A 126811-nucleotide genomic window follows, 5' to 3' on the forward strand; every position below is an offset into this window, starting at 1 on the left:
AGGGAGTGATTGTTGCAAGCACAGTTGCAATGTTAGGTGACTTCTTTCCTACGAATTTTTTTTTGTAGCTCCTTGTTGTAATTAACTTAGACTGCATTTCTATGTTGTATATTACAGTTACCTTACGTGTAACAGATTGGTTTTCTCAGCACAAAACAGCAGTATTAATGTAAAGGCGCCAGTAATAAAAAGATAAAAGTTTTTCAGTATGGTTTCATTTTTGTTTCTTACTCTCTCAAAGCCAATATTTTTCTAGAGGCAGTTGGGCAAAAAGGATAAAAAGTCTGGAGTGTGTGTACACAGGTATTTGTGTGTTGGTCGGTGCCTGTGTTATAAAATCCATATCACAATATATGTTTATGAGTAATGCTTTTTCAAGGTCACATAGAAATTCCCTCTTCTTAAAAAAACCCCACACATTATTAAAGCATCTCGATTTATATTTTTCTGTTATTAAAATATAGGGTAATTTTCATAAGTGAAAATGTCTAATTTCATCTTAATATTAACAAAAAAATTTTGACTTCTGGTTGCCTCATTTGGCACGACTAAATGCTGTCATGCACACAATAGATTGGTAGCATATAAAAACAATGAGAATTTAGATTGGGTTGGAAGAAAATCTGTCAAAAAATTAGCTAAGACTGTTTAATATCTCCAGCCAAAACAAAGCTGGTTCAGCTTGTCTGCATCGACAGTGCTGTGAAAGGTAATTGGAGCACCACAGAGACCAGAAAAGTCAAAAAAGAGAAATGCAGGAGACATTTACACACATCTCTGGGGTGACCTTTGCATTCAAAACAAATGCTTCAAGACACACATACCACCTACCTAGACGATTGCAAAGTACCTTAAAAGTCTGGCTTTTGAAACTGAACTCTTAAAGCTGCCCTCTATTGAAACAACCTGAAATCCTAACTTCTGCCTGGTCCAAAAAGTTATTAAGGAAACAAACACACCTTTGATTAATGTGCCTGAGCATATTTACCTAAGGGCTTGTTCCCATTGATCTCATTCCAGCTGAGGTCAACAGCAAAAATTCTCATTGACTTCAAAGGCAACACCAGCCAGGCTTGAAAGTCAGACACTGTGGATACATAGTGTGGGATGTACATGTTCTCTGGAGCCCCATCCTCCTGCACTTGGAGATGTTTTCACACTTTTCTGGAAAGCTGCAAGTCCTTTAGGGATGAACTGGCAAAGGAAGTAGCTGCTATTTGGAATGCAAAAATTAAAGATATGGGTTCTTAAAATTCCTACTCATAGATGGATGCTTATATTTTCTAAAGATCCACATGTCCACCAGCAAAGACCACTTGATGTTAACACTTCCATGACAGAAGCAGCCATTTAAGCCTCTGCATCATGGAGCTATCCAGAACAGGAACCCTTTGACTGTGCCTGTGACTTTTCCCAGAACAGGCAGAGATCACCCTGCCCTACATGCAGAGCTCTGCGCTCAGCTTCTTCCTCTCCACACCTCTGGCATGCCTGATGTTTCAGGCTTGTTTCTCACCTTGATGCAGGGCCCAGGCTCAAGATTTGACGGACTGGAAGACCTGGACAGACCTCTTAAAGCACTTCAGGTTGGGCAGCTGCATTCATTTTACTCTGGTGTGCTCTTTTGTGGACTAAGGCTGGTCACAGTGTGACAAAAGGTCAGAATATCTGACCATAATTATGACATCTCATCTTTATGGAGCTCTTAAAAATGCCTAGGCTGGTGAGAGTTTCTTCTCAACTTTTATGGAAAGCTACAATCAGGGTAAAATGCACCTCATCTAACACTCATTGTTTACAAGGACTGAGTAAATAGCTACATCTAAAATTGTCAGCCCCTCTCCCTTTGTACACAGTGGAAGGAAATAGGCATAATTCCCCTGGCTTATCTCAGTCAGACACCTCAGCAGGCATGAAACTCTCCAAATAAAGGCAAGCACAGCTTGCTCAGATCACAGAGTTTGCACTAAAAATTAAGGCATTTTGTCAGATGAATTCCAGCCCCAGAATCAAAACTGACATTACTGAAGTTAATTTACAGCAGGTGAGCATCTCACTGTGCTGGAGTTTTCATTCATTTTGATAGCACTATTGAGAAAATGACCCAGTGTCTGTGTCTGAACACCTGCTATGAATACTTAGATGGCTTGAAAGCCACTTGCATGTGGGATTTTCGTACAAAAAAACCCCCAGCAACCAAAACATGCAGAGCTCTGGACTTCCATCCCCACTGAATGCTCCTGACATTCTTGTACTTTATTTGGTTTTGTCTTGAAAGCCTTTCAATACTTTCCATTGGATATCCACAGATGCAGATTATTTGGTATTGCCTCATGAAGTAATCCAGTTTCAAAACACAGCAGGACAGAAAAGGAAAATGACAAAGCAGAGGCTTTCCACACCATACTGGCATGAAAACCTTTTAAGAAAGGGATTTTAATTCTTTTTCTTTGCTGATGTCTCACATCACTATTTTAGTTTCTCTAACAGCTTAAAGTTTTTGTACCAATTTATGTAAAATTTGAGTTTTAGAGTACACACCTCTTCTAGTCTCTTTATTGCTCCCATCACATTTAAAGATTTGAGCAATTCACCTCAAAGCAGAGGGGATCCTGTCACACTTCCTCCCAGGAACTCTGACTGTGAGCCTTGAGAGTAATCACACTGCTGTGAGCCCTGCAAACCCAGGAGTAAAATGCTGACATCAGAAGAAATGTGGATGAGAGCAGCATCTCACCCAGCATCTGCAATGCCTAACTGGAGGCTGAAGAAAACTTCAGTTTTTTATTCAGAAGTCATAAGTTCCAAATACCTCGGCTCTGATAAAAATCACAATTGCAGAAAGGTTTGTGAAAAACTGATCACTTTTTATTTATTGGCAGAATAGAAAAATACGACTCAAAAAGTTGATTGCAGGCCAAACTGAAATAAACCATGTTTGTGGGGTTTTTTGTTCATGGGCTTGGGTGTGTTCTTTGGTGGTTTGATTTTTATAGAAGAGTTGTTTGAATTTTGTTAATGAATTTTGAAAGCAAGGCCAAAGTCTACTGTGGAAAACCAAAATATTTTATTTTTTCTTCAAGTGATTGTTTTTCCTTAATTAATAGAACACAGCTGGTTTCACTCATAGCCAACTAAAACTGAATTTTCTTTTCAAACTGAAAAATCAAAAGCTATTTAAAATATACTATGTTCTCCCAGAATGGAACAAATTCCAGGAATCAGAAAAAATATGTCCAAATTATCCTGACCACATCCAGAAATTTCAGCTCTGTTTAACATTTCCACTGCAGTCTTTCACCCAATTAGAGTAAGGGAGACCAAAACAAACCCTTAACTCATCACCAAATATAGTGTGATGTCCGTGGTGCCATTGCCTACTGGTTAATGCCTGCAGTCTGCAAGACAAAGGGCAGAAGCTGTTTATCCAGAGCCACCTCAAAGCTTCTCAGCAACACAAACACAGGCAAAAGTGAGCTTTTTTACTCCGAGAAGAAAAGGCCATAATCAGGTTGGGCTGGTTTTGCAAGAGGAAAAGGATGGGGTAGCAAAAACACATCACAAAAGCCTGCTGTGGCTTTTAGGTGCTGTTTCAGCAGCAGCCTCACAGTACATGAACCTTAGAGAATTCTTCCTGATGAGCTCCTGCTCTGTACATCCAGAGGAACAACCAAAACACAATCTATTCTTGTGCTCCCCTCATTCCTGTGGCATGAAGTCAGTGTGGGCACATCCAGCCAGGTGACTGGGGATGTCACTCTACACTGTGACACACACTGCATATTCTAGGATGAGCCTGACTTCCTTTTATTTCTATTCCTCTCCCCTTACATCATAGCAAAGGAGCACGGGGCAGAAGTCTTCAACAAGAAATAAAAACAAGGCAATTCAGTGAATGTAGCACACAAGGGAAAAGACTAAGAGAGAACACCACCAAAGATAAGCAGAACTTCACAAGAGTTCTCTTGAGGTTATCACTGAGAAGAGAAGGCTCTGAGGACACCTCATTGCAGCCTTCCAGGGAGTTTTATTGGGGGGCTTATTAAAAAGTTATTTTTTTATACGGGCAGATAGTAATAGAACAACAAGAGGGAATGGTTTTAAACCAAAACGGGATATTTAGATCACATGCTAGGAGAAAATACTGTGAGGGTGGTGAGGGACTGGAATGTGCTTCCCAGAGATGTAGTGGAATATTATCTAGAACAGCTATTAGCCCTCCATGCTTCATGATACAGACCATCAGCAGCATTCCTTGCTGAGGAGGAAACGTCATCCCCACTGCTGTATCAGCATGAACTGTAGCTGCTTCTACATTTACATTGAAGCATCTGGTCACTGCTGGAGAAGAGTCAACAATCACTGGCTCCTAAATGGTGACACCTGCTGCTATCTGATTATAATTAAGTACCTTGATTTTATGGGTACTACTGGCTCTGCAAGGACAAAACCTGCAAACTTTCCCATCTATTAACAAAGAACCCCAGAACCTATTTTTTCAAAAACAAACAGTCAAATCCTTTCTTCAAACAAAAATTTTATATCATTAAAGCTACTCAGTAATTTCCCACTGTGGCTCTAAGACATGTAGTTTCCCCCAAACCTCAATCAATTGTATTCTGTATTACAAACACCAACTAACACAATCAGAGCCAAGCCAGAACACATTCTTTGTGCATCTTCCCCCTAGCAAGCACTGTCAAAGCTGAGATAATGACATGCTGCTAATTTGCCAATAATTTATACAGACACCACTAATATGTGCTTAATCCTCAAAGAGATTCAGTTGACTCCAGATTTCAAGAAAAGCATGCAAAGGCAGCAATCAAATGTATTCCATTTAATCAAGTGAACACATAACAGACTGATTCACATCGTTTTATGGCATCAAATAACAGTTTTCTAATGTGATTCCATGTGGAAGAAAAGGGGGAGGTTGCTGTAAGTATGTTTTGGCAGAGCACTAGAAGAGGTCACAGACAGATGATTTTTTAGTGAATTGTTAAAGGCTTCCAAAATTTGTCTCTTATGGGAAAATGGAAACTTCTCCTCGCTACTAGATCTTTAACATAGAAAGAAAATAACAGCAGAAGTCAGCTCAAATATTTCAGTTTACACTTGCCTAATTGTTAGAAAAATGAAGTTTTCTAATTTTAAGGTAAATAGTCTATGGCATTGTTTTGCATCCCACTATGTTAGCACTGCATCTGATACACCATTAGACTGCCTGGGAGAATGTTCAACAAAATGATAAACCATTTGGAAGCAGAGCATACAGCAAAGTCTGCAGCTGTCCAAAGATTCCATCCTATTTTATTTGGAAAATATAATGGAAAGAGAAGGGAACCAAACAAAACCTGTGTGGTATTAAGTCAAATTAAATATAGTTCATAAAAATTAAGGCATTTCTGCAATACAGGGATGTGGGTCCAGTGATGAAAAAAATAAGTGGTGTTCTGGAGAATGAACTGTAATTATGGCTGAGAAAACATATGGAGTGAGAAGGGAAAAAATTAAAGGAGATGTAATTGCAATTTGATGGCAGTGAAAAGCTCTACTCATGACTGAAGACCTGCAAAGTTCCTGAAAGGCTGCAGTGCCACCAAACATCTCAAGTCCAAAATTTCAAATATATTTTTATTTTATGAATGTCCATCAGATATATATATATATCTTTGATGCTACAACACACTAGTTGAATAAAAATCAACAACATAAAAACCCTCATCATAAAAGATCCAAGAAGTGAAATCCCAAAGCCATAACCATTTAGTCTGTGAACATATCATCTTTGACAACCATATATAAATGACATCATGACAACAAATACAATGTACAATAATAAGTGTACAATGGTACAAAATATACAAAAAGGAATGTGTATTTAATATACATTCAACATTACCCCATAAAAATCTTTGTCGGGAAAGGGAAGTGCCTTTTCAAGACCAAAAAAAAAATGTACACCACTTTAGTTAAGATGCCTGAAGGATCTCTCATCAAAATAATAAATGTGTGTGTTCTTTGACTGGAACTATAAAATAACAGAGCTGAACTTTCTCTAATGAAAAAAAAAATCTAAACTTCATAAAATTTTTGTCCACATCTAGAGTATAATAAAATATTTAGAGTGCAGAAAAAATCAGTTTAGTTTAAATTTTACTTAAAAGTGGGCCGTCTTTTATTGATAGACCTAGCTCAGTCATATAAAATCAAAAATCTATATTCCTTATAGTAAAAAGTCTATTTCTGCCCATGTCTCTTTTCTGGTTTTGATGCCTTCCACAATTCACATAAATTTGCTGTAATGGAAATATGAGTCTGACCAGAGGTCAATATAAAAATCGTTGCTCATTTTCTCTGGTTCTATATAAGTCTTGCACAATTTTCCTTAAATTTTTTTTTGCCTAAGTTTCAGATTCCTTTGAGTTCGATCTCAGAGGGAATTTCAGGAAATTATTACTGTGGATATTATGAAGATCACATGCTTATAATGTGGCTGATTTTATAGAAAAGTCCACCTAGCCTCCAGTTTCCAAGGCACCACTTTGTGCCTTCCCTCCCGAGCTGGTATTTGCACTGATACAGAATGTATTTAGATGCTGTGCAAGTACATAACTCATGCTCAGCTCTGCTGTACATCCATCCATCCATCCATCCATCCATCCATCCATCCATCCATCCATCCATCCATCCATCCATCCATCCCCCTTCCTCACATGAGCCCAGGAATAATGAAGACTGAGTATTTCTAACAAGCCTCTCAACTGACAAAGCTGATCCCCGATTCCCAAAAGTAGAGATTTTTGCTGTACCTCCAGGGTTCAGGTTTTGCTGGTTCCCAGCCCTGGGAAAAGTGACATTTACACAGCCCAAGGGAGGACACTGAATCTGCCAAAGACCTCTCTTGAAAGGACAAGCTTCCACAGAGAAGGACAAGTGCAACTTGCACTGTAGGTACTTTACATCTCTTTATAGAGTTTGAACCTGCTACTGCCTATAAACTCATGGACCCAGACCTACAATTCACACAACAGCTGTTTCCAAGTTTTAATTTAATAGCACTAGGTTTTACTCCAACCCTGACAGCCATGACTTAGGCACCAGAATGGGTTCGATTTGCAGGTGCAACACAATTCCTCTCACATTAGAGGTCAACACAGATCATCCAGACCTTCGAAGCATTTAAATCAAAAGGATTTTCCAAAGTTCAAAACTCACCTGAGGCTCATCCCAAGTACCATTCACAATTTTGATTTAATGAGAGACTCACAGTTATGCCAGTAAACAACAACACACAACCTTTGCAGGAGGTTGCAGGCCTCTCTGAAAATCATTTCTTAGGAATATGCGCAGGAGTCAGAAGGAAACAAAAGGTACCTATAAATCATATGGCATGCCTGAGTGTTGCCCAGGTGAATGCAAAAAATTCATGTTATTTGCAGTATATCTCTTCCTGAGTTGAATTTCATTCCCAGTATGGAATCTGAGCATCTGCTTTCTTTTTTTGGCAAGGTACTCAATCACATGGTAAGGCAATCCAATTTTCTGGTTTGCTTCCTGTCTTGTTTACTCCTAAATGGCCAAGCATTTCTCACCAAGATCACCACTACAATGTGTGCCAGAACATGTTTAAAATATGGTCCTGTAAAAATAGAAATTAGGTTTGTTTCTTTGAATGCAGCATTAATTCTTCATATATTCTGGGATCTTGAAGATTTCAGTTGAACAGACTCAAAATTATCTTCCTTTTCCTGCAATGTAAAAGACAGGTTCCCATCAACTGGATTTCCTCAAAAATCTCTCCAGCAGACAGCACAATCACTTCTTTTCTCAATATCCTCTGCCAAGAGCTTCACTTTATTTTTACTACAGTAATTAAGTGCACAGTTTGACCTTTTAATATTTAATAACATTACTAATTCTGCAAAAATTTGCAAAACCAATAAAATTATGCTATAGCTATTGTTCATGGTGATTATTTTAGAGGGTACAGGGAAAGTCTGTATTTCATATTCATAGAATAGGACAGGTAGTCTGAGCTGGGGAATTGCAAGGTAATAATCATCTCTATGGTTATTATCACTTATTAATGTGTTTCCTGGAATATATAGAATGCTTGAAGCACAGCATGTGAATGTGAACACCACTGCCTTGGTCCTGGATTCCAATCTCAACACTTGCTCTGGGAGACCCACAAGACAAAACGAGTCTACAAATCATTTGCCATCTTAGAAAAACAGGGCTAGAGGGCTGAGTTTTCTCTCTCTATTTACTTGCTGTGTGACAGACTTGGCCATCTGGCCAGCATCAGGGAGAGTGAGAAATGTGGACATACGCACCCAAATAGTTTGCAAACCGTCTTAAACTACCACCATAATCTGATTTTTAAAGCCATCTCACACAGATCAGGACAGCCTGGTACAGACATGATAAAGAAGGAGAGAAATTGTCCTATGCTAGTCTAGTGAAAAATATGTGTTCTGAAGAGCCTGGTATTGTTGTGCTGGAAACAACAGGCACAACCAGAACAGCCCCCAACCTGAAACAGCTTTGTAATTATTTGGCTTCTATTTTCTCACTAAAAACAAGTCATACTTTTCTACATTACAGGCCTAGCCCTCAATGCCTTGGGTACTCAGACACACTGATATCTTTGCGACACGCTGGCAGAAATGCCATAGCCTGAATCTTGAACATATAGCTAGGATACTACAGATTTTCCTTCTCTCTCATTTTGCATTTCTCCTTTTTCTCCCTTGTTTTCCTCCATGTGTTTTTTTCCTGTATTTTACATGTATATGTAGCAGGACATGAATTTCTTCATCTTTTGCATAAACGAAAGGCAATGTCTATAACATTTGTTTTCGATAAATATATATTAAATTTTAGTTATCTGTAGGGATACAGGACACAGAGCTGAGTAAGCTAATGAGGTCCTGGAAGTCGAGTTTGCCAGCTATTATTATCTAGCAGTAGAAAAAGGACCAGGCTTAGAAATATCTGACAAACTTGTTGAAAAAGGAGAGAACACTCAGGAGGCCTGCTACAGTGGATATAGGAAGGTTAAAAAACTCCAAGTAGGCATTCAGGTTGTCTGAATACTGAAGTACTAAAGCTTACTTATATTTTTGCAACATCACCAGAAAATTTTATGTGATTTGATTTTATTTACATTTTCAATATTCTCAATATTAAATTAAGAATTAATATTGAATTTCTGCCTCTTTCCACAAGGAACAATATTGATTTTGCAGGACAAATAGTCAGGCTGGGGTCAAGGGAAAATTCTGCACATTTTCTCTGCAATGGTAACTTCTCCTAGGGGGGATATCTGAGGAACAGGTGGTGTGGCAAGAGGACGCCAGTAAAATTAAAAAAGTAAAAGAATGAAGAGAAAAGAATAATAAGGGAAAAGAAAGGCAGCACAAGAGTTTTAATTACATTGCACTCAATCACAGAAAGAAAAAAAAACAGGGATACAAGGAAAAAGTCTGAAAATTCCACATTCTGAGATATTATTTGGACAAAAAACTGGAGTACAATGTTTTAAAATTATTTATTATGATCTTTTAAGAGACTTTCTAAAAAATTCACTTCAACAAATCTGAAAGGGAAAATGTAATTTTCCTTCATCCTCACCATAACAGATGTCCCCAGTAGAAACCCTTAAAGACAACATCACCCTTTCCATAGCATAGATTTCAAGGGGTTTGGAACAAAGACCAAAGAACTTTGGGGATCTACCATGATGGCCCTCTGTGGCTCCTCTCAGAAATGTTCAAAGGACACCAAAGATTTTGGTGCTGTCAATTCATACATACAGCAATCTACATCACTTTTACTTCAGAAAAAATTGTTTTTTTGGTGTTGCTTCCCACTGAAATGGAGGAGGCTGCTGTGTTGGGCAACAGCGTGAAGCTGATGCTTCCTCTTCAGCTGAATCCTGCTCAAAATTCTGGTTCTCAAGTCAGCCAGGAAGCCAGCCCAGGTGAGCTGCTAGCAGCTGGCTGGTGGCTGTGTTGCCAATGTCATGGGGTTTTTTGGTTGGTGGGTTTTTTTGTTTGTTTGTTTGTTTTTTGTTTGGTTTGGTGTCTTTTTTTTTGTTTTGGGGGTTTTTTTGGTTTGTTTGTTTTTTGTTTTTCTCTAATAGCTATGTTTGCCTCAGCAATGGATGTGCCTGGGAGGATTCTGGGCAAAATATGGTTCTCTCTGCCATTAACTGGATGTTTTCTGGTGTCACCCATGCAATAAAAAATGCTACTGAAATCTCTCTGTGGAGGAAGGAGCATTTACCCAAAACCCCACATTTCTGAATTTTATCCCGACTGTGGATTTCAGCAGATCACTATGGACTGGGTGAGGTGTGAGTGGGAGGCTGCACTGCTGTGAAATTAGCATCAAAGACTCATCACATCCAATAATAAATAAAGGTAATAATTTTTTTTTAATATTAATATTGGTAATTACTACTCACCTTTGTTGCCAAAGATTTGAGCTTCCCCAGTAATGACTGCTTATTTGAATATACTATTTCTTCTTCATTATCTTCTCCTTCCATTATAGCACAGCTGTCAGCAGCTGGCAGTTCACACTCTTTTGAGTTTGTCGTCATCACTAATTTGGAATATTTATACTCCAGCCTGAAGATATAAAGCCACACAGGAATATATTTTTTTTCAGATGTCCTATACTCAGGGTTTCTGTAATTTAGATTGTCTGCAGTCCTCCCACATAGTTACTTCTGAGGTAGATACTGAGGTCATTAAATACTTTTCAATCATTAAAAATATGTAACCAAAATAGTATTAACAATACAATGAGCTCTTGCTCTCCAATTAATCTTTTATCCTTATAGAAAAAACATGTTTTCCCAGAAGACCATGGGGAGGTCAAGAGGGCTTCTGCATGAAGAAGTGCTGGTTGGGGCAACAACCAAAATAGAAATAAGCAATATGGCCAAGAACCTGATTTTTTTACCAAGCTGAAAGGGACTAACTAGGCTAAAGACACCCTTCTGGTCTTCAGCGCTTGAGAAACCCATGTTGCTTCAGAACCTAAAGTTGACTTCAAACTCTCAAGGGCTAAAAAGACAGTTCATATTGGGAAATTATGTAATGGAAAATTACTGTGTGTTTATACTTTTGTCACTGGATTTTTTTATAGTCACCATTGACAGAAGAGACGTCAACCTGGTGTATGAATGGATTGATCCTACAAAGGTACCTCTCATCAACAGTGTCATAAATCCAGATGCAGGAAAAGTCACTCCATTAAGCTTTTAGCTAATTTTTATACAGAACACAATTTGCAGTACTTACTTCTGGTTCTTCTTCCAAAAATAGCAAGTCAAGGCTATGAGCAGAACGGCTGTGAAAGCACCAACACCAGCTCCAACTTTAAGCCAAAAATCCACTGTTTCACAAGTGCTGGTCTTTTTTTCTGGCAAGGGAACTCCTTTAATGCAATACTTTGGCTCATTCCATACATATAAAGTTTCCTTTCAAATGGAAAACACCAAAAAGTGAGCTGCTTGTAGGAAAAGGGAGAGCTATTTAGACTTATAGAAGACAAGCTGTTCTGAGGTAGAAAGGCCAGATAACTTTTCAGTGAAAATAGCCAAAATCACATCCTTCAGGTTTTCAGACGTCAGGTTTTCAGTTATATTGTCTAATCAGTCACCCCCTTTCTTGTGCCTCCACGTTCAGGCATAGCAAAAATTTCCTCCTTTGTATAGTCCCCCACGTGACACAATATGAGCTGAACAGCAATTGGGAATAACCAACAGGACAGTTGGGACCTGTGGAGGGACTTCTTAACACTTGACTAGAGAAGGCAGCAGCAAAAACATTGCAAGCAAGTAAGATGAATTTATAAATTAACATTTGGAAACTTTCCTAGCCTGCCCTTGATGTTTATGGCTATGAAAGAACTGAAGACCTTTGGACACTCCATCCTTCAAATATAACTGCATGTATGGATGCATTGAGAGTTCACATCCCTACTCACAGAGTTGGTCAGCACAAGCCATCTCTCTTACAGGAACCACACTGCCATTCACACAAACATTCCTGAGTCTCAACACAGCTCCTCCCTCAGCTTGCATCCAAATCAGCTCTGAGCCTGGGCTGAGATCTTCCAACCCACCTACATATCAATTTGCCCAACAAATTTCAACAAGAGTCCAAGTTATACTTAAATGAGCCCCATTTGACTTTGAGACATGGGTCCTGTACCTGAAATCCTTTTTTGCAGGCTCCCTCAATCTTGTGGTAGTCGTGCTCTGCACAGAGGGGACAAGCTTCTGCACTTTCCCATAGAAAGTAGAAAGTGCATCCATCACAGGTGCCTGCAGGGCAGGAGCTATGAGGAGAGCAGAGCTCAGTTACCAGTTATGAAAGAAACACTCTGGGGTGTGCAGCCTCATCCACACTCTGGATGGGAGAGGAGAGGAGAGGAGAGGAGAGGAGAGGAGAGGAGAGGAGAGGAGAGGAGAGGAGAGGAGAGGAGAGGAGAGGAGAGGAGAGGAGAGGAGAGGAGAGGAGAGGAGAGGAGAGGAGAGGAGAGGAGAGGAGAGGAGAGGAGAGGAGAGGAGAGGAGAGGAGAGGAGAGGAGAGGAGAGGAGAGGAGAGGAGAGGAGAGGAGAGGAGAGGAGAGGAGAGGAGAGGAGAGGAGAGGAGAGGAGAGGGAACACCAGTGTTTCCCCAGCCCAGGCCAGCCCAGCATACACCTCCATCACTGTTCTCCTGCACAGGGTGGCTGTTCCACGTGAATGCTGCTATCTGGTTCCTGCCATTGCTCTAATGATGGCTGTCTAATTCAGTCCATATGGAATGGACTTGTCCTGTCATGGTTAATTACTAGAAGGATATTCACCAGTTAATGAAGAGATAACGGCTTCTCTTACTCCAAGAAAAACTAATGGCCTATTTTGTATTCAGACTGCAGAAGAAAGTTGTACTGGCAGTGGCAGGACAGTCACATAGATTTTGTTACTGACAATCACATCAGGTCCAACAGCAGCAATGGCCAAAGGCCATGCAAGAAGTTTGGTCTTGTAAATATGAAATATATATGAAAAAAATGGATTTAAAGTTGCATTGCTCTATATCATCTGGAAACCTGATACCCTGATCCCCAGCCCTAAAAGCCCATTCTGGCTTATCCAGATTTGAATATGTGACAACAGGTACATTCCTCTGTGAATTATGAAGCATTTTCCCAACCTACATGTCAAGAGCACTGACAGATCTTTCTCCTCAACTGCTTTCAACTTACACTGTAGCTTCATGTGATACTAAACACCATGCCTGGAGGATCAAGGAGTTATAGTATTTGACATATATCTGATACCTTACTGTGTGAAAACAGCTGACTGCTGAGCTAATCAAAGGGGGATAGCAAAGGAGAAGTCAACACGAACTGGGATAAGGCACATGTGTCATCTGTGTGCCATTTCTGCTCATGCTCACACTTTCACAAGCAAGAATGTTCCTCCCTCCCTAGTGGTGCTTTATCACAGTTCACATTGTGTTTATCACATCATGTTTATCCTGTGGCACTGGAAGAACAACTGAAGAATTTTCACACAGAAGCTGATAGTGGCTTATTGCCCAGCATAATTTTTAGTGGGACAGGTCCCTCAGCAACTGGGGTAAGCACCTCCAAAGGTGTTCAAATATCAACTGCTCATCCATCACCTGTGAAGTAGACTCCACTCTGCCTTCATTCAGGCAAGCACAGTTTGTGTTTCCTGAGAGGGACAGGGATCAAAGGATCCCTCACTTCTCACACTGTTAACTTTTGGGAAAGGGGCTCAGCTTTTGGGAAGGAGGATGAGTGAGAGCTATCAGCAGATTTGTAGTAACATCCAGACAGACTAAAATGGGCCTTGATAACCAAAGAGGAGGGTCGAAGTTGAATCAGAGTAGAACAAGGCTCTGAAAAATCACAGTATGCTGCTAAAGAGTAATAGAATATATTCTTTTACTGCTTTTTTTCTCTGCAGTTTTTCAATCATGCTTATGCCTTAAGTTATGTTTATGCAAGCACAAACAGGATTTTGGAAGAAAGAAGCTTTTATAAGTCTCTCATATCAGACTGAAGGGGAAAAAAAAGTCAGGCAAATTAAACACAACTGGTACAAGGTGGCCAGGATACAGAGATGAAACACATATATAAATATATTCCAAACATAAAATAGATAGTCAGGGCTCACATAAGCAGATTTCAAAGTTCCTAGAACAGGTTGCTCTTTTCCCAAAACAATAATTTTCCCTAGCCATTGCTGTAGATCAAGGGAGAAAAACTACCTCTCAAAGCCTTAGTAGAAAAAGAGCTAGGCAGTTCTAAACAGGAGGCCAAAGTTTAACGTAAGGAACTGAAATAAAGGAGAAGTGAAGACATGAAAACATCACTGCATTTTCTTTTGTGTTTAAGCTCAGAACAATCTGCCACACAGCCTGAACACAGATCAGTTGGTCTGCTGGAAGCTGATGGACACCTAGGAGAAACAATTGACTGATGAGGGACAGAGCACCCCTCATTGCTATTGTATTATATTATAAAGTTACTAATGAGTTTTGTAAAGATTACCTGAGGAGCAAAGGCTTTTTGGCACTACCAGGACACAAAGACTGAAATACCTGGGTACAGAAAGCTCTCCTTGGTCTGGTTTGTTGGGGTTGCATCTCATTGCCACAACAGTTGCACGGCCATTCTCACAGGAGGTTGTCACTGTTGAAGACCTAATGTCAAACAAGAGGAGAAAAGTAATATATTTCCACTACATTAAATGGATATTGCTTTTTCATAGGTCTATAAACACTCATGCAGCTGCAATACTAACAAAATAACCCTTTACCACAGTGCTTTTGATTTTGCCAGGTGAAAAAAAGCCGAAAAAAAAGGCAACAGAATCTGGGTAGGCCTCACCAATTCATTTAAATCTCAAAGTGCTCTGAGATTCTACTCAGGGAACTGCTCTGGTTTTCTAGCTTGTTTGGAATCTGCTGTGTCAAGGAGTGAACTTCCCCACAAAACAGAATAGAATGATTGAAAAGGAGAATCACAGGTGCTGTGGTTGGTGTGTTACTCTGCTGGACAGGTTCTGATGGCTCACTCCCAGCCTAGAAACCTGAGAACCAAACTGTCCTGAAATAGCAAAGGGGATCAAAAAAAATCTTATTCCAGCATGAAATTCATTGTAAGCCAAGTTCATAATATGCTCAAAATAAGGTCACTGGTGTGGGGTTCAGTTTGCAGAATCAGACTCATCATTTTAAGTGTTCACGTAACAATAAAGTTCTGATATCCAAAGTCCTATATTCAGTTAAATCCCAGCTTAGAAACACAGCTGACATGAAGTCCAGCACACAGACATCTGAACAGGGCTGATCTTTGAGCTACTTCCTACCCAAACTGAGGCATCCTTTGGAGAAGAGTGAAAAATGGGAAAAGCATACTAGTAACTGTGCATGTTGAAACAATTACTTTTAATCTTGATTAGATCTTTTTTTTTCTTGTAGCAGCAAAGTAAATACAAATGAAGTTAAAGAAAATATGCAATCAGAAGCTGACATTTCAAAGTCATATATGAGATATGGAAAGTACCAGGATACTGAAAGTGGCATCTGGATGAATCAAAGCTCTGGAATCACTTCCTATGGATCAAGTCTAACTTAGATTTGAGTAAAGAGTGTTTGCTGTTTTTATAAGATAATCTTCAACATGTCAATCAATATCAGGCAGATACTGATTAAAGTGGCAAAGATTTAAAGCGGGTTATAAATCCCCCCTCACAGTTTTACTTTCCTTTAAACAAATGAAGATATCTGACATAGCAATAAGCAGCTTTTTTTACCTACTTGTAAAAGAAATGCACATCTGGTAATTTGCTTGGAGAGGGAGGAAACATATCTGCCTTGATGCTGATATTTTCCAGCGTTGTTTCAACAGTAGCTCCTAAAATGTGAGAAATAAAAAAAAAAAAAAAAAAGGAGCAAACTATGGACTTTTGAGGGGTCCACATGCAATATTTTCTCAGTCTGAAGGGTGTGGATCTCACTTAATAGCATTTAATGGCATTACTGTACATTACACACACTTTTTTCTGACTAAACTTTGCAGATACATAAGTTCCTCATACAGCCCGATTTCCTCATGTAGACATAGCAAAATTAAAGCAATTAATAAAACACTGCTGTAAATATTTGTTGCTCTTTTATATTAATTTAAAGCAATCATTGGATAGTAAAGAAACATAAAATAATTTAGGCTGACAAAGAACTGCTGAAGGTATCTGATGCAACCACTCAGAGCATATGCCTTGAGTGTATAACCCTCACACATCAAAACCATGTAATGACCTCAACAATTTGAAGTACCCTGGGAGATGAAACAAGAAGACTCAGAAGGATTATGGAATCATAGGCAAGCCTTGATGGCACATTTTGGAACAAATGACAGGCTGATGTATGAACTACATGGATTTTGGGCAAAAGCTGAAAAGGAGAAAAATGCAAATAACCAAAGTTCTTAGGGATTCTTCCAACCCCATGAACTGAGGGTTGGAAGAAGACAGAAAATATTGATGTTCCACTGCAACATTTTAGAAGAGGGAATTGTACAAATGGGGCTGCATCCTTCTAGGGGGTTAAAAATTGCTAGAACAACAAGAAGTGGCAGTGGTCAGAAACTGGTGAAAGGACTGAAGAAAAGAAGTTTTCCTATTGTTCTTGAAAGAGTTCATAAATCACAGAGTCATATAATGGTTTGGGTTGGAAGCAACCTAAAAGATCATCTTGTTCCAAACCCCCTGCCATGGGCAGGGACACCTCTCACTAGACAAGGCTGCTCAAAACCCTGCCCAATCTGTTCTTGAACACTTCCAGGGATGGGGCAGCCACATCTTCTCTGGGCAGCCTGTGCCAGTGCCAAACCACCCTCACAGGGAAGAATTTCTTCCTAATCTAAACCTACTCTCTTTAAGTTTGAAGCCATTGCCCCTTGTTCATCACTACATGCCCTTGTAAAAAATCCCTCTCCAGCTCTCTAGTAGCCCCTTTAGGTACTGGAATATCCCAAAACTTTCCTTGAAGCCTTCTATTCTCCAGGCTGAACAACCCCAGTTCTCTCATCCTGTCACCCAGGAGGGGTGATCATCCTTATGACCATGTTTTGGCCTCCTCTGGATTCACTTCAGCAGATCCATATCCTTGCTAAGTTAGGAAAGGCAAACTTCAACCATTTTAAAATTTAGCAACTGAGATTAAAAAAGGCACTGGAAGAGCTTGGCATCTCCTCTTTGTATTAGGAAAAAAATCAGGACTACCTCCTTGTTTTTCAAGACAATGACTGCCCTCATTCCTCCAGTGGAAGGAGACATTATTGGCATTTACTGGCATGAATGTTTGTGAACTAGAAACCCATACCTAAGAGTGACCTTTTAACAGAGCTCTTGATGACAGTGAATTGTCAAAGGACTCATTAAGAGGGGATATGATGACTTGAATTACAATGTGGCTCTCACAATGAGACAAAATAATGGTGCTGGAAAATGGGTTTCAGTTCATGGACAAACACACAATGAGAGAAAGTCAACAAGAATTTATGGAGACCCTCTCTTGTTAAACATATCTGATCTCATTTCTTGAGTGATGATGAACTTGGTTGCTAAAGAAAGTTATGTAAATTTATCAAGTATTTCACTAATTACCACATGAGATTCAAATTAAAAAGTTAGCAGTGTACTATCAATTAAGCACACACTCTGCATTAAAAACTATTTAGCTAAGTCATTATAAAATTATCTGACCATGGGAAATTGTCATCAAAAGTGGGATGACTCCAGGATTCTCTAAGCATCAATATTGAAGCATGAAAATGCAAGATTAACATCAGGGATCTGCAAGTAACTGTATAATCCATGCTGGTAAAGTGTGTAGATGAGACAAAGATTATGACGATTAAAAATAAAATACAGAGCAACTTAGTTGCTTGGTTCACTTGGTAAGATGGTCCCAAACAAATTCAATATAAGACAAGTGCAGCGAGAATTGAAGGCCACTCTTTAAAAAGAGAGATTTTCCCTTGGAAACTGTAACTTTGAAGAAACATCCAGAATGGACACCAGATCCAAGAAGCCATCGTGAAATCCCTTAAGTTTAAAGAAAGAAGAATGCAAGGATTCCAAATACAAAAGTGATTTTTTATTGCCACTCTAGCAAATTAAATACTGGAATACTATTCCATTCTATGCTTTAAGACATGAACAGTTATAGAAGGTGTAGAAAGAGCCTTAAAAGTTACTCAGGTGCTCAAAATAAATACATGATAGCAAGACAATTAGAAGAACTTGGTCAACTTAATTTATCAGAAGGGTGTCACAATTCCAGTACACAAAATATTTTTTTCAAGAAGGAAAACGTTGGTGTGACTTGGAGAAAGACTGACAAACAGCAAGAGCTGAAAACTGAAGTCAGGGAAATTCAAATAGGATACAAGCCTGCTTTAAAAACACAGAGATGGTGTTTGACCAGCAGGGGGGGGGGAAAAACAGTGACTGTAGCAAAGTTGTTATTTCTGGCAGCCTTAAAAGTCCAGGTTGGGTGCTCTTCCAAAGATGTGCTTTTGTCAAACATAAGTTTCTGGGCTCAGTGCCATGGAGAATGTGCAAACACTCCGTGCCTGTAATGGATAGGTGAACAGACTAGATGACTTCATTGTCTCATCTGGCCTCAGATTCTGGGAATTTGTGAGCTGGACCAACGTAAAACTTAATGATGTGCACAACCACGTGCTGCCCTAAGCCTTTTGATTCCTTGCCTAATTATGTCCCCACGTCAGTTTCTTCTTCTAAAATTGCCCAAGTGGGATCTTGACACAGGCAGAAACACTTGGACTAATGTGACTGTCACAGTCATCGGTCTTCCACTGAGTGAGGTGGGTACAGAACATAAAAGAAAACCAGTGCTTTTCAATTACACTCTCCAGATTTTTGTGCTGAAATGCTATGCACCATGAGACCTACCAAACCAAGTACAAGGAAGAGTGAATAACACAGAAATGGAAAACTAAAAATGTGCACAGCCCTTACTCTTCGCTTCCAGCCATCAGTTAAACTGAAACATGAGCAAAACACAAAGGCATCTGTGCAGAACTGCTTCACAGCTCAGGAACCATCTCAGACTGATCTTGGGCTTCCCCTTCACTCTTCCCTCAAACTAATGCAGCTGCTGAGCCAAGAAGGATTTACTCTGCAGCCCCAAATACATGAGAGTACATTCACAACAACAAAAAGAAGGCAAACCATGTACCTAAGAACCTGTCAGCAAGGCTGTTGGACTGCAGAGCCAGGGCTGTTCGGAAGCCCTTGCTGTCTGATGGGATGATGGTGGACTGACAGACAAAAGCTCCCACAAAATTGGAAAAATCTTCTGATTCTGCAACCATGTCCTTCAGAGTAACATCTGTGATATTGTCAGTGCAAATTGCCATCTTCTTCCCCTGTGGACAATCAGGAAAAAAGGGAGAAGCTGTTGGTTGATGATAAGAAGTGAAAAAGTTTGGAAAGAGAGAGACTGCAAACTGGATGAGATTCATTACTTTGCCTTATAACAAGCTGGTGTCTCTATGTGTCTGTCATAAGAGGGACAAACCACATCAAACTGTGCCATTGTCAAAGCTCCGATTAAAGCCTTGTACAGACTCAGAAATACAATGTCACCTCTGGCAGGTGCCTTATCAGAAATCTGTACTGTGGAGCATTCCTCTTTGTTTATCTTGACAGCACAGTGTTTACTTGCAGAGCATAGTAAAATGGCTTGCAAAGGAAAACCCTATTTCCCTTGCCTTTAAATAATATAGAATACCTCTTTATTTGAGATTTAATCCAGATAAAATATTTTCAAAGCACAAATACATGAAATCCCTGAACAGATATAGAGCCTCAAGACTGCTTTAATGTCATATGTCAAGATCAAGACTGGAATTGGAACAACAGCAATGAAAGACAAATTACCAGACTCACTTTTCCTAACAAAATGTCAAGCACTCACCACCTAATCATATGGTTGGTTGTACTGTAGTAGTTTAGGAAAGTGAAGACCAGAGCCACAGAGGAGAGAGCATTATCTGTATGTTTGTGGATCTAGCTGTCAGCAGCTCTGTTCCAGGTGGTAGTTAAACACACATTGAAGCTTAAAAGTATGCAAAATGCTGTCAAGAAATGTGACTACTCATTTGTCTTAACTCATGCAAATCCTTTGATACATGGCAAAAATACTTCAGAACTTTACAGGGCTGAGCATTATTTTTAACTGCACACGTTGGCTTTCATGAGACAACACTGGTACTGCTCTGAAAGTCAATTTATGTGTGACAACATGCTCAGGTTCAGTCCAAGCCCCAGACAGACTCACAGACAAAACACATTTTTCTACCACTGTCCAAGGCTGCAAAGTCAGCCAGCACGGGGCATCTTGGCCACTGGCAGACAGCAGGGTGACCAGGAGCTCTGCATGCAACATCTCCAGTGAAAAGATGAGGGACACATATGGAAAGCAGTAGCCAGCTGAAAGACTCAAACTCTTCATCTGAGCTCCTTGGTGGCAGCACACAAAGGTCGGGGTGGTGATGCAAGTGACTTAAAGGCACAAGGAAGAAAAAGCAGGGATGTGACAGGAATTTTCTTCTGAGCTTTATTTATGGCCTATAACACAGTATCTCTGCTATGGAAAATCACTTGGCTGCTCAAAAGTCCTCTTGCACTGCAAAGCAAGATCCAAAGGGAAGCGTTTGCACAGTATTGGTGACAATTCAGCTGAAAGGGAGTCTTTATCCTGTATTAGTGTCACCCCAGAGCATCAACACAAGCAACAAATCGGTTCATCCTCCCAACCTTCAACCCCAGCTGAGCTCACCTCATTCCCACACAGGCTGATGTTAAAGAAGTGGAAGAACTTGGTCCCTCGGGAAGTGAAGCTAGGTCCACTCATCAAGGAGCCCACCTGGCTGAGGTTGCTAAAATTGTAATTCAGGCTCTGGTTATCCTTGACATAGGACACCAGGCAGTCACTGAAGCAGGCAGAGTAGTCCTGCAAGGCAGAGGCATCCATTAAAGAGCAGTTATGGAACAGCAGCAAACCATTCACCTCAGAGTTAAAGCACAGGTGCAGACAGGATTGCCTTCCTTTTTAAGGATGAAGGGGAACTCTCTCCTGTTCCTGTAATTGATCTTTCCCTTGGGATAATTCCCATTCCCATTTCAGTCCCTTGCAATCACATATCAGGACTAAAATGTTCCCTAAGCCTGTTTTTCTGCTGTCTGCTCCATTAGCCAAGGGAATGCAATTTCTTGCTTTATTTTGTTCTGGGTGCTTTTAGGATCCCAATGTTCCAGCTTAAAGCCCTGCAAACAGACCAAAACAGGGCCTTGGTTACACTTTCATTTTGTAAAGGAAACGCAAGAAACAGCTCAAGAAACAAGGGCAGGATATGAAGGCAGCTTGAAGACAGGCAGAACACAAAGAAACTGGAGTTGTTCTTCCAGTACCTGTGCAGCTCCTTGAACATGATAAATGTTTACTTATGCTTATGGTTTCATGTAAGAGGAAAACCTTGTTACATGTTTCTAAAGGCCCAGAAACATCATCCAGCTGCAGAAGTCCCGGAGTTTAAAAGATCAGGCATCTGGGATAATTTTGGTGGAAGTAATGTAGATTCTTGCCCTGTTTGTACGCTGTCCACAATACAGCTTTTTGAAATGAACCTTTTTTTTGAGCTGATATTGTCACTTTTATCTGATTATTTACAAACAGATATTGGACTAGTGTCTTGGGGTGACATCTTTTCGGGGCTAATTGGTTATAGCTCTACTGCAGGGCTCACAAGGCACACGCCTATAGGAAAGCACTAGAAGAAGCCCTTTGAGAGCTTCCAGCCCAACAAACACTGTCTGCCCATTGCCCAGAAACACTCAGGCTTGGTACCTTGGTGCTCTTGCTGCCAGGCCCACAAGGGATGCAGGCCTCCCTGCCATACACCTGGTGGATGGACAGGAAGGTGTTGGCCGGACACTCCTTGCACTGGCTGGTCTCTTTCTCGATGTAGTGTCCTGGAGGGCAGGGCACACAGGATGAGCCAGACTGCTTGGAGCCCAGGGCACAGGCCCGGCAAGAAGAGGCCACTCCATCCACTGCGTTGGTCACCGTGATGGAGTAGATCTTGGCCATGTCATTGATGAACTGTCTGCTCTGGAACGAGAGCCAGGGAAACCACCCCGGTGTCATCACCCACATCTCTGTGCACCAGCTCAGGGATCAGCTTATCCATGGCTCTGTCCTTCCTCATGGATTGTTTGTGCACAGCTGCCTCCCAGGGGCTGCTTTGTGGTGAGAGCCACTCGCCCCTTGTGAGAAACCTGTGAGCTTCAACAGAGGGCTAGAGTTCTGGCAGTGAGTGTCCAAGGAATGCTGTGTTGTAAAGCCCCACACATAAAGAAGTACTTACATCTTGGCCCTCATTTATTCTCTGAAAGGCCCAGGTGAATGTGAAGGAAGCATTTTTGGAGATGATGTGAGTGTAGGATTGTCTTTCTTTACTTCTTTCCCATGATTCCACCACATTGGTATTTTTTCGATTAACATCCTAAAAAATAGGAATATTTTTTTAAAAAAGGAACAACAAACCATGTGGTCATACCAAACTAAGCACCAATGTTGTATGATGCAAAGATTAGCATATAAAAAGGACTCCACAATTACACTTAACGTTTAATAAAGCAAATATACTTATTTTGTTTTGTGCATCTGACGAATTTTCAGACTCTTCTAAATTGCCACCTAATTTCCATTCAATTCTCTTCACATTAAGAGCAAGTTCCTTTAAAGAGCCACTAAACACAAAAAAAGAACCTGATTCCCCTTCCAATGGAAGGGGCAAGGGAGCCACTGCAGATCCATTTGCCTTCCTCAGCTAATGGACATTCAAACAAACATCTGCCTGCTGCCCTACTGATCCTCCAGGTCATTGACAGGATCAAGTCTAAATTTTCAAACTGTCCTCTTCCCATCCCTCTGTCCAACATCTTGACTTGTCTTGACTTGTCACTGTTACCAGATGCTAACTCAATTGCACAAGAGAGACTGATTAAGTTCATCAGTCAGTTTAACAGGGGAAAAATTGGCTCCTTAGTGTCCAGTGATTACTTTTAGAATAAGCTGATAGCCACAAATGGTTCACAACTCACATGATGGTGGAATTTCACTAGGTCATTCATTAAATCCTTCCTGCAAGGACACTGCAGATACTAAACTAATGCCATGCTTAATCATAATAAACCAAGTGCAACTAATCACACCTATGCAGAGGTATTAAAGTGACATGTGGAATACAGTCACTTTAGGACTGAAGCTCAGTCCTCAGTCACGGAGAAAGAGGTCTCACTTACTGCCATAAAGTACAATACACAATCTGCTGAACAGATGGTCTCAAAAATAAAAGTAATCCGTCCAAGTTCTGACCCAGTTGCTCCTGTCACTGATGTTGGAGGTCTGTTTAACAGAGAAGGAACAAAATATTTACACAGTGCTCTCCAGACAGGCAGCAGTCAATCTTCCAAATTCCTTTTTGTACAGTGAAGCCATCAAAATCCTGTCACAGAAAACCTGTCCTTGCAGAATGGCAGGAGCCTCTGCACTGAGTATTGGGTGCAGCAGCAGCATTTTTTAAGTGTCTAAGTTCTTTATGGTACAGTTTCTTCCTTATAATGAACACCCAAATCTGACCATACTGGTAGGGAACCTTATTAAAACACATTACACACTTCAAGTGATTTACACCAATGTAATTGCATCTACCTCAGCTGAAAAACAGCAAAGGGAGGGTGAGGTTCATCTTCCACAGCTTACCAGTCTCAACATTCAGCACCTGGTCTGAGCTAGAGGTCTAAGCTCACTCTTTTGACAGAGAAACAGGCACCTCAAGGAGGTATTTCAGCCTGTCTGGGGGTTCAGGAGTGGTGGGATTCCCATTCTTCTGCAGTGTTTGCATCTCCCTGTTGGCTCCAAGGGAAGCATAGACTATGGAAGCTGCCTGGAGCCACAGGGCTAAGTAAGTTGGGTTTCATTAAAATACTTTTAGGGCAGGTTCCAGTATCCACCCTATGGCAGATTTAGTTGGTTACTGTAGAATAATTTAGAAACAGAGGGATAGCAATATCTTTTCTCAGTTTCCAGACAGCTAACTGGCTGTACCTTGGACTGAAGCAAATACTGCTAAAAACCAAGGTCTCACACACTTGCCTGCTTCAATGGAAAACTGGAGAAACAGGAATAAAATTCAAGATTCCTCTCATAAATTACACTACTCCACTTCAGAAAGAAAGACTCAGATCATCCCTGGGATAGTGTGAAAGAGGTATAAGAAACATAAGTAACTAAGAAATAGATAAAAAAATATCCCATTCCTTACTTAAATCCTGGGATGTTCAGGCTCAAGATAAGATAGTCATTGTCAGAGCCTCCTGCCCCACTCTGGATGTGATCACCAGCCACCTCCCAACCTTCACAGGACAGACAAAGAAAAAAATTTCAATAAATGGGCGGCAAAAGAAATCTATGATACCATAATTTTTAAACAATTCAGAATTTCAGTGTATTTTAAAGATGCCTGATATAAACTACAGAACAATATCAGGATGCTTTTGAATGAAGAATTTTAGCAATTGTATGAACTGCTGATTTTAGGGGCAATTGTCACCTTTCAAATCAGCAAAGCAATTGATATTCCCTGGCCTGTGCTGTGCAGCTCAAGGGGGATGATCCATCTGATATCTTTCAGCCTTAAAACAGATGAATCAGTCAATCTGTGTGTTAAATGTTAAGCACACACTTCAGTTCCCCTCAGCTCAACACACATAATTCAAAGCTTGAGTTACATCAGTCTGACAGGGTGGATCAGACAGAGGAAAATCTGTCAGAGAAGGCTGGAGAAGTCCCAAACAGGATCATTTTCACCAGTGAGCTGTGACTGCTCTCTGCTGCAATTTTAGCAGACGTGCAGAGAGAAAGCTCTGAGCACTAAAGGAATAAAATTACAGATTCTAATTAAGTTTTCCAAAAGAATTATGTGTGACCTCGACGGGCATAGCTATCACAAAACAGAAAATGAGATAAAATAGGGAGAAGACAAAGCAATGCTTTTTTTCAATGGGGATATAAATGCATCTGAAGATGCATTAAAGCCAGTGGTGGGATAAGTCCTCGCTGAGGGAACTCCACATAGGCTGCAGCTCCTGCCCTCTTCTGGTGTACAACAGATTTTTTACTTCTTTGTGATACTGTGACATTGCTTCCCACAGGAAATTTCAAGCCCGGTGCAGCTAAAGGAAAGGGAGGAAACTGTGCTGTGAATCATGCAGACAAGAGCACAGTCATTTTGATGGGTCCTCCATTACAACAGGGATCCATGCAGGAAACAGGCACACAATACAGGGAGTTTGGCTCACCATTCATCCCATCACACTTGGAGTTACCAACATTAAAGCAAGATGTCTTCATGTTTCCGGGCAGGATGTTCCACCACTTGTATTCAAATCCAAGAGCTGGTTCAGTCCCAGCAGGGCAGGCTCTGCACTCTAAGGGTAAGAGGGCAGAAAAGGATATCACACAGCCAAGGCGCATGTCAAACAGTGTTCTGAAGAACATAGATACTGCTTTTTTACTCTCTGGTGCAAGTAATAAGCAAATAAAATATTTTATTTCTTTGTAGTTAAACAGTCAAATATTTATCAGGACCAGGAGAGTGGAAGTGAGACAAGCATTTCGTAAATTGTAGATCATAACATCGTGTTAAGTAATCTGCAACTGGTCCCCCAAGTCACACTTACTTTTTAATAGATTCAGCTGAAGGTTTGATAAACAAGAGTTCCCACAAATGCTGTAGGGGATCATTGGGCCAATGCATCTCAGAATCAACAAGCCAGAGTTTAGGTTAGACAATGTCAGCAGGGTATTCATCTGACTGGGCTTAAAAAGAGGTTTTCACAGGAAAGAATTTGGCATGGACAGGAGAACGGTTGAGATGAATTGCTGACTGTAAAAGTTCTGATTCCCCTCTCAGAACCCCTTAAAATAACTCTCGGGATGTTTATATCAGCCAAGAAATGCATTCAGAACACAGCAGGTCAACTTAGAGCAGCAATCCCTGATAAGAAAGTACTTAGGAAAGAAAACAGATATCCACATCCTGCTCTCCAATGTTATTTAACAATATTTAACACAAAATGAACACTAGCTTACGATGATGTGTCACTAAACTAAGTCACATGCAAGCTTTTGGAGGCACATGAAATTTTATTGCAGACTCCTACCCTGTGTGCCATCTGAAAATGTGCCTGGTGGGCAGGGAGTACAGGAAGATGAGGCGTTGTTGTAAAAGCCAGGATTGCAGGGTGGACAGTCCTGCCTCTCTCCAGAGGGAGGTAGGGTCAATGCATCAGGGAGATCCTCTCTGCAGATCTTGGGTTCAATCCACTTGTACATGATCTGAGTCTGGAAGGAGGAGACACTGAGCTCACACAGTGTATTATAAAGTTTTAGGAGCAGATACACCAATGAGCATAGCCCTTGTAAATTAATTAGGGTATTCCCATCATTTGAGGCCAAAACCAGACCTTGCACATCTAAGACAATAAAGGGAAGGGAGGGTAAGAGTAACAGAAGTGATTGGGTTCACAGGAGATTCCAAGGTATCAGACTTTAGGAACAAAACAAAAATGTGAAGCTTAAAACAAGTATCACTGTTCATTCATTAATTAGTAGACTTCCCTGTGCAAATGGTTCTGAGGAATGTCAGATAAATAATTCTAACTGGATATGCAATCTCTGCATTTTAACCTCAGTAACACAAAATATAACTTCTGCTGTATAAAAGCTCTTTATTGGGATGGCATCTGTTTGCAGAGAGAACAACAAGTTCTCCATTTTTAATTCATACTGGCCTGTTTTTGAAAAGTCCCCAGTTTCTCTCATGCCATTTTTCACCTATTGAGAAAATCTCAAAACCATGCAGGAGCTCTCCCCAAGCCCCTCCAATCCCTTGGCCTCACATAAGGAGCAGTTTATGAACACTGACATGAGTCAGACCATGTTGTTACCATATACAACATTATCACCTCTTCATCATCACCCCACTTTGAAGACACAAGTTTTTGTCTTCAGGAGAAGGATTGGGTGAGATGCATCACCCACCAAGTTGTGTTTCAAATTGAATCTTTGTGTCTCTCTCTGAAAATGTTTTATATCTCAAGATGAAGCTTTTCTGAGTTCCACAGACGAGAAACACAGCTGGGAAGAGCTCCCACTCTGGGTACTTCCACCCTCTGGTCCTAGCAATCAGGGATCTTTGAGGTTGGAGATTCAGGTAAGGGAGATTTTACCTTATGAATTTGATCCAGACCCCCTCACTCTGGGCATTGAGCTCCTTGCACTCAGGGTTAGCCCTCTAGTAACACAGAGCACTTGAAGAAGTATTGATCCTTCTTGAAACAGTTTCAGAGGAGAAGCTGGAAGAAGCCTCAGTTCAGCCTCAGGCCTTGGCTCCTGGGAGCTCCAGTTAAGCTGAGGCTCTCATTCTCCATCCCTGCCTGCGCTTGGTTGTAGCCATGCCTGTGCCAGGTCGTGTTCCCTGGCTGACCCATGGACACAACGTCCCAGCCTTTCACTGGCTGTGCCTTATCTCCATGGACTTGTCTGGCAATCTTGGTTGAATCTGGTCACTGTCACGGGGTCTGGTTTGCCTGTTTTGCTCAAGCACTGAGGGATTGCTCCTGCTGCCAGAGTAGCACTCCTCTTATGGATCAGCCTGTCCTTGCTGCTCATGAGCACTTGGAGGATTTTCTGGAGAATCACCCAGAAATGTTCAGCAGTGTCAGGGACCACAGTGTTCAAAATAAAAAGGGTCAGGAGCTGGCAAAGCACCCATGTGGCTGCCCAGAGCCCAGACACACTGCACACCACAGGAATCACACTGCATCTGAGCAGGGAGAAGAGGGGCAGAGGGTGCCTGTGGCCATGTGGTGAGGGGCTCTGAGACCGGGGATGAAGCATCCAACTTGGGATTTTTAAATCAGCAGGTAGATGAAAAGTCAAGAGTAAAGTGAATAAATCTCCAGAGGCCCCTTCTTCACATGGAGGGGGACAGCAGAAGGGAGACAACAATCTATTGTTCAGTGAAAACCTGTCTTATTTTAGCAACCCTGGATCAATAGGCTGGTCCTTTACAGCCACCGTTCTCCTGTAGATGGCCTGCAGAGTCACGCCCTCTCATTGAGCTGCATCACATGGAGAGATGGCTGGGGAATACAGCAAACCTGAACCTGAACAATTTCCAGACACGCAGAGCAGTGAAACCAATCCTGAAAACTCAGTCAGTACCTATGTGCCTGTGACACCTGCTGCTGTCATTGCAACTGAACAGTGCAGAAAAACCCACTTTACATTCCAATCATGTCCATCAGTGAAGGGGAAGGCCAGTGAACAGGCAGGAAAAGGGTCAGATAATAGGAACTTGTTCAGTGTCAGGGAGACTTGGACCACACAGAGCAGTGACAGAACAATCCACAGGAGGCTGCAATTAAAGCTGTACCTGGGAGTGTAGCTCTGAACACTGCTGCTAATTTCTTGAGTCATTAGAGACAGTTAACAGAGTAGAAATCAGTGAGTCAAGACCAGGTTGCAGAGCCTGACAGCTCTGGGGCTAAACTCGCTGGTACTTTGTTATCAAAGCATACAAGCTCTCAGCTGCATTTTAGCACTCACTGACCAAGAGACTCCAAAACACTCAATCCTGCCAGTAAATACTAGGCCAGCAACATACAGGTATTAGGGAATCTGACTATTTGCAATTCCATCTGAGAGACGGGCTCTAAGAGAGATGGGAAAGAGATTAAACAGTCCTGACCATGTGTCCACACCTCTGTGGGCTTCCTATAGCAGTAAACAGCAGTTTCTTCTCCAAATTCCTCCAAAAGTTCCACTTGACTGCTAGGACAAAGTCAGGCTGCTTCACCAGCAGGTCCCTCTGTGAAAGACCAAGTGGATCTAAGGTCTTTGGGTAAAACAATGTCCTGAGAGTCCAGGTGATTTGAGGGATCCTGTGAGACAAGCACACTACCAGCTAAGCTGCTTTACACAAACACTCCAGGTTATGTATATACCATTATTTTACCAGACCACAGGCTCTTCTTTGATGCTAAAACCAAGGGACATGACACACATCATACCTATGCAGCAAAACACTCCTCCACCTGAAACAGAGATAGTCATATCTAAAGATCCTGGGCATGAATTATGCCTGGGTGCTGCTGGGATAGTCATCACAAGCTTAAAGTATGTCAGAAAGATTATTAACAACTAAAGAGATGGGTTTATGCTAGGACAGCACTTCATCCTGTGTTCCAGCAGCACAGAAGTAAGGAAGAAGACCCCATCAGACCCATCACAAGTGCAAGGAGCTTATCATCTCACCAAAACACATCCCTTGAGCAGACTCATATCTGGCAGATTCTTACAAAGGGAAACAGGCTGCAGGAAGGGCAGGCAAAGAACAAGCCCAAAGCCTCAGATTCAATACTGGAAACAAAATTGGGAAAGTAATTGGGACACAGATTCTTAAAAAGAGCTACCTTGTTTTCAAATGCAGAGATAGCAATAAAGTCAGTGAGCTTAAAAATAGTATCATGCCTTCTACTTACTTTTCCTTCCTTATCACATGGGGTATGGATCTGGAAAAGGTCTTTGCTTGTGCATGGAGGTCGCTCTATGCACACACTGGATCCCTCCTCTAAAAGAAAAGGTGAGAAACAGAATATTAAACTATCAAATGGTCCCTGGAAACAAATGTAACAAGCTTGAAAACTGGAGGCTAAAATGAGTCAGTGGAAAATAAGAAAACGAAAATGAAAAATCAAGTTTTTAATGGAGTCTGCGTGAAGCTTCCCCTGAAATGAAGCAGGGGAACAGGGAGCACACTAGCTATGCTTATACTACCACACCGAAATTCACTGATTCAGTGCACACCAGGACAAGTATTAGAAGTGTTTTACTCTGAGGATGGTGAGACAGTGGAACAGGTTACCCAGAAAAGCAGTGAATATCCCATCCCTGGAAACAATCAAGGCCTGGTTGGATGGGGCTTTGAGCAAACTGGTCTAGTGGAAAATTCCCTGCCCATGGTGCAGGGGTTGGAATGAGATGATCTTTAAGGTCCTTTCCAACCCAAACCACTCTATGATTCCTTCAGGTCCTCACCCCTTCAAACAGGAATTTATATAGTTTACCAAGCATGAGAATATGTTCTCACTCAATAAGGAACAAAGCCACTCTAACTCTGTAGAAACTTCCTTACAACACTGGCCCAATTTTTTCTCTTGACAGATAATTTTGCAATATTTCCACTCTGACAATGAACACAGGCACAGGTCCCCAAGCATTTGCACCCATCAGTGACAGCAGGTGCTGTGGTAAGTAACTGATTCTGCAAGAACTTTCTAGAACTACTACAATGAAGAAATCTGAAGACCTTTTGACTATGAAGAATAGATTAACACCGTATTATTTGAAGATCACCGCCTAACCGCAGCTGGAAATGCAGAGGACTTTGGGACTCGGTTTTTCAACTAGATCACTACTTTTTCCAGCCACACAGGAGGCAGGGGAAAGCCAGGAGAGAGTGTTTGGAAAGGATATTCTTCAAAACGAGTTAAGGCTGAAGGTAGTGATGAAGCAAACCCGTGTCATTGCCAACCTATAACACAAATTACCACGAGAGGGCACAGCACGACTGTTCTATCCTTCGGAAGTACCATCCCCTTCCAGGTCCTAAAGGTCTCCATCCCTTCATCTCAACACTGATGACACTAACAACGTCTGATTGCGGCCCATTAAGTATCTATGTGCCCTCTGCATATTTTGGGAAGTCATTCATTTCCCCTTTACATATCAGCTGGAGACTATCTTTGCTGGATAGAGCCACTCTCACATCTGAAACAGCCAGTGACTGCACATACTCAGACCTTCCTGGCTTTGCCTATCCCATTTGGTTTACGTACCTGCATAATACATTTCTTCTTTACACCTGGTGCATTCTTTAGCCCCTTTCTCAGAATAAGTGTCTCGTGGGCACACCTGGCAGCCAGACGCACCTGGTTTGTCACTGAAGGTACCAGGCTTGCACGCGAAGCATTCAGATGTGTACGCAACTCCTGTAAGAAAAATTCTGGGTAAAGCACTGAAAGAGACACATCTGTAACTACTGCCTACCTGGGCTTACGGCTGAGAGCAAACCAGCTGTACAAAACAGCATAAAAATCACATTCACTTTCACCACTCACTTAAGACACTTTGGCTTTGCTTACTCATAATTTAGGTCTTTATACCTCAATGAAAGTCTGACCCATCTAAGAACCTTATATGGCACTCCCAGTTTTATTACGCTTAGACCAGGACCAAAATAACAATTCCAGATAAAACAGATCATTTGGATATTAATTCAACTGTCACTGTTATGATATATATCCATTTGTCACTGTTGAGAGGCTTACCAATAATCACGGTCTTTCTACACCACAATGAAGAAAGCCTGATTATTCCTTTCTCTCTCTGTCTGCTAATTCAGTTTTCTCCAGTAGATGGCAACATTTACCAGACAAACTAATTTTTCAGCCTTTTCTTCACTGAAGTTTTGCTGTTCCGTTTCTACACTTCAGAGGAGACAAGGAGCTAAAAAAAGCCACTTCAGTGCTGTAGGCACAGCAGTAGAAATAGCACTTTACAGACTTTGTAACAAAAGAGTGAGCTAAAACCTCAAAGACAAATTCTTCTTACCTTCAATTGTGATGTTCTTCACTAAAACTGGTTTTACAACTTTGGAGCCCATGAGAATCCCTGTTGTTCTCCAGTATAATATATTGCTTCCTGATTGCAGAGTTACCTGCAACAACACGTGAGTTAGCAGACATCCCCTTGCCAAGACATTGTTTTATTTCCTGCTTCCATTATTCACATTTCTTGCATCCTAGCAGCTTTTGCTGTGCTGTTTAGTGGGTCAAGAGGTAATGGGGAAACAATAGACAGATGCTGCACAGACATATCTGAGGAGTGCCAAAGTGTGCTTTACAAAAATGTTTCTCAACACCCCAGTTGGAAAACTACCAAGAGCTGTTTCTGACCTTGTGGTAAGCAGAATTTGGAAAAAGCTGTTCCTGCCTTTATCCAGTTACCCCTGGCACTCCAGAGCTTTTATCTCTAGCCTTATGTTCATATATAGTCAATCACTTTGTTTTTAAAGCCTTGAAATACACTTTCATAAAATTCAGCATGACTCAGAAAATCCAGTTCACAAGTCAGTTTTGTTTATAGGTTTTAAAAATCAAGCTCTGCCTGCATGTAACTCCACAGTATCATGACCAGTAAGCCAGGCACAAACCATGGCTGTCCCCAGCAGCAGTCTCATCTCTCCTGCTCACTTCTGACTACAAACAGCAGGTGAGATGCAGAACAGAACCTGGTTTTTGACTGCCCTGACTCACTTGCTTTCATGGTGTGGTTCAGCAAGTGGCTGCACAACCCCTGTGGAAGAGTGGTGGGTTGTTGGCATCATGGCTGAGGTAAGGGGCAGTAGGAAGGGAGGAAAACTCCTCCAGCAGTAAGTTTTGGTGCCTTCTGCCTTCAACTCACTTGTGTAATTACAATATCACTCTCATCACTAAAAGCAGCAGGTTCATCAAGCCCCTGCCTGGCATAAAATCTACCAGCATAAGGATCCAGGATAATGTGATTTACAGCAGTGTTTCATAGACAGTATTTGTTCACCCAGGATAAAGAGTTGAAAAATTTAGCGAAGTGGAAACACAGCATATTGTGTCCCACACCCTACCATCTCCTACCCATAGGGGCAGAGGAGAGCTGAGCTACCATATGCAACAGGGGGACTGAGACCATATTGAAACATCAGGTTGTGTGAGGTTAGGTCTCCAACGCCAGCTCCAGTACAGCAGGATTCACCTTCTGAGAGCAGAGACTGCAGCACCTGGAAAATTGTGCACACAGAAGACACCTTGACAGGATTTGCAGTGCAGAAAGGCCCTTCAGGACAGCCAGAATCATCATCTCACCTAGCTCATATGTCTACATTTCAGCCAGCTATTCCAACAGTTTTCACAGACAGTGAGAACACTTGCACACCCCAGATGATGATCTCTGATGGCACCATCTCCCATGTAGACTGCCTACATCCCTCAGCTCACCCAAGTCAATGCCCTGGCCTTGGATCTACCTCTCAGCTCATGCCACTCATCCCTCCTCAGCCAGCTTTCCAACCTCCCAGTGGAATTTGCACTGGTCTTGACCCTGAGCTAACAGGCACTCCAACCAGAGCTGGCTCGGGAGTAAAGAATCTCCTCAAGGAGGATAAGCAGACCATGGAAAAAAAGAGAGTATGCTGCTGCCTATGCCCACAAAAGCCTTTTTCTTCTGGCATAAAGTCACCTGTGCTGGGCCTTTGTTGAGATGGCTCTGGGGACAAAGGTATGATGGTGTAGTGGGAGCCAGGCCTCAGCTGATGGGCTGGTCTGCACATGATCCATTCCCAGAGCAAACTCAGCCAGCTGGGTCATGGGCCAGACAAAGGGCTCCTACCCCAGCATGGACAGGACAACAAGACAGGTGCTGCAGGAGCCACCCTGGTGCTGCCAGCTGGATTTTCACACAAGCCCCCGTGGAGCAGAAGCCATGTGCAGTCCATCTTTTCTGCACACACTTGAGAATAAAATGCCCATCCTGCTTGTCTCCACATACACACCTCACTCCCACTGCTCTGCCAAGACACAGAATAATCTTGTGTTCTCATGAGCAAACAACTGTTGTACAAGATTTCAATTACAATCATGCAAAGTGATTGTGGCATGCAGATTTGCATAAATCTATTTAAACCTCATAAAACACTTGATTCAAAGCCCAGGGAAATCAATACAAACGCTTGCATCTATATAATTTCCTTTGGGATCAGTTCCTTAGGGATCTCCATGACTTTTCCCCTTAGTACTAGGAAAGCTCAGCTTCTTCAAATGCATTCACAAGGGCTGGCCTGTCTAGACAGAGGAAATTAATGGAAATAAATGGAAAAAATCTTCATGAAGGAATTTTTCATATACTTACAGAATGAGAGCCCCACTCCCCATTGTCTGTGAGCTTCACCCATTTGTTTGTCGTGGACTCCATTTCTTTGCACTGGTCATTTTGTATCTGTTAATAAAAACACAAGATCGGTGGCTACAATCAGATGCATCTCTCTGTCAGCATAATGACTTCTGGGTCAGCATAAGACTCAGCCCTGTTCCTCTTATCTACGTATTTAGACAGCTGCCTTACTTGTGGCAAAATAAGCCCCCAACTTTCAACATCTGCTACATCCACTGACACAGATGGTAAAAAAGAGCAGGATGAGAAGATCCCAGATTTGTCCTCACACGATATGGTCAAACAGGGATGCTGTGTACCCTGTCTTGCTGGTTCCTCCTTCTCCTGAGCCTATCAAGACATAATTGTCTAAAACCCAGAGGCTTCTAAGTCATAGGGGAAGCAGGAGTGGATGGGCCAAAGCTGGAAGACAAAGTGTTTTCCCTACAGCTATATGTGCTTTGTCTTTGGCTTGCTGCCACCTGACCTAGGGATGAGAGTAATGCTATCAAGGGAGAGGGAACATGCCATGGAGAGTCTGTCCTGGCAGAAGTCTGAGGTTGGCTGTTCCTTGCCCAGGTCCAGTGCATCTCAGAAGCATTTCCTTACAGCAGGGTTTGGTGCACTTCTTTCTTCTTATACCTGACTTCTCAGATGAAAAAGTATGAAGTCCCTTTGAGGCACGAGATCACATACTCAGCTTTTATTGCACCAGGGAGAAAGGCCACTTCAACACTTTCAGACACTTGACCTAGAGTCAAGGATCCTCCTTAAAGTTGCTCCAAGTCAAGTCTGAAATAAGTCGTGCAATCCCACATCCTCCAAAACATCTGCACACTCAGTTCCCACCTAGACCAACTGCAATGAGGAAAAGAAGTGCAAAGAAGCAACAGTGTAGAAGGCAGATCCCTAATTATCTTGTGCAACCTGACCTACAGCACCCTTGTGTCTTGGCTCCCACCTGCAAAGAGGAGGTAAGAGCACAGAGCCTCTTCTGATCAGGTGCAAAGGGCTTCAGTACATAAATAGAGCCAAGGAAGGGTGGATCAAACACCTCACCATTTCCCAGTAAGCTGCCACTGCTACTGAAATGCCACTGTCCAGAGCTGAAGTGTCATTGTTAAATGTATTTCAGCAAAAAGCCATGCTGGAGGGAAAGAAAAAAAGACTTTTACATGAGCATTAAGTATGGTTTCCCTGAAATACCGAGGTTGACCAGACATTTATGGGCATTTCATAAAGAACTGCACCACTCGCTGCTTCTTGAACAGGGAATGATAAATTCAGGGAACGCAAGTGAGTGGGACATGGTTAAAAGCAATAATCAAGAAGCCATTTTCAAAGCCCAGAGAAACAATATATTTGCTCTACTGCAGGAGGACATCTGCTGGTCTGCCAGCAAGTCAAGCAACTGGAGCTGGGATTCATAATCCTGGCACATTCACCTGACAGAAGAAAGCATAGTTGCTGCTTTCTTACCATGAAGAAGGCAGGATAGCCTAATACAAAACAGAAATGGCTAAATAGCATTGCCTGCATGGTCTGTTATCAAAGTGGAACAGCAATCACACTGATGTAGCAGCATGAAGGTGCCTCCAACAGGTAATTTTTTATCTTCCTTTCCCAACTCTACTAAGGATGCCTTGCACTTTTTCCCAAACTTCAAGAAATATTAATCAACACCAGCTAAGACTTGTCACTGCTGTGAGGTGCCATGAACTGTGTTTTTCTAATGAAAAACAGAGCTTGTCAGACAGATACGGGGGCCATAACAGAGAAGACTGAAAATTTCCAGTCATCTCCCTTTCTGAGTCACTCTCCCATTTTTTCTGTCCCAAATGGACAGAAAGATTCCCAGGTGGAGAAAGGTTCCCAAGTGGAACCTCCCAAAGCACCTCAGTAATGTGGCACATTTACGCCCCACTGCAAATCCTGGTGCTGGGGACTCTCCAGCTCACTGGACAGCAACAAGTCCATCCAGATGGGCAGAGCAGGGTTGCCTTCCCCATTCTGGCCACTGCTGACCAGACTGTTCCAGCAATTTGAGGACATCACGGTGCAAACCCAGCCAGGCTGTTCCCACGTCAGCCATTGGTCCCCAGCCCCTCCATAGCACAGACACATCTTCAGAGACTAATTTCTACTGAAAGTCACCTGAATTTGTCCTGCTTTTCTTTTAATCTTACTTACTAAATTACTAGGACACAGACTGACCTAAAACTACAAGTTTACACATACCACTGCCTTGGAAGAAGTCTTTTTAAATGTCAAATCCCTTCAGAGACATCTCCAGTCAGACACCCCTAAATGGGAGCATCTACCACCAATACCTGTCTTGCAAAAGGCTGGACTAACTGGGACAGTCATGACCCCTAATGGAAAAATCCCAGTGCATGGCAGACAGGATCAGCTCAGACTGAGTTTTGAAGATTAAATAAATGCTACAAGACAGTACAGACAGAAAGAGAAGCAGATTTTTTTATCTTGTTCAGCAATAACAAGCTATGGGCATGCAGGGAACTTAAAAGCAGGGAAAGCTGCTGCTAATGATCTTTATCTGGGTTGAATTCTTACAATATAAGGTTGGATTCACCATATAAAAGGCCTTACAAAAAATTCAAAGAAGATGTTGTTGTCAATATACTGGTATTCAAAGAAGACAGAGCCAGATTTCTTCAGGTGCACAGCGTAGATGAGAGAAACTGTACAATCATCCCTGTTTGACTCTATGTAATTCCCTCGAGGCGTCCATGAAGAGCTGATGAACATAAACAAAACAAGCCTCAACTGAGATCACAGATACTGAGCAGACTTTTTTGTACACTAATATACAAAAACATATTACATAATAAAGACCCCAGAATCCAACAAGGGCTAACTGCAGTGAATTTTTAAATTTATTGCAGGATCTCCATTTATTTTTCAGACATAGTAAATATAATAATTTTATTTTATATCTTTTTAAATATGTTATGTGAATAATATAAAATATAATACTTTTCATTAAAACTGTGCATGGGAAAGGATATGGTGCAAACAATTTAGGACTCAGACTACGTAAGAAAGGTTTATTATCCACAGGTTCAATGCACCTTCAATTACACTCAGGAACAGCCTTCTGCAAGCACCACAGATCTCTAAATAGGCTGTAAAAGGATCTTTTAGCCACATTTACTACACCATGACCCTGGAGCTTTCTAGCTACAAATAAGAGCAGCTCCAGGCTGGTCTTAAACTCACTGGCTGCTGATGAACCCAAGGAGACCACACTGACAGGAGAGAGATGGGGCTACAGATTTCACCTCCCAGCCACTCTTGTTTACCATTAGCAGGGCTGGCTACCCTCTGCAGAGCTTAGTTGAGTCATTAAGCAGCTTTGTGCTGCTGAGCTGTCTCAGGTTTACCCACAGCTGCCTAACCCAGGTGCAAACAGAACTTCTTACTTGTTGCAGCTGTCAGCTTTACCCTCAGACGAGCCGACCGCAGTGTCCATGAAAGTCGCCACGTTGGAGAATCCTGCTGGCAGCTCATCCCACTCATCAAACTTGATCCCGCTGCCCAGCGAGTAGGTCCCCTCTGCACATTTGCTGCACACCTGGTTCTTCATCTCCAGGTACTCACCAGAGGCACAGGAGAAAGCTGGGGAGACAAGAATTCAATCATTTACAACATAGGAATGGATTCATCAATCCTTATTAATTTCTGTTTGGTTTAGGTTTGGGTTTTTTTGTTTGGTTTTTTTTTTCATTTTTTTGCTACTTAATAAATGAAGATTGAACTGCCACTAAAGGGAACCAAATGGAACGTCCCACTCCTAGGAACACAGCAGAACTACCAACATCAGCTGCAAGATTGAGATGTTCACCTGGGTTTTCACTGACGCGGCAGCACTGAAACCAAACCCCAGTGACAGCTCCTGTTTTGCAGCTCGCCTCCATTGGCAAAAGATTTTTAGCAACAAAATATCTATTGACAGATTGTGTCCAAAAGCAATTTGTGAAAATGAGGATTTATAATAGAGCTCTCCTCACCCTTGCTCACCCAACTGTTACACCTTGAACTGAATTAAAACCACCAGTACTTGAGAGCCAGAACAGACTTTTCTCACTCACCTAAGCTAAGAAGGGCATACAGCAGCAGCCTGACCATAATAAAACACTACAATCTTTGGCTGAGAGTAGTAGACCAAATCCAAAGGTATCTCTGTGTTTCTCCTCACATGAACTACCTACAAAGCCTCAAACATCTTGCCTGATAGACCATGTGGTCTTGGAAAAGGTCACCCACAGGTTTGTGACTAGAAGATGAGGATCCTTGATTAGGGTGACATTAACATGCTGAGAAAATAACCACTGTAGTCAGCACAGCAAAGACAGTATTCAAAATATGTGTAATTAAGGGAAGTACAATTAGGAGGTATATTCACATAGTGGGGGTTTTTGCTGATGTCTCTAAAATTATTTCCTCCAATTAGCTGTATGCTCCTTATCCACCTGATCACATCTCTGCCTGCTAGGGGAAGACTATTCCCATTATAAAACAGAAACCTGGACAGTAGCTGAAGTCCTGTGTGCCCAGAGCCCCATGCCTGTGTCAGGAATCATGACTCCTGCCTGGACACTTGTTTCAATGGCAGACCATCCCACTTTCCCTCAGTCCCATGTGGCATCATGTCCTCTTTGAGACTGAACATCCTGAATGGAAAACAAATGAGCACTTTCTGCAGCCCATTGTACTTCCTATGACATTTGCAGATTTTTAACTACACCAGTCAAGCCAAAGCAGTAAATCCAGAGCAATGCTAAGAACTCATATCCCAAGAAACAATGGGATTTTCTTCTGTTTCACACATGCCATGTTGCACAGTGACAGATATTTCATACACTCTCCTTGACAGACAAACTCATTAGCCTGAGAAACTGTAGGATGAGACCAGACTGGCAGCCAAAGTGGTGAAACTGGCCCAAAACAATGATGCCGGCTGAATTCCCAGAAAAATGTGGTTCCACAGATGTGCCAGTGTTTATCTAAACTGCAGAAGAACTTGTTTTATTGTAAGTACTTTGATTAACACATGGCTGTGTAACACCAATCTCCATCTGAATCAAACTAACACAGGCTCCCTCCCATTTCTGTCCCAGTACCAGCAGGATTTCTTTCTGTAATTAATTGTGTGTTAATGTGTGCCACTGGAAAGCAGATAAAAGGTCCATTTGGATGGAATGATCTGCCAAAGAGTCGTTTTTCCTTCTTGGTCATATCAGCATACTCTGAATTTGAACCAGTGGCCTTCAAGCCAACAGATTTCTAACCCTGTTGCTCACTGGTGATGGAGCAAGAAGGAAATCGAGAAGGATTCCGGCAGAGATGAGTAGGAATAAACAAGGAAATCCTGCCACGATGGATTTCTGTGAAAGACAGACAGACAGACAAAAAAAATCCTTCCTCAGTGAGGGCAAATGGTTCACTGTAAGCAGTGGCACACGGGGTAGAGGTATCCACCTGACTGACTGTGTGACCTCAGCTCCAGCCATAGGATCTCCCTGCACCTGGGGTGGGAAACAGCTTTCTTCAGAGACATGGACAAAAGCAGTGAACATGTCCCCATGTGTCTGAACTCTGAACTGTTACCACACTTCATACAGTTTTTCACCTTAAATATATAAAATGTCCTGACTCACTGTTTAGGCATTATTAATAAATCTTGCTTTATTTTTTCATTTTGAAGGGTGCAGAGAGCTGTCAGGAAAGGAACTAGAAAAGTAAGCTCTCTCACAATATCTTTGAATTCTTTAACAGTTTATTTTTTTTTAAGGGAGCTAAGAAGCAAGAAATTGAGAGTATTGCTTAACCATTCCAGAGTCATTAAATTCAACTAAGGACTCAAGAACCATGAGCAATTCACTGCCATAATGAAGATGCTGAGGGCAGCAGACCTCCTCTTCCTTTGTAGTGAGGTTGAGCAGAGATTATTACTTTAACTGAATTAATATATTTTAACCACTTGCAAACTGATCATTTGAGAGAAATAAAAGGGCACAAGAGATCAGGCCAGCTGCCATGCAGGATATGTCATCCATCTCTCACCTTCCAGGAAATAGATGAGCCTTTATCTTCCTTAGGTGGGGAATTTCCTTCTTTCTTTCTAAGAATTGTATTTCAAAGGCAGCAGCATTTCCCATCAAAACACATTCCCCTGCAAGCAAACTGGCTCTGAGCATGCCAGCTGCTTGCCAGGTTCAATTTGGGGCTGAATGTGGCTAATGGCAGCATGAACCACTTTCAACATTGGAACAGATGCAACAATTTGGTCTTGTTCCAGCTGGAGGAGGGTGGGGAGGAAATACAGTGTGTGGTGAGCATGAAGATCGCCTCCTCTCCTACAGTCCCACAACTTGGTCTTCCAACAAGGGGGAGACCAAAAGCCAGGACAAACCTTCTTTAATCTAAACTGCATCAGTTCAGGAGTTGCTCCCAGCTGGAGACAGGGAGGTCAGAGTCACTTGTGGATAGACAGGGGACAGACAGGTGACCCATCCCAGGGCATCCCAGGAGCTTCTCCTTCCTTGTGGCTGCCCCACATCACTAAGACACAGCTGAGTGATGTGGAGCAGCACATGCCAGCAGCCACAGAAGCAGCTGGCATTATTGCAGCGTTGATCTGTTTGTGAGGGTGACACACACGAGATGCTGCCAACAAGAATCACAACATAGGAAGTTAAGGAGTGATGCAAAGCTTTGGGAACCTAAATTCAGTATTTTAGGTGTGTGCTCTGATTCATCCTCCACTAAATCCTCCCTCTTGCTTCAGAATCCAGAGGAAAAAGTAGTCTTCCACATAGGGGAAGACTTTGTGAATACCCCTGACCCCAGAGTCCATTTGTTTAGGCATTTGATACTTAATTTTCAGAGAAACCATCTCCACTGAATAATTGGTATCACTATTTCCTGTCCCTCTCTAACTGCAAGCTTTACTATTACACCTTTCAGACATCAGTTTGGGTGCTACACACCTACTTACACAGAGCAACACACATTGTGAAGACTGAATGTGATCTTTCTTTCTGTGAAGAAAACTGTGAAATGCATGAAAAGATTTCATTACTTGCCCCCCCACCATGGGAATTTTTAAAATTGGAAGAACATTTCCAGAAGCAGTTAGGAACAGCATGACACACTGTGGTGCTGGATACACTGCTGCCTTTGGAGCTGATACAATTATTGGTGATTTGCAGCTGTAGCTTTCCTAAATAACTACAGTAGGGAAAAAAAAATGTGGCTTGTACAGGTGACTAGTCTTTCAAACAAAAAGATGCTATAAAGTACTGTTTAACTAGATATTGCCATAGGCAGCCACACACATTCATACACACATGCAATAAAGCTGACAGCATATGCACTTAATAAAAAATTGACATGAGATACAGTACCTAATAGCCACCACTGTGCAAGTCTTGTCATTTCACTCTTTAAAAGGATTACAAGTCACTTCATAAAGGTGACAGAATGGATGTCATAAGGTTGCTAGTACAGTTAGCTTAGTTTTGCATGTCAGTCTGATGAAGAAAGGTAGTGCTGCACAACACCAGTGGGGCACATCTTAAAGGGATTAAGAACTGCCTGAGTAACAGATCTCAGATGGGGCTCTCAATAGGAAGTCATCCTTGAGCAGGGTGGAAGGGGGCAGTTCTGCCTGCCCAGGACTGAGTCTGATGGCTGCCCACATTTTTCTCAACAAGCTGCAGGCAAAAAGAAAAGGAATGGTATCAAGATTGGCAGGGGGGGAGACTGTTACCAAGCCTGAGCCCACTCAAAGTCAGTGTGCTTTAGCAGAGTCAGAGGTAAAGACAAGCTGCTGAGGGCAAGGAGTGCCAGCCCTGCCTGCAGAAGGCTGAAATGTATCCCAGAGAGCAGCAGGCTAGACCCACCATTCATCAAGAGCTTCCACTGTCAAGGCATCCAAAAAAGGTACTAGCAAGATCTGGATAAATTTAGAGGTGGAGGTAGACACATGTACAATGAAACAGGGACTACAGGGAAGAAGACTGTTGTAATACTGCATATATAGATGTGATTTGGCATTTTTATGGGGTCACTACAAAACAAAACTACTTCAAATAATTTTAAAATTAGAGGTAATGTCTTGCAGTGAGAGATCTGAAGTGTTTTATCTATTTAGTTTACCACAAGAAGATCGATAGTCAACTTGATTAATATAAAAGCATCTCCAGGGGAAGAAAACACAAGATCCTGCTGCACTCTTTAATCAAGCAGAGAAATGCATAAGAGCTGCCTTCTGGAAGCTGAACCCAAACAAACTCAAATTGGAAATAACGCACAGACTTTTAATAGGAGGAATGAATGATTGTGGGAACAGTCTGTCATGGCATGTGATGGACCCTTTGTCTCTCAAGTGTTTCGTGCCATAACTGGATACCATATGGAAGAAAAGCTCATGCCAAATACCCATTATCAGCCCCACCATCAGCCTAGCTGGTTGTATTTTAATGGTGTGTGAGGTCAGACTAGCAAATCTAAACCCCCTACTGTTAAACTCTGAGTCAAGATCAGTGGTGTCCTTCCTCCACCCAGGACACACCACGAGGACTGGAGCATCCTGAAGCAGGAGCCCTGCCCACAGTGTAACCACTTCCAAGGAGTGCTTGCAATACATCACTTGGCAGATCAGATTGCATTCTGTAATCACTTTTCAGACATGGAAATAGCTCCCCAGAGAGCAAAACAGACCATAAACAAACTTGTCTCATTTGCCCTTTGACTGCAAGTCTCCAGGGCCACATTTTGTCCTTTAGTACAGCAGTGGCCCTCCTGGTGATTTTGGTGGACTAGGATTAGTTGGCACATTTCTCTTCTACTAACCAATCATAACATTCTCACATTGCTTAACTCACTGATGCAGGGGATCAGGACAGGATTATCATGAACAAAGATTGTGTTTAACTACTCAGCTTCTCCTGAGGTCTGAAACTTTTCTCTGGAGTGTTTTCTCATGTCAAGTATCTTTCAGATACTACCACACTGTGCAAGGGGTCAGAATATTTGAGATTCCACCAGAAGTTAACCAAAGCTGTCTCAATACCCTGCATCCTCCAACACCAAAATATAATGTATTCAATTGCTTTCCTGCCTTATGCAGCCCTGGCCACTCAGTCTTACCTCTTTCCTCATGCAGCTTCCCATCCCACATCCACTTGGACCCACTACTTCTACCTCCACTACTCTTCTCAGCAGACATTTTCCTCCAGAAATTTCTTACTTAACAATACCTAAAACTATCTCAGGTCTTCTGGTTATTTTGCTGCCACTGAACATGTGCACATTCATGTGTACTCTTCTGTGTCTCCCTGGATCACAATAACTGGGAGAAAAAAAAAAAAAAGGACTGGATTTCACCAGGTTGTAACAACATTAGAAGCGGATAGCAACTGAGCAATTCTACACAAACCAATGATAATGCAAAGCAAAAATAATCTCAAACACTGGTTTTCCATCTCTCCCCTCTCCACTCCTGTGTTGTTCATCCAAAGGCTCACTATCTGGAATCCAGGTGAGATGCTGCCATCTCCTGCAGGCAGAATCAGGGCTGAATTGTCTCAGCCTCCCATGGGCAGAGGTGGAAATATGAGGTTGGCAGCATCAGGCAGCTGTGTCTCTGAACAGCTGCTGTTTTCAGCAGACACATGCCATAAGCCTGGAGGGGAAGCTGTGGCCAAAGACAAGCACATGGAGGCTTTTCAGTGATACCCTGGGGCATCAGGTCCACACAACACGGAACCAAGGACCAACCCAAACACAGAATGAGGAGGTAAAAAAAAGAGGAAGACAAAGGATGAGAGGAAATCATTGCTTTATTATTAACATTTCCTATAATCTTGCCAGCTTCAGAATGTCTTCTGTGAATAATTTATATGAGGCTTCTTCAATAGACTGTGAATAATTGATGTTCGTTTTCTTCAGTCATTATTTCCCAATGTGTTACCAGGAACTAGACTGAATCTTAATTAAAAAAAAAAAAAAATCTGTCTGGGCTGTTTAGGCTTGGAATGTGATCATATTGAAACCTGATATAACTTGGGGAAGAATACCTTCTGTGGAAGACCTTTGCATTTCATAGGAATAAATAATTTTTGCTTTTATCCAAAAAGTCATGAAATAGAGCAAAGCTTTTTTTCAGTTCACCTCTTTTCCCCAGATGGCCTGGCACATCGGACACTTTTATTATCACTTTATTACATCATTTGGACACTGAAAGGGATGGGTTTGGAATGGAAATAATATATTCACAGCAGTGTGGTGTAAAGAGCAGGAGGCAGCAATCACCAAGAGGTTAGGAAGCACATTTGCTACCAGGGTTTCAACAGCCATCCCAGTGGAGATGGCAGGAAACAGATCTGGAGGTGAGTGAGCAGCTCTCCAGCCCCTACTGACTCCATCAGGCATATTTTGATTGCTCATCAACCAAAGTAGTGCTATTTGATGTTCTCTGCGCGCACACACACACGCACACACACACACACTCCTTGCCTCTCCACACCTCTACCAAGTCATAACAAATCTCAAGGTCTTGCCAGCTGCTTCCCTATTGAAAGAGAAATTAGCAACTCAGAGGAATTTCTTTGTAACTTTTTTAATTACATTGTGTACACAAACAAGGAGAAGAATTAATCAAGACACTAAGACTAACTTTTCCCTTCTTCAACTCAGTACACACATCAACATGCAGTTCCCAGTAACGCTTCCCCAGAGAAGAGAATTAAATTCTGAAGGTTCAGTGCAAACTCTTAATCTTTTTAATTATTTACCTATTTTGTTTTGCATCTGTGCTTCAAAAAGCCAACAGTGTGACTTGTTCTGCAAAGACAGTGTCTTGCTCATGCACAGAGTAAAAATTCTGGGAAAAAATACTTGTAAAGCTGGGCTATCTCTCAGGGTATCAATCCACATGGAAACGCCATGAAGTCTAGCCTCAAGATTCAGCCCAGGTGAGAAACCGAGTAAGACTCACATACCTGACTGGAGTTAGGAACACAAAGTGGCAGGGATGCTCCAAGAGGACAGGAATAAACATCTGCTCAAGAGCCTTGCTAAATCACAGCCTCTCAGTAGCAACTCTCAAACTGTGCTGTGCACACCCCTGCTAGCTGAACAACTTTGCTCCATGGCAGCCCTGCATTAATATGTGTGTGCACAGAATTTGCAGATGCCCTTCACTGACTTCAGGGGAGTTAGGAGCAGGCCCAGTTCTTACCTGTTTGGGATATCCACCTTTACAAAAGACTGAGAGAACATCAAATCCAAAACCCTCATTTAAGTTTTCTGTCATGAAAGAACAATGGTAAAACTCCTGCTGATCACTTAAATTGCCCTAAAGTGTTATGAAGTGTATAGCCTTAAAAAGGTCATTTTGCCTAATTGAGTCTGCAATTAGCAGGAAGATCCATATATCCTCCTGAGGTATCCTGGGAGCAGATTACACATTAGAATACACTCAACAAACACAGCTCAGTAGCAATAAATCAGGTCAAATTTTGCTCTCAGACTCCAGTAAAGCCCATTGTAATTGTAACAGTCTATTTTCTGAATTCGGTGGAGTTTTCACATTTCTCATTTGGTACTCACACCACTCACTTCAAAACTGAAGCACATTACTGATTTCAAAGAAATTGCTCCCACTTTAGTGGCACCTGGTAAAGGTGCAGAGCCACAGAATCACAGAATCATTAAGTCTGGAAAAGACCTCTAAAAGCATCAAGTCCAACCATTAACCCCATACTGCCAACTCCACCACTAAACCATGTCCCCAAGTGCCACATCTACATGGTTTTTCAACACTTGCAGGAATGGTGATTCCACCACTTCCCTGGGCATCCTGTTCCAATAATTTGATCAATTTATTCTATATTATTAACATTTATTTTTTGTCTCTTTTCTTAAGAAGTCTTCCTGATTACAACTGGCTTTTTGATGCTGACTATAATAATGACCCTATCAGCACTTTCCTCTTGAACACAGCAAATCCAACTCCTTTAAAAATGCTCTATTATTTTCACTATAGTTTCTCTCTTATGCACACAGCACTACAAAATGAGCAGATATTTATGAGGTAAGGTACAACCTCTTCTTGCCTAGGACAGTAAAAAATAACTAATATTCTGTGGAATAAGATAGTTAATATTTTAAAATAATATGAGGTCAAAATGTAAACCCTTTAATCTCTTTTTCGGCAAAAATTCTGCTGAGATGAGAATATCAGTGCACCTGGGCACAGTCTGAACCAGGTATTTGGGCTGTACTTCAGGGAGGGAAGGGAGGAAGGGAGGAAGGCTCCAAATGCAGACTCTGGAGTGTAAAACATGTAGCATATGGCCAGGCTGGCAGAAGAGCCTGATAGTGGCCACAAAAACAGACTGCAGTGCAGTGTCAGCAGGAGCACCACGCCAAGTGCTTCTCCCATGGCCAAGTCCCAAAAAGTCCCCATTGGACACTACCTACAGCCCCACAGCAAAACAAAGGGCTCCCAGAGATCCCATCCATAAGGGGGTGGAAGGCAAGGGCTTAGCCCTAAAGCAAACTGCTCCCTTGGACTGACATCAGTATTTTCCATTTAAAAAGCCAAGTAACTGCCCTGATGGCAGTGATCCTTATCAGCTAAATTCCCTTCCTGCTATCAGACTCATGAAGGAATCAGAGAGAGATCTGTGGTAATTAAAAATGAAGGAGATCAAATTAGTAAAGCACATTCCCAAGTGCCAGGAGTGATTCAGAGGTCTGGATTCTGCTGAAGGAGGCTCTCTGTCTGCCAGTCCCACCTCCATGTATGTACCTGACCTCCAGAACAGTATTGGGAAGATGCCCAGAGGGGACATCTTAAATGGGAAGCAGAGAAGAGACAGAGTAGCTCTAGGACTAATAAATATTCCCTTTTCCCTAGCCAAAATCTTTCCGGACTTTTAATGCATCCCTTCACAAGAATCCTTGCAACCATAATGTGGTAGCATCAAAAATGTGACTCGGCTCTGAACAACTAGAAACCTGAGAAAGGTGTCCAAGCAGTGTGGTGTGGCCATGCCATGGCCTGTCCCAGCCCCACAGGGTGACCACTGAGGTACCACACCATGCTGAATGGGAAAACAGAGGCTGTAGGGTCTCTGAAAGTGGTGATGACTGCAGCCCCATAGAGCGAGGAGAGCAGAAAGAAACAGAGGGGAGTGAAATACAAAACAGGGCTTTGTTGTCCCAGTGCCTTGCAACTGCAGAGCTGCTACTGCAGCTTCCCTCTCCTATCTGGGTCACTGCATAGCAGGACCTCCTACAGCACCACAAATATCTCTCATGTGAGCCTCCTTCTTCCTTCCCAGCTACCACCTACATGGGAGAGATGTGGAGGGCAGGAGGGGAAGGTGGATCATTGTGCTGCTCTGTGCTCATGGAAAGACAAAAAGCATAAAAATCCTCCTTCTAGTAACCAGGTCATAAAGCAGTCAAAATATGACAGCCCTTTCTACTGAGCATCTCATGACTGTTTCTCAGAGGACACTGTCTTCTCTGCAGGTAGACTTTGCTGATTAAGTTTCTGAAGACTCAAAAACAGGGTAGAATCCTGGCAGGTTTTGGAGCCTACAGCAGTTTCAGGAAATGTTCAGGCTGTGCTCTGCAGGACACTGTCAGCTGTGATTTGCAGGTCACTGTGTGCATCAAAATGCAGCAGAGCACAGAGATACCCAACCTAATTTTAAATGGTTTCATTCAAACAAAGGGCAGTAAAACACAACATCCGAAAACGAGCACATCTCAGGACACAGACTGAGCTCCGGTGCCACAGTTCAATTGCTCCAGATATGGGAAGCACCTGAGCTAACACATTTTTAGCAATTTTAAGTGTCTTTCCACTCCGCTGGAGGCCACAGTCTAGACATATTTACAGAGAAGGAGACATTTAACATATTGTTATACCATCTTTCAAATTTCTAGTTCAGGCACAGTTTAAAGAGAGCGACTGCTGAGCATTTGGAAGAAGGAGAGGTTGGCACAGTATTCTCAGGGTTCAAAATTAATGACAGCCTGCATATCACTTCTCTTTTCAGGGAGCAGTAAAGATCAATGGCAGATATTCTCAAGCAGCAGCATTTCTGAGGAGACGAAAACAACTGCAAACATTGTGAAGTCAGCAGTGATGGCAGATGTGTTCCAAAAAAACTCACTTTCTCATACAGATTCCCCCATACCACTGTGTCCACTGAGGGCTCTATCCACCTCAAGGAGATAATAATAAAAAAAAAAAAGCCCTAAGAGCTCATGCTGCTTTACAACTGTAACTGCTATACAAGCACAACCCACTCTTAAAAGCAGTTGGCCACAGGGTATCTCAGGACTAATAGATGCTGAACAAAACTTCTGAAGAAAACAGAAGTTTCCACTGGAAGGAGGAAATTGGAAGCTGGAAATTGTCCTACCAGAGTGATTTTACTGTAGGCCCTGATTCTGCAGGTTGAAGGACCAGAGAGAGACCCAAAGGGACTCCAGGGCTCTACCAAATGCTAAAACGAGCCCCACTTCATATGCCCTGGCATAGAGTAAGAGCTGAGAGATATAGAAGAATCTGAACAAATTTGTAGAATGTCCAGAAAGACTCACCTCAGAGGATATAGCATAGTTCTGGCATTTCATGATAGTCCTTGGGATAAAGAGAGGAGAAGAAGGGAGAGAGAAGGAACGCGTATCTGAAGGAGCCATTAATGTGAGTCGTGTGCAACTCCTGGCCAAGCCTGCAGCACAAATCTCACTCTGCACACAATCCACTAAGAACACGACTTGTAGGAGCCTCAGATACAGAACCTTTTGCTTTCCTTAGGCTGCAGAAATTCATGCTTGTAGTGTAAGATGTCCTTGGTACAGCTGCTCTATTGTCAGATGAGACAGAAGCCACCAGCTTAGAGAATGTGAGATACCTGTCAGCATTTTCAACACAACTCATCATCAACAACAGACCCCCACGTGCAAACTCTAGAGATTTGTAGGGCAGTCACTTTTAAAAAGATGCCTCTCCCAGTTTATCCCACCCACTGGAGAATGGACTGCTGGCCAAACTCTACACTGGTAGTAATATTTTACAGTAAAAACCACTATGTTAACCAAGCTGAATGTGAAAGGTGCTCCCTACCCATTCCTACAGTGACTGACTACTGTTGACAGATTAATGCTTTCAGGTTGAAAGATTGGTTGTTCTTTAAGCAAAATGTGAAAGCCTAAAAGATGAGAAAGCCTAAAATTACTTTTGCCATCAGAACATGGCCAGACAGCCCCTCAAGCCAGTTAATTTACTACAGACGGGGGGAAAAAAAAATAAACAAACAAACAAACAAAAAAGCCCAGGGAGATGAGACCTGAGGGGTTCAGTAGAAAAGTCAAATATCTGATTGCTTCTCAAACTACCTGAATTGCCACGGGATTTAACAGCAACACTACAAGAAGGAGATGAGTTTTCCAGTGTATCTAACAGAATCCTGTACTTTGGTGTATAATATCAGAGCCCATCTACTGGGAAAAGTTTTCACCTTGTCTAGCAGGGGTCAGGTATTGAGAAGCCAGATTCATCTATTGTTATAAACCAGCTGAATTCTCATTGGAATTGATTTAAGACCAGAAAGAGGCACAAACAATAGGAGATGAAAAGGGAAGTGAACCATTTGTCGAATTCTGTAGCAGAAAGTTGAGGATACTGTAGTGTTGCTGGACTTAAACCATTTATCACAAGATTTAAGAAGAAATAACGTATGTCAGAAAAAATGAGTTATACCTATGTCCTCCAGGAACCAAAAGTGGTTGTGCAGCAGAAGACATAAAACTATCTGCTCCTTTACAGTGCAGGCAGCAAAAAGTGATACGCTTGAAGTACAACAAGGGAGATTCAACAGCAGAAAAATCTTTAACAGGAGGGAAAATGAAAAGAACTAAATATATGAGCAAATATCTGGAGAGCTTCTGGGCTCTTCATCACAAGAGGTGCCTGAAAACAGTCCAGCCAAACACCAGCCATGAATGACAGTCATTTCCACTACAGCTATTTGGGCTGGAGGATGAATTATGGGATTACCTGAGGTGCTTCTCAGGTCTATATTTCTGTAATTGAAAAAGCTAATCCTAAGGATATACAGAGGTTCCACATTTAAAACCTAAGAAACTAAATCCAAATACCAGGAATGATATATTCTTAAATGATGCTTGCAAGCAGTCAGAAACCTTCCAGTGATCAACACTGCTACAGAAAACATTTATGTACCTCACACTGGAACATAAAGAAATGAAAATAAACCTTTAGACGAGGAGAGTCAGAAGTGAGTAAATCTGACAGCTGGTGCAACAGAACTGAAAAGATGTTGCCATTGTTCATCCTGTTTGTCAGATACAATAATTTATACCCCCTGGTATAAATTACTGCTAGGATCTTTTGTGGAGAGAATTGCTAGAGCAAGGAAGTGTGATGGGAAAGAGCATTCAGACTGGGATGTGTTTGAAGAGCAGCAGTTCATTTATATCCCCAGATGCAAAGAAGTGTTTCAACATTATAAAAGAATGCAGAACCAAGTGATATGAAAACACTCCAAGTTGTTAAAAATAAATGCATAAATAAATAAAACGCAGGAACTTCATCATTAAAATAATTCAGGCAAATAAGACATTTACTATTCCTCATGCATTCAGCCTATGAATTAGCTAAATAATGAAAGTAATGAGAATGTGGACACTATACAAATATAGTTTAACCAGTGCTGGTCACCATTTAGGCCAATACAGCTATAAATGAACTGGAGAGCTGCAGAACTGGAGAGGAGGGCAGCTCAAGATAAGAAACCACATCACTTCAGGGGGTGCTGTCATAGGTGTGCCTTGTCTATGAATCAGCATAAAAGGGTACCAGTAGCAGACAGTGACTTCCAGGGATACACTGCAAAGGCAATCCCTGCTCCACATCCCCAGGAGACAGAAAGTTGGATTGGAGGGGAAGGACAACTCAAGGAAACTCAGGACATCAGTGACGGAGCAAGATGCTCTACAAATGTAAACAGCACAAAAAGGCAGTAACAGCCTGTAAAGAGAAAAGTCACCACGTACTGCATTCCTTCCCTCTCACAGGGTCAGGTAGTCCAGAGCACTCCACGGACGGATTCGGGACCGCCACCCTCCATCTGGAGCCACTGCTGTCACACTCTGTGTACTCGAAGTGGTAATCTGTCTGCAAGCAATTACAAAGAGTTTCAGTTTCATCGTAACATTTGCATATTAAGCTCATTAATCAAGACTGGGATTAGCAAACTCAGTTGTAATTAGACCAGAGAGGAAGTAGCTGGCGTGGAACATACTGTGCAGCTTTGATGAGTGCCATGTATCACCACAGAGCAGGCACAGCTCTCATCAGATGCTGTGTAGCACAAATGCTAGGGCAAGAGGTGGGATTGGCAAAAGCACTTGACAGACAGGACACAGATTCCACTAGAATTTTTGTCTCTTAAAGTAGGATTGATGAAAAATTCCTGTCCATCACAGTATCTGATCTACAGCAGTTAACGAGGCTTCCTCTTTGGTCAGTGGAGCAAGCATACACAGAGCACAAGTCATCCCATGACAGGCTGGATGTGTAAAATGGATGGAATGATTCCTTCTGCAAATGCCTTTCCCTCTTTGTCAGTTTCAGAGGAATCCCAAGCAAATTAGGGCAGACAACCCCGGTACTGGGATACCTCTGAAAATCTCATCCAGCATCAGCTGTGAGGAGTAGCTCAAGGCAGAATGATGGTGTGAGGGGAGATCAGTCCCATGGTCTCTGTGGCTGAGATAAGCCCTGGGCAGACTCAGTGAAAAAGAGTAAGAAACTTCCCAGCATTAGCTAGGAAAGAATATTAGCTAGGAAAGAATATTAGCTATTTGTCTTATTAATAGTATTGATTCAGATCCCACATAAAATCTCGACTCACATTTAATTACGTTTTTAGTTTTGTGTTTATAGCTCTGTTTTTAAATTCATAGCCCAGAAGTTTATGATTAAAATAAACCTCAGCAACATCTCATTTTTCAACCAGTTTGGTTGGAGCTGGCAGAAATGGTAAATAACCTTCTTCAGAGGGAACAGACCCGTGTTCAAATGACATGCTCTGGCAAGCTCCATAAGATGGTTCCACATGGGCAAAGCCACCTCCAGCTCCCTCTGCAGTTAACCAAGGTAAAACTGTGCCTGTTTCAGACACCTGTTGCAGAGGGGACAAGGAGATAACACATCCTAGAAACACTTCTTTCTCCCCACTGGCTACAGAAGGAAACTAGCCACTTAATTTGGATGGAGTCTTCTCAATTTTCTCAGGGGGACTACTCCACCTCCAACACTGCACATCCCTTCCTGGCCCATAAAAGCACCACCAAAAAGCATGGCACTAAGGAAAATTTAGCCACAGGCTCGATGTTCGAGAAGCTTTGGGGCAGCCTAATGTGGTGATCCATAAAGTCTGGTGGGCTCCTTTCAATTTATCTGTCTTCTCCAGGCAGGACTGGCCATGAACCAAGGAGGGAAGGCAGTGGCTGTATCTGCAGCCCAAGGTACAAGCACAAGAGCTCTTTAGCTGGTGCAGCTCACTCTCACTACAGCAAACACCACCCAAGAGGCAGCAGAAATCTGCCTTCCTGCCATGGCTGCAGACATCAGACCTTAATTCCACCACCCTAGGAGGAGCTACTCTGTGCACACAGGGATTATTTCGGGGGAATCTTCTCCCGTTCCTTTCCTTGCAGCTGACATTGTACATGATGGAGCAGAATAAGGGGGATCAGGTGGATAAGAGTTGATCCATGCTGGCTCTGATATAGATTAGTTAATTCCTGCAAATATTCAGCTGACTCACATGGAGAAGACCTGCAGTTCTCCTCATTTACTTGCAGAAAAACAAACAATACTGAGTTTAATACTTCTCCTACTGTTACCGTAGCTCTCCAGAGATATTCAGATGTTAATAAAGTTCTACCTAAACATCATTAAAGCCCTTGATATTTTGCATCCAGGTGCAAATAATAATCTGATTTCTCTGGAATTAATATTTTCATGGCTGAATAATTATCTTCCTAGCTCAATGAATGGTTTAGAAACATAACTTGCAGCACAGTGGAAAGGAAAAATATTTGTCTCAAAAAAACCAAACCCAGATCAACACATGAAATACGATATAACACACTGCCAACTCTACAAATATACTCAATTATAATATGTATTTTCCCCCCTTTCATCTCATTATGCAATTTTTCAGGCATACTTTAAAAAAATAGTCCTGAATCATCTTGTTATGAAACCTGCCTATAAGGCAACCAGAACACACAAATGTAATAGATTCATCTCCTAGCTCATATGATATAAGAAAAAAATTTATCTATTAAATTAAATATGCAAGACTGGAGTGAATCAAAGAAAAGGATGTTGAAGTGCTCTGACTCTGGCTTACTTTCAGATCCATTTTCTATTTAATATCAGATTTTTAAAAATTACAGAGAGAATTTTGGTGCCAACAATCCAGGCTGCTCTCACAGCCACCCTCTCAAAGCATACTTCAGTTGAGCCAGCAATGAAATCCCTCTGCAGCCAAAGCAGGTCCCAAAAGTGGGACAGCTGTGAGGGACACAGCAGGCAGTGCAGAAACATCCCCTCTAATGGCTGGATAACTGTCAACTATGAATAGGGATTCAAATTTCAGGACACTAATACAAATTCTAAAGAATAAAAGGCTTCTGGTCTCTTTCCATGTTCAGGCAGATAAGTCAAGTTCCCATTCCTCCACTGAAACCTCTTTAGCTTTAACCAGTCAGGTGAGGTTTCTGGAGAGATGGACCCAGCATGTTATTGCCTCTGATCACCCCATCCATGTGTGCAGCTGAGTCCACAGAGGAGAGAGAAGACTCAAAAAGTTTGTACAGCACAAGAATTGTGTGTGGTCTCTTTCCATTACTTTTCCCTATACTATGCTCAGTTCCCTTGTGGAAGAGTGGTTGGACTGGGGTTTTTTGTTCATTTGTTTTCTATCTGACTTTCAACTCAGCTTTATGAAAGCACCTCCATGCACATGACTGTTTATCTGGTAAGTGGCTGTACTTTTGCCTTTGGTCACACACACATGCATAGCTCCAAAAATCTCTGCCAGCTACCAGTGCCACTCCCTTAGAATCAGAGAACCACAGAATCACAGAATGGTCTAGGTTGGAATGCTAAAGATCATCTAGTTCTTTGCTCCCTGAAAAGAATCTGCAAAAAACAATCACCCAGAGAAACTGTAAATACCTCATCCGTGGAAGTGTTTGAGGCCAGGTTGGATGGGGCTCTGAGCAACCTGGGATAGTGGAAGATGTGCCCTGCCCATGACACAGGGCATGACATCTTTAAGGCCCCTTCCCAGCATGAACCATTATGTGATTCAATTATTCTATGAAACAAATGCTGAGGGTCCAGCTGTATCCATCTTTTATCACCAGAATACATTTGTGCTGCATCACAGGCATGGCAGCAGCTCACAGCTTCAGCTTTAAATTAACGACCATGGCTACTTATGGTGGGTGAATGTAAATGCAGGAACCTGTGTTTCAGCTACGTGATCCAGCATCTCAAACTGGTGTAGCAGCCATGGTGGTGTCAGCCCCCAGGGTAGCTCAGGTCCATCCCTATGAGCTGGAAGCATTCCTGGCTGCAGCATCCATAGTTTCCATCACACACAACGTTTGCAAGCACTGGAAATTGCCCATTAATTCCCATTAATTGCCCATTAATGCTGCTTACCAGGCTCAGCGCTTCTAATCTGCCTCAGGAATTTGAACTTCCAAATATAGAAGGCTGACCATGGAGCCACCTCAGCACCATGGGACATGTCTCGTGGAAAAATACCGTTTTGTTGGGATTTCCTCACAGAAATCATAGAATGACTTATATTGAAAGGAACATTAAAGACTGTCTGCTTCCAACTCCATGACACAAAAATTTCTTCACCCACCAGTTCTCTGAAGTGAATTTCATGGCAAATCTATTGCCAGATGTTGTCTGTTGCCAGCTACTACTCTGGCTTTGCTTTCAATGTTTTCTCCCACTATCACCCACTCACACAGTATCTTTACATTTGGGCACAGGCCTGTTTTAATTTTAACTGTAATTCTGACTCTGTTTTATTACTTTTCTGCACTTGGCCTTCATCTTCAAAATATGCCCCTCCCCCAGTTCAGATATAATTTCCTATAGCATTTCCTATTTTATTGATCATCATTCCTAGGGTTTGGCAAAACCAGTTTGAATTTCAGACCCAAAAGGAAGCTTCCATTGGAAAGTGTCTCTCAGGAAAAAATTAATAACATCCCACATAGGGTTAAATTTGGAAAAAATACAATTTTCTAAATGGAAAATTGATGCCATTCCAAGAAACCGCTGAGGATCAATGTGTAGTCCTCAGCATTAAATTTCAAATGAAAGGTTAATAGTAACCTGGAAAATGCTACCAAAAATAGGCATCTGCATTTGCTTTACCCTGTGCTGAATTTTGCTTTATTGTTCTTGGAGAATTAGTGAAATCATATCAGCAGTACCATGCAAAGCTGTAATAAGAAACTCTCTGACCTACACAAATTCTCTTTGAAGGACATCCTGCACAAAAAAGAAGCCCTTGTGCATGCACATGATGTCAAAGAGATGGCGCACTGGTCACAGCTCTGCCAGGGGGAGGAAAACACGACAGAATTTTTCCAGCATCCTATGCTCAAAACCCATCAATATGGGATCGATGGTGTGGGCCTGGCACCCCTGCACGCATCCTGTGCAAAGCTTCAGCAGAGATCTCTTGGCTCCCTGGAGCACCCACACCTCCTGCCCTGCAGCCCCTCCCCAGCTCCACCAGGATCTGGCTGAGCAACACTTGAGCGAGGTATGTCCCAGCCTATGTCCCCTGCAGCTCCACTGCCTCCATCTCACACAGTTCTTGTCTTCACTTTAAGTGGCACCAAGTGGCCCTCGTTGCCCAGCTCCCCAGTCCATGTAATGTTAGATGTTTCCAGACCTCTACATCTGAGCTAGATGTCTCACAGTCCTCCACAACAGTTGACTGGCACAGGCATTTCCAGGGCACAGATTTGCTGTCTTAAAGGGAATGACTATTTCAGGGCATTTCTGAAACTTGACAAGTATTGTTTTCTCCTCCACTGATGGGAGAGCTTTCTTCCAGACAGCCCCGTAGCAATGAGCTTTCTCCATAACAAACAGCAACACCCTCTTCAGTGCCTTTTCTGTTTTTCTGCACCAATTTCTTCATTCCTACCTTTTACACAGATAGGATATGCCTTGCACTCCTTCCACTTAATTAGAGCTGAAAAGCAGAGAGGGCAGGAGCTCTTACAGCCAGTTCCCAATGCAGTGAACACTCAGTCTGGACAGAAAATGCTGGATGAAGCCCAGGAGCAAAGAGCATTTATCATATCAGTTATGAAACACAATAGCAAAAGGCTCTTGCAACTTAACAGCTTGCTCTACTCCTCTTGTTTTCCAACCACAGACATCACTGAGCAAAATTTGGAAGAAAGGAAGAAAAGGAAGAAAGGAAGAAAGGAAGAAAGGAAATAAAAACCTCTTCTATGCTACCTGGTCAATATTACTAAACAACAACTCTCTCAAGAGGTCTGACACTTACTCCTTCCTTGAACGTGGGCTTCTTGTTCCACTGATACTTTGCTTAACCCGATTAACTGCACACAATGCTATTAAAAGATACTGCTTGCCAAAAGAGGCATCCATAATCTTTACAAACCTCTGTGCTGTCTATATTTACATGTACAATAGGGATTAGCTGCATATTTATTTTTAAAAAAACCCTCAACCCTTATCACAAATAAAAGCCTCTGTTAAGAAAAGAATGGCTACAGGCAGAGATAAGAAGGGAACCCAACATCACTGAGCACTACTGTGATCCCCCCCCTCCAACTAATCTCAATGGAAATGAGTCAACATTTTCAATTCTCTGCTAAACCAAGAAACATCACCCCAAAAGACAGCAGATGCAGACATGGCATTCTCCCTGCATGGCTGTTTCCATGTCTGGCATCCATAGCATTAGCACACTCGGGGACTATGCTTTCAACACTTTGAGACTACTCCAGAGCTTTCAAGGGCTGCTTATCAGTCACTTCTAATGCAGGCTTTGAAAAGGAGAAGCAAATTCCCATTTCTTGTTTTGAGCTTCAAGCCCTTCCTCATCTTTTACCACACTCATTGTTCGTAATTGTATCCCAAATATCCCTGCTGCCCCTCTGTGCTCCTACCACCCCAGACCATGAGGAAGCAAAAGACCCTTGTTTTAGCAGGGTTGTCACGTCACTCCTCCAGACCTAATGCCCAGCTCTACACTTCTCCCCAACATGAGCACATTCCTCTTTAATCTCTTTTGAAATTACTTATATCAGCGATTTTCAGCTGAAAATCTGAGCCAGGCTTTCAATTATTCCTAAATCCCCAAATTCCTAAAGACATTTACGGGTATTCTGCCACATTTCTCTTTTCTGGACCCCTAATTCATTTGAGGCTGTTTTGGCAGTAAGAACTCCAGCCCTAATTGCATTACTTAGACCTTCACAAAGCAGCTGCATATATTCAGACTTTCTCAAAATCAGGCTATTTGCATCTTGAATCTAATTCAAGCACCAGGTTTCAACCATCAGAAGCTGAGGTTGGAATACTGCCAAAGCCATCTGCAAATTAAAGATGAACTGAAGAGGTTTACTGAATGAAAGCCAGAATTCAGCAAAAATATATCATCAATATTTGCAAGGAATCAGAATAAATTACATTTTACTATGTTTTTATATAACCTATTTAAACGTAAACCAGAATTCTAACCCAAATGTCTTAAAATAAATGTCCAGTGAGCCCAAGTGACCTACAGTGGACAGATGTCTGCAGAATGATGGGTGAAGTTCAGAGAGCCATGAGCAGCTCTGTCAGCAGGAGGAAGACAGAGACAACCTTTAGCAATGTTTACAAACAGCAACTGATAAAAAAGTGTTTGGATTAATATTGTGTTACACTAGAAATGAAAAAGGCATTGAGCTCTCACGCTAACCAGGTCAAAGGACTTCCTTTACTCTTGGTGATCCTGCTGCAGCATGGGATGATGATCACCAGAGAGATAACCAGGAGGTGGTTCCAGCATATCCCAGGTGTTGAGAGTAGGACACATGACCTGCATCTGTTTCTCTCTCCACAGCTGCAGAGTTTGTACAGACTCGTTTCCACACAAGTATCTGAGATTAGATGGGACAAGTCCTTGTGTTCTTTCCTGCTGCACCTAGCTGTCACCTGCTGGGCTGCCATGGGCATTTTGAATGTGTTGGTGCAGCCTCTGAACACCTTCCAACTGAGCCTCCAAGAGATGTTTGTCATAGTTATTACTATAGCATGGTTTTAAATTAAGAGATTGCAGGGTTAGAAGGGCATTTCACAAACCACGTAGTCCATGTTTTTGCCCCCTATACCTAAACCATCCCTGACAGAAGTTTGCCTGAGCTTTTAGAAACCTCCCAGTGATGGATATTGCCCAGCTCTGCAGGATGAAGCTCATAGTTATTGGCTCAATAAAGTGATACTAATGAACTCAGACCATTCATCAGCCAGCTAATGAAGCAGATATCATCAGCAAGGGAGCTGAGCAGAAGAGCTGGAAGAAATACGTGGGGGTGAAGGGTTTATTTGTTGAAAAGCACAGCCCAGAAGATCATTTCAGCATATAAAGAGATTCATGGCTGGCCCCAAAGGCTGGCTGCATCCCTCCAAGAAATTGCATTTACTATGCTATATATTTATATATATTTATTACATGACTTGTTGAAGATAGTTTCTTAAGGACAGTTCATTCCCATGTAACATATCATCAACTGCAAGAAACTACAGGGCTGTGTTCTGACCAGTTCTTTTGGCTGTCAGGCACCCTCACTCTGGCTGGAATCAGTGGATTTCTCCAGCCTCACAGGGCACCAGCCAGGTCAGAGACTGTCATCTTCCAGCAGAGATGGTGATTTCTCACTCTGACACTCCTTCAGCCTTTGCCAAATCCCCTTCAGCAGCAGTCTAGTAATGGCTAGGAGAGTTTTTATTATCATTACCTTATTTTTCCTTTCAGAGACCATTTTCAGTCTGAAAAGGTCAAGTCAGCCAGCAGCCCTTTGACTATGAGAAATTTATTTTTCTTTTAAATTAAACTTCACAAAAATGCTATGTGCCGCCCAACCCCAGCCATCTTTGAAAGCGTCTGGGTTTATTTATTTTTGCAACCTGCAGAAACAAGTAGCCTGTAGTAAAACATTGTCTCTTCCATCCAGGGCCTTATCTGTTGCCCACTTAAGTCAATAAAAGATATCCATTCACTTCAAAGAACAACAGGATGAGCCACAGTTAACCAGCTCATGTAGTCATCACCCTGATGTTGCTTAAATAACAGGTAGTGATCATTGTCATCCTTGCAAGTGAAGCTCTAGAGAAGGCAAAAACCTTTCTCCCTTTTAAAATAATCCCACTAAATTTCATGGAAGGAGACACCAAAGAAAGAATTCTACAGGATGGCACAAAATGGCCCTCAAAAAGATTATTTTCAGCCAGACAAACTGTATTTGCAGAGGCATCTCCAGTGATGGCTTAATAAGCTAATAAGAAGTATTGAGCAGTTTGCCTGCCCTAAATCACGTTTTTCTTTTCCCTTGTGTCAGCACTGCATCTAAAAAGAACCTGATCCATCATAAAGTCATTTTTTATTCTCCTAGTTTTCAGCAGAACAGCTCCCTGCACACTGTGTCAGCACTGCTGTGGACACAGGAAGGGGCAGTCAAGGCAGAAAGATGGACAGAGGAAGAAAACCATTTTCAGTGGGGAACAGGACTGACCTATTGGTCACACAGACTTGGACTGGATTAAATTGATGGCAAAAGTACTCCTTGATCCTGATGTCTCCTTTCCCAGCTTCCACAGCTGTATTATTCAAGGGTCTCTCAGGCAGCACAGAACATTTTAATGAATATGGAAATTAACATAGTCTCTAGGGATACATATCTCCAAAGCCACTCAGTAGAATTTCCAAATGCATATTCTGGTTCTTAGCAACAAGGCCTTACAAATCTTCATCAAAGAAAGACTTTTTAATGCCAGTCAGACCATAGAAAATTGAGAGTTAAGAGAATAAGCTTTGTGCTTTAGCTGCATCTTTGGTGAAATGCTGATTCCCATTTCAAAACCTCCTATCCCCACTTTACAAAAAATCAACTTGCAGGAAAGCCATCAGGAAGAAATTCACACGTGATTATACACATTTGCATTGCATCTTAAGACCTAAAGAACTCTTTTCCTAAAGGAGAAAGGAGGAGTTAAACCTCCCATCCTGCTCCATAGCTTGACTTGGGTGATTTGGAGATGGGGGAGTGAGGGCTGTAACCCTCATGCTGTAACAGATACAGCATGAGATGGATGTAGCATCCTTGTAGAAATGGCAGAAGACATCAAATCCTCTGGCAAACAGGCCTGGGTCTCTTTTACAATGCACAGCAGGTTATCATGGACCAGACACCCAAGTCCTGCTTCATCATCAACTGCTGGCTTGCCTGTGGAGTCTCAGAGAAGTCTTCACTCACCTGCCTTACAACTATAATCTCATTTGGCACAGCTGGAGATTATACAATTGTCTGCAAATTATTCTGGGAACCAGATCACTTTGTATTGTCTTATCTAATGCCAAATACTGAGACAGATCAGGAGTGGAATCCAGAAGCTGAGTCCTTAAACAGATAATACTGCTTTATCCACAAAGGGCAAAACCACAAAAAAAAGACTTGAATTTACTAATGTAATTCCACAGTATTTTGTCCACTGTCTACATGGCTTCAGGGAAATGGAAAGCTTTGAGCACTTATTTTCTTTACATGTAAGACTCTGTAATAGGCCACTTACAAGTGCAACAAAGAAGACACTTCCGCCAGGAGAGAGCTTGTAAAAGCAGCAGGTTAACAACCTGTTCTCTATCTCTGGCAGGTCATTCCACATATAAGGGCCACCAAAAGCGCCTACCAGAAAGAGGGAATAAGATGTGAAATAGTATGGCACAGAAAACAGCAGAAGTTTCCCACTCAAGTTCCCTACCACCACATCCCTGTCACTATCTGTCACAAGAAATCCCATCTTAGGCTGAAGGGATATTCCCTGCAAGCATTCGCTTTTGGGTTCCACTGCTCAGAACTATCAGAAACAGTGCTGGTTAATATCTTTGGAGAATGTTTGGCTTAGAATAGAATGCTAGTCAAATAAGAGCAGCTCAAGCATCAGGAAAAAAACATTTTGACTCAGCTCTCAGGTGGAACCTACTGCCAGGACTGAACTGAGGAGTTCCACCTCATCAGAAAACTTTTTATAATATCCATTCCTGTATCTCCTAAAATATCACCAAACCTTTTAGCTGAAAGTTTAAAAGTTAACTGTCTCAAGGGCAATGCAACTTTCTCAGGTCACAAATAAATTTAAATGATGGTATAAAACTGTCTGGCATATTTCCAACAGAGAGGATAGAAGAGAAATGAGAGAGACATGTCCAATATCCAGTGATTCCGCTGGGAGGAAAATCTGCTAGACGTGATCAATTAATTCATTGTAATGAAGAGCACTGTAGCCTGCTATCAATCATTTTTGTCCTGGGCTTTGTATCACATGGATTTCTAATATATGCATATGCCAGGGGACCTGGAGAAATATTGCTTAGCATGTCTTTCAACTGGCTTTTTTACCTACAAATCATGTGATTATTTGTTAACAAGTCGGGGATGTGTTAACAATCTGATGACATTTCATTTATGCCTCTTGTCTAGGTAAAGCCTCCAGGGTGCACTCAATACAAACAAATTTAAAAAGCCACCTTTAACAAGTATATGGGCACGTACACACCTGCTTGTACCTTTTTGTATGTACACACAGCAACTCACATAAGGATAATTCTGTCATCATTTAACCCACAGGCTCCATCTCCCTTGGGCTGATAAAATTTGGTACAGCTCTGCTGCCTGCAGAGCCACACTGATTTACACCCACAAAGACTCCAGCTTCTTGTTTATCATTTAACAGAATAACAAATGGTTGTTAAAGCAACACACAGGTCTTGGGTGAAGTCTGGGCTATCTGACCATTGCTCCATGACATCCCCTGATGGTGCAGCCAGAACCAAAACGTCTAGTCTCTGCTCTTGAACCCTTCCAACAATGACAGCTAATTAGGTGTTGCAGAATCAACTTTCACCTTCCACCTGTGTGCTGGTGGTGACTAGTTGCATTCACAGAATGAATCAGTTCACAATTCCAAGTATGCCAGTAAATCCCACCATGGACAAGCATGAGAAGATGCTATAAGGATGGGATTGACCTCACCAGGACATGGATGGCAAAGGTGACAGAGCAGGGGCTTGATGTCTTTCCCCATGTTTGAACCAAAAACTGCTCTGAGAAAGAGTTCCTTTCATGATGCATCATCTTGCCACAGGTGGAGCACTGGGCACAAATGCTGCTCCCTTCCAGGGTCCCACCATGGCTCCTCAGGGTCTGTGGCATGGGCATGTCAAGGCAATGCCCACAGTGCTCTGAAGGAAGATTGTAGCTAACGTCTACTTTCTCTACTTGCTAAGACCCACTGAAACCCTGTGGCTAAATCCATGGCTGGATTTCCTCATGGGATTCGAAAAACTTATTTCTTTCATCCCCTCCCTCCCCAGAGGCTTTTAAGTTGTGTTATGTATCACTGAAGTGCTGGTGCTCTGGGAGGAATAGGAGCATCAAATATAAATATAGGCATTACAACTAAAGCCATCTGTTCCTTTCTGTTGATTACAAATCTATTCTCCTCACCCAGAGCTCCTCCCGCCTCGTGATCTCTCTTGCAGCCTCTGTCTCTGCAGCACCCCAACAAACATGCAAAAACACAAGCTCCACTCCAATTAACCTCTACACAGGTTCAGATCAGCCACAAGGGATTGTCAGGAGCAAGGAAACAATCACCTAGAGCTGGATATCCCGACGGACACTGAGAGGGAAGCACATCATGGGGGCAGTGCAACTGCCCATTCATAGCACCATGAGTGCTTCAGTGCTTCACCTCAGCTGCTGGAGATGAATCTGTGGCTCTGGCAGGATAAAAATCACACTTCAGGAAAAGCACGTGCTGCTCTGAATCAGAACAGTTGCCAGCAGATGACCCTAACCTGACCGGAGACAAGAGCAGGTCTTTGCAGAGCAGATGGGATACAGATGTCCAGAAATACAGGAGGCACAACATAAAATTTGAGACAAAGCATAGAGGCATTCAGACCCACATGACAAACCAGGAACAAAGACTCTTCCCTTTCCTTTAAGGACTATCACCTAAAGCTCCAGCTACAACAACTGCAGTAATATTTCCCCACAACCTCCACACAATCGCTTTCCCCCCTTTCATTATTTCTATTTCCTATTTCTATGCAAAATTCACATGGGAAAAGGTCACAAAAGATTTGGATGGAAATAGCCTTCAGCAAGCAGAGCAGGAAACACAATTTACAACCCTTTTCCTGGGGCAATGACAACCCTCTTCCCTCTCTCGTGACATCAGAGATTCCAATGAGAATTTTCCTTGTGTCCTTGCCAAGCCAGCTCAGCCTGATCCTTCCAGCAAGGAGCAGATGCCAGACTCCCCCCTTGTCCCAGTCCCCTTGGCCAACCCTCAGGATGGCTGCTTGGGGCAGTCAAGCTGCTTGGACCTGCCCCAGGCAGGAACAATAGCTCAGGAGAGCTCAGCTCCATTTCAGGTAGTGTGGAGAAATGGAGCCAAAACCCAGCAAACAGAAGTCCAATCCACTGAGGCTCGAAATAGAAACAGGACCGTGCAGAAAGGGCTGCCCTGGCTCCAGTGCACACAGAGCTAAAGAGGTGTCATATTTGTCCCAGGGGCCGCAGGATTTGCATATGACTCCCTCTGAGTTTATCAGCAGTTTCATTGCATAAGGAAGTAAATAAGGATTTACAGGGATTTACAGAACAGAAGGCTCAGGCTCACTGCACTGTCCCAAGATGGATCCACAGTCGGGCTCCACACCCCTGCCAAGTGGCTGGGGAGGGAGTTGCACACTGTGACATCAAATGTACAAAAAACAACCAAAAACACCAAAGGCAAAATTCAAAGCAAGTCAGAATTTTAAGAACAGAACAAACCTATGCTTCTCCCCAAAGCTGGAGCATCACCTGAGGCCAGTGTATGAGGGAAGACTGCTCCTTACTCAAGTCAGTCTTCATTAAGCAAAAGTTTTCTCTGCATGCTGCAAGTTCAGGATGCAGGCTCTGAACCAGCTGACATTCACTGAGCTTCCTGCAGATTCATGTCCAAAGCAGGATGTGTCTGCAGGGGTTCATATGCCTACCCTAACTGGAAAATTTGAAATTCTGAGGTAGTGGTGACACCCAGTGAAAGGGGTGAGAACAGCCCTGATGTCCATACCTGCTCTGTAGTGCCCTTCTCAGCTCTAGCTCTAAGACCTGAAATCAGAGTCTATAAAAAAAAATCCAGTAATTCAGTGCTCAGCTTACATCTGCTTCCTTATGACACAGAACACTGAAACACAGCTTGGGCTCTCTGGTGACTTTATCCTCAGAGCATCTTTCTAACACAGAATCACAAAATTGTTTGGATTAGAAGCAACCTTAAAAATCATCCAGTTCCAACCTTCCTGCCATGGGCAGGGATGCCACACACTAGACCAGGTTGCTCAAAGTCCCATCTCACCTGGCCTTGAAGACTTTCAGTGAAGACAAGTGTTCTTATCCCAGATGTAGTTCTGCCCAGGAGCTAAGAGCTAGGATATTTAGGTCCTTATTTGTAAAAGGTACAAAAGAGCTCTGCTGCTATCCAGGCACCTGTTACAACAGCAGCTGGGCTCTTCACCAACTTGGAATCATGCCCCAAATGCTGTGGCAAGTTGCACACAAGAAAATCAAATGCAGGTCTCCTGAGGATCAAAAGACTGGATCAAACTCTTTGTTAAGAGCTTTCTAAATCTGTAGTGTTGATCCTGCCTAAGGGACTGCTAGAAGGGAGCTGCTTTCACTGTGGGAGGAAATCTTGCAGCAGCCCTCACCATGGCAATACCAAACACCACTTCTGCAGAGCTTCAAAAAGCAACAAAATAGGAATATTTAGCCCCACTTTTATCATTCTGCAAAGCCTTCTTGATAATCCATCTGTCTTCTTGCCAAGGAAAGCTCATCACATAGCGTCAGGGGCATGGGGTTCTGCAGCCAACTAGGCAGGCAGTGCTGCTCAATGTGCCTTTACTGAGCAAACAGGCTTCCCCCTCTGCAGGCACCAGCATGGGAGCTGCTGTGCCAGGCCACCAACATCATCCATCTTGTGTCAGCCAGCCCCAAGGAGCCAGAACAAGGTTAATGCAGTCAAGGTGCAAAATAAGTAAACAAATAAATAAATAAAAAGGAAATGAAAGAAAAAAGCAAAAAAAAAATAATAATAATATACTGAAAGGCAATGTGCATATAAAGCAGCTAATTTCCAAATACTATGAATTCTGCATTTCTCAGGCTAGTGCTGGCACAGGTTCCACAGCCTCCTCCCACCACTGACCACAGTATACTTCGTAAGCTCTGAAGTTTTAAGCAAGGCTCAACATTGAAGGAAGAACAGTGGAAATTAAGAGATGTTATATGGACATATATCTTGAAGTGGCAACCAAGCAAATTTTTAATTGGCTTTGAAAATCAGAATTAAGCACAGCTATAGCATAATTACATTTCTATTTTTCTCCACAAACAGTACCTCTTTCAACAGTATCAAATCTGCCCTGAGCTGGGAGTCTGGAAGTTTGCTCTCCTCATTTAAAAGAGTCTAAATATCTCTTTTGACTGTCCAAGGAGAGAGGCAGGGCCTCCAGAGGATGGTACATGTCAACTCAGAGGAGTCCCTGCCACCTGAGAGTCTTTAAGCTGAACCCCCTCAGGATGTCAAAGTCATTCGCTCTGAAGGCTGCAAGGAAGGAGGGGAGGAGAGAGGAGCGCTTGAGTTGTGGGGTTTGCTCAGCTGAAAAGAAGCAAAGCACATTTCATTCTGAAATACCCGTGCAACAGGAGATAGTCTGCTTTCCAGCTAAAAGTGCACTTGTCAAAATGCATTAGAAAACATTCCCTTTAATGTGAAAGACTGCAAATCCCACCCAGAATAACATTTGCTTCTAAGGCAATAATAATAAAAAAAAGGAAATAGAAAGGCACAAAAGCACCAAACCACCAACCCAGTGGACATTTTCCCTCACTTGAAATACTGCCGACGTCAAATTTTGTCAGGACTCAGAATACAACCACAGCACAACCCACAGAACCCAGCCAAAGCTTTACTACATCAGATGGAGACCCTTGACACTAATTAATTGTAGCACCCAACACAGAGATAGCCCCAGTCAATGTGAATTAAGGATCTCCTGTAGCACTCAGGGAGACTCCACGGATAAAGCATCCCTGACAAAGCCACTCCATACCATCCCAACATACTACCTTCCATGTGCCTATCTCCCTGCAGTGTCCTGTCATATTTACTCACAACCTGTCACACACCCAACAACTGGCTGCTTAATGCCATAATCCAATGTTCATAATGAAGCATCATAATTATCTGTTCATCTCAAATACAGCACATCAATATACAACTGTGTGCCACCAGGCACAGAGAAATAATAATGCATCTTCCACCACTGGCTGAGTATTTCACACACATACAGACAAGAACAAAACCAAAGGCAGCAAATCTCAGTTACAGCCCTTCTACCCACCCGACACCTCCAGCAGCACTGGGAAATCCAACACAAGAGATGGCAAAGTTGGCGAGGCATTCTGGGGGTTTCCTGAAGAAAATTACCTGGGGGATTCTGCAGGAAACCCCCAGTGAAGAATCCTGGGGATTTCCTGCAGAAATATTGCCTTTTTTACATCCATGGAATCCATAAAGAGAAGGAATTAATTGCTTAATCAAATCCCCAACGAGCAACGCCAGACTCCCTAACTCATGACTGCCTTTGTGTCAGTCTCCTGTGAAGATCTGAGACCATTTTAAGCTGTTTTGCTTCTTCAGACTTTTACTTCCAGCCTCTGCAAAACCTTGCCAATTTAAAGGCTGAAATATATTTTTTTAAAATGCATAAACACAAGTGTTAAGCAAAAAGTCACGTGTTGGCAGGGTATCTCAACAGGAATGAGGTTGCTTCCCTTTCCAAAAAAGTAATTCCCTCTTCTGTGTTGTCTTTTTCTACAAGAAATGCCCCAGAGAAACAAACTGCTACAGCCAGGTTTCATATCCCAGGAAAACTGTTCTCTCTGATGGAGAACCCAGAGAAGCAGTGAGCCACAGCTGCTCTGTCAGGAGCCATTACAATGAAGGATTACCAGCACAGGCCATCTGCCTGAGCTTGGGTGTTTGCTCTGCTTTTTGGTTTTGTTTTTGTTTCTGTTTGTTTGGTTTTTTTTAACTTTATGATGCTGCAGTAAATCAGGATAAAATTAAACCCAGAAGGGGCTGATTCTTTAGGGGCTGAGCTGCCCCTGGAGCACCACTGTCACCACTCCACCATCCAAGGATATTAAAATAAAAAACACTCCTGAACAATGATTCAGCACAATATGAACTGATTGGCCAACATTTCTTTGTTAAAAACACAGTGTCAAATTGGAACTGGGGCTAAATCAATAACCACAATTCAGGCTACATTAATCCCAAATCCCTTTCACTGTGCAAATACATTACCATGATTCACAGAGACAGCCTCAATAAAACAAGTGCTCTTTGTTATTACACAGCAAAATGTGAGGTGCTCGGGAGTCACGCGGGCAGACAAATGATGGCATCAGCAATTTAACTGGCCCTTATGGATAAAGGGCAGGGCCATCAACAAGCAGCAGAAGCCAGGCCAGAGGAGAAGCTCTGAGATGTTTTCCCCATGCTGGCAGAGCAACACAGCTGCTTGCTGGGCGTGAAAGCCATGGTTGAAGCAGAATGACTGAGGGGTGCAGGGGTCATGTCCTTCTCATAGAGACCAAAGGGCCATGGGGTAGCAAAGGTGGGTGATGGGTGCCCTGTAGAGGGAAGGAGGAAGGTGTATCCCAGGATTATCTTTGTGTTTAAAGCCAGGGAGCACTTTCAGGTACCTGACAGGGCAAATCATGGAGGTACAACCAAAAACAGCCCTCTTGTGGGTGTGGGAGGCACCTCACCAAACCCTACGACTGCAAAGCGTGGGAGATGTCCTCATCCCACTCACAGAGAGGACAGAGAAAATGTTCACTGCCTGTGACCAGGGATAAATGCACACTGGAGGACAATGGTGCACATCCTGGCACCTTTTCCTTTCTGCCATTCACTACATCTGTGCAACTGTGAAGCCCAGCATGCTGCAGACACACAGACAATTCCCATCCTCACCATCTGCTGCCCAGAAGCAATTTATAAGCACCAGTGGTTGGTCCTGCCTGCAGCTCCTCATCTGCCAGGAGCTGCACACCAGCTCTCACTGCAAGTGATCCCAAACAGAGAAATACTCTCAAGAGCCAGGACCTACATTTTGTAGACAGAAATGAGTGTAACTGGACCATTAAACACCATTCTCACATCCTGCACAGAGAATAATTCTCAGTATTTGGGAACAGTAATGATGTAGCTGACCACCAGCTGTTTGCACAGGGCCATTGCATTTACACAGAGTAGTTTTTAAAGAAGGAAAAATGGTGCAGATGATGCTACCAGGCACATAATCAAGTTCTAATTACCTTTTTCTTCTACAACCACATGCTACCCAAATCATGTGCTGCATCATGTTAGATGATGGTAGACAGAAGCAGGAAAGCAGCTTTTTATGGTCTTGTTTTGTTTTGTTTTTGGGGTTTTTTTTTGTTTTGTTTTTGGTCATGGGAAACTCTTTCCCAAACAAGGTCTTACCTGTGGGTTAGTGGTGAAAAACCTGCAGCCTGCAAAGCATAGCTGACCATGATTTAGGTGATTTTGGATTTCCCTTCACAGACCCTTCACCCACCTGGGTCTTGGGCAGTAACAGAGCTCCCACAGTTATAAACCATCTGAAGATACCCCATGTGGTGCAGAACATGAACTAGCAGCTAAACACCTAAATCTCTGCGGCTAAATAGCAACAAACAGAGAATAACTTTCTTAGGGAAAGCCAAGCTTAACTGATCTTCCCCACGTGGGGAAGGTGACCCATGAGGCTGCATGCAGACCTGAAAGGGAAGATGTGCCCACAGGGCTGTATTTGGGGTCACAGAGGACTGTAGGACTACACAGGCTCTCCAGGACAATTGAAATGTTTGCAGTAATTACTTGTGTCTGGACCTCAGCCCTAACTGGAGAGGAAAATTTATAATACAATTCAGTGATCATAAAAGCACAAAGGTTTTCTAGGACTTGCATACAAGTAAAGTTTGTCTTTCTACCTAAAACGATCTCACACATAGTTGTTTTATTTCAATTGTCTCATTATTCAATTAAAGAAAACAAACAAACAAACAAAAAAAACCCAACTAAACTCTTTTATGATCACATACACAGTCTCCCCCCAAATTCTTGATGAACCAGAGTGAGTTCATGGAAATGAATGTGACCCAAATCAGCTAAAAAACTATTTTTCATGAGCAGAATTTATGAAAGGAAGAAAGGGAGGCATAGATTTATTGGCATCTCAAAACCTACTAAAAATCACAGAACACATAATAGTTCTTAAGCCTTTGAGCTCAGGTTGGGGTGCTGCTGCAGGAAGACTGGGCAGGGGAATCTGTTCTCCCTATCTTACGGAAAGAAACAAATTTCCAGGAATTAAACGTTTTACTTGTCCAAAATCAAGGCAGAGATTAGTCTAAATTAAGATTATGATCTATGAGGAAAATGTTAAAGAGCGTGGCTTTGATGGTCTCTTCCTTAGGTGAATAATGTGCTTTCCATAGCAAAGGCCATGAGTTTCTGAAGAAAACTCTCCTGGATTTACACCAGGCTTTCATGAACACCCACACATGTGAGAGAGAAAAGGCTTGTCTTAGAAAGGATTAACTCCTCAGGCCAAGCAAGCTTTAACACATGACTAAGGATTCTCTGAAGATTTACGGAGCCAGGAAAGGGGAAATAATAATTTAAAAATAAATAAATAAATAAAATAAAATAAAATAAAATAAAATAAAAAAACCTGGCTTTTACAGGCCAATAAGTACCACAGCTGAATTAGATCTGCCTAATGCTTGGTTAAGATCTGTAGCCTCAGGCAATCATTCTCTATTAAACAGATTATATTCAGCACAAACACAGGACATTTGTAAGCTTAAAGCTAAGAGTCTACGCATGAAAAGACAGAAAATAAATTGTTCTGGGAATAGGATCAGGAGGAAATCTATAGGTAAAAAACCCTGGTTTTAAACTTAGGAAAGGAGGTGATTAGTGTCTACCAGAGAAACATTTACCCCCCCCCCAAAGAACATCCTACCCCATAAATACATCCAGGATATACAGATCCCCTCCTGTTCCCCTAGTGAAGCAGGGAATACAATGATGGCAGGTCTCTGGAAGATGTTCTCCCAGGGCCCCAGGATCCCCCAAAGCTCCTGCTGCTGCCAAAATGCTCCAAACCACAGCAGGACAAACTTCTCATCCAGGAGGACCTTGTCTGTCCTTACTCCATGGCAGAGGCTCTGGCTCAGTAAGATCAGTATTTATGGACAGGAACTGGCTGGGAGTTTCTGGTTGAAAAATTGCTCTTTGGAGAAGCATCAGTTTCCTGAGAAATTTTGTGGGAAGTGACCACATTATTGTAAACTTTTCAAACTGAACCATTTTAGAAAATCTTTATGGCCCACATATTCTCACTATTTATTTTATATACAGATAGTCCACTTTTTCACTCAAATGGTACAGAATACTTTAACCTCCAAGTCGACAAACTCTTAACATCTAGCCTTGTTTTTTCAGATTTCTTTTTCATTTTTTTGTTTTAAAAATGAAGTTTGACTTCTATATTGAACTGGAGTGTGCTTGTTCAGAATTTTGCTGAGCAGAGAAACAGCTGGTTCCAGCAAAGTTCAGCTCTTAACTGACTCAGAAAAGGGCCACCATCCAAATCCACCAAATCAGTATCTATCTTTCAACTAGTTTCAAGCAGGAAAACAAAAGAAGTCTTACTCAGGACCAAACCATACAATACACCAAACTGTCCTCAATTCCACAGTGTAATAAAGCTGCAGCCTTTACAGAATGAAGCTCTGAAAGGGTACCTGGGATTTGATCCACAAAGTCCTCCTGCCAATGGGGGTTTGGTAGTCCCATCAATTGGTAAGAAAAAAATGTAATATGATCTGTCAGCAGAAAAATTGTGCGATAAAACATGTGTTTTTTGTTTCTGAAGTGACTGGAAGAGTCCCCTGCTTTGCTGGAGAAAGAGCTCACACTTTGGTTTTTCTGTCTGACTGCATTTGCCACATTTCTGGAGTCCCAAGTAAGCCAAACTGAGCAGAGCAAAGCTGACAGCAGGACCCTAGCTCTGTGAACCAAAAAATCTAGTGTGGATAAAGAAATTAAACAAGAAGGAAAAATCTCTTTTAAAAGGAAAATTCTCCATGCAGAAAAAACTATTTTAAAAGGGATCACAGAGCCACACCTGTCCCCACCCCGCCCCAGAAGAAATCACTCTGGGGCAGGAACGAGCTCCAAGGGGAATCACACAACTGAAGCAAGAGAAGGAGAGAAAACGCCATTGCCATTCACCATCTCTGAAATGCCCTGTTGAAAAGGTTTATTAACAACATGGCCTTCACTGACATCACTGTATTTTTATCTTATCCAAATTATAAAAATCTTCAGGTCTACCACCCAACCTCACTACTTTGTTTAGCCACGTGCGTATCTACACGACTAGACACCAAGGACAGGCTGAGGAAGAGGTTTAATATAGACTGGAGCTGCTTATACATCCTCATATCTTTAATGTATTTAGTCTTACAGCATCCTATGACACTGTTGCCAAGCCAACTATAAAAACAGCAGTTCTGTGTTTTCATTGTGAAGAAGCTAAAACACAGAAGCAAGAGCACAGGCTCTAAGTGAGAAATGGATGGGAGGGAAGGACACAGAGCAGTTAAAGAAACCCCTAAATTCAGAAAAACTTCCCCTGCTTTCAGCACACTGAATCCATCTTCCTTCAGGAGAATCTAAGGGAGATTTGCATTTCAGACATTTTAAAATAAAAACCCAACAACATTTACTTCAGAGCTAAAAATTATCCTGGAGTTCAGCTGAGAAGAGAAGCTTCCTCATCTCTTACCAACTTCAAGGACAACTTCAATGCTTTTCAGGATTGCCACATCGCAATTTGCAAATATCTATGAATTTCCAGACTCCTACGCCAACTTGGCTTCACTGGAGGTTTCTTATCTGTTTCCTGTTAGTAGTAAGAGTTTCCTTCCTTGAATTTCCTTAATATGATCTCTTTTTAACTCCAAAGTATGATTCAATAACCAAATGATAATTCTTTTCCTTTAGCTTGACTTTAATGAACTCTTGTAAAAGTTAGAGATAAAATTATAAATTCAATACAATTCCCAACTTGTAGCATTTCAGACATGAGATCTTATTCAGATTGGAGCGAAGTGCTCTCTAAACCAAGAGTCATTTGTTTATTGAAATCAAGGTTAACTGTATCTAGAGCACATTTGTATATTAAAAAAAATAAAGTCAGTGCTCTGTGAATGTAATGCTGCAAGAAAGCAATGAGACATTTCATGGTATTTCATACCTTCAATATAAACATAAAGGTTTCACCCTACATCTAGAAACCACTTTTCATTTAAATCTTTGGTATTATCACCAAGTTATCCTTCAGCATAACAGAATTGGTTGCCAACATCTGTTTTTATCTTTGCTACCTATGCTCTCTTTCTTTAAACAAACAACTTGCTCTATTTTGATAACTCCTATCTACACTAACGCTCTGTAAAATGACCCCTCGTGCATTTACATCCAACTTCACAGAAATGAATTTCTGCTCCAGAGAGCAAGCTGTGAAAAATGTAAATTGCAAAGATTTCTACAACTCTCTTGATTAAAAGAAATTTCTTTGGTCCAAAGTCACCCTGTTATATCTTTACTGAAGTTACAACTTGTCCCAGTGCTTTTTTCCTAGAACATGCATTCTTCAAAGGAAAATACTGAGACAAACTCAGTATCAAAATGTAATTTCATTTGCACCACTGAAGTCAATGGAGTTTCTTTACAGCTTGATCCACTAGCACATTTCAAAGAAAAGGGGGAAAAGAAAAAGCACCATGGGCTTATGAATAACAGAAATCTTCCCCAGCTTCCTTCAGGATTGATTTTCAAGGTTAATTGGTCTTTTATGTACAGATGACTTGCACGAGCTGGCTCTTTATCTCTGTAAATTCAGTTCATAAAACCATTTCTAAACCTGCCTGTGCCATAGTAATGGAAGAAGCACAAGCCTAGTAGGGAAATGAGATAAATTAAAGGTTTATAAGGAGAAGGAAGAAATAAAACGTAGGTGGAGGCAGTAGACAAGGTCATTGCTGCCAAATAGGAAGCAGGGGGTTGTTGTAACTGTAAGGGATACATTAGAAAGAAATATATCAACCATCATGTTATACATTCACTGAGTAAACTAGGTACATGCAAATAATATTGCAGCATGGTTACATGAAGTCAATAGAACATCCCACATTCAAGGCTGATTTCCTCTTACAATACTGAACATTAAGCTGGTTCTTTCACTAACAAGATTTTTTTCCTTTTTTTCAGCTTTTCTCACCGTTTCTGGGCAGTGGACAAAGGCAGCAGGTAGAACACAGTCTCATCAGCTACAAAACACAACATCCTCACAGGAACTAGGCTGCATTTTCCTGATTCATTTAATGATCCTGAAACCCAAACACCACCTGTAATTGGCTCAGCCTCCGCTATTGTGAGAGGCAGGCTCATTAAAGTCCCTCTGGCTTCAGGCACTGCCGGGAGCTGGAAGTCAGGAGGGGACAAAGCTTTCAAGCAGCCTTAGCAGCCTGGGGTGAGCCATGAGAGCTGTTCCTAAATGGGTGCACACCTCCCAGCAGCCAGGACAGGCTCCAGGATCCACCACAGCTCACACAGTGCTCTGAGAAGGCAACGGGGACTGGGGCAGAAGCTGTGTCAAGACTGTTTTGTAATCATCTTACGAAATCATCTTAATCATTTGCAGGGGTTTTTAAAGCCAGCAGTTCCACCAGTGCTGTTCTTCAGGATACCTGTATTTGTTTTGGAAAGGCTAAATCCACCCCAGTTTCCCAGGAGAATACTTTTATAATGCACCTTTGCTCCCCAGTGAAAAAGAAGCACCTTGGAAAGCCTCCACTGCAGCCACCACAGGATGCAGAGATGGAGCCAGGAGTCCAGGAACCAGCCCCAGCAACCCCAGACATCCCAAACTCTTCACCCTGTCAGCAGTGAGATGTCCTCCTCTCATCCTGCTGGTATTCCAGACAGCTCAGCTTCAACTCAGTGCTCAGGGGCCATAAACAGGAGAATAAAACTGATGCCACATTTTCCCTCCCTACTACAACCACTTACAATCTATTTGAATTTGAACTGAGCTTTTGAATTAAATTTGAATTGAGTTTGAATAAAATTTGAATTTTAATTGAATTTTTCCATAAGCTGTTTATTTACACCCTTCATCACTGGTATCTTCTTTTATTTCCTTCCACCACAAGACAGACTAGCACTTTTTGTCACCAAACTGATCTTTGTCACTACACTGAATTTCATCTGTTATGCTGATACCCTTTATCCCTCTGTCTATTTAGAATTTCCTACCTACGGGTGCCTACCTTCCACTGATCACATCTTTTAGATTATTTTTACTACAGATACTTTAATTATTCACTAGAAGTAACTTTTACTGGTTAATATAATTCTTCTCTAAAGAGTCATTAGAAAGTTGGGGGTTTTTTTCAGTTATTGCTAGATATTAGCTATCATGCAGACACTGAATCATCCGGGAGAGCATTTCCACCTGCAGTTACACAGTAGAGCATTCCAGCATGTGGATCCATCATTTAAACCCAAAATACTGAGTATTTTCATATTCAATCTCAGAACTAAGCATGTATCTGTAGATAGATTAGGGGCCAGGATCTATATTCTCTCTTCTGAGTTGTATGCCCTGCTATGTGTTGTATTCAATCATTTACAAGAGAGATTAAATTTTTAAAATTAAAATTAACAAATATGCAGGCAGGCAAAAAAGCTGCCTACATGCCCAGGAACAGCCCTTAAAGGAGATGTAAGACAGAGGATTACCATTGCAAATTTGGGCAAATTTGGCTCAGTCTCCTTCTGAGCAAAGCACTGCAAGTCTGCTCTTGAGTGGATTCACTGCATATGGCCAACCCTTTCTTTTGCATAGAAACAAGAGAGAGCTTCATGTCATCTTTTTTTTTTTTTTTGCGTGTGTGTGTGTGTACACTTAAAATACTGAAGAAAAAATTAAGCTAACACTGAGGATGTAAAAATAATTTATTGGACACTTAGTCACTAAGTTACACATGTAGCAACCAAATATGTCTATGCCATGAATTATTCCTTTTCCCCCAGTGTTTCCCACGCCTGCCAGTTTAGTACCATTTAGTACTACACAGCTGCTGAGGGAAGCTAAAACACGCCTCTATTAAAATAAATACTAAAAAAAAGGTGCTTTTTGCTCTGTGGATAAATTACCTGCTATGAATCTCTGACTGGACATGTCACTGCTTTGTTTTTAGTTCTTTGGTCACTTATGAATGTGATGGGGATCAAGGCACAGGCTGAATTTCTTTTATGAGGATATTTCAATGCAATACGATAGCAAGTGCAAAAATGCAATGAAATTTAGCTGACATAATTTGTTCCAGTGAAATCCATGATTTTTCTATTTGCAAGGTAATGATTTTCTCTCCCCTGTTATTTGTTAGACTGTTTTAGTCAGGTTTGTGGGCCAGTGATAGCCAAGGCTGTCTTCTTTTTAGAGAAACACCACGCTTTTTTTTTTTTTTTTAATTTCTCAGAATTTTCTGTTACTCATTATCATACCAAACTCTTCATATACATTAAGTGAATATTTGTTATCTAGATTCTAATCTTCCTTCCAGTTATTGTACAAGCTCTTTACTACTAATTATTTTCCATAAAATTATTTCATGAGTCAGTATCCTTTCATCATAAAACACTTGAGATATTATCAGTAATGGAGTTAGTGCAAAGTAAACATTATTCTCTCTTCTCTAGGAGTCTCAAATCTTTCTCCATTTCTTTGATATATTTTGGCCTGACATCACCTATTTTATATAATATGTATAATTCTTCATTTTTGTTTGCTATTTTTCCTGTATTAGGCTAAGATGTCTCTTTTTATCTTCACCTGGTTGTTTACCTTTCTCAGAGCAGGCATCTTTATCCCCACTGTTTTTATAACACCATCACTTTCATCACGACAGGATGATTAGTGGATCAGCTTCTGCAGTCTAGTTCTGATAGTTTTGATCTGTTCAAGCTTTTAGGGATTTTTTTATTGGTTTGGGTTTTTTTAATAATAATAAATAATAATAGTAATAATAATAATAATAATAATAGTATCCAAGTCTTGCTGCATACCTATCTTGTTGGGAAGCAGCTTTTTTGGTGCTATGAGCTAGATGTTGCAACACCCACATTAAAAGTTCATTGAATCAGATCACCAGAGAGGAAAAAAAAGCACTAAGTTATAAAAGCAGCACAACTCAGGCTGCAAACTTTTCCTGCCATTCCCACCTTATACCCACACTATGGAAAATGCATGGCAATTTGAAGAATTTTCATATGCAACTGTCTGGGAAAATCTAGAGACAGTAACATTGCTTGAACTGAGTGGCTTTCTTAGTCAGGGTTTTCCTTTTAAACACCTGTAAATATCCCAGTCTATCTGCACTCTTTTAACCTGATGAAGAAATTATGACTACTGAAGTCATCCAAGTTAGGTTGTCAAATCCATCAAAGCCCTCATCTCTGGCTTACAAATGATTACTGCAGAAACTCTTATGGCAGGAATGCACACAGCTTCTAGGCTAGTGGAGACTCTTTCTGCTGACCCAATGGCATCTAACCTAATCTGATTAAAAACAAAAAGAGAATTCTTGAAGGAAACTATTTCTTTAGTCATGCTTCCTAAAGTGATGAAACTCCAGAGCAGGGATGATTTGCCTACAATGTCATCTACTCAGTCAGTCTGGATCTGTGCCTTCCTCTGAGAAGCAGCATCCTTCCTTTAGTGGCACACACTTCATTAGGGCCGTGCAGGCACTGTGACTAATGGCTTCTGCTCAAGCAAGTCATCCCCCTGACTCCAGAGAAATTGCCCACGTGAGCCAGAGTTACCAAAAAAACACCATTTGTCATAGACTGATGCTTTCAAACACATTAATCTTCCTACAGCTGCTCCTTTTTAAAAATTGTTAGAAGATTTACTGCTGATGAAGCTGGGTTATCTAGCAAAGTTTGGCAACCCGAAGGCTGTGGACTCCCCTTTGGCCACGTTAAAAAATGAGAAGGCACGTGGAAAGGTCTGTCTGTAGCAGGGTGTGACTGAGCATGCCCAGGTTAATGTGCAGGGGCAGATCTTTCCCTGAGTGATCTGGCTCCCAGGTGGCATTGAACACTAAAAACAGCATCCCCTTTGCTAGCACCCTGCTCCAGCACTGCTGTCATGGACCTGATATGCAACATCCACAGCACCCACCCTCCCAGAGCCATGCTGCCTGGAAAAAGGGAATGGAAACCTCATCCCAAACCTACAGATGTCTTTTCTATGAATTCAAGATTGTTTTCATTGTTTCATTTCATCATTTTCACGGCAGGACTAATCCTTATCCTCACTGTACTTCTCAACTCCTCCTGCTAGAAACAGTTGACAGCTTTTGCATGTGCTGCCTTGCTTTTCTCTGCAACACCATCCAAAAAGACACAGGAGGAATATTTGCCACAGCTGCCCAGAAATTGAATTTGCTGCTGAGAATTTAATTACAGAAAGCAATCAACACAGCAGACTGAGAAGTGACCAAATGTGAAATGGGGGCAAGTGCAGAGCAGAGGTGTGGTACAGCAGTGCCTCTCACCTACGTGTTACACTTCATGTGCATCCACTAGCAAAAGGCTTTGTAACATATGGGGATTATATTAACCATATAGAAAGAATGGTTGACCAAAAATAGTGAGGTTTTTAATCAAATTTCATCATCTTCTCCAAAACACTGTTTCTACAAAGCTCTATGCAGTACAGCAGCTTTAACATGATATTCACTAAATTGAAATGTATTAACATTTTCCAAGAACACATTACCCTTTATGTACAATAGCCATTTCTAGTCCCAGAAAAGATCATTTCACTTTGACATTTCTAATTAAAAGAAAAACATTGCTCATAGATAAATAATAAATGTGAGTGCAGATGCTTTTATCTACATGGCAGAAGGGAACAAGGAATTACTCATGAATATGTGTCCAAATGAAACTACCAGACCTGTCCATAACATGCACATCTGGGTACCACAACAACTACAGTCACTGACTCATTTTCCACCCACTTTTTACCAATATCCCATCTAATGAATTATATGGTTTTCTCTTTCTTCCTGAGGAGTCCTGTGATGACTAAGTACAGTGAAAATGTACAGGTAAGAATGAATGCTGTTGCTCTCTGGGCTGTGGGTAGTTCTAGCAGTTACCCTAAGCTGGAAACTAGTTGCATGCTTTTTCCCGAATCTGAGATACTGTTATAAATAACTGTAATCAGAGATTAACATAATTTTACCACCTTGATTACTCATAATGGTATAGAAGAGTCAGCCAGAACTGTGACTCCCCATGAAATGCCTGGGAGGGCTGAAAATAACTGCCTTAAAAGCATCCTAAGTTTCTTGGATATTTCACAACACAGACTTTAGGCTTTGGCTTTGCATTAAGAAAAGTGTTCATTATTGTTTAGAGCAAACACTGGGAATAAGGCTTATAGCTCCTGATCCTCCTTCTGCCACCAGCTTGATCTGTTCTGCAGCTTTGAGAGTACCACTGAGCCAGCCATTTAAATCTCTGCATCTCTAATACCTTAAAAGCATACTCTGATAAAGCCCTTCTCTCCAAGAAACGGGTATTAGCTGATATGAGCATGCATGTGTGCACACACAGGCTTATTAATGTCCCACCACGCCAGTGGTCAAGGGCTGCAGCATACTGGGTGGTGCCTCACTGCTGGGAACATGGAAAACACAGAAGCAAGGCACAGTTATGGGCTGCTTAACTTCCAGGCAGCAAAACAGGTCTCATCCTCCTCCCTGACCCTATACAGTCAGAGAAGACAAAAAGCTGCAAAACCTAAACCATGCACCGATAGTAAAAAAATTCAGATGCAGATCCCAACTTTCCTGACTGCAGTTTTTCCCCTGGACATCCGATGATCTGAACTGACCCTGCTGTTCTTGGAATGATGACAGCAGCTTGTGCCCACCACAGCTGTCCATGGCACAATCAGCTCCCACTCCATGGACCAGCACCTTCCCGATGGTATTAGAGGGAGTTGGAGCAGAGCAGAAAATGCCTCAGCGTGCTTCTCATGGAAAATTGACAGAGTGGGCTTGCTCCTAAGAAATGTTAGTGGCAAAACAGTAACATTATTTAACACCATTTCATCCAGCCTTTCTGATTGGAAAGTGTTAAGGCAGCAATTTAAGCTTAGTCACAAAAAGGACATAATTAAAACTTCACTATGGATTCACCTAAGCACAGAAAGCATTTCTCATCTGAATGTTCATTCTTGTTCACATTATGGAGCCGAGTTCCCCTATCAGTAATTCCACATCCTTCTTAATTTACTCAGACAGGGTCAGGATTTATATCTGACTTTGTGTAAGTCCTTTCCCTCCTCAATGGCCATGCCAGCATGGGGGAAGGGAGGAAACACTCACACATCCTCATATGTCCTCAAAATAATTAATTCAAAGACCTAGAGATTGAATCAAAGACAACATCCAGCAATGGAGAGAGAATGAGCCAGCATTAAGTCTCTAGTTTCAGCAGCACATCACTCAATCCTCAAGCCAACATAGCAACAAACAAACAAAAAAAACCAATTTCATCTAAAATTTTATTTTTATCACTTCTCCAGTAACAGAGAACAGGACCAGATTTTACCACTGCTAACTAACTCCGTTACTCTGGAAATAAAAGGCAAACACTGTGTTACCCTGCGTAGGAGGCTGAGAAACCAAGATGTCAATTTTTCTCTTTTGCAGAATTAGAGCAAGAAAATATATCAGGCCATAACACTGAGTGAAAATAACAGCTTTGACAGTCAAATTACCCAAAGGCTGGAAAATGCTGCCCAATTCTAGAGGTGAAACACTTGAGACAAAACAGATCATAATAATTAGAGACGAAGACCTCAGGACTGTCAACACATCTTGAAAAGCCCACCTAATTAACCCCCTAATGAGGAGGTGAGAGGTACAAGGTTAGTACCCATCCTCTTAGAGGGCTCGGGAATACGAGGGCTATTTTATGGTAAATACTCCAATAAAAGTGTCTGAGGAGACCTTCCAGCACCTTCCACTACCTTCAGGGGATGTACAGGTGAGGTGGAGAGAGGCTTTTCACAAGGACACGTAATGAGAGTATGAAGGGGCAATGGTTTTAACTGAAAGAGAGCAGGTTTAATTAGATATTAAGAAGAAATTCTTCACTGAGAGAATGGTGAGATACTGGAACTGGTTGCCCAGAGAAGCTGAGGATGCTCCTTCACTGGAAGTGTTCAAGGGCAGGTTGGATGTGGCTTGGAGCAACCTGGTCTAGTGAAAGATTGAAGTTGGGACTGGATAAGCATTAAGGTCCTTTCCAATACAAACTATTCTATAATTCTATGATCTTCCCATGCAAGTGAAAGCACACAAAGCCTCACGTGCCTTGCTTAACCACCGCCATGCAGTAATGAGGCTGCCCAAACCTCAGGGACCAAGGGGTACTGGCACAAACTTCTTCATCAGAAGGCTCAGAGGTGATGATGCCTGGGGCACAATACATCTCAGGACAGGCAAAAACCTTGGCACAGCACCCAGGGTGGGGGGAGATGCCCTTTTCAGCCAGTACAGCTGCAGCTCTGCAGCTTGAAGCCTCTCAAGCTTGTCATGACCCTTCCTGTGATAACCAGTGCCTTGTAACCCATCAGCATTTACTGGATTAACACAGAGAAATTTTAGGAACAGGAAAACATAAGAAACTGCCTAGTTACAAGACCATATAATTTAGAATCCAGTTTAGTTTGAAATATAAAAATATAGCGTGGTGCAAAAAAAACAGCACAGACAATTTCCACAACAAGGGAGCCATTCCCACCACTCATCCCCATCTCCTCCTTCTCCACAGCCCCTGTTCCTGCCAGGACACCGTGTATGTCACACAGTTCTCACTTGTCAGTGTTTCATCACACAGAGAGCAATTGTTCTTTCCAATCCCTGGGATACACCGAGTGTATTGCTAGCCCATGTGTTGATTTGCCTTTCAGGATTGTCAGCAACCCTGTGTTTTTCTGATACTCATCCAGTTATAATGCTTAAACCACCCAGGTTCTTGCTCCTTCTGATCCAGAGGACCTTTCTCAAAGGGTTTTGCAGTCTAAATAGCACCTTGGATTTGATTATAAGGCTAGACTTTACCATTTCTGCCCTTAAATAGCAACTGCTTTGGAGGAGGTCAGCTACTTCAACACCAGCACTGTCTTCGGTGTGGAAAAAAGAAAATGCTGCAATCATTTTCTCACAGTTCTTCCTCAAAATTCTTTAAAACACTTTACCCTTTGTAAAAAGATGTCAAATGCAGTAAGCCACAGTCAGACCTCACTGGTAGTGGACTTGTCAGAGGCACACAGGCTTTCTTCAGAGTAGCAGGGTGGCATCCGTGGTCTCGGTGAACTGTAACACTGAGCACTCTCAGCCTTTCATACTCACAAAACTCTGCAAACATCAAGAGACCAACAGATGCTTCAGAGCCTTCCCTCTTGAAAATTAACCTCTGTGAAGATGAATTCACTGTGACTAAGTTCCCCTCACTTCTCCATTTTCTCCCCTAGGAGGCCTGCTGGTGAAAAACCCTTGTACCAGTAAAGGAAATACTAAATTCTTTTGGGATCAGCAAGCACAAGTGGAGGGTGGACTGGTACAGGCAGGATAGGATGGGATGCAAGTTGAAGAGGGCAGCGCTGCCCACTGGAGAAGCACCACTCGGAGAGATGAATTCCACTCAATTTCACACATCGAGAGAAGTCCAACTTATTAAAATAAAAACCACCAAGCATGTTGTTACTGTGAATTCAAACTGGGGTTTTTTTTTCACAGAAAACTTAGCCATTACTTTTGAACAGGCAGAAGGGGTTGACTCTTTCATATACTCTTTTGAAAGCTTGCTTCACATCCTAATTACCCCATAAAAATTGAGGTTTCATCCCAATTGGCCAGCCTTTCTTCTCAGGGAGTTCTTCAGTGTAATCTACACAGGGTAGAGTTAACTCCAAATCCAAAGCAAAAATCCCAATGATTCCTTTTATGCCATCAGGTTTTGGATTATGGGATTTTTAACCCTTCAGTCTTGAAAGCCAAAAAATTCACCTGCAAATCTCTACGGCTTCTCAAACAGGTTTTAGACAAGACTGGTTGGAAAAAAAATCATAATTTTCCAGTTAGCTAAATTTTCTTAAAAAAAAAAAAAAAAAAAAAAAAAGTTAAAGAGAAAATCAGAGTAAAGAAAATGATGATAAAGGATGCTGATACATAAGTTTATCTTCATTGTTCTAATGTTATTGAGTCATCTAGTCTTTTAGTGACCCAGCAGTAATATTTGGACAAGTTTAATCCAGTTCCACAAAGTGAATATTTTTCCATTAACTGCTATGAGCTACGAGTTTTTGTAATTTTCATCAGATTTTTACAGCCAAATAAATGCAGCTTGTCAAATTGAGAATGATTTTATTGTCTAACCAATCTATGCATGGCACTCTTCTTTAACATTCATTGCATGAAAACCTTACAATTTCAAATATATACATCATGGGTTCTTTTTCGTTTATTTTCTTTTTATTACATGCATTTAAATGCACAAGTAATCATATTTTAAATTTAATAAATGCACACAACTTGCTATGCTACGTGGCTAAACTTTTCAGTGACATTTTCACTGTATATGGAGATTTTACACAATCCTACAGACATTCACCCCACTGCTTTGTACCACTTTGCTTTTACACAGCAAGGATTGGCATTTTCAGGAGGTCCAAGCATTTCCATGATTTTCCTGAGACTCTCTCTTCCAAAGTACCAATCCCTGTTTCAATACTCCACAAAAGCATTTTAAAATAACACTTTCTTCACTTGTTCTTGTTTGTCACAAGAGGTTTTCGGGTCACTGCAGGTACAGGTTTGTGGTGGAGAACGGAGTCCCAGTGGTACAGGGCACACCTTGACAGCAACCCCAGAAGACCAATTCCTAAAACACCTTGCTAAAGTAGGTTCTCAGGGCTTAAATCTGTAGTTATTGAAGTCAACTAGACTGAAAGATCATGCATCAACATAAATGTTAGGTTTAAGGAAAAACTGTCAAGTTTAATGCCAATATTCACAATCTCATGAAGGTCCATCAAACTAACATTAATAGGCTACAGCTTTTTAACTATCAATATTTAGGCATCCTATGCATGGCTTAAGTAGTTGCCCTGTTAACTACTGGAAATATAGACCTTATACACTCTTCTATCACAATAAAAAAAAAGGCAAAAAGAGGCGCAGTATGTTGCAGCAGACATCTCATTAGGGGTAGAAATGAGCCAAGACACAGACTGTCATTCAACAACATCAAAAGGGTCCTGGTTTATTCTTCTTTACAGCTCAGCCATCCTGACTCTGACTACAGCAAGCTCCTACTGCAGGGTCCAGCTGCAGAGTGACTGTGGCTGGCTCCTGCTGGGCTGTGACTGTGGGGGCTGGTTTGCAGACTCTGAACACAGCTTTCACCCAGCTCAGCTCTGACTGCATCAGACCCAGACTGACCTCACAGCAGATCCTTTCTAGCAGCAACTCTCTTCCTTGATTTAGTCTCTGTATCTCTATAGATCATTCCTTCTTCCTCAGGGCTCCTCTACCTCCTCAAGGTCCTCTTTCTCCAGGCCCTCTGCCTTCAAAATCCTCCTGAGCAGCCAACCCACCCCTTTCATCACACTTATCTTTATTAGTCACAGCAGTGACCCATTGAGGGCAAGGCTGTTCCTCTTCTTTGGTAATTAGTACAAATGTGACTTATTAGGGGCAAGGTCACCTGTAACCTCTTCTACACCTATACAGTGCTTCACACTTGATTTTATAGTATTTTCCCTCCTCCACTGCCATAAATTTCTACCTACAAAACTCTAAAGGAGAAAGCTCACTAAATCCTCTGTTTTGTCATTTGGTATTCACCAGCCAGAGCACAAAGCAGACAAGTGCCCTGCAGAAGGGACAATGACACACTGACTCCCTGTGGTCCTGGTGGTGGTGCCCAAAGTGCTCGGGTGAGTGCTGCTGTGCCAGGTGGATGGACAGTCCCCAGCTGCCTGGGTGTCCCTCCCTGCTCCCTGCACACAAACAGAGCAGCATCCAGACAGGCTGGCAGAGAACTGTTTGCACGAGGTCACTTCCATACACATAAACCCAGCTTTTCTCTTCAGGAAAGTAAATATTAGTGCCTATTATTCACAAACATCAAGTATACAGCACGCTTCATGCAAATACTGCGTGCATATGGACACCAGATAAACCACCCACATGCTGTATCTCAGATCCACATGCCGTGGCACTCTGCAATCAGCCAAAATGTTCTCCTAGAACAAGATTCATGTTTTACTACCAATATGGTGAAGCTTTTTATTCAAAGCTACTCTGTCATTACAGTCAAACAGACCTGACAGTATCAAAGTTGATCACAGTTCTAATTATAACTTTTAATATGCTGGATTTTATTCATTCCTCCTCCTTTTCAACCTTGATGTTTTATTTCAAGCTATTCAGGGCTTAAGACTTATAAATGAAAAAGAAGCTTCTGGTTTTTTGAGTATGGATGTTGCTGACTGTTATCTATTCAGAAGACAATCTGCTCAGAAAGGGTTCAGGCTATAACCATTTAATAGCTCAGAAGCAAATCCCAAGAAGGCAATTACCTAAGGTACCTGCAGCATCCCAAGTGCCCCTAATTAAGCCACTCGAAAAAATTGCTGAGTTTTAGTTTGTGAAGGATTCAAGGTCATCAAGGCCAGGTTGGGTGGGAGCCCTGAGCAACCTGGTCGAATGAAAGGAGTCCCTGCTCATGGCAGAGCTGGAACCAGATGATCTTTAAGGTCCCTTCCAAACCAAACCATTTTGTGACTCAGTGATCAGGAGGTCCCAGACCTGAGAGGGACAGCAAGCAGATGAGCCAACTACTCCAAGGTGAGCAAGCAGACCCAGGCAGCCTCCACTCAACAGATGTATAAGCTTTCACCAGGTTTCCCTTGGACACTGAGTTGTCCATCTCCCAGGACAACCTTTTCCTTTTTATTTCTGCTCCTTGTTCTCCTTCTGAACAACACCACCAACACAGGGCTAAATTTCACCACTTCCTGAAGCACTAGCCAAATGAACTCACTTGTTTTCATGCCTGGTCATGACCTCTCTTTACCAGATGCAAGACGAGATGATAAATTGGGGTCCCTTTTTATAATCTCAAAATAAAGGACACAGGAAAACCCTCACTTTGGGTGCTCCTGAGGTGTGTAGAATTCACAAACTAGAACCACATCAGATATAAAACAGATTAGTAGGACAAAATAAGGTACCTTAGATGAGGACCTGAGCTGATAACTTCAGTGAGGAAATGATATCCATGTACTTGAGAAAAATGAGCCAGATGGAGCAAATGTCAAGGCAAATACTATAGCACATGTATCTACAAGGCTCCTCCAATGTGAGTGAACAATTTGCTCAACATTAATATTTTTGGACATGTGCAAGTGCATCCAAGAGTTTGTGCCTCTCCTTCTGTATGGCCACTTCCTCACTGAGCCTCAGCTCTGAACCAGGTTTAACTGCTGCAATTACAGTGTCCACAGGGAAAATGCATCTTCCATAATTCAGTTCACTACTGCCAAACTGTCTCATCCTCACAGGGCTCCCAGGGCGTTCATGTAGAGGAAGATAAAGGTAACAATATTTTACAAAGTGCCAACTTTGATCCTGTGGGGACCTGAACTATGGCCAGATTTAATCATCTGAGAAATCAAAAAGGCCCATTTCATTGTAGTTCCCCTCCAGTAGCAGTCCCACAGCATCATCCTGTCCAATCTGCTACACAATTCCATTTTAAAAAGCATATAAGAGGACATCATAAGTTAGTCTTAAAACATCTGCAGAATATATACAGAAAAAAAATATTTCTATGAAAACCCACAAGAAATGAGAACCAAACTGACTTAACATTTAAATATTCTTAACACCAATCAATATGCTTGTTTTCAACACTGCACCTAAAGCAAAATCCTCAGTTTATCAGAGACAAAAGATTTAAATTCAATAATATATCTCAGTTATGTCAGACAATTGACTCTGTGATACAGAGAATTCCCTGACTTTAATCCAGGATGGTATTTAACTTCAGCTTCATCTTAAATGAGGCATTCCTTTTCAAACTTCAGAGGAATTATTCATGTGCTTAAAAGCAGGCACATGCACAAGCATTTTGCAAAGCTTCCATTTCTGTCCCTCTGCTGTGGGTTATCACTTTCCATTAGGTGTAAGAAATTTTCACGGCAAGCACCAGAAAACTATTAGAAAAGGAACAACACAGAAGGAATTAAAGGGAAGCCTGGGTGATGCTTATCTGATCTTGTATCATTTTTCTACCCTGTCACCTCCTCTACAATTTCCCACCAAATGCATTTGCTCCATGTTTCCCTTTCTCTTGAGAGATGTTGCTATATGAAAGAACACCCATTAGGTACTTGGCCTGCACTGGGCAGGGTGTGACAAACCCATCCCTCATTCCCTCATCACTAGTGACGCAGTCTGTGTGCTCCTGGTGTGTTCCTCCCTCTCTCCATGGGGATGGATGAGTCTGGCTCACTTCAGGGAGAGAATCAGTGAAATAAACCTTCAGTGTGGAAGGGAATGCTACCCCAATCCAAAATCTCCTCTACCAATAGATACAGTCCTCCAAGGAAGAGCTACAAGTACTGGACAGTTTTGTGTCAAAACAATTGATTTGCACTCCAACTCACATAATTTTAGCCAAAGTGGTCACACTGACAGAAAACATGTTTATAGGGAGGACTTTGTTACACTTCTATACAATATTACTTATTCCATTACACTATGATATAATATTGCATTTATGTATAATACTACTACATTTATATGTAATACTTTGTATGTAATATATATGTAATACTTCATTTTGAAAATGAAGGAAAGGGGTGCTTCTTTTGCCAAACCTAATTAATCCTAGTGGGGAAGTAAAAATAACTTCATTGACTTCAGGCTTTGCCAAAGCTGCATTTACTTACATGAAGATTACCAGGTTCTGCATTTTGCAAATACAAAATTTACCCAGGAGTCTTCTCTGTGGAAAAAAAATACTGCAAAACCAAAACCTAACATGCTACAGAAAGACTGTCAACTGTTTCCTTCTCCCATTCATTGTTTTTCAGTGGATATTTTGCTTCCAATATCATTCAACATTTTACTTGTTTGCTGACCAGATGGCTGAGTATTTTCAAACAGGAAAAATAAATAACAAATAAGACTTTTTTTCTTTACAAATTTTAGCTGAATCTTTGTTGATATTCAAGTTTGGAATACTATATGTTTTTATGAATATCTCATTTTGAGAAAAAAAAGAAAGACAAAATAGAGACTGGTGACACCTTTAACACTAGAGACACATCATGCTTGGGAGGTTTAGCTTGGGAACCTCTGCCTGACTTGGAACCACTCGTCTCAAGATAGGACCAGCCCTTTGTGAGCACCTAACTACCTTATGTGAAATAACCCTGATCACTGAACAAAGCAATATCTTAAATCACAGCCTGACAAGAAAAATATGTAACACTGTACACTTATGAGCAACCCTCATCCAGTACTGCCCTCCTGGGTTGTCTCCAAGCTCACAGAGTCCATTTCCACTGCAAGAACAACTAATAAATAAAACCAAGGAGAAACTAGCAGCCTAAGGCAGCCTAAGCTAAGTAAATGGTGGAGAAACACAGATTTAACTTGGCCATCAGCTGCATTCAGCTTCTGGACTCTTTTCTGTGTCTGTGCTGCTGACTCTGGTTAAAATGATTTCCAGTTGCAGGGTCTAGCAAAGCCTTGCTCAGTGCACAATTCTCCTGAAGTCCAGATTTACCCTTAATGCTAAGGAAGCTTAGGCAGCTACAAATCCAAATTTGTTAGCATTTCTAGCAGCTAGAGAGTGCCTGGAGCTGCAAGATTCCCTCTTGCATCCAACCAAGGCCTGGTGAGGAATGAGCTTGGTGTGACAGCAGTAGGGAGAGCTTTGTCCATAGCCCCATTAAACCCTTTTCCAGGGGCAGGGCAATGTCTTATCACAAGAGCTGCATCAGTCAAATCAATCAGCAGCAACTCATCAGCCCATGGACTGGGGGAAAGGCAGGAGGGAGAGATCAAGGTTTTGCTCAGGCACAGTTCCTCAGCTGTCCCTTGCTCTACTGATTGTGCCCATGAGATATGACCCAGTCTAGGACACAAAGAAAGAAATGCATTCATAGCTGGCTTACCTGCCTGGGCAATGCAGCCAGCCTGTAACCACGCACAGGGGAAGCCATAAAAAAATTGTGCAGCCCTTTTGCAGTGGGAAATTAAATACAGATACAAGGTCTAGCCCATTTGACAAATTGCAAGCTGATTGTTACAGGCAAGCTCAGCTTGTGTGTCTAGAGACAGATAGATAGACAGACAGACAAACATAGGTATATCCTGCATGTATAATACAGAAATTTACCCTGGCATTAGCCTGATATTAATTATTTCCTGGGTAGGAAGGGGCTCTGCTGTGTGATAATGCACCTTTGGTAGGAAGCTGCTACAAGGCAAAGCAATAAAAACTCTTGGCTCACAAACAGCTCTCCAGAACTAAGGACCAGGACTGTGTTCCTGCTGTTTCCCTTCTAATTCAGCAGTTCAGAGGCAAAGATTTAGGTCCCTTCTCCAGTATAATTAGGTCACTGCAGAGACCTAGCTGCACTGCTGTGATGTCCCAGCCTTATCAAAACACCCTCACCCCTGCAGCTTACAGAGTGCTGCAGAGTGACCTTGAAGCTTGTGTAGCAGCTAATGCAACTCACCCTGGAGACTGATTCCACAGATGGGTCCTTTATTTTACTTCAGGTAACTTCAGATTTGCCAGGACCATCTACCTGGCAAAAGCCAGCATTCTTCTGTAGTCAGTGGGAGAAAATGGGCACATTCAGCAGAAAAATCCCTTTCAAGATGATAAATATTAATCTTGAGTGGTGACTGTCTCTGCCAGATACGTAGGTTAAGATGGGTGCCTAACTTGTACAACTAAAAGCAAGTTAAGTTCTTTTTATGGTAGAAATGCTGTTTCTGCCCTGTGTCACTCCCACACCATTGGGATCTCATGCTTGGACTATGCATGGATCTTCACTGGAGCAAGGTCCCTTCACACTGGTTTTCTGCTGTCCTGAAGAATCTTGAGGGTGCTACGTTATTTCCTAACGTATAAAAAGTACCCAGTTATCATCATCCCATGACAAAACTGCCTCATCCTGCCTAACTGCAGGATTCCTGTGGAGTTCATCCAGATCCCATCCAGTGTCTCATGCTGTGCCAGCTGCCATGGGCCAATCCATGCCAGGGACACTGACAGCTCAGGGAGCAGAGCTCAATGGGCCTGTCCTATACAGCAGGCTAGAGACTGCCTATGAGAGCAGGTCATTATCCCAACAATTTATTTTTATTTCTAGCATGTGTTGTGCCCAATGAGGCACTACCGGGTCTTCCCATCAGACTATCTACAATGTAGGTGCTAAATTTAAATAATGTCAAAGTTTGTTAATCAAATGGTGCTTTCAGTAACAGTCACATAAAGCCTCCCAAAACCTTGAGTCAGGCATCATTGCTTCCACCCCATCAAATTCATATAACCTATTTAAGTGCCACAGGACCTTAAAACGCTATACAACTTAGCTCCACTTCATTTAACTTTGCAGATTTTAAATTCACATTTTCAACTCTTCAATACTGAGGAGCCAACTTAACTTTTCTTTTCTCCCACCTTTTTCAATGAAAGCTGTGATTCCTGCACAACCACATGATGAGGCTTTAAGGAAATCTTTTTCCCTTGTTTAGCAAAGCAGTTCAAGAGATTTGCAGGTCAGTATCACAACAGGCAATGCAGCAAACCAGCTGGTTTGTTTGGGATTTTCTCGATTTAAAAGCTGGAACTGCAGAACAATGACTTTCCAGAGGAGCCAGCAAACAGTTAAGTACAGTTGGCTTTAAGTGCCATTAAAAATACTGTAAAACAAAAAGATATAGGAATTGATTGTTTTTGTCATTATGCCTCCTTTCAGCTGGGGTGAATGGGAGTGTGATCATTGATCACAGTTATTTCAGTAGCAGTTCAGGGCTCAGTGTTGAACTATCTGTGATACCTGGTCAGCACATCCCTGAAAGGATGGCTTGACTCTTAACAGGATGTGTTCCTTTGGTGCAGGATAGAGCAATGCCTCTGGATCTACTGCTTCACCATGCAGAAGCTAACACAGAGAACAGTGGGCTTCCAGCTTAAAAAAGGAGAATTCAGAGCCCTGGTGTATCCTATATTCAACATCAAAACCAGGCATTAATTGACAATCATCCTGTCAGATCTGCTGGAAGAGGAGAGAGTTGGCCTAGGTTCAGCTGTTACTTGAGCAGCTCCAGGGGAGAGCCACTCTCCTACTAATCAGGACACTTGACATTCATCACAAGGCAACACAAGCTGCTCATCAGCAGGTCTGCAGGGCAGGTGCTTGCAAGGAAGGTGCAACGTGATAATCTGAATCATTTCCCACTCCAATTCTATCATGCAGCCTTTCCCCAGCATCCCTGAGATGTCCCTCCATACAAGCATGAATCCTGCCATAAAGAGGTCTGATTATGGCCCCTCATTCTTTCCTTTCAAGAGAAGTCTGAATTTTTAAAAAATTTGATTAAATAAGAACAAACAAACAAAAGAACTGTCTTGGGAACTCTTTATTTTCTTCATTTGCTTCAGGGAACCACAGAGCTGGAGATAAAAAGCAGCTTACCAGAAACAAGCAGCATTTGATCAGCACTGTTGACCTGCCAGCAGGAGGGAGCCATGGATATAAAAGCCTGGGAAAAACCAGTCTTGCATTTCTGCTGTACATCTCTCCAAAGACACTGCACCACCCCTTGTATGTATTAAACGCAACCAGCCTGTGTGAAGGTCTTCCTTTATGAAACCTCAGAGAGCAAGCACAAAACCAGAAGGATTTCGTACACCACAGAAAACACCGTGGGAAATTAACACTTTAAGAGTCAACAGCTCAGAACTAAATCACCTTTCACCCTTCAGTTTGCTGCTAGCAGTCACCACCTTGTGCACTTCAGTTGTCTGTGACAGTACAATCAACACACTGGTTTCTCTACTATTAAATGTGTGCTGTATTTTATCAAGCCAGCAGAAATTATGTTAACGGCATCTTCAGGTTTTACACTCCCCATCGCTCCTCCCTCTGGCTTGGTTATCTAATGCATTTGAATTTTCTGACCATATTCATTACATCAAAAACACCTCTAAGCAAGTTCAGGTCAGTTCCACCCTCAGAGGGAAAGTTCACCCTCTCCCTAAAGCAGGGGTTTTTCATCAAATTGGATTATAAGATTAGCACTAGTAACCCACATTGGTAACTATCGTCTAGAATACAGCTCTTTTGACTGGGTCTACCCTGCTAATTAGAAGAGGGCCAGAGATCTGCCCACATTCATGGACTGGCTCATCTTGTTTACAGGAATAACTTCTCCTGATGTTTCTGTTCTTGGCAGGGTGGTAGCCTTTTAACCAATCCCAAACACCCTGAGCCACTTTCCTGAGGATTATCCCTGAAAAATATTTGTACCTCTAAGGTGGAACAAAATCTAACCAAATGAAAATTGAGCTAGCCAGCATTTTCACCACCAGATAACAGCTCCTATCACTTTTTATAGGTACTTTCCAATAGTCTGCAAGTATCACCATAAATCACTTCTGTTGTGTGTTGTATTTCTTGACCACAAAACACTAACAGGTAAGAGAGGTTAATCCCATATCAACGGGATGAGTGATTTGTCTTCTCTTTGTAGCAGTAAAAACTCAATGTCAAAGAAATTTTCTAGTTGGGAATACACCATCATCTGGAATTATTTTTTTTTTTCATTGAAATATGCCTTGCAGCCAGCAAATACTTTTCCTTGCAGGGACAGCACTTGTATCTCTTAAGTCAAAGCACAACAGAGAGCAGCAATCCAGTTCTTTCACACCTTTAACACACAGCTCTCATTTTCTTCTTCCTACATCAGGAAATACAATCCTCTTGTCATTATCTCAGTGTAAATCCAGGCTAGCTCTGCCCCACCAAAATTTTATGTTCTAGAAATAAAGAAGACCAGACTTGTGCCCCTGAGTAGGTCCCAAAGCCTCCTGTACCACTTCTATCACCCCAGAACCTAAACACTGACTGAGTCATCTCTGCCACTCTCCCAGCAGAACTGTCACCCATTTCTTTTGTTTTTTTAATTAACTTATTTCATTTCCTTTCGGCAGGTGAGTTTGCAGCTGAATCAGCATTAGTTCTGACTCAGCACAGTGACAGGATCATCAGCACCAACACAAAGCTCAGCTGCACATGTCATCCTACATCATCTGAAATCAGCTCTGAGCCCATGTCCCAAGTGCACAGTGATTACTGTCTGGCACTATTTATCAAGGAGAGTATCACAGTGCTTGTGAAACAAGGTCATTATAAGACTTCAGATAATGTTTTGTAATTTAAAGGGGTTTGTTTGTTTGTTTGTTTGCTTTAAAAGATGGTTGTTAAAAAAAAATAAAAAGTGTATCCATTTCTCTTCTTCAAAACCAGAGTTTTTTTGTTTTCAAAAGACTGAAAACCAAAATGTTCCCAGTACCAGCAATCAAAATCTAAACCCATTTTCAGGCCCAGGGTAAGACCTGAGGTATTACCAAGGGGTAGTGAGCAGGACACTCTTTTCCAAGGAGGAGTAAGAGTTAGGGAAGATATGGCCATGCTGGATAACAACATGGGACCTTCACAGCAGCAGCTTCTAGAAAAACCTTGGCATAATCTGGGAGACATGTGGGGCTTGTTCCCAAACACTCTATCTTTCCTATCTGAAGTATGACACATTCAAGGCTACTTTTCTTTTTACCAACCCTTATCTGTTCTTCCCTAATTTTTTTTTTTCCTACTAAGTTGGCGCTTACCAATTCCTTCAGCCGGTGTTGACAGCAACCTACTATATGACACAGGGAAGCCTGCAGTGATGGCATCCCCGTGCTGCCCACAGCCTGACCCTGCAGGTCTGAGAGCCCCTGGCTCTTCTCCACGGTCCTTGCAGCCAGTGGGAACCTTGCCAACACCTCCACTGAGCACAGGGTCAGGCTCACAGAAAAGGTTCCCTTCAAGTGATTTCCAGCATTTCTGACCCAGGTCATCACCTGGCATAAAGCACCACACAGAAATGCCAAAGCGTTCCCAAACAACACCTGGTGGAAAACACGGCCTGGATGAGGCAACTGAGAGCTCAAATCCCTGCAAAAACCCATCCTGGCCCCTGGCTGGCTGGTGGCCCTGCCTCCGTGATGCATGGATGTGTCAGGAGTCCCAGCACAGCTCCCATTCTCACTCAACCTCAACCTATGAAGAAAAAGAGAAAATAAAATCAAGGCCTTCTTTATAAATGATAAATCTCACCCTGACTGATCCAGTGATATTTGACGGTGGGAGAAATGCAATCTTGTGTTGGTTTAATGGCTACTACTCTTTTGAGTTTATGGTCTGTTACAGCAGTTTCCACCATTCTCTTATCCTTGAATCATTACAACCATGGCTCACTATCCAGTTTTTATACCAGCATCTGTCTTCCTTTCCAGGTTTTCATTGCTGACACCTCACCAGTCTCTCCTGTGCTCCCCCCACCTCAGTTGCTCATGTGCTTTCTGCTGTTGTACCTGTGTTTTAGCATGTCTCCTCACCTTTTGTGCACATGTTTCCACTCCATTGACTTCATTGTCAACAGTTTTGTAGCCTTTTTTTGCTCCTCTTTTCTCAACTTTATGACCCTTCATCATCATGGAAAATGGATTTTGTACATTTCTCTTTCCCCCACAAAGACAAACTCCATGTAGCAAGGCATGAAAGAAATAAAATGGTCTGCATAGGAATCTTTCCACAGCCGCCTCTGCTGACCATGAATTGTTCATAGATTAAGTGTCTAATATTTTTCAAGGTGGTGAGAAATAAGGGAATAAAACATTTGGATCATCCCAGCAACTGGTATAGGTAGCACCTGCTCTGTTGCCAAAATAGCAAATGCCGATGCTTCAGAGAAAGGGACAAGGACACAAATAAGGGGCAGCGAGGAAACCAACTTAGGAGAATTTCTCCCTAAATGAGCTAATCCCTACAGAGATTTTAAAGCCAACAGAGACTAAATTAATCTCAGAGATCAAATAGTTGTATTTGATCAACCCGAAGATTGTTTACAGTTACATAAAAATAAGAAATTATTACCTTCTAAAAATAAAAACACTTAGCCTTTCAAGTGCACAAAAACCGTTTTTATTTCTACTTTATCCTATAGATTTGCATCTCATTAATTTTCTTTACCCCATGCATCAATGCCTGCTCTTTTTCTTGCTCTGTCAAGTTACTCCCTCCTTACCTGGACAGCCCCACCTTTTGCAGTGATCACTGTGTGCTCATTAACCAGAGGTAGAACAAACACAGCGTTCACGGTTCCTGAGTACTAATGATAGGGCACAAAACCACTCTGACAGGTTTTATTCTTTTCTTTTTCTTTTAATCACCCACCCAAATTGTTTCACCATCAGCACATGTGCAGCTTTTACAGAGTCTTCTGCAATGACTCAAAACCTCTTCCCAAGCAGGTACAGTTCCCTTACAACACAAGAGTGTTTCAGATACTCAGATTCTTGCCAGCAGACATCCCTGTTACTCCTGCCATGTGTACTTGGTGACAGGCATGTTGGCTTATGTAACACCTTTCCAAGACTAGCACATCCCCTCTCCAGCCTTTACATGCAAAGACAGAATTTCACATTGTTTCCCACTCTGCTTAGCTCAGTACCTAGTATCCCGATTTAACATACTAATATACTTAAAATACTTCACACTTCTCTTAGACATAATCCATTTTTAACCTTTTCTCATCATGAAATATTGGCACCATTTCAACACACCAAATCCACCTTACTTGACCTAAGTTCAAGTTCATGCTTCCCCTATGTTCTTAAGCCTTCTTTACCTTTGCTTTGCAAGTGATTTTATGAAAGACTCTTTCATTTTCCAAGAATATTTCTTATATTGTTTTTTGTCTTTTCTATAAGCATTCTAGCAGACTAGTACAAAAATTCATTCCCTGAAAGAAACCATTTAGCATTACCCTTTAATTTACCTGTCTACTGAAACAGCAGGTAAACCTTGCAGTGTATCAGAATCACATTTATTATCAATGTCAAAGGCATGTCTCAATCTGCATAATAACTGAGAGTCGAACAGGAGTATGAAAGAAAACATCTTTGCCAGCAGGATACTCTGTGTCTGTCTTTGAAAGCAATTTGGCTGAATGGGAATTAAAAGAAGAGTCACTCGGTGAGTTCAATTTTTTAAATTGTTATTATTATTTCAAAAACAACACAGGGAAAGGAAAGATTGAATGAAGAAAAGACCCATTTAGGCTGAGTATCAAATGTCCTAAAAGCAAAATCTGCTCAGATTTGGATGAATCTCTAAGGGGAAGCTGAAGAAGACCCAGTCAGTTGAAAAGTTTAGAAAAGAAAAAGTACCAAACACTGGAACATAAGATGTAACAGCAATTGTCCCTGCAGCAGCAGTGGGACTAGCATAAATATCTCATTATTTCCAACATAACAGTTTAATGTGTATTTAATGGCAGTGAAAAGCATGGGTGTCATCAATTCCACTCAAAGTCATAATTTATGCAACACACGAAATATTTGCATGAGTACCCTGACCATCACTGGCATAGCAGAAGGAATTCACCCAGCACTTATTCTCCAGCCATTGTCCTAATTCAAACTGCCAAGTCACCAGAGGCACAGCATTACAGTAAAGGGTCTCCCCAGGTTCTGTACCCCAGAGGAACCCCAGCCATCCAAGCTGAGACTGCCTCTATCTCTTAGAGATGCACAAATCACCTTTAAATTTGCTGCTGGCATTGGAGAGCTCAGGGAGGGCTCACGATCTGAACGACCATCACAGCCTGGACTGAACACTGCTGTGCCAGAAGCTTATGGCTGTATCAGTTTACCCCAAAAACTCACAGGAACATTCATTCAAGCTGCTTGTACCTTTGGTTTGCAGCACAAACACACCCCTCCTAAATCCAGTGTGCTGAACTACTACAGTCCCTGATTAATTAAGTCAATGACAAAAAGGTTTCTGGAAAGTGACATTGCTAGACATTATTATTTTACTATCTATGTAATCAGAGCACCAAGGAGCCTCAGGCACAGCCAGAGATCCCACTGCTCCAAATGTTGTGCCAGCACAGAAATCTCACAAACCAGCAGATATCTGTATTTGTCGTAAGTGAGGGAACAAAAAAACAAGTTGTCAAGGAAGGAGTGAGGAAAGCGCTGCTAAAGAAGAATCCCCTATAGACTGCAAACGAACTATCTGTCAGTACATTAAGCCTTGTGCTTCTCAGACCTTCTGGGTATAAAACAAAAGACCTTTACCAAGTCTTTAAAGGACTGCAATACCCTCTGACAGGCTGTGCTTCTTATGGTACAACTTCTGTCTGAGTCTGCCCAAATCAGAGTCAATCCCATCGGGAGCTGATGTGTTTTTAATGGCAATACACCCAGGTCACTCCAATCGGACTGAGTTAGGGCACATGGCAACATTTTGAGACAAAACTATTAAGTTCTGTTCTTCCCTTCTGCGAAGCAGTTCATCTGCTATCCTGGTTCTTTCCAAGCTCCTTTTTTTTCCCCCTCTGTCTCTATCCAGACACGTTTGTAATTATATTTCCTGGGACACACACTTTCATGGCTGCACACACCCCAGCACAACACACAGCTTTTTAACCATGTGGGTGAGGGCTGTCTTTGTTCCAAAGAGCATTCAAGTTAAGTAAAACAACGTTGTTAGCCTCTCTGAAAAGAAAGCAAAAGCACACAGGTCCAGATTTGAAGGGGTACAGGAGTGGGTCTCCAGAGAGAATTTGCACACCTAAAGCCCAGTACAAGATGCTCAAAATACCAGCTCTACATTTTGGTAACACTGCACAGATTCAGCTCTCAGCTTTAACCATCTGCAGAGGGTTCATTTTTTTGAACCAAAGACTTTAGGATAAAAACAGCTCTAAAAGTACCTGTTTCCCTTCACTAGCTGAATATGGAGATACGTAATTTGAGGCAGGTAGCAGCATAAAATTGCTTTCTCTGAGAATGACTAACATTTAGGGAAAACGTGCCCTGAGAATGATCAACATTTAGGAGAAACTTGCCCAAAACAGACACTGATTTGCCAGACATCACCTCTCCCTACTGCAAGATTTCCCACGCTAGACTAGCACTGAGCTCTGCCACTTGGAAGACAACAAGGAAATTTCATAGGCAAAGAGAGAACATTCCCCAGGTCAGAAATGCTCTGTTCCATCACAGGAAGGAGACATGGTCTCCTGTAGCCCCAGCCGAGGAGGTCCCACATTGCAATAGCCCCCAAGCATGGATCAAGACCCTTCACCAGCTGAGTGCTACCGTCTGTCGGCAGTCACCCACCCCCAAAACCACACTGAGAATGTACAAATTAGTTCTTGCTAAACGGTGCAACTGCAGGAGGTAAAGCGGGGAAGCAGTGGTCAGAGCACCCTCGGATTGGAGGGGGTTAGAAGGAAGGGGTCTGACTGCTGTTAACCCACTGAGAGGTTTCTGCTTGCCCGAGCAGAGCTCCGGCCACCTTGGGATGGTGATACCCACCTCCACACCTCTACTGCTGGTTTAAAACACGGAAAAGACCCACTTGCTCTTCAAGAGCATGTAGCAGTGAGGCTGGAAACCCTAGAAAAGAGCTTCATGAAGCCCAGGTCACTTCCCTGGGAAACGTCAGGGGCCACCGGGGGCTGCGCATCCCTATCCGGCCGCCTCAGCCCCGCATCCCGCACAGCCGTGTGGAGCGTCCCTGCTCCGAACACACCGACTCCCTCCAGGTTCGGGTTCTTACAGCAGTAGAGAGCCTGAAAGTTTCTCTCCGCACGTCACAAGCACGGCTCAGCCCCGGACACACCGAGCTGACACGGGGAGGGCGGGACAGCTTCACACACCATCCCTGCCTTACCCTCCACCTTTGCGCTGATTCAACGCGGTATTTAGAGAAACAGCGAGGCCGGCCGAGCCCCCTTCGTTTGGAGGGGGACTCTACTATTTCCATGCACCCAGAGGAGCAGCGATCACCACGGGCAAGGGGAGTGCGGTTCGCGACCGACGGCCAAGGGAGCCGCTGCACCCGTGATGCGGGGGAGCTCGGCCGCCCCAGAGACCCCGCCCGCACCGCGGCGGAGGGACCGTCCCCGTGGCTCTGAGCCCTCTCCCATCCACGGACAGCGCTGGGGGAGCCTCCAACAGCCAGCAACACCCCCTTGCTGGGTTGTCACCCTCCGCCCGAGCCGGTGCATACCCCACACCCGCCCTTACGGATAGGGAAAACCCAAAGAGGAGGAGGAGGAAAATCTCACCTCTTGGCAGGGCGGCAGCTGCAGGGCGGCCGCCTGCCAGCCCAGCAGCCAGCAGCACACCCAGGCGCTGCCCGGGTACCCCCGCTCCTCTCCGGCCCGCCGCATCCTCAGCATCCTCAGCAGCATCATCTTCCTCCTCCTCCCCCGCCGCGGAGCGCCCGCGCACCCCTTCCCGGGGGCGGGGGGTGCTGGCGGGGATCACCGCCCCCTGCTCCTGCCGGACACCTCCGAGCCCCGGCCGCGGGCTGCCCCTGGCCCTGCGCCCCGCCTGCAGCCGAGCATAACCCCGGGGCTGTCGGACACAGCGGCCCCGCCGGCCGCCCGCCCCGGCAGCCGGCACAGCCAGAGCCGGGAGGAGGGGCCGGCAGCGGGGGGAGGAGGAGGAGGAGCGGCAGGGGGAGGAAGGCTGGCAGCGCAGGCGCACGCTGCCGAGGCTGGTCCAGCCCCGGCGTGGCGAAGGGAGCGCGGAGCATCCTCCGGCTGCATCTCACCAGCCCCAAAACCTCCGCGGCGGGGGCGAAACCCGCAGGCACCGCCGGCAGCCCGGGCCCCGCCTGGAACCTCTGGTTTCCATGGGCTCCGGGATGGCAGCGGCGCTGTGGGATGAACTCCCCCTTTCCCCAGCCCTGCCGTGGGATGCATCCCCCGCCGTCTCCCGCCTGACTGCTGGCACCTTCATCCCTGTCCGGGCGGCGCGGGTGCCTGCACCCATCTCCCCGCTCCTCGGACGCTGAGGATGCCCCGTGTCCCCCCTCTAGGCTGGATCCCGCCAGGCAGGATGTGCGCTGGATCGCTCAGCTCATGGCCAGAGCAGGGCAGCGACCTGCTCAGTGAGATGGGAAAGCAGCTTATTCGTGTCCTGACCCAAATTATTCTTATCCCCAGAATTATGCATATTTATCTCTCGGTGGTTGCCTTTCAGTCCGAATTTTGTCTCCTGTTCCCCAGCAATGTCCAACTACTCGTTCCTAATGAAGTGTGCGACTGCCTCAGGCACCGATCGATCGTCCTGTCCTCCGCCTCCCTCCCCAATCTCTGGGGTTGGCCCTGCTCACTTTCCTGCTCTCTCCTGGATCCTCCTGTCTGCCTCCTCTTATCTAACTAGCAAATCCCAGCACAGGGCTTCCCATGGCTAGCACAAGATGTTCCTGTCCTTATTGATCCACTTTTCAGACTCCAATACATAGCCGGTTTTTTTCTTTTTTTCTTTCAATTCGTGGAGTGGCATTTTTTCGGTAATTTTACTGCAGTTCCTGCTCACTGTGATTCAGGTTTGACTCAGCTTTTATTCACCTCATGAAAAGAAATGAGGGCTATAAGGGCAGAGTCAGATCTTTGCATCATGCAAGCCCTCTGTCCATCCCTGGCTGGTGTCATTGCTGTGACCATACACTAACACAAGAGTGGTTGAATTTGCTCATTTAAAGTCATTTGAGACCCTTGCCAGAGCAGTCAGGAAGGGAGCTCTGATGCTCTGCTAATGGAGACAAGTTTTCAGTTTCCCTTTGTTCTTGTACAGAGCCTTGCTCTGATTTTAGCTCCAGCTGCAGGAAAGAAAGTAGGTTATGGTGCTTCCATTAAGGCCCATCACTCACCAGGGTGCCAAACAAAGCACCTTGCATAATCAGTTACATGAAAAAAAATCAAATTATCTTTCTATAAAAGGTGGAAAACAGGATAGAAACCCTGCTGGTGCTCTGTGTTTTGTGCTTCTGCACAGGGTAGGTCACAAGGTTGGTGTCAAGGATTTGTTGCTCACCTCAACTGCAGGATAAAATCCAGTGTCTGAGAAGCACTGATTTCAGCTAGAGCAGAACTTCTCTTCACCTTTGGTAATGTAAAGCACAGAAAACTGCAGGCACTCCCAGGCATGCAGCAGGGGACTCAATCTGAAAGTATACGGGAAAAAATAAATTGGTTGGATACAGCATGTCTTTCATGAAAGGAAAAGGGGTTCAACTTGCAGAAAAGTGCACTTCTTGCTGCAGGTGCTGACGTCTGAGTAAGACTTCAGAGTGGGAAGCAGATCTGGGGGGCTGCTGGCAGAATTGCTCTCTGCAGTGTGGGGTTACTGCTGCTGATTCCCAGGGAGCCTCCAGGAGGAAACGGGGCCAGCAGGAGTCAGTTCAGGTGAGCAGAACTTCCATATAGCACAGGGATGGGTGAGGAAAGGGAGTACCAGAGTCTGCTTTTGTCAGCTGCTCTGTCACCCTTTTGCATCACTAAATTATTCAACCTTAAAACTCCGAGAGGGGTGAAGTCATTTTACAAATAACAGGCCACATACTCTTCTTCAGGACTCACTTTACATTACCAATGCTTTTGTACTGTCCTCTGTGGGACTTGCTGTCTTCCTTGCAAGAAAAATCACTACAATCTGAGATTTTGTTTTTTGTCTTACTTTGTGTTTCCAAATTACACAAGGTGCAGAAATTACTTGATCTTTAAAAGCAATATCATCAGTTTAGTTGCTGTGCTATTTGAATAGGATCTGAAATGCCTGTGATATTAAATCCTGAAGATCTTACTGTAAAAGCAGGATGGCAAAAATTCTGCAGTGCATAGTAAGCATGTGGCTAGCAGAAAATAAGGATACTGCTTCAAAAATTAATGAGCTTAGATAGACATAAACAAATGAACTAGAGGAAAGCAGTGTGGGATTTGAGACATATTGTGTAACTTTAATACCAAAAAAGTAGCACCTAAGGCAGCAGAGATAAAGGCATTTTAAATCTAGTAAGAACAGATAGCAGGGAGTGAAACAGAGTTTTGAGATCTGTATCTGAAATCTTGACCTAATAATTTGAGTCAAGTGAAAAGATACAAAAGTAATTCAGAAGATTTATGCAACATCACTTATAAACAAAAAATTGCCCCGTTCAACTACATTAAAATACAAAAGAAAAAGAAAGGAAAAAAGCAAAGTAGTAAGTAATAATTTGTACTGTAATGTGTTTCAAGCTATATCTCCCCTGTTGCCTGAATTTTATTGTGCATCAGCCTGGTATAAGTTAAAGATGTAAAAGTGTACCTTTATGCTGTCATTCTAAGTTGTGTCCAGAAAAAAGCCAATAGCTTGCGGGCATTTAGGATCCAGACCTGTAAACAGCTCTTCCTGATACCACCAAGATGCTGAAAATTAATCATGGACTTTTATGTTGGCAAAGCTCAAGCCATAGGTTTCCCCAGTAGCCACTGAGCTGGGGCAGGGAAAGAACCATATGTCACTAAAGTTAATGACACCAAGTGAAAAGGAAAATTAAATGGCTGCCAGCAACTGTTTGGATGATAGCAATTAGTAACTACACTTGGGATTAGTCAGGTCTGTAGGCTGACAGTGGCTTGCGTGGGAATACATCACACAGTAAATGAAGCTATTAACCCTTTACTGCTCTGCCTGTTTCTGGTGAAATCGACTTTAAAACCTTGCCTGCACACGCATTTCACTGCAACATTTGGAAAAGCTAACCAGCATAAAGCAATTCATGGAGTTTCTTCACTGAAACTCATTTTCTAACATTGTTGACTAACCATGTGGTTAAATTTTGTGATTGCTCTACAAGAGTAACTGCTTTCCCACAGAAGATAACATTCTTTTAGCTTGCTAACACATCCATCTGTGAGCTCTACTGCAGTATGTCCTGCTCAGACTTCTTTTTCTTGTGAACCATATATTTTCCCATATAACCAGGTCATCTGTGTACTTTCCATGAGGGAATACTTTATAGGAGACAAAAATTAACACTCTTTCAAGGCATTGTGTCATCCCAGTGCTTTACTGGGTGCAGTTCAAGAAAGCTTTAAAATATGTGCTTGCTACTACAAACGTTCTTACTTTTGGACTTCCAAACTTTTCAAGCTCTTTGGAAATTCAAGATACATAGCAATACTAAAAGAATGTTTATACTCAGGCCTCTGGTTCAGCTCTGACCTACTTAGACATCACTTATACTTTCAAGTGCTTCAGGGACCATCACGACTCCATCCTAGAATAATCTGGAGAACCCACCTGAGAAAGCTGATGTGATGGCTAAGCAGTCACTGTAAAAAATGGGTGGCATTTGCAGTGAGATCTCTCTCAGATTCTCCTGTAGCCAACGATAGAACCCAATGCTGAGATTCACCTCACTTAACTTTGCCACCCACAGCTTGTAGGGCTTTGGGAGTACTATTCGCCCTCACCTAAAAATCAGTTATAAACACATCAGAATCCTTTTTCTAAAGGGTACCTGACAGCATCCAGAGCTGAAAGTGAAGGTAGCCTTCATCAGACATTGTTTTAATAATCTATTTGAGGAGGAGTTGAATGTCTTTTCCCCTCCATTAACAGCACAGGGAGTTCTGATACAGACACCTATACCTGGTGGAATGAAGCCCAGCCTAAATAATTTTCTGCTGTCTAGTGAGTGTCCTCTTCAAACAAGGTTCACATCCTCCAGCTTTGGGGGTGTATTAACTGGTGCATGTCTGACTGGCTTATACTCTACCCTCAGCCCCACCTGCACCCAAACCAGAGCCCAGCACAGGGAAAATGCCGTGGCACAGAGGGTGCTGGGTGTGTGATGCAATCATGAGGCTTCATCACATAGCTGGAGCCTCCTGATGTAAAACCACACCTGAAAAACAAGGAAACAAGGCTTCCTGGATAGAGAAAAAACAGGATCAGCTTGTACTGCCTTTTCATAATTCCCACCCCTAGATGTAACATTCAGAATTTATCCCTTTCACTCCTTTGCTCCTCAATGCTGTATTTTTGCCTCTTCTCAATAGAGATGTTTAGAGTGCCTGTATTTTGCTTTTCTAGCAAACTTCATGTTTTGGATACACTTTAAACCTCTTGGAGCCTTCCATTTGGGATTTCTTTGTTCATCCTTTCTCTCATTGTGACTTTAGTTGAATTTTCCTGTAAATCTTGCTCCTGGCTTGGCACTAAAGCAGCTCCTTGAATATATGCAATTTAATAGGAGCTGTGCAAAGTTTAGACATGAAAGACTTCTGCACCATTTCTATTCACAGGCCTGGAGAAGAGAGGTTAGAGACATAATCTGCCTTGCTTGAATCTGAATCACAAGAAATTCAGCTGTAAAAGAGGAATTTTTCTGCTTTTGAGATAGCCACATGATTTGACAGCTCTTTCTTTGCTTTCTGATCTAAGAGAAAAATATTATTTTTCAATTTTCTAATCTATAGATTATCTGATTCTCCTCCCTGTCATATACAGGATAAAAAGAGATGATCACTGCATTAAAATCAGTTAGCGTGTTTGTTTTGAGTAAGAAGGAATAGCAAGGGTAAATATTTCCAAGACAACTGGGGACAGACAGCAGGATAGCATCCAAAGCTTTCTACTGCTGCTATTAGGGTTTCTTGGCCATTCATCCACAGGCATCTTTTCCCAGCAGACCTATCTGATAGGGAGAGGGTTTTGAGTAATGATGTTTCCCTTGACTTTGCATGCAAAATTGTTAGAGGACTCTCAAGGACCCAGGGTGACATGGTTATGTCCAAAGAGGATATGCCACATGGAGGAGGCTAGGTGAGCAATCTGAAAAGTAATGCAGTCTAAACTAATAGAAAGCTAAAATCTGTATGTTTTGCCTGTGTTGATTTGGTGTGTGAGCTAACTTAGGAGGAATGACCTGGAGTAACTTGCTTCCTGCAGAGGAGAACAGTTATTTGGTGTAACTTTGTATTCATCTCAATAGTGATGCCAGGTGTATTGAGGCTGATAATGGCCACTCTAGGCTGGCAAGGGCTCTGCAGATGCACTCCTGGCTCTAGGAAAGAGCAGAAGGCAGAGCAGCCTCCACGCAGTGCTGTATTTCTGACCAAGGAGTCCCTGTGTTGCCCAACTTTTCCAGTCACCATTTGTCCCTTGTACCATCACCAAAGTGTCAGGGGCCACGATCCCACAGTGCAATGAGGAGAACTCCCACCTACCCTCTCAGAAACATCTTACTTTTACAGGAGAAAAAAAAAATCACAAGGCTTTCACACAGTTCAACCAGATGACCTCTAAAGGTTTCCAACCCAAACCATTTTATGATTTTATGATAGTGTTCTATGGAACGAAACAGGAATTTTCTATTGACCTGCCTGATCTTGATGGCAGTTTTGTGATTAAAACACTGCATTTTCAATGGTCTCTCAAAGATCTTTCTGCTTTCCCTGAATCAATGACAGTATCTCTTCACTCTTCAAAGGAAATACCAGGCAGTCCCAGGGGCATCGATGGGAGCCATCCTGAGCCAACATTAAAATGCTTTGAAAGTCCCACCTGTTTGATGAACAGGATTTTTTGTAGAAAGGACATATTTTATCACCTTATTATTGCTGTGGTTGGTAGTAAAAATGAATTGAGCTGACACTGCTGATAGCACTGACACATGCAATGACAGCAAATGACTGCAACTCAGTATTAACAGTACTGATTTTCTGCTCCCAAGAGAGCCCTTGTAAACTTTCAAAACCCAATTTTTCCAAATAAAAAACACACAAATGAATGTCAGAGATTGTTAGAAAGTCATTTTAGTAGAAGCCACAGGTGTAATTCATCATGTGAGAGGACTGACAATGATCTCACATATGTGGGTGTGAAATTGTGCTGGCCCTATGAAAGCATGTGACAGAAATATGACTTTTCAAGGTGACTTCAAGGTTATGCTGTGACCAAGCAGCCTGATCTACCCCAACAGGCTGACCTACCTGTCAGTGCAGAGTCCCATCTCCATTTCTGGGGCTTCAGCTGTAAGGAGGCTGAAGGAGCAACACACAGCATTCACTCAACTCTTAATCACACAATCACAGAATGGTTTGGGTTGGAAGGATCTCCCAGTTCCAACCCCCCTGCCATGGGCAGGGATGTCACCCACTAGATCAAGCTGCTCCTGTGGGTAAGGATTGATGTAAGGCATGTGCTGTTAGATGATTTTGCAGCTATGACAGGGAAAGCTTAAAATGTTCAGTGCTCTTAGCAGCTTTCTTGGCACCTGGGAGCCTTTTGTGTCCATCCTCAGCAGTCCTGGAAGCAATAAATACTCTCAAACGTGTGTGCTAATGCAAGAACCTTCATAACAAGCTCCTCTTCTCTGTGCCGGTTATTGCAATTAGATGAGCACATCCAACTGTCACATGCATCATCTATTTGAGAAGTTATTTTATCCTAACACGGCGACAGACACTGTTCAGGCTCTCTAGTTCAGCTCTGGATGAGTCATGGCACATTTACCCAGTGCATCAGTCTTGATCATGATTAATTTCTGAAAACAATTTCTGCAGCCATTCAGGTGCCGCAGGCAGATGCCTGTGTGCTCAAAAATAAACATTGCGTAAACTCTTTCCCTGTCTTGCTGAGTTTACAGCCTCCCTCTCCTAAAACTCCCACGTTTTTATTCATTACAGCTCACTGTATTGATCCTCAGGGAAAAAGCGGGAGGTCTGGGGCCAAACCCATCAGAGGAGCAGCACCCCCCATCCTGAGGCCTTTTACCCCTTGCTGAGAGGGAGGACCACTTGTCTGGGGAAAAGGATGCACAGATCTGGAGGGCAGCTGGGCTTTGCGTGGTTTTCTGCAGGAGGATGGAGCAGATCTCACATCAGTCTCACATCAGCTCTGTCCTCACCTCCAGGAGATGCCTCAGAGTCAGTCTTGGGTGCTCACTGTGTGGTTTCAGGGTGGATTGTCTCTTAAAGCAGGTGCCCTGAGTACTATAGAGTATTACAGCATCTTTAGGAGTACAACCTGTTTCCCTTACAAGGAATATTCACAAGGAACATGGCAGTATTTGAACAGGGAATACACCTTTCTCTGCACATTTGCTGCTCCAGCTCCCTCAGGATGATGTTGTTTTGACACAAAGTCTCAGTTTGATTTGCTCCACAAAAATACTGATTGCTCTGTCAGCACCTTTAAATTTGGTAACATTCCACAGCCTTCAAAATCCACAAAGGTAAATTTGCAATTTAAGGGGTGAAGTGATTTATTGCACTATAAATAACTTGCTGTATTAACATGCAAGTGTTCAAGAGTCACTAAGCTAAGTAGAAAATTTGTAAATGTAGTTTTTATGCTTTATTAATTGCTCCCTCATGAATTTGCTTTCCTTGCCAGGGTTGTGCTGGTGTCTGAATTTCCCCCCTCCTCTTTAAAATCACTGCTCAACTTACTACCTTACCCAAAGGTAGTAAGCAATTCCATTTTCCCCACCATCTTTCTCAATGCCTCCTTTCCCTACAAACTCACCTGAAAGAAATTGTTTTGAATTAAAAGTCTGCGAGGCACTCTAGTCCATCTTAAACCCAGCTTTCTGAACAGATTCTAGTCATGTGCCAACCCACTGCTTATGAAGATGAAGAACAGCACAGCAGGGGTGACTCCCTGAGAGAGAGCTGAGTGTGGTGGTAAAACAAGAGCTCCAGGGATGTGTTTCCACTTGTCACTGCCACTGACTCATCCCAGATAAAATTTATTCTTTTGCAGAGCATCACCTCAAAACTTATACCTTAGTTAAAGCCTTACTGTAGCTCCTGTTGTCTCAGGGAAACTACTTTTTATTTCTTTATTTCAATGTCTTTCTCTGTAAATTAGTATTTAATCAGCCTTTAGGATGTTTGGATGAAAAGGACTTGCAGCAGGATAGGAGGGGTTTGTCTGCCAGCTGATTATGGCCAAAAAGGTGCAGTATCTGGCAAGTAGAATGCAAATCTCCTTGATCCAAGCTTCTATAGAGCCATGGATGCTCATGCTGGAGCATTTGTCTGCTTGTCCTTGGCACATGGATGCTCACTGCAGCCTAGACCTGCCCAAGAAGAGGTGGAGGGTGATCCATGAGGATCCTAATCCTGGCACTATAAATTAGAGATCTCCAAGGCCTCTGGGACCATGAGGAGGATCAGACATCTCAGGATGGGACCTAAACAGCCCAGACCAGACCAAAAAGTTGACAGATCCCTTCCCCTGCTGAGGGATGGAAAGATTTGTTTAAACACCTTGTGAAACTATATATTATCTCATCCCTAGATATTACTGAGAAATAGTGAAGGTGAGGGCAAGGTGAATCTTTAGTACCTCTGGCTGTAGAAAATACAAACACTAACATCATTAGAAACTCACAGACCTGTGAGAAATCAGGGGGAGTGAATTTGAAATTAACTTTGCAAAGTGAATAGTGTGTTTGAATTAATCTCTAAAAATGGGTTTTACCATGGAAGTAAGGTAGAATGTCAGCCTGAGGTTAAAAGCTTTGTCAAAGCAATCTCTGTTTTAAGACTTAAAGTGACCCTTGATATTTATCAGAGTAATGAAATTACAGGCCTTTTCAAAAGGCTGATGAGAGGTTGTACTCAGCCCTCCCGTCACAACAACTGGGTGTTTTTGCTGCAGCTGAACAACTTGCTTCTCTATCACTTTCCCACATGCATAGACAAATCCTGCAGACTGAATATTCCTATTTCCAGGCACACTTCTGCCAAACTTCAGAATTAATTAAATATAGACATATATTTAGACACATATAGATACAAATATTTATTTTATATTCCTATTTAATTAACATATATATCTAGTATCTAACACAATACTTATATTGTGTACCTCTATTGCGTATATATATGTATTTCTGGTGACTGAAGTGGCCAAACAAAGGACACCCATCTGACCCCCAAATGCTCCAGATGACCCAACAGGCAAAGATGCTGCAGGCAGCTGGGATAACAAAGGTGACTCAGCCCTCTCCTTGCTGTGTCACCCACATCTGGACAGAGGCACACAGTGCCCTGCCCAGCTGGATGTGCAGGCTGCTGCCCTGTTGGTAATCCATGGATGCCTGAGGCTGATGGTAAACAGCATCAGCATTTAACTTGCTGAACACAAGACAAACATAGAAGAGAAAAACTCATGAAGCCAAGCTGCAATGAACTCCTATGTCAGAAATACCAAATGAATAGACTATAATTTCTTTCCAAGTACAAAATTCCCTGCCTAGTCAATGCACCTATCTTATACTGTCAAGTACCTTCCCCTTTCTCCCCAAAAAGATCACTGGAAAACTTTCTAAAACATTCTCAATTTGGAAGAAAAGGAGAACCAGCAACATGCTTTTTTACCTGAGAGTGAGGCAAAATGTATTTCTTTAGTGAGCATGTGTGCAAGATGAATTGGGTGCTTCATCCTGTTCTAGTTGCAGCTGACCTCTCCATATGGGGGCCAACATGAGATCCAGTTTCCCAAAAAGCTGCTCTCCGTGGGTACCCCTTTGTGTGTCTCCAGCAAACATAGGAAAACAGGATTCCATGAATAAAACATTAACCAAAATCAAGTTTTCTGAAGGCAGTGGAAGCACATGGGGTCAAGAATTGTTCAAATCCGGAATGTTTAAAAGTAGCACAGCCATTGTGAAGTCTGATTCCACTTTTTGTCACCCAACATGCTCGAAGTTTTGTGCAAGCCTGGCTCAGGCCAGATGACCAGGATCTTCTTAATTTGTAATACATTTACCTCATAGTTTTCAGACATCCCATTGCCAGCCCAGGGGAAACTGTAAGATATATTATCACTTATCTTTTGATATGTCACTTTAATAACTGAATTAATATTTTGCATTTTATTAAGTGATGCTCATTTTACTCTTACCTTAAAGCTTTCTTACTCATTTCAGAGATTTAAAAAGTTCTTAGCAGAGTGACAGCCAAGGAAGTGCAACATTAAAACAGTCAGCCTGCTGTGCCAAATATCCTGAAGTGGCGTCAGGAATTCCCAAAGCTGATAACTGAGTTTATAGAGAAGGGATTCTTGCAAACATCAACCAAACTGCTGTAATATCCAACAAGACTGTATGGGGAGAGGCCGTGGGGTCTCTACACAATTGTAGCACTGAGTTTATAACATATATTTAGTAAGTGACCTAAGAATAAGTGTGTTTTGTACCAGCTGCAGTTTTGATTGAAAAAAGATTGTGGGATGATTGTTATCTACTGAATTATTGAAGGATTTTGTCCTGTTACACTGATTTGCTAAAAATAGCCTCAAGCTGTCTCTGATTTTTAAGGTGGAGCTGTTGGAGTATCAAACATTTCAGAGCCATCTGCTGTGCATTTGGACTCACATGGCTTATTTCAGACATCTGCACTAAAATAGGATGAACGACATCCAACAGACACCTATTTCTTTCTGGCTAGGACAGTCCTAGGAACTAGGAACTAGACACACCTTTGCTCAGGGGCATCCCAAACTAACTGCCTTCAGAGAATTGTTAAGAATCACTGACATTGCTAAGAATATTTCCACTGGTTCCAATGAGGATTAAAAGTGACCCTGCAAAGCTCCTACAAGGCATTCAATGATTCAAGCTCATATCAAGTCTGTTGTTTTCACCAAGACTGTATTCAAACATGAGGATATTTCTCCAAATTAGGGTCCACAAGTAACAGAAGGGATTGATTATTCACAGTCGGTAAAGCTGAACTGCCCTGTTTGGAATTCCTTATTCTCAAAAACTGTAAAACCCCACAGTTGTCTCCACAAGGAAACTGAATTTTAAGTGCTTTACAAGTTTCACAGTGCTTTGATTTTTTGGACAGGAAAAAAGGGGGGGTTTTTTGGTTGTTCATTTGGTTTGGTTTAGTTTGATTTGGTTTGGTTTGGGTTGTTTTTGTTTTGTTTTGGTTTTGGTTTGTTGTTGTTGTTTTTTGTTTGTTTGTTTTGGTGCAGAAATGTGAAGTCATCATGTGCAATTTATATTAAACTAACATGCCCTCATTGGCATGATACCATTATGCAGGATAACTGAAAGCAGAGCCCTTGCTAATCTTAGAAACACAGGCCTGGAAGCAATCTCCAGTCTCCAGGGCAGGGGATACTTCATCCACATTCCAGGCACTGAAACTCGTGGCCTCATGCAGCAATTCTGGGAGTTGCTTTTATGAAGGTCATTATCTTTCTTAACCTCTATGCAAAATTCATAGTGCCTAGAGCCAGGATTCACTTTCCATCACTCATGGTGATAGTCTGACACTCCTGAAGTTCTTATTATCCCATACAGCAAAGTTATATATATATATATATATATATATATATATATATATGTGTGTGTGTGTGTGTGTGTGTGTGTGTGTGTGCATATCTATGTATATATATGTATATATATATTCAGTTCCCTTTTCAATTTAGACCACAAAGGATAAATTCTGGCTTATAGAACCAGTTCTGTCTGCTTAATTCATAAAATCATCCCCTGAAAATCCACTTTTGCCACCCAAAAAAAGATCTGCTTTTAATCATGTCATTAGGAGAATCACCTCTTAGATCTGCTGTAATACAGAACTACCCTGGATTGCCTCAGAGAGTAGCTTGGGACAGAAAATAGCATAAACTGTTCTCTTAGTTTTCACTGTAAACTTGGAGCTTAATATCATTTTTTCATCAAATAAAGTAAAGTCAAGCCTGCAGATTTATAGAGTAAATGAGCTGTAATTCTGGGGCAAGGAATAAATAGACAAAGCAGAAGCAAATCTGGTGGAGAGGGAGCAATGTCCCACTTGTGTTTGTTTGATAAATGACTGTTTTTCGGGAGGAAAATACAGGAGCATTGATCTGAGACCCATTCACAGCCAGCTGATTACAAAGGCAGAGCTTTAAATTTGGGTGGAGCCCCACCACCATTTTCATGGGAGATTTCAGATGTTATTTCAGGTTATTATTACAATTATAAGAGAAAGGACTACAGTGTGACCCTGATACCTGGGATTTGCTTCCTAGCTAATCCCTGTCAATAATGATGCTTAAGGACCTTCATAATTTCAAATTTTATTGCCAGAGAAACATATAGATATAAAAATATATAAACTACCCAAAAATATATAAATTACACAAAACCTGTTTACATGCTTAAGTTTTAATCACAGAGGGTCTGGGGCTTCCAAATTCTGGTTTGGAAAGTGCAAGAGTGATATAGAGAAGGAGAATTTACCTCATTAGGAAAAGTTGCATGCATCATGCTAGCTTTTTATATATCTGGGCTTTTTTGTTTTAAGAATTACATAAGAATTTACATGAATAGTATTCCCCCTGGATAAAACTGAGAGAAAGGAAATCTCAATGCTGTCACACAGTAAAATACCATCTGCTTCTGTTTAAGAAATCCACTGTAATGGAACCCGAAACACTTTGATCAGATGTTTAATGTGACTTTTGAATTAGTATTCCAGATCAGCCTCATAAAAAGTTGGCAGCTCCAAAATTGCTCCTCAGCTCCTTTCCATGACAACCAAGATAGAAAAAACAATATTTCATTCTCTGAGAACAATAAAAACAGACTTCCCCACAAATTCGATGCGTTTGTTACAGCACAGAAGAAAACCCTGACGTGTACTCAGACTGTACGCAGCTATAAACAGCAGATTTGGGTCAGACAGAATGAAATGGTTCTTACTCTGAATGTCTGATTACAAACCATTTAAAAGCCTTTTTCTATATATATTATATGGGACTTTAATGTTCCAACATACTAAGATTGTAGAGTGGGTACAGTACAAAATGAAGACTGAATAGAGAAATAAAATGGAAGAAAGATGCCTCTCCTACCCCCAAAGATTAGGAACCTCAAAAACATTTTCATGCATGTCAAAATAAATGTCTATGCCTGACTACAGGGATACCACGTGACCTTGTAGGCATCTCTCTAATCATGGTAGGACATGGCCAGGACAATGGAACAAGAGGCTGGGGGAAGACCTCATGATGGTCTTTAACATCCTCACAAGGGGAAGCAGAGGGGCAGCACTGATCTCTTCTCTGGTGACCTGAGGGAATGGCCTGAAGCTGTGTCAGGGGAGGTTTAGGTTGGATATCAGGAAAAGGTTCTTCACCCAGAGGGTGGCTGGGCACTGGAACAGGCTCCCCAGGGCAGTGGTCACTGCAGCAAGCCTGGCAGAGCTCAAGAAGTGTTTGGACAATGCTCTCAGATACATGGTGTGACTCCTGGGGTGTCCTGTGCAGGGCCAGGAGTTGGACTCAATGATCCTTGTGTGCCCCTTCCAAGTCAGGATATTCTGTGTTCCTATGAGCTCCTAATGTGATGCTCATGAGCTTGCAAAAGCCAAAAATTCCTCTCCAGCTGCTAAAGCATTTAATACAGAGATGTCAGAATATCAAAGATCAGACCAGACTAGGTTTATTCCAGTTATTTCTGACTTTTCTGTTTAATTTGCATACTTGAGACTCAGTATTGCCCACTTTGCATCTTGTTTGTATGGGAAAAATTACCCAAGGTGTGCATACCAGTGAATGGATGGGAGACAACTGCCAAGACAAATAAAGCTGAGCAGATGTAATTGTTAGGAGATTTTTAAGAATGTCATATTTCCTATGAAATACACCTTTGGGTTCTCCAAAACACTGAATGCCTTAATGTAAAAGCCTCAAGGAGCAAACAGAAAATGCTGAGGTTATTTCAGTCTGCAAATGACTGCAGCCTCATGAAGACAAACTCACTCTTTTCCTTTGCACCGCTGCAGAATTGATTCCAAATCTGCCTAGAATCTAATAAATCATTCACATCACCTTTTCTTTTAATGCATGAATATTCATGGTGAAGGTTTGCAATTATAATTTGTGGGATGCTAAATTTCTGGCAAAATTTGCACAGAAATAACCAGTTCCTTTTTTAATTTCAATGATCACACATCTTTAAGGCACTTGTTGAAGCTGCCTATAGGAATTCAGACAAGTACTGCCAATTAGTGAAACTCAAAGTATGCAGAATGTATTGCTGATAACGACAAAGGTGAAAGCTTTGATGGAAGAAGTCCGTCTTGAGTTCCTCACTTATTTTTATCTTTCCCTTTGGATGTCCATAAAAACTGGTGCAAGTGAAGTTTGGAAACAGGAGGACATGATTTGTCATCTCTAGCTTTTACTTGTGTCACACTGACACTCCTGGCTGTGGAAGTTCTCACCCATTTGGCAAAATAAAGCCTGGTCTGTTTTCTCCTCTAGGAATAAACCACAAAGCTGAACACCAGGATTGAAAGAGCTTCACACCAGGCATGAAATTTCTCTTTGGTATCAGAGGTAATGTGTGCAGAGGGAGCATCTGTTCAAAGAGCAATTCTGCCCATCTTGGCTCATTTGAGTACTGATGATGGGGTTGGGTGACTCAGTGCTGTGCAGATGAGATCTCCAGTGGCTCTGTAGGTGACCTACAGCTTCCTTGAGGTCAGCTCTGCTTCAGCCCTGCCAAAGTCAGTGGAGATGCACAACATTGACTCAGACCCTCTGAGGCAACCATCCTGAGGAACTCACCTGTTCCCATATTGTTCCTATGCAGTCTTATTTAAGTGTAATACACTTACTGTACTGGAAACTTTCTCATTAAAAATTTAAACAATGTTGTGGAAAAAAGCACATGTGCTTTTATTCCAGGCTGCTTTCCAAATATCAGATCTCCATCCAGAGCTGAAGTAAAACAGGGATTGTCAGCAATTGCCAGCAATTTTCTGAAGGCTGGGTACTAAATTTTTTTTAACTATATTTTGACTCTGTAAAACAACCCAATAGTATTAAAACACCCATGAAATTTAAACACAAGTAGCAAGGGAGTTTTCTTCCATCTATCCAACATTTTACTTTCAGGTGTGCCAGGGCTGTTGCAGGGTCCAGATGGCTTGTACTCAAAGATCAGGTTCAAACACAAACCTGCCCTTTTCTTTCCCCTCCTTTCCCTCCCCTACCCTTGTCCTTCTCCTTCCTTCCAAATCTCAAATACTCTAAAAAGGATATGAACACCTGGACTGTAAGTGTGGGTTCACTTCAGGGTTTGACAGAGAACTAAACTATTTTGTCTCCTAGCGATAGAGTGATTTTTTTTCAGCTAATCTTTTTGCAAAAATGTGTACCACTGCTGTATACTGACCCCACGTCCTTCCCTTTGAACGAGCTCTTCTGCTCTTGCAGCCCTGCCTGACCCAGGGAAGAAAAGGCAAGGCAAGGCAAGGCAAAAGGGCATCATGCCATTAACACTCAGAAGCAACCACTTGGCCTGGAAAGTGTTTTTTAATGCTTGAAACTTTGAAAGTTGAAGGAAGATGGCACACTACCATAAAGGCAGGTTTCAGGAGCTCATGACTATGTTTGTTGCAGATTCACCTGAAAAGACTTAGTGTTTTCAAGAGAACTTGAATACTATATTCCTTGCTGGATGTGCCCTGGAAACAGAAACAAAATTATTGTCCTTTAGCCAGCAGGTAGGACTGAGTTGAGCCAGGATTGCCTGTGACTGGTAAAGAGAAGCAACTGTGAGTCAAAGACTGCCAGGACAGAAGCAGGGTTCGAAGTACTAAAGAGGTGTTGTCACTCCTTATCCCCCTTTTCTTTTTATCTTGATTATTTAATACTTTTCTGCAATCTTGCACTGACAGCACATTAAACTATTTAGCAGTTAACTGTTTGTTCACTGGACAAATATATTGACTTAATATGTCCTAAGTCAAACAATGGGCTGTTTGGAGGGGGGAAAAAAAAAAAAAGATCCTTCAGATTTCCTCAGATCTGTTGAAGAAAATGGAAATGTGCAACTATATTCTAGCAAGGATATTCCTGATGAGGTTCATGTCCCTCTGTACAATTAACAGAATTCTGATAAAAAATGAGTGGCTTTCTCCAGAAATCGCAGCTCTTCTAGTTAATTCTGACTCAGCAGGGAGATTTTTTCCTTTCTCAAGGTAATCACCACTTCATTCAGTGCATAGGAGCTGCAGTGCTGAGTGTTCCCAATTCCTAATGGCTATAAAATATGTATGTGTAATGGTTTGTGTGTTTTCACAGAAGATTTACAGGGTGAGACTGCTAGCTCAGCCATTGACAGGTATTTTCTGAGGTTATGAAATGGTGGAACCGAAATGCAGGCACCTAAGCCCCCTTAATTTAATCTGCAATTGAAAACAATTAGACACATAATTAATCTAAGTCTTGGAAGCACAGCTTGCAGCAAGAGGGAAAACATACCCCTTTTCTTCCATTTATTCAAAGAATGTTAAAAGGTTCTTTGTTCACAGGTACCTTGTTCACAACTTGTACAAGAAACACATTTTGGATTCTAGGTGGTTCCTTCCACCCCAAAAAAGACATAATGAGAATTACATCTGGCTGAAAACTGATGTTAAATAATTTAATATTTAAAAAAGATAAGGCATAGAAGGGTAACAGGAAAGGCAAGTCATGGAACAACATGTATAGGGTTGTGTGGGTTATCTATTATCAGAAATCTTTAAATCATGGTCAAATACTATTCTGACAGGACAGCTAGAGCTGAAACAGAATTTCCCACTCCATGAAGAAATTACTGGGTGGGATTTGGAGGTCTGTGCTATACAAGAGATGAGTTAGTTAGAGGTGACTACCAACATCCACTTGAAAAATCAAGAAATTCTTTCTCTCTGACCATCTCTCCGAGCTCTGTGGAAAGGGGAAGTTTTTAACTTCCCCTTTCCACAGAGCTCGGAGAGATGGGAAGACAAAATCATCATTGAAGCCATAACAGAAAAAGACCAGACAAGAGCCAAAGCAAACAGCAGCTGGCTCAACAAATATGAATTTCAGGTAATGGTCACAAACAGGCTGGAACTGTGCATGCTAATAAAGTGAGAGCAAAGGTCAAATCTTGCTCTTTAATAACATGGTTGGTTCAAAATAACAAATTAAATGAAAGTGTCATTCACATAAAAGCCCATTTTTGTGACTAGTGCAAATAACTGGTCCCCACCCCTCAGTTCCTACAGCAGGTACAGAAATGGTGCCTCCAAACAAACCAATGATGAAAAGGCACCTGGGAGACTGAAATTGCTGCTGATCCTGCTGACCAAACTCCCTGTTTCATGGTATCCCTCAATCTGTTGATTTGTACCCCTCTGCCATCTCTTCTCTGAGATTGTAAATTGTCTGGGGCAAAACCACCTTTCTATTGTTTGTTTTTGTGTAGTGGGTCACACAGGGTACTTCAGGTCTTGGCTTTTACACTTTGGGTCTATGGAAACAGTTGGAACAGTAACAGATAATATTTCATCCTTTAATCACTGTTGTCTAGAGAGCACCTGGAGACAAACAGAATTAACATTGGTATCCAAGTACTGATGTTTAGGGAAGAGATTCAGCATTTACAGAGCCTCTGAGGATATTAATTCATAGTAGGTCTAAATCCAGAGAAGTTTGGTCTTGATGAGGTCATTGCTGGAGCTGGTTTCTTCCCCATCTGCTTGTGTGAGATTTTGGATGCAGCTGTGCAGACACAACAGGGGCAGGACTCTGAGCCACAAGGATGTGGAGACTGATCCAGACTCTCAGCTCCTGTGAGAAGCATTAGCCCTCAAATAGCTGTAAGTAATAATCAGATTTTATGCTTATAACAAGAAAAATCCCATAATTGTCCTAATAAGTCTATGAACAATTTGTCCCATTATTTATTTCTTTGTTTGCCAGTGCAGTGACTTAAACACAGATGGCCAAGAAACACATTTTTGTGTCATGTGACCTTTGGGCTCTATTGTCAACTTGCTTTTCTTCAGCATGGATTAAAATCATTTATGAAAAGCTAGAGGAAAAAAAATAGAATAGTCAAAATCTTTGTATTAAATGTATTTACTTGGGTTGGGGGGGTTTACCTCTGAGTCCAAACTATTTTGAAACCATTTATTTCCAAGGCAGAGAAATCTCTGGCTGACCCAAAGCTTATTTAAAAGATTAAAGAAAGGGAGAAACTAAGAATCATGCCATGGAGCCAAGAGGGTATTCTGGAGGTAGGCTGAGGTCTGGGACACTGCCCTGGGTCAGGATTCAATCCTGAATCCTCCATCAGCCACGAATCCTCCATCTACCATGTTGTCCTGTCTCTGCCACAGGGACATTTTATTTTTGAAACTCAGAGACAAAGACAGATAGAAGTAAAAAAGCTCTTCTTTAGCTCCCCATTCTCTAATGAGGATTGAGGTTCACAAATTGTGATGGGGAAATGATGGAAGAGTCCTACAACCTCTGCACAGTAACCATTCAGCACTGAAAATTATCTCACACTGGAAATGGCTATCTCTGTGGCCAAGGTAGAAGGAAAAAATAGAGAGGGGATTTCAAATTCAAAGAATAAATAAATATAAATGTTTGCTAGTTATGTAGTTCCAGGATATTATATCAATAATAATCAAACTTCGTGGCATTTTAAGTCAGTAAGTAACGTTTTCCTTATCTCAAAAACAAAAACCTGCCAGGTTGATAATGATGAGAGAGAGGGAAAGAGGTGCTAAACCACACAGTTTTAAAATGCACAGTGCTTGGACTGTCATTTAAAATCAGTCTTGTCCATTTGAGTGGAACTAAACTGTATTATAAGCATGTAATGGAACCGTGAAAACCTGTATAGGAGCCCAAACTGGGATATGTCAGCCATAGAAACAGCAATGTACAGATAATGCTGCAGATGCTAATGAATTTTAAAAGGACAGCTCAGATATCTCCTTCTAAGAGAAAGGAAAACATATTTTTAAATACTTTTGGTTAAGGTTTTCTTGATGAAAATAGATCTTAAAACTTTTTTTTTTAATCAAATCCAAATATCAAATCCAATAATGCATTAATCAAAACCTTTTTTTACAGAAAGGCCCCAGTTTTGGAAAAAGGGTGAACTAAAAATTGAGTGGTTCTAATTTTCAACCAGGACAAGGTAATACTTCACACAAGGTTAGGAAGCAACAAAGAGGCAAAGTGAGGAGACGACTCAGGTTTGCCTGCTCTGTGTGCAGCTTCACCACTATATCACACTTCTTTCCATTTCCTATTTCCAGAAGCATAACAAAACAAACTTGCACAGAGCTGTCCAAATCAAAAAGCAATGATTACCTGCAATGAGCAAATAGAAAGCAGAGTAATTTCTAAAGAAAGTTGTTTGACTCTCATATATGCTGCTGAACTGTTGGTGAACTGTTTTTCTTCTGTTTTCTTCTTTCTGATAAATTTGATTCCCCTTTCTCTTACTGGCAAAGTACATGATAGATATTTTTGTTAATTTACTGGGAAGATAGTTCTCTGCATTCCTTTTTTGTGATAAAACAATGCAATTAAGTTTCATAGAAATAATATCTGGGAAAATACATCATATTTTTGTCACTTCATTGAGGCATTCACCTCTCTCTGGGCTCTTCATGCACATAATGGAGCCACCACACACTGTGAGGTTAAAAAATAGCTGCACAGAAAAAATGAACTTGACTGGCAGATTTTGTGAAGGTCGGAGAGCAAGAGGGACTTCACACAAATTCACATGGCACTCATAAAATATTCTACTGAATTCTGATAGGGGCCACATCCAAATCTCTTCATCTGAATGTTACAAAAACTGGGAGAAGGCTGGATGTAGACATAATCTCTACAAGTGACCTTTGCTGCCTCTCTGCCTTGGCTTCAGACATAAGCAGCTCCACACTTAGAAAATATTCAGAGATTAATTCAGAGCACATTGAAAATCTGCACCAGAAACCTACTTTTTAATGCTGGAGCCTGACTTGCTGCTAGCAATGATCAGAATGAAGGCAAATCCATCAGCCTGAACGAGCAGGGTATTAAAGGTTAGAGCATCTCTGCTGTCAATTAGAAGAGCTTCTATGGTCAAACCATCATTAAAAGGGGAAAGACAGGGGAAAAAGCCAGGAATCTGTGCAACATCTTGCATCAGACCTGAAAGATAGACTGGCCTGATTCTCAGCTGCTGCTGCTGCTGCAGCAGGCAGCAAACAGCTCTGAGATTAAAAGCACAGTACTGATAAGCAAAAAAAGAAAATAAAAATAGACAAACAAAAAGCCAAAGCCACATCACTGCACATATATATATATATATATATATGTATATATATGTATATGTATATATATATATATATAAACAGTGTTTATTTGTTCTTTTGCTCAAACTGATAACTTCAATATTCACTGTCAATTGCAGTGTACTTGGACTTTTTTCCATTTTTTCCATACTTTCCTACTTACTCCTCACAACTGCCTGTGGTATCTAATACACACTACAGAGATAAGTCAATTATTAAAGGCTGTCTTTTCAAGGGGACTGAGATGTTTATCAAGATTTTTTTCATGTATGTAACCAGAACTATTTTTTCCCAATAGAATCTGGAATTGCTTTCTAATCGTAGGACTGTTTGCCATAACTGGTAATATTTCTGACATTATGTATGGCAGTTGTTTCTATTTGACATAGCTGACAGTATTTGTCAGCAGGGAATTCGCAAAAAGTCTAAAAGGGATTTGCAGCTTTTGTGTAAGGACCTCAAATTCAGGCTCTTTAATTTGTATCACTCCCTGGATTTCAACCATTCTGAAAAAGGCCCTAAATAGCCAAAATAAATTTAAGACTTTTTATAGTCTGGGATCCCATAATATATATTCCTGATCTAAATTCATTGAACCACGCATGATTGAAATTAAGAATATACTAAGGTATTTACACAATGAGAATGCTGAGGACTGGTATTTAATTTTTTTCCTGCTTGTATGGATGTTCATATTGTCTTAAAGGGAAGAACACGGAAGAAGCAGATGTCAAGACTATGATCTCGACATCGATGTCTTTAGATTTTTTCCAAAACAGCTGATTGATGACAGAGTATTTTAATTGGGATATTGTTCATCTGAGGGGGGGGGGGGGGAAGGGATTCTGTAATTTCTTGTTCTTCTTGTCAGTCCTGTAAGCAGAGATGCTTTTTTTTTCCCTTGAACACAGAGTTTTCTGATCACCAGTGACATATCTTATCAGCTGTAGAGATGAAAATTATTTCCTAGACAATTAACTCAGAATCATCTGTTAGAGGCAGGCCAGGTATGCTTTCACTGTTCCTTACACTGATGGGTGAAGCTGGTTGGTTTATGTTATAATGCCTCATTTGATGGCTGTAGCTTTGTCTTGTTATCAACATTAGAAAGAGTTGCGTTTCCGAGTTACGGAAACATTTCAGATTAAGCGAGAGAGGGAGATAGAAATGCAGATTCTCCATCCAGCTGAAATATCCCTCCCAATTATTTTGTTGCCCAGTGACCTCTGTCATCACCAACATCTTCTTACCCTGCTTCCTGCTCCTTCTAGATACTGAGCTCCAGTGAAATGTGTGCTGCCAACAGCTACATCCCATAGCTAAATATTTGTGCTGATTTGAGAACAAATCAATTCTAAAAAGATTGAACAGATGAAAACATAAATTATAACAGAAACCAGGATGCAATTTGTAGTATAGCACTGAATTGCTACAATGCAGGAATGTGGCCATATGTTTGTGAGTGTAACATTTTGTCCTTTGTTTTAATTCTGGTTGGTTCAAGATGGTTAGGAAGCTTTCACAAACGAAGGTATGAGTCCAACACTTGAAACACATTGATCACTTCACTGGTAAGAGTGATTTTACTGGTTAACTCCATCAGTTTAGACTTAAAATCTATTAAAGAACAATGGAGAGATTCTGACAAGAGTCATCCAGGTGGGATAAATCCAGATTTACAGCCATATAAATGAGGAGGATATGACCCATCTGGCACGAATAAAAAAATTACATAACCACAAGAACTTCCAGATGCTTTCCAATCCCTAGGAGGATCACTCCTTTTCTCTCATAAGAGTCCTGTACAGAGAAACCTGCACTCTCAAAATTATCATAATGAAGAAACTCACAAATCATTTGCAAGCTCGAAGCAAAGTTTTGTGTTTGGACGTGATCTAATCCCCAGTGCAGCAGCACTCTGACATTTACTAAGGGATTAGCACATCCTCCAGCATCACATCCCAAACACCACAGCACTGCAACCTCTGGCCCCACACATACGGCTGCTGTTTGATATCAATGTGATTTGCACAAATGTGCTGGCCCCAGATGAGCTGACATTTGTGTAATAGCTGTCAGGGGAGAAAGCTGCCCTGTACCTCAGACCTGGGGGAAGAGGGAATCTCAGCCAATGGTAAAACCCCGATAACAAGTCTAGAATTTCTTAGTTCAATCCCTTTTTGAGCTGGTTGTGGACTAAATCCTGCAGCTCATAGCTGGGGATCAATTTGTCATGCTCCTCTCTATCCCAGCCCCCAGGAAGGCATTTTAGCTTCTGCCCAGCACTTGCTCCTGATCTGACCCCACTCAGAGGTGCATGGTGACTGCATGGCTTTGGGAACTTTCCCAAGTTCCCAAGTTGTTTAAAACAACAACCCAAACCCTATAGGGTCAGGGTGCTCCAAGGGAAGCACAGCCATGCACCGGTCTGACCAGTGCACATGTACTGACCACTGGACTGGAGGACAAGCTGTGATTAAAGACAGTCCTCAGGGAGGATGTCACACACCTGACTGAAACAGGAGGGGGTGAGGTTGGAGTATTCACCTGTGAACAGATCCCCAAAGTAGTTTTCATCTCACAGGGCTAGGATAGCCCAGAGGTTGCTACAAGCAACCAAGCTGGATAAATCAGTGCTCTGGGAACAAAGAATTTGTCTTGCAGCCTGATGTTCACCTGTGCTGGAGCACAACCAAAAGGCAGGACTGAGAGGTATTAAAGAGCTGAAAGGCTTTTTATTCCTGAAAGTTGAATTCACAATCCAGTTTCTCATTTGATAAATCCATAGTTTTCAGCTATAGGTACTTCAGGGCAGATTCACTGTGTAGGAGCACAATGTGCTGTACATACAACTGTGATCCTGGAAGACATAAGCATAAATTGATTTCTCACTCCTTTGTTTTAAATGCGCTTGTCTGTAAATGCTGATTATAAACTCATTTTCCATGAGATCCATGTTCTCATTCTTTCTCTCTACTATGTAAAAGAAAAGTATCCAAAATTCAACAAAGAGAAAACTGGTCGTCTGGTAAAGGTGGGATGTACATTGCTTGATGATGGCATATGATAAATTCTTCTTACATTGAAGCACAAGAGATTTTCAGTAAACTCTGAAGGACAGACAGTCTGTATCTGGGACAATCTTGTACTGTTCACTCCCTACAGATCCACATCCTTAGCTGGTCTAATTCTGCACAGTCTGACTGACTCCTGCAGTGGAGTGAGTTTACAGCAGGTAAATACTCATTCCTACAAAGGCAAGGGATGTTCAGACTACAGAGGAGCAAGTCCATCTATAGCCTGAAGAACTAGATTTACCCTTCTGACCTCTGCAAAGGAATGAGGATATGAATGAGATAATGAGGAAAGGGAAAATTTAGACACAAAGCATTGAATTAATTGTGAGGAAAAGACCTGAGGCATCACACAGTCCTCCCATCAAGGCAAGGGACAGTGCCAAAAGCAATTGGTTAAATTCATTTCACCATTCATTCTGAGGCAGAGAGCAGATAGCAGAGCACAGACGACGGGGCTGAACAGCTTCCAGCCACCAGAGAAGGATTCAGATCTGGGTGGTCTTGAACAATGCTTTAAATGCCCTGGAACACACACCTTCAGCTATGGGACCCTGGAGACTGTGCTACCTACACAAGAGAGGGGCTTCTGAAAAGGCAAACGTGGAAGCCCAGCCTGCATTTTCACACTGGGCTCAGGGCTCCCACTGGTGACTGAAGCTACTGATGGCAGTTTCACTAGTGGAACAAATTCAGGAATCATCCCCCCAGCGAGCAGCTTTAAATTAACCTGATTATTTCATGCCAGCTCTTTGACAAATGAGTCTGATTTATTTAGCTCATTTGAAACAAGTTCATTTTAATGAAGTTATTTATATAACTCCATGATGCCATTAGCCAGATTACATGCTGTCCGAAGGACATAATGCATGATCTCATTTCCAACTTAAACCCCTTCTATTTCTTTCATCCTCTAACTTAAGTAGCAGGAGATCAGAACATATGTTCCTCTGATTCTCTCCAGATCGCAAAAAGTCGTTTGACAGCTGCCAGGTATTATCAGCTCATTTAGTCACTTCTTCTCTAGCCTAGGAAATCAGATTAGAATGTAAAACATATTTCTGCTAAATCACAGGGAAATACAGCCCTGTTTGAGGTCCCGAAACATATCACTGTCACTTTTGGAAATAGATAATGCTATCCTGACCACTGCCCTTTAAATTGTCAAATTTCTTTTACTGCTTTAATTGTTTCTGAAGATTATTCTTAGCAGTTTTTACATGTCTATAATAGGAAAAAAACAAACTTGTTGTGGCTTGGGTTTCAAGTTCTACCCTGCCAAGGATTTTCCAAGAGGCAAACTTCTCACACTCATATTCCCCATGAGTGCATGGGCACCCGGGCACAGAAATCCACTCTACAGAGCACCTGGAATGTTTGAGCCTTGCTGTGAACATGAGAGAGCCCAGGAAGAGGCACATGGGCACTTTGAATCACCACTGGAACTGCTGGGCACTGGGTATAATCTTGAACTTGAGACCCATTGATTCTTTGTGAGTTTAGGTGGAACTGTCATCAACAAGATAAATGTATTTGAAGAACTTGGCCATGCAGGACTGGACTGATGCTATTGATGTTATTTATGAAGTGCTGAGTTTGGAAAATACTGCCTGAGGTCCAAATGTGCTTAAGCATCAGGGACCTCTCTTTGGTCCTTCTGATGCAAAAGCAAACATTTTTCAAGGCGTTGGAGGGACAGAAAAGTGCTCTGGAGATTTCAGGAGGATAACCTGTCTCTCTAAGTTTACCTCTGTCTCTTCTTGAATGTAAAGCATCCACAGACAATTTTACGGATGTACATTCTAAGAGGACACATCCACCTGGGCATCACCTCAGAAGTGGTCCCTGATGGACTGTTTTCTCATTAAAAGAGAAAAAATGTGCTCACTTCTTTTTGCATGGGAGCTTCTGGCACAATTCCTTCCCCAGGAGCTGGCAGGCTTCTGTCCACACTCCTCCTCATTGTGGAGCATGGGTCCACATGCATGTTCTCAGCAGTGAAGCCACCCAGAGAGATGTCTCCCTGCAATCACTTCTGCTCCCATCCTGCAGCTCTTGTCTCTGACTTTTTAACAAATTTATGGGTTTCTGCTGGAAACTGGGTCACTGGGAAAGAACCAGGGCAAAGCAGAAAAGCAGCAAAAATTACCTATTTTGGACATTTTTCTTAACCCAGATAGTTTCAGTCATGCAGCATTCTGGCAGGGATGGTGGGGGGATCTACTCCCTCTCTTCTTACACAGAGCCTGACATGAACCCAGGATAGGAAGGCTGATGCTCAGATGGGAAGGATAAAGCAGGAGTCTCACACTCAGTTCCCTGGACTTTCAGATTACACTCTCACAGAGAAAACCTGAGGCAAGTGGCAGAAATCCTTGTCTGGCTCCAAGTGTGCTGGCTGCAGAAATAAGGACTTGCTTTTTCTTGGTGCTTCTAGCCTTTAGCTCTAGCACTTTGAGCCCACTCTATATGGGTGCTCCACAAACCTCTCAAGCAAAACAAGAAGCATTTATGCACTTCTTGGACAGCAGTTCCAGAAAGCAAATGAGATCTACCCCTGATTTTTCAGCAGCTTTTTAGACATCTAAATTTAGTTATTAAATAGGCTGATCCCATCCTTCGCTAATTCCTTCAAATATTCTTTTTTAATTTTTAATATAAATGTGTTTGGGTTGGTTCTGGGGTTTTTTGTTTCCCACTGAGCGAAACCTTCAAGAAAAAACAATCAGCAATGGACCACAGTATCAAGTATGTGAGATAAAAAGAAACATTAAAAACTAGGGCAGAAGTGACTCTCTGAGGCTGTTTAGGTTGTTTCTCAGGTATCTCTATTGACAGAAACTTCAGACTGCTATTAAAGGGAGACTGCAAGACCAGCATGGGCATGAAAGGCTGGATTTGTAAACATAAGAAAACCTTAAATTGTGGGGAATATTGCCACGAATAGATTTTCTTCCAGTGGAAAGATTTTGGTTTGGAGTTGTATTTTTCCTGCCAGCCCTATGATAATCCAAAGAGGCAAAACCAAAACTGGCTGATCTGCTTAGACAGTTGAAGTTGGGAGCAGAACAAGAAAGAGGAGAAGAATTTCATTTCATAGTAAAGCAAATTTAGAAACTCGAATGAAAATATTAAAAGGAGATGCTGTTTGCTCACATCCCCTCCAAGTTGAAAAAGCTGATTCCCAGCTCCTGGATATGTCACAGCACCATCTGCCAGCAAAGAGTAGAATTACACCATAAATGGCACAATTCCCCCAAGAAAACACTTTGTCCCTTTCAAATGCACAGGAGATTTGTCATTGATTTCACAATATCCCGGCATTGAGCAAAAAAGCCAAAAAAGCTGAACCTACATAAAAGCTAAATCAACATGCAACTCCAACACAGGACAAGT

The 126811-nt window shown here is 42.1% G+C and overlaps 1 protein-coding gene across 1 annotated transcript; it reads right to left on the reverse strand.

Moving 5' to 3' along the window:
- Window positions 1–7694: 7694 nt before the first annotated feature.
- ELAPOR2 (endosome-lysosome associated apoptosis and autophagy regulator family member 2) lies at window positions 7695–99614 on the reverse strand. The gene is made up of 22 exons (XM_062490841.1): window positions 99486–99614; window positions 51372–51492; window positions 37682–37877; window positions 36849–36996; window positions 34218–34304; window positions 31887–31992; window positions 31112–31264; window positions 29756–29844; window positions 26372–26552; window positions 25508–25636; window positions 24472–24562; window positions 23450–23552; window positions 22510–22647; window positions 21990–22253; window positions 20922–21095; window positions 19317–19506; window positions 15867–15963; window positions 14646–14747; window positions 12237–12363; window positions 11322–11500; window positions 10478–10643; window positions 7695–7754 (listed from the first exon to the last, which is right to left on the reverse strand). Exons 1-22 carry the CDS (start codon window positions 99612–99614, stop codon window positions 7695–7697), a joined length of 3030 nt encoding a protein of 1009 aa, XP_062346825.1.
- Window positions 99615–126811: the final 27197 nt, after the last annotated feature.

The sequence above is a fragment of the Cinclus cinclus genome, chromosome 4, assembly GCF_963662255.1.
Source record: "Cinclus cinclus chromosome 4, bCinCin1.1, whole genome shotgun sequence".
Taxonomy (NCBI): Eukaryota; Metazoa; Chordata; class Aves; order Passeriformes; family Cinclidae; genus Cinclus; species Cinclus cinclus.

What these genes read in the sequence shown, in the direction of transcription:
- ELAPOR2 (XM_062490841.1), bottom strand. Translation starts at nt 99,614, where the DNA reads ATGATGCTGCTGAGGATGCTGAGGATGCGGCGGGCCGGAGAGGAGCGG. An exon ending in CCTGCAAAAAAGGATTTCAG is followed by an intron (nt 11,501 to 12,236) that starts GTACAGGACCCA and finishes TCCATTTGAAAG; the next exon opens with GAAACTTTATATGTATGGAA. An exon ending in TCAAATCTTTGGCAACAAAG is followed by an intron (nt 7,755 to 10,477) that starts GTGAGTAGTAAT and finishes TTTACATTGCAG; the next exon opens with GAAAAGGAAGATAATTTTGA.